The sequence below is a fragment of the Pelophylax lessonae genome (genome assembly GCF_965119305.1).
Source record: "Pelophylax lessonae genome assembly, chromosome: 5".
In the NCBI taxonomy this organism is placed as follows: Eukaryota; Metazoa; Chordata; class Amphibia; order Anura; family Ranidae; genus Pelophylax; species Pelophylax lessonae.
In genome coordinates, this window is record NC_138772.1 from 362,697,806 (window position 1) to 362,841,984 (window position 144,179).

Genomic DNA, 144,179 nt, shown 5'->3' on the forward strand with positions numbered 1-144,179 from the left:
GTGGCCGTGCAGTATGCCATTAAACAACACAATGGGGTTTATTTACTAAAGGCAAATCCACTGTGCACTTGGAAGTGCAGTCGCTGGAGATAACAAGGGGGACATGCAAGGAAAAGCAGCATTTTTGCTTGCACACGGATTGGATTGCAGTGCACAGTGGAATTGCCTTTTGTAAATCAACCCCAATGTGTATATGCATGCATATTCCTTAACCTAGAGCTGCTTGCAGAGGCATAAAGAAACAAAATACCAGATGCTTTTACTAGCAGCACTTTTTTCTTCCGGTGTGCATGGAGCTTTTTCAGGCATTTAGCATTATTAGGCCTCTTGCACACGCTACTGATGTGTTGAGCTTCTACTTTTTTGGACGTCATTTTAGGTGTTGGTTTTGCGTGAATTTGCTCGTATTTATGCACGTTCGCACATTTGCGTGCACAATACCTTCCTAGGGAAAATGAATTCATATTAATGCTCGTACGTATGTAATAATTAAATATAAATAAATAAATTAAAAAAAAATAAAAATAAATTATATATATATATATATATATATATATATATATATATATATATATATATATATATATATATATATATATATATATATATATATACATATATATATATATATATATATATATATATATATATATATATATATATATATATATATATATACATATATAATTTATTTGTAAACAAAAAGTGCCAGAAAAGGTCCCGTCTTCCAGGGGGGTAAACGTGTGTGCAATAGTGTCTCTGGCAAGGAAAAAAATAAATAAAAATGTGTATATATAATATAATTAAATTTTTTTTTTTTTTTATTCCAAATATATATATTTTTTTATGTCTCTGAAATGTTAGCGTGTGTGGCCATGCACATCAGGTGTTAAGATCCATATTTTAAGAGCAGCATTTAGAGGCTTAAACACACCAAAGATACCTTTTGGAGAGGAGCATAATTTAGATATGTACATGTGTAAACCTATTCCAGTGGCCAGAATAAATTAATATTCTGACCAGTTTAATGCATTTACACTCGGCACCTTACACGAATAATAAACGTGAATACAAATGCAACATTAGAGGTTTTATTTTTTGCCAAGTTCTGGAAGAAAAAATGCAGCATATTTGGCGCACAGTCTGCCTGTGTACATGAGGTCGGAGTTGTAAACCCAAGCAGTCAGCTTCCACCCTAACCATTGAAAAAGACAACAAATCAACTAGAATAGAACCCACTATTAATATTTTTCATTTGTTGCATACCTCTCAGACATATGCTTGCATTATCTTGAATAAGCTTCTTTATAAATGCATGTTGATGTATTTTGTAAAGTTTCATACTTTAGATTTAGGATTTAAAGCCATTTTTGTTAGTAAAATACATTGTGTGTTCGTTCAGTGACTCCTCGGCGTGTTAGTTTTCAAATGCTTAATGCTGTACATGCAGTTCCCTTGTGATGAGTTTTGGGTTGGAGATTCTGCTGGCGATTCTGTAATCCGTTTCAGTACGGATTAGTTATAATGTTATTCTATCCTGTCTTTGTTAATTTGCTAGTCTGTGCTCAATACCATATGGAGGAGCCAGAACAATGGAATTATGTTCCATACTTCTAGAAGACTGAACCTGTGTTTACATTGCACATCTTAAAATCTATTTATATTTAGCAAAGCAAGAGACCATAATGCTGTCCAAAGATTCTCCATAGCACAATGCGCCACTTTAAGTTTGTGGTTGTTTTTTGGGATTGCTGTCATATGCTTATTTTATCAAATATATTGCTTAACCTATATCTAAGGACACATCAAAACCTTTTTTTAATTTTTTTTTAATTTTGTCTGGAGTAGGGAATAGTAAAAGCAGTATTGAACCCAAAAGAAAACATTTATTATATTAGAGATTACCAATTCCTAGATGTGTTGGCTGCCTTAGTTTTCATTTCTCTATTTTTATCTGGTGATCCAGCCAGTAAGTCTGTTTTTCAAAAGTTCTCTTCCGGATGTATCGGTTTACAGAAATGACACAAACTGTTTACTATGGACAGTAGCGCTTACAATGCTTAGCTTTTATATGTAAAACCTTTATCCCAAAAGGAAATGTTTGCTGGAGTTTGTCTTCAATTTGTTGGTGCATTAAGGCTCCATTCACACCTGAGCGTATCGTTTGCAGGCATTTTTTTTGGGTGGGCGTTTTTCAGGTGTTTTTTGCAGGCGTTTGAAGGCAGGATTGACATCTAACAAAAACGCTTGTAATCTGCCAAAAAAAGAAGCTCGTGTACTTTTTTTTTATGCTTCAGGCGTTTTTGCTTCAGCCAAAAAAATGCTCATATGTGAACAGGGGCCATTGAAATAAATGGGATTTTGCTTGTTGGACGTTTTGAGACTTCAGAGATGAGTGTTTTACGAGCTGAAAAACGTTTAGGTGTGAACAAGGCCTAAGGCCCCATTCACATTTGTGCAACTTGTAATGCAATTTGGGACTGCAAAATCGCATGACAAGTGGTTCTCCATTTTTTTCCAATGAGTACTATTCATATCTGTGCAACCTGAAGTCGCACCGATTTCAAAGTAGTCCCTGCACTACTTTGGCACGATTTTGATATGTTTTGAGGTCCAAAGACATTCAAGCCCAGTCAAAATCGCGACCACAAAGTCGCGGAAAAATCGTGAGACTTTAAAGTCGCACAAGTGTGAAAGGGGCCTAAAAGTGATTTTCTAAAGGTTATTTAAAACAAAAAAAATAAAAACATGTTATACTTGCCTGCTCTGTGCAGTGGTTTTGCACAGAGCAAGCCCCAACCGTCTTTTTTTTTTTTTTTTTTGGTCTCCTGCCAGCAGTCCTGGTCCCCCCCCCACTGAGTGCAGGCTTCTTGCCATGGGGGCGCTTGAGCAGGCTCACTTCTGAGCCATGCTCCTGTGAATGGAGATTGTTCATTCACACACACAGTGCAGCTCTTTCCTCCATTGGCTTACTAGCTGTGATTTGCAATATATTTTTGGTCTTAATGCTACTTTAAACTGTGTCCTTGCTATTGACAGATTTCTCTTTGGGGGGGATTTTTCTTTTACTTTTTTGTCTTTTTCTATATACAGCATAAAATGAGAGCGAGGACCAGTTCATAGTTAGTCTGGTTGAAAAAAGACACAAGTTTATCTAGTTCAACCAATAAAAGGAAAAAAAAGACTCCCATATACACAATCCTATACCCGCAGTTGATTCAGAGGAAGGAAAAAAACCCCAGCAAATCATGATCCAATTTGCTCCAGCAGGGGAGAAAATTCCTTCCCGATTCCCCGGGAGAGGCAATTGGATATTCCCTTGATCACCATGTTTACTCATGAATTGCACAGGAAGGTTCTGTGCGATTCAGACCACATGCAAAATGCACTCCATTTGCGATCTGTAGCTGGTGTCAATAGGAAGTTAACACTCAAAACACAGGTCGCAAGCGCAGTGCGTTTGCCCACACTGGATCGCATGGTACTTTTGTACTATGTGATCAGGTTACAGTGCGTTTCAAAAATGAGTGCATGCACTACTTTTGGTGCGGTGCAATTTTAGGAAATCGCATAGAATCGCATGTGCAGGCATGGTGACGGAAATGGCATTTTAGTCCATTGGCACCGTTGCAGGTGTCCCTACTGGATGATTTCCTCTCAATTCTTGTTCTTGTGCATTTAGAATTTTCCCAATCTTTTATGCCATTGAACATGATAAAGATTCTGACCCCTCGCCACTCTTATCGAGCAAAAAAAAAAGGCTTTGGTTACACTAATGCCTGACAGATGGGGTAGAAAAATAGTCCATAAATGCATAAGCGGTTGCTTTTTCATGTGAGCTGAACTTTGGCCTCTCCTTCTGATCCTCCATATCAATAATTTTAATGTTTTGAGTGTACCAATATGGAGGCTCCAGTAAGAGTGTGTGTCATTATTAAAGCCCTGGTTCACACCAGTGCGGCTTTGAAATCACGCTACTTCAGCGCAATGTCAAAGCTGTCCGATCAATGAGATTTCGATGTGCCATTAAATTTTGGCTTGCGCCTTCTTTTAACAGAAGTCCATGCAAGTCGCAATGAAATCGTGAAAAAGTAGTGCAGGAACCTTCACTGTGACTTGAGCCACAACAATTTTTGAATGGTTCCATTGCCGGCAATGGGGTACGACTAGCCATGCGACTGGACTGTCAAACTGCATGACAAATTGCACTGGTGTGAACCAGGGCTAAAATCTGGAAAAATGCTAGTGCTACCTAAGCAAGGAAAAAAATGCACCCCTCCAGTAATTGTTCTTCAATAAGTAAATCAACCATAGCAGTCGCATGATCTTTTGTGGCTCTGTTTTTTTCTTATTTTTTAATCTAAATTTGAAAGCTTAATAGGCCAAATGCATTTGCAGAGGCCCAGGGCAGGGAAAACATGTTTCCCTTAATTTGTTACATTTTTTTTTTTTTTTTTTATGTCTTTTTCTTTTACCACTTTTTTTAACTATTGTGAGTGTTCCTTTTAAGTATCTATTCTGCCAAGCAATGTGGTTCAGATTGTTACAATACAATTAGCAGGAGCAGATGGCCTTCAATCCACTTGGAAAGCTTTCAGGCCGGTTCCCGAAGTTTGAAGGCCATAGGTTTGGCTTGTTTGTTTAATCATATATTCCATCTGTTGGCGAAAGCAGAAACTTCTCCACAAACACTTCTGTTAAGGCCGAACCTTACTGAATTTCCCTTTTTGGGTTTTAAATAGTTTATTGTAGTTTATTTACAAACCTTCTCACAGTGGAACAAAGTATATTCTATGCCGGTTATGAGATCCTGTACTATTCCATCTGATTAGCATGCACCTTTTCCTCCTTCTCTGCGAAGTGCAGCTGGACTTTAATCTGTAGGAAAACAAAACAAAGGTTACATCGGAATCTGTGCTGGACCAGTTGTAGTACAAATAAGGCTGCCGTACTTATCAGTTTTAAACTGTCTATCCAGAAAAACATTTTGTGTAAAGTTCAAGAAAAGTAGATTTTTGTATATGCAGTATATACTGTACATCCAATGTGTACATAAATGTACAGTATCTCGCAAAAGTGAGTACACCCCTCACATTTTTGTAAATATTTTATTATGTTTTTTCATGTGACAACACTGAAGAAATGACACTTTGCTACAATGTATAATGATTGTACAGCTTGTAGAACAGTGTAAATTTGCGGTTACTTTAAATTACTCAACACACCGCCATCAATATCTAAACCGCTGGCAACAGTGAGTACACCCCTAAGTGAAAATGTCCAAATTGGGCCCAAAGTGTCAATATTTTGTGTGGCCACCATTATTTTCCAGCACTGCCTTAACCCTCTTGGACATAGAGTTCACCAGAGCTTCACAGGTTGCCTCTGGCGTCCTCTTCCACTCCTCCATGATGACATCACGGAGCTGGTAGTTGTTAGAAACCTTGCGCTCTTCCATCTACCGTTTTGAGGATGCCCCACAGATGCTCAATAGGTTTTAGGTCTGGAGACATGCTTAGCCAGTTCATCGTCACCTTTACCCTCAGCTTCTTTAGCAAGGCAGTGGTTGTCTTGGAGGTGTGTTTGGGGTCGTTATGTTGGAATACTGCCCTGCGGCCCAGTCTCTGAAGGGAGGGGATCATGCTCTGCTTCAGTATGTCACATTACATGTTGGCATTCATGGTTCCCTCAATGAACTGTAGCTCCCCACTGTTGGCAGCATTTATGCAGTCCCAGACCATGACACTCCCACCACCATGCTTGACTGTAGGCCAAGACACTTTTGTCTTTCTACTCCTCACCGGGTTGCCGCCACACATGCTTGACACCATCTGAACCAAATAAGTTTATCTTGGTCTCATCAGACCACTGGAGATGGTTCCAGTAATCCATGTCCTTAGTCTGCTTGTCTTCAGCAAACGGTTTGCGGATTTTCTTGTGCATCATCTTTAGAAGAGGCTTCCTTCTGGGAGGACAGCTGTGCAAACCATTTTGATGCAGTGTGCGGCGTATGGTCTGAGCTCTGACAGGATGACCCCCCACCCATTTAACCTTTGCAGCAATGCTGGCAGCACTTATACGTGTATTTCGCAAAGACCACCTCTGGATATGACGCTGAGCACGTGCAATGAACTTTGGTCGACCATGGCAAGGCCTTTTCGGAGTGGAACCTGTCCTGGTTAACTGCTGTATGGTCTTGGCCACCATGCTGCAGCTCAGTTTCAGGGGATTGGCAATCTTCTTATAGCCTAGGCCATCTTTATGTAGAGCAACAATTTATTTTTTTCAAATCCTCAGAGAGCTCTTTGCCATGAGGTGCCATGTTGAACTTCCAGTAACCAGTATGAGAGGGTAAGAGCGAGAACACCAAACATAACACACCTGCTCCCTATTTACACCTGAGACCTTGTAACCCTGAGTCACATGACACCGGGGAGGGAAAATGGCTAATTGGGCCCAATTTGGACATTTCCAAAGCAGTACTCACTTTTGTTGCCAACGGTTTAGACATTAATGGCTTTGTGTTGAATTATTTTGAGGGGAAAGCAAATTTACACTGTTATACAAGCTGTACACGCACTACTTTACATTGTAGAAAAGTGTCATTTCTTCAGTGTTACAAGAAAATATATAACATATTTACAAAAATGGGAGGGGTGTACTCACTTTTGTAAGATACAGTATGTATTATAGAAATCTAGAAAGCAGGGGGCAGTTGACCTGGCTTTTTTAACAAATAAAAAACTGAAAAATTTGGCGTGCAAAATTATTCAGCCCCCTTAAGTTAATACTTTGTAGCACCACCTTTTGCTGCGATTACAGCTGTAAGTCGCTTGGGGTATGTCTCTATCAGTTTTGCACATCGAGAGACTGAAATTTTTGCCCATTCCTCCTTGCAAAACAGCTCAAGCTCAGTGAGGTTGGATGGAGAGCGTTTGTGAACAGCAGTTTTCAGTTCTTTCCACAGATTCTCAATTGGATTCAGGTCTGGACTTTGACTTGGCCATTCTAACACCTGGATATGTTTATTTGTGAACCGTTCCATTGTAGATTTTGCTTTATGTTTTGGATCATTGTCTGGTTGGAAGACAAATCTCCATCCCAGTCTCAGGTCTTTAGCAGACTCCATCAGGTTTTCTTCCAGAACGGTCCTATATTTGGCTCCATCCATCTTCCCATCAATTTTAACCATATTACCTGTCCCTGCTGAAGAAAAGCAGGCCCAAACCATGATGCTGCCACCACCATGTTTGACAGTGGGGATGGTGTGTTCAGGGTGATGAGCTGTGTTGCTTTTACGCCAAACATAACGTTTTGCATTGTTGCCAAAAAGTTCGATTTTGGTTTCATCTGACCAGAGCACCTTCTTCCACATGTTTGGTGTGTCTCCCAGGTGGCTCGTGGCAAACTTTAAACTACACTTTTTATGGATATCCTTAAGAAATGGCTTTCTTCTTGCCCCTCTTCCATAAAGGCCAGATTTGTGCAGTATATGACTGATTGTTGTCATATGGACAGAGTCTCCAACCTCAGCTGTAGATCTCTGCAGTTCATCCAGAGTGATCATGGGGCTCTTGGCTGCATCTCTGATCAGTCTTCTCCTTGTATGAGCTGAAAGTTTAGAGGGACTACCAGGTCTTCGTAGATTTGCAGTGGTCTGATACTCCTTCCATTTCAATATTATCGCTTGCACAGTGCTCCTTGGGATGTTTAAAGCTTAGGAAATCTTTTTGTATCCAAATCCAGCTTTAATCTTCTCCACAACAGTATCTCGGACCTGCCTGATGTGTTCCTTGTTCTTCATGATGTGCACTCTGCGCTTTTAACTGACCTCTGAGACTATCACAGTGCAGGTGCATTTATATGGAGACTTGATTACACACAGATGGATTCTATTTATCATCATTAGTCATTTAGGTCAACATTGGATCATTCAGAGATCCTCACTGAACTTCTGGAGAGAGTTTGCTGCAGTGAAAGTAAAGGGGCTGAATAATTTTGCACGCCCAATTATTCAGTTTTTTATTTGTTAAAGTTTGAAATATCTAATAAATTTCGTTCCACTTCATGATTGGGTCCCACTTGTTGATTCTTCACAAAAAATTAGTTTTATATCTTTGAAGCCTGAAATGTGGCAAAAGGTTGCAAAGTTCAAGGGGGCCGAATACTTTCGCAAGGCACTGTAGGTGCTTTTAGAACTCCTCTTCGACCTCATACTTATTTTATAGCAAGGGTTTTCTATAGCTCTTGACATAGTTATATTCCTAAAATGAAAATCTAAAAACTCAAAAACAAAAAATACTTAATGTCTTAAAGATTATTTATAACTTGTTTTTAAAAGTATCTATCTGTTAAATGACCTAAAAGTATGTATGGAGTTTTTTTTTTTCTCCCCGGTCATCTTCCATGACGGCTTTAATGAAAGATAGGCTCCTCCCACCTAGCACAGGAAACAGTCCACATCAGTGACTTCCTGATGACACTATACAGAGAAATGCATTGTAGCCTGTACACTATCTGAGCTTCCAGTATATCCAGTGACGTCACATCCTACATTCTCGTGGAACGCACGCCGGCCGCGACCTCGGAGTGTCTGGTGAAGGGTGAGCGAGTCATCTGGTCTCATGCAGGGGGATGCAGTTTCTTATCTGGCGGTTCTCACTAGTGCCGGTTTGGCCACTTTTCTTTGTAAGCACAATATTTTTAGGTTTTTAGGTGTGTATGTTGGCTCTTCAATAAAACTGAGTTACACTTTAACTTGTTTTTGTCCTTTACTTTCATATTTTTCTCGTTTGTGGACAGGAGTGAAGACGTGTTATATTGGACTGGAAACCCAGGTATTTAAAAAGCTTTTTTAGGTCCCAGCGGCCTGGGACTTTCTGGTGAGCATTTAGTGTGGATTGGCTCACGAGGTGGAATAGTTTCTACGAAGGCATGATGGTGTTGGGGCAGACCACACACACACACACACACACACACACACACACACACACACACACACACACACACACACACACACACACACACACACATATATATATAATTTTTTTTTTCATTTGTCTTCCATGTATTTATTTGTATTTTAGTCTATTTATGCACTTGAGCACCTTTTTTGCACCTTTAGTGTGCACAGTATTTTGTGAACCATGAGGTGTATGAATATTGTATATTTTTGGTTGAACTTATGAAGTTTATCCACTTTGACACTTTAAAGTTACACATGGATGCCAGCGTCTAATTTTTATATGCAATTTTTGATGCACTTAACGGATATATAGTTTATAGACGCAGAGATTTTAAATCTATGGACTTATGTAGATGAACATATGATTAAAGTGGTAGTGTACTCCCCTTTTTAACTTTTACCTACAGGTAAGCCTATAATAAGGCTTACCTCTAGGTAATATTAATATCTCCTAAACCTGCACGGTTTAGGAGATATTCGCCCTGCATGCAGCCGCTGACACCAGCAGCGTATGCGCTCTGAAGGTCCAGCATACCTTCAGAGTTCCTTGCTGGAAAGTGAACTCCCACGCGCATGCCCGAGAGTGGCATCATCGCGGCTCCGGCCACTCACAGCGCCGGAGACGCCGAGGGAAGATGTCCGCTGCCTCAGCGATGTCTGGGCTAATGTGTCGGAGCTTCATTCTAAGGTAAGTATTTCATAATGAGCTAGTATGCGATGCATACTAGCTCATTATGCCTTTGTCCTGCAGGGTTTGTTTCTTTTTGTTTTTTTTAAGGAGACAACCGCTTTAACAGCACCTTACTTTTTATTTATTTCGCGATTTTATGTGATAGCCACATTTAAAGGGGCAGCAGTTTTTAAAGGTTTTGTAGTCAAGTTGGGTTTCAAGGCACCTTCATACAATATACAGACAACAAAAGTGTTTCCAAAAAATGGACATGATTTTTCCAACAAGAGAGCTATTATTCAAATAAGCTTTCATGGTGACAATCAACCTAAAAGATGCATATTCTGATCAGAGGCTGGTCCAAACCCTTCTTCAGGTTTGCGGTTACAGGACCAGGCCAGACAATTTTTTCAATTCAACGCCCTCCCATTTGGGTTAGCTTCTTCTCCCAGGATCTTTACGTAGGTTCTGGCAAGAAGCCCTACAGGGGTAAGGACCTCAGGTATCCAGATAATACCTTACCTGGACAATCTGCTTGTATTTGCAGAGTCCTCCATAAAAGTGGAGAAAAACCTAATTTACACAATAAACCATCTGAAATCGCTGGGGTGGATTGTGAACTCGGGCAAGTCAAATTTGAGACCAAGGTACAAAGTTGTCTTCCTAGGTTACATATTTGATTCAGTGGAAGCAAAGATATATTTACCTGGAAGAAAAGAAAGCTCTATTGAACATAGAAACGTCCAATCACCTACTAAGACAGGCAGTATTCATCAGGGAGATAATAGAGCTTTTGGGTCTGATGACGGCATCAATCCCAGCATTCTCCTGGGCTCAGGCACACATGAGAATACTACAGATTTTTTCCATCAGTATGGAATGGACAACAGAGTACCCTGAACTGAACGATTGAGTAACCCTGCCAGATCAAGTAAAAGTCTTTGCATTGGTGGCTGCAGTAAGACGGCTGCAGTAAGACAACTTGCCAAAGGGATATCTGGACGCAGGAAAATCCAGTCCGGATAACAACTGATGCCAGTTCGTGGGGTTGGGGAGCCCAAATGGAACGTCAGGCTACACAGGGAAAATGGGGAAAGATCAGAGTCCGTCTGCTCTTCTAATGTAAGGGAACTAAAGGCAGTATGGTAAGCTCTTCTATCCTTCGGATCCAACATAAAAGGAAGACATGTATTGGTTCTATCAGACAATGTGGCAGCAGTATTCTACATAAACAAAGGGGTACGCGGGCTCCCTCCCTCATGGAATTGGCAAAGCTGATCCTTCTATGGGCAGAAGAAAACACTCTCTAGCAGCCATTCACCTCAAAGGGGAGCTGAATTCACTGGCGGACTTCTGGAACAGAGAGAAGATTTGTCACACAGAATGGAGCTTGAACCAGGAAGTGTTCCAAACAATTTCGTTTTGAATGCTTGGCGTTTTGAATGCTTTTCGGTGCCAAGGAGGGGTTTGGGGTCTTTTTAAACCCCCAGATCTCTCCACAAGAGTACCTTTTTAGAAAGAAAAAATAAATAATTTTTTTTTTTTTACATGCCCGCAGATATCAGCCGATACCGATATCCGATGACCAAAATATCGGTATCGGCATTAAAAAAACTATATCGGTCGATCACTAATTTAAACTAATATGGATTGTGTTTCCTGTGCTAGGTGGTGGGAGGAGCCTATCTCTCATTAAGCCGTCCTAGAGCAGTTCAAAGCTCATAACTTTTTTTTTCCCATCAATGGCTCCATTTAGGAGAGTTCCCCTTCATTCTGAAAATGTTGTCATGTGGGAGAAGTAAATAGGGGAAATCTCGCGAAGGACTGGTTCTATTTTAGATGCGTTACTATTACACACTATGTAACGTATGTTTTGATAAAAGCACATCCAGGATGCACCAGCAAGATTTGTTTAACGCACTACATTTCAAATACACAAGTATAAATGGGGCCCAACTGACTTTTGGCACGAAAACCCTTACCAGTATTAGTTAAGTGGGGGAAGGCTAGAACCATATATTGTCTGTGTTGTCATCGGGATAGGAAAGGAAGTTCGGTTAATGGATGCAGCAAGAAAGAAAAATTACCGGCATTCTTTTTCCTTCTCTGACTAAAACCGATCAGTTTTGGTAAGAGATGCACTTGAATGGAGCTTCCTGGTAAGGGATAATGTTGTTGATGTGTCTCATTCAGGTGCATGTGTAAATTTCAGCTTGAGCTTTTGAGTTCTGTAAACAGGTTTTTTAACAGTTGGCAAGGAATAAAATCTATTCATATGCAACATTTGTTGTTGTTATTATACAGGCTTTATATAGCGCCAACAGTTTGTGCAGTGCTTTACAACATGAGGGTAGAAATTACAATTCAATACATCACCTGATTAAAACAAAAGCTGTAAACTTTTTTGTTTTTGTTTTTTTTTTAGCCCTGTTTAAAGAAAATATGTAGAAAGCACTATTACATCCCCTGCAACAGGGACACACAGGAGACAATTGTTTTCTATGTGTTTTCTATTCACACTGCAATGCAGCCTAGGATGTCTGCATGTTATCGCAGTGCACCAGCCTGAATCGCATTGCAATGTCAGGCAGCACAGCTCATCATGCCGCCTGACACATCAGTGCAAGAAAAGTAAGTTTTGTACACTTCAAATAAAGATTGTACAAAACAAACAAAAAAAAAAGATGGGGACGGTGCAGTGTGCTAAATCTTGCACGCACTGCCCTCTAGCCAGCCAGCCAGCAATGCCGAGTGGCCAGAGCTGTGTGATTTGGCTGAGGGCCAGCATGAATTGGCCCTAAATGTAAAAAAGTAGCCTAGAGTGCCACCTACTGGCTTGTAATGTAAATCTAAAATAATATGCTATTTTTTTTATGTGCCCCTGGCAAGACACTCAACATTTTATTTATATTTTTATATAATATATATATATATATATATATATATATATAATTAGTCCTGTATGTGTGATATATCTATACTTTGTTCTATGTTCAGGACGAAGCACATTCCCTTGAAGACTGTATACTGTAAAATGTGTTCTTTAAGACTAAATCTAATTTGTGTAAGGCTGAAGAATAATGTAGAACCTAGACTCATTATCAGGAGCCCATACTTGTGCAGTGTGGGAAAGAAAATTGGCTTCCTACATGTATGATGAAATCTATGATTGCATCATCATAGCCATGACTAGAATAAAAGCAGAGTATACACTTTTTACCAGCTCAGTTTTTACTTTGTGAATGTTTCATGTCTTTAGATGTGGCTCTGATGCCATTATTTTAGTATCTGTGTTCCATATATGGATTGAGCAGCCTTTCTCACCAGCATTTCCCCAAATTGCAGGCTAAACCTGGAAAAGGAATGCTCATGTTAGCAGATATTTTACATTCATGTGCAGAAATACATTCCCTACAAACCTTCTTTTTTTTCCCTCCATAGCTCTTTAGTGCATCTTGATCCGTGGCAGCTGCTTTTTTCCTCCTCCATGGGATTTAATGCTGAAAAGCAATAATTACGTGGAGTCCAATCAATTGTAAAACTTATGGATGTCATTTAGTTATTTTTAACTATGTACATGGCAGTGTGATCCTGATCATCATCATGGTGGTTACACACATGCAGAATGAAACGTGTGTAGTTTCAGTCAGCCCTCCATTATTTCATAGAGGAAATGGAACAACTGCAGTGTCATAAAGATATGCTGAGCATTTTATGTCTCTGAATCTTTTCTGTTTATAACACTATGAGATGGCTTGATGCTTTAAATATATTTTGGCATGCATATACCCTAAAAGGCAATGTAACCTTATCTGTATGGTTGTTTTACACTCTTAAGCTGTGTTGCGGCATAATAAATCCACAGAATTAATTTTATTGTATTTTGCCTGGAATATTTTATTTTTATTTATATATATATATATATATATATATATATATATATATATATATATATATATATATATATATATATATATATATATATATATATATATATATAATGTGTGTGTCTATCCTTTGTGTTAATCACTGTGTGTATACTATTTTACTTATATTTATTTTTACTGGGCATTGTCAGTCTATTTTGAATATCTTAATGTTTGCAGTTCAAAACTTCATAACAATCTTATTTGCTTTCTCTTGCGTTCTATCTATCTATCTATCTATCTATCTATCTATCTATCTATCTATCTATCTATCTATCTATCTATCTATCTATCTATCTATCTATCTATCTATCTATCTATCTATCTATCTATCTATCTATCTATCTATCTATCTATCTATCTATCTACCAATTAGACTGGCCATTATAAGTGAACAACTAGGCACACTGATGTTTTTGTAGCGTAATAAGATTTTGGACTTTGTGGTTGTTTTTGCCTTTATTAGCTTCAAATTGTGATGCATGATTTTTTTTTTTTTCTTTTAGCCCTCAAACCCGCGGTGAATATTTTGCTCCCATTCACAAAAGTAGGTCTAACACATTGGTCGTATTGAAATGGACAAAGTGATCACGCAAACTTATCTTCAAGGTAAGGTTTTATGATTCTGTGAACATTATGCATACACATGTATGAAATATAGTAAATTGTTTGCCTACAGCAACCAGCTTAACTTTTAACTTTTTTTTTGTTTTTTTTAAACGGCTGATCAGGCCAGGTGACATTTCGGTTATTTGATCATAAATGCATATGTTATTAATACTTTTACTTAAATTTAAACCCTAGATAATGAACGTTCACTTTATCAGAATAATTGAATGTGAAATGCGAAAGTTTTTCTAAGATAGTATACATATACAATATATATTATTGTATGTTGCATTATTTTGTATAACAGTGATATGTTACATCATTGATGTAAGTTATATAATTTCCACAATGTACTTCTAATGTTCACTGTCAATACTTAACGTTGTATAATTTTCTATGTTTACTTTTAATAAACGTTTATAATCAAAATAAACTTTTTTTATAGTGTGGTCTAGAAAGTATATCAACTAGTACCTGATTGATACCGTGGGGCAAAAGTGTTTTGCTTCCTCCATATGAGAGTTTATACTGTATGTGCAATGCAATTTTTTTTTATTTATTAGTGAGACTTTTTTTTTTTTTTTTCATTTTGAATTGGGTGCAGGTGGTTATCAGCCTTTTCAATTCTCTTCTGTGGAATATCTCCCCCTATGCTATGGAGATGAGGGGGGGGGGGGGGGTAGCGTTTGTTGCTCAGGTCAGGAATGCAACTTAAAGTGACATTTCTTCTCCGATACAGTACAACAAATAAGAGTTGTTCTACAAGGACAGGAAGTGTGTTGCTGGCAGGATTTAGCAGGTGCAAATAAAGGGGAAAAAAATCCTGATAAAGGAATACTAATGCAGCCACCACATCTAATAAAAACTGCAGGGTAATTTATTTTTTTTTATTTTGGTTGAGATACACTTTAAAGGCCCCTTTCACAGGGGCAGACCGATCAGTTTTACTGGTCATTTTTTTTAGGCGGACCTGATCGAACCATCCATTCTTCTCTATGGAATGGCGGATGTAAATGTCTGTTTACATCCATCGATATCCAATCGAATTTGCCAATGGGATCCATTCCTTATCCGTCTAGTGGATCCAATTGGATGACAGTCACTGTAAATCAGTCTGTTTACATGGGACCACCCATAGAGGAGAGCGGGCTGTGTCTGTGAGTCTGTGAACACGGACCAAACATATGCCTGCTCAGCAGGGATCAGCATACAGATTCCCCGCTGAGCATTTTCTCTTTTAGTTCTGTTTTATAGATGTTGATGGTTAGTGAGTTACTCCCTCTATTATTAAAGAAAACCTAGAAGGAAAACGAAAGGAAAAACCGATTTCATTTCAAGTAGAGTAAGGAAGTGTTATAACCCCGGGTTCTTTCATTTTTTATCGCCATCTGTGTCCTGTTGGGATGAATTTCCTTTATTTGTCCCATAGACCCATTCGAAAGAGAAATCCATCCAAAGTGAGGGAACCCTTTATTGTCATCAGATCTAGTATCTCCATTGGAAGATTTCTCCTGTATTCCTGTTCTGGTGCAACTCAAAACATGGGATTTTCTTTTGATGGCTCTTTAGCTACAGCTAAATGTTTTTTTTTTTTTTTCTTTAGTTCTACTTTAAAAGTGTGGAGTTCTACCCTTTGAGGGTCAGTCTTTTTTTTTGAGACTTCAGTTGTTTGCACAAATAGTTTTCAAGTTTTACATTTGGGCATGTTATGTTAATGGACAATAAAAAAGGGCATTGCAGCCTGGCTGAAGCTTCCTTTGTGACATTGTCACCTACTACTCTAAGGCCCCTTACACATGGGTGGGCTCCATTGGAGTCCTCTTGCTCAGCAAGGAATCTGTCTGCTGATCCCCACTGTTGGATGTCAACAGACCACCTATTGGTTTGCACCTGACTGCCATCGATCTGATCCGCCAGATGGATGGTGAACATCTCCATCTGTCTTTTTTTAGCAGACATGATTGGATTGGATTTCGGTGGGTGTCAACGGATATATGTCCCTCGACACCCGCTGCTACTTAGAGGAGGCTGGAGAGTCTGATAGGGCCCGCCTGAAAAACCGACAGGCAGACCTGATTGGTCTGCCCTTGTGAAAGGGCCCGAAGTTTATATAGTCTAACATTTCTGCAAAATAATATTTATGTAGGCATTCTTTTTTGTAGTCTTCTTTTTTTTTTTAGACTTTTTCTTTGTGTTTACTACTAAAAATAGGTATGCTTTTTTAGATGTTTTATTTGGGTAAATACAAGATAGTCGCATACATTTTTTTATATATACCACTAGCAGCAAGTAGAGCTCTCCAAAGCTCAAGGCTGTAGGTTTTGGCATCCTGTACAATGCAGGGCTGTTAACCCTTCATTGTATGTGGAGGGGGGTGAGTGTGGGACTATGGCCGGCAGGCACCACAGCAAGGGAACTTTTCCGTTTTTGTTTTCAAGCCCAGACTTCAGCTCTAATGTAGAGGGGATGTATTCGCTTAACACCGCTTTAAAAAAAAAAAAAAAAAAAGGCCCAGGGAGAGGTTCCTAAGTTGTGTTGGGGGGGGGGGGGTGTTAACGGTTATATTTACCCTCTATTATCCAGTTAAGTCAGTAAACTGGTAAAACGGGGAAAAAACTACTGTAAAAGATATTTCACCTGTGCTTCTTTTTCCTAAAACATCCATTCAGTATTTGTGGGCATATTGAATGGTATCAGTATAGCAAGCAAGCTACACACTTGTGGTGTAGTCCTTTTATACTTAGCTGGGATCTATGTGCGAGTGTACCACTTTAATGTAAAAAAAAAAAAAGTTTTGCACTTTGAATACAAGAGTTTGGCAGAAGTATATTTTCAGTAGTTGGCTTATTTTATGACTCTTTCTGACACCGTTTATCTCTTACTGTGACACAGTTGAATTGCATATCAAGATTCTCCTTTTTAGTAGAAACCAGGGATCACAGTGCGTGAATGTAATAGATAAACATGGTTTGTTTTATGTGACTGGTTTATAAAATATTAACACATAACGACATTATTACTTACAGTAGGGTGAACACTTTAGTCACTTTAACATAAAAATGTAAAAAAAAATGTTATGCTTAAGTTGTTTTATAACTAACTTATGCACAGTACAATAGTTTTCATTGGTAATCATTGCTAACCAGTCAGGTTTTAACCACAGGTCCCTGCTCAGAACTGGCCTGTGATTGGATTAGAATGGAAATTGCACATTACTGCTACTCGTACTTGAAATAATTCCCTATAGTGATTCAGTCTGGGCTGCATCTTACTACACTGAGCTGTCATGACTGTGCATGTATGTACAGTGCTGTGGAATGCGGTCATTTCTGTATAAATGTAAGAATAAAATTTGTAGTGTTTAGGCAAAGTCCTATTAATGAGGTTACTTTTTTCTGTGGAATGTAAGCAGAAGGTAGTTGTAGGCCTGTTTTAATATAGTGCATGTGTAACAAAACAGTCTGTGTACTCTATAGTATGCCTTTTTTTTATTTTCATGAACTGTTAACTTTTTTAGGACACTTTCTCTTTTTATTTTCTTATTTAATATATATATATATATACTCTTGAAGGACTTGTAGTTCCTTCAAGAATGATGTGGCTCTGCTGGTGAGGCTGATTTCAAAAGTGAAAGCTTCCCCTGCACCCTGTACTGGGGTGTGCACGGTTAAGGGTTGCTTAGTAACAAGTTATTCCCCTAATACAATTGTAATATGTTAAAATGGTGGAGTTAGCCTTTAACAATGTGCAAGTGTATCACTACAATTCAAATGAATATATATATATATATATATATATATATATATATATATATATATATATATATATATATATATATCATACACACACACACACACACTATCTCACATTTTTGTAAATATTTTATTATATCTTTTCATGTGACAACACTGAAGAAATGACACTTTGCTACAATGTGAAGTAGTGAGTGTACAGCTTGTATAACATTGTAAATTTTCTGTCCCCTCAAAATAACTCAACACACAGCCATTAATGTCTATACCACTGGCAACCAAAGTGAGTACACCCCTTAGTGAAAATGTGCAAATTAGGCCCAAAGTCTCAATATTTTGTATGACCACCATTAACCCTCTTGGGCATGGAGTTCACCAGAGCTTCACAGGTTGCCACTGGAGTCCTCTTCCACTCCTCCATGACAACATCATGGAGCTGGTGGATGTTGCAGACCTTGCACTCCTCCACCTTCCATTTTAGGATACCCTACAGATGCTCAATAGGGTTTAGGTCTGGAGACATGCTTGACCAGTCCATCACCTTTACCCTCAGCTTCTTTAGCAAGGCAGTGGTTGTCTTGGAGGTGTGTTTGGGGTCATTATCATGTTGGAATACTTCCCTGCGGCCCAGTCTCTGAAGAGAGGGGATCATGCTCTGTTTCATGGTTTCCTCAATGAACTGTAGCTCCCCAGTGCTGGCAGCACTCATGCAGCCCCAGACCATGAACTCCCACCGCCATGCTTGACTGTAGGCAAGACAGGCTTGTCTTTGTACTCCTCACGTGGTTGCCGCCACACACACTTGACACCATCTGAACCAAATACGTTTAATTACGGAATTATTTAATCACTACAAATAACATGCATCGCTTAACATACTCAATCACATACTTTTGGTTCCCCAAGGGATCCCTACATTCACAACTATACAGATAGAATAGAATCAGCGTACTATATAACTTGACATATATCCATCTTAATATATTAACATACCCTTATACTTTGGTAATTAGACAATCGTTTCCTACCATATTTCACTCTTACCGAGAGTAACATTGGCATTTATCCATACATCCCAAATCCTGTGATATTTTTGAATTACCCCTCTATGTTCATACATTATCTTTTCATAGGGAATAATTTGATTAACAGTTTTAATCCATTGATTCACTGACAGTGATGTCGTCTGTAACCATTTTACCGCTATTTGTTTTCTGGCCAAAAATAATGTTTCCTGTATTAGTATCTTATTATATTTTGACCATATTTCCTCCTCCAACTACTCAAACAGACAAAGTTCAACAATACATGGAATTGGTCTTGTCAAGACCGTTGACAAGATCTCCGTCACTTGTCTCCAAAACTCAACTGTGAATTCACAATTCCACATCAGATGGAAGAAATCCGCCCCCTCTCGGTGGTATCTCTTGACACTCCGATGTGGCCCTCCGTCCCATTCAATGTTATCTACTTGGACTCAAATATATTTGATGTGTCATGTATAATTGTGTTAATCTATTATTTGCTGCAGGTGATACTGTTCAATGTATAGAACAAATCTCTTCCCATTTATCATCCGTCATATTCAAAATAATCTCTTGCCATTTATCTCTTACTCTCAATTTATTTCTATTTACCTTTGCCTGGATTAAACATGAGTAGAGTATGGAGATTAGACCCTTTGGGCCCTGTGACCGCAATACTCCAATAATAGGGTATTTTGATATCTTAAATTTTTGTGCCCTCATTTGTGTCTGTAAGGCATGCCGGAGTTGCAGATATTTATAGAACTTTTTTTGGGTTATGTTATACTGCTCACTTATATATTCAAAAGCGTATATTATCCCATCATTCTTTATTTGTGCCCACATTTAAATGCCTTTCTGTTTCCAAAACTCGCTGTCCATATCCGTACTTATTTGATCCAAGCCCGGGTTATTCCATAATGGGACTTCTTGTGGAATATCACTAAATCCCACCACTTTTTTTTGTTTCTCTCCAGACCAATCTTGCTAGGGTTACAATGGGAATTTTTATCCTAGGTAGTTTCTCTGCTTGTGCTTCTAAACTCACAATAAGTTAATTGATTCTCAGCATTCTTGAAAAGCATCCCTCTACATCTAACCCATAGCCCAGATTCAACCACTTCTGTAGATGCTTTAGCTGACCTGCCAGATAATACAAATATACATCCGGTAGAGCCATTCCTCCCTCCATTTTTGGCCGCTGTAACGTTGTTAATTTTAATTTACATCTTCTATTAATCCATATAAATCTTGTAAAGTAAGAATTACATTTTTTAAGGAAGCCACTTCTAAAGAGGATGCACAAGAAAGCCCGTAACAGTTTGCTGAAGACAAGCAGACTAAGGACATGGATTACTGGAACCATGTCCTGTGGTCTGATGAGACCAAGATAAACTTATTTGGTTTTCAAACTGATATTTAAAAACAAAATAAGTTTATCTTGGTCTCATCAGACCGCAGGACATGGTTCCTGTAATCCATGGCCTTAGTCTGCTTGTCTTCAGCAAACTGTTGCGGGCTTTCTTCTGCATCCTCTTTAGAAGAGGCTTCCTTCTGGGATTACAGCCATGCACACCAATTTGATGCAGTGTGCGGCATATAGTCTGAGCACTGACAGGCTGACCCTCTACAGCAATGCTGGCAGCACTCATACGTCTATTTACCAAAGACAACCTCTGGTTTTGATGCTGAGCACGTGCACTCGACTCGTTTGGTTGACCATGGCGAGGCCTGTTCTGAGTGGAACCTGTCTTGTTAAACTGCTGTATGGTCTTGGCCACCGTACTGCAGCGCAATTTCAAGGTCTTGGCAATCTTCTGATAGCCCTAGGCCATTGTTGCTCTACAGTAACAATTCTTCTCTTCAGATCCTCCGAGTTTTCTTTGCCATGAGGTGCCACGTTGAACATCCAGTGACCAGTATGAGATGGGGAGAGTGATAATGCCAAATTTAACAACCCTGCTTCCCATTCACACCTGAGACCTTGTAACACTAACGAGTCACATGACACCGTGGAGGCAAAATGGCTAATTGGGCCCAATTTGAACATTTTCACTTGGAGGTGTACTCACTTTTGTTGCCAGCCGTTTGGACAATCATGGCTGTGTGTTGAGTTATTTTGAGGGGACAGCAAATTTACCCGGTTATACAAGCTGTAAACTCACTACTTTTACGTTGTCGCAAAGTGTAATTTCACATGAAAAGATATAATAAAATATTTTAGAAAATGTGAGGGGTGTAATCACTTTTGTGACATACTGTGTGTGTGTGTGTGTGTAAAATATATATATATATATATATATATATATATATATATATATATATATATATATATATATATATATATATAATATAATATAATTTTAGCGAAAAGAGTAAAGTATGATTTATGAGTATAATTTCAAAGAGGCTCACGGCTCACTTCATCCCTATTTTATAAGTGGGTACTTGCCTTCCAATAAACAAAACCATATAATCAAATAGAAAAAAGGAAATAGTAGGCATCAAATTACTTCGCTCTCAATTGTATAATCAAAAATGTATGAATGTACTTTAGTTTATTCAAAAAGTAAATAAATACATCCCACAGAAAATGCTTTTAGCTCTAAGTGTGTGGCAATTACTACCACTGTGCCTAAAAACAGCTTTTTTTTTTTTTTTTCAAATACCACATAACTGGAACACTTCTTACACTTTGTCATTAAATTCAATAGAAACCACGCATTTTAATCTTATCTTATAGAATATTCAAAAACATCAACCTAAAAATCACTGTCAATGTACACAAGAAGGGTGTAAATTATTGACTGACTAACTCGAGGGCTCAGACCCTTGTGTATGGTAGTTACGGTCTGCCCTCCTTATAGGTCAATGAGATATTCCCAAATAATGATCCCATAATCTTTCTTCAATATATAAACCACCCGTTCAAATAATGTCAGTCCTAAACTGGCATTCTCTTCTGGTAAATGTAAAACCTTCCCTTTTTATTACATACTTATAAGCCTCTTTTTTTTCTTTTTTCTTTTATTATTTATTTATTTTTTTTTTCAACATATATGTTTCATGAAGCACAAACATTTTGCTCCATACAGTGCCTTCCAAAGAATCCCACAAACATGTATTTGGTAGAAGATGGTCATATTCAACTGGACTTTTTCCTTCCAGGGCTCATTATTTTGGGTGAAGAGCCATTTGTTCATCTTTTTGTACTAGAGTGTAACTACCTGCAGACTGCCTTTGTATGCAAGTATGCGGACTTCCCCACACAGCGGAGTTTGACAGCTATGCAGAGATGGGTGCAGAGAATCGCATGCACAGACTGTGCTTGGGGGACCATGTTGCATACCTGTCCAACTCGGTTGCTCAGGTAAGTTACGTGCAGCCAATACTTATCCATTAACCTATATAGGCTGCCTGCTTTCAGCTACACACTAGTTCAGAAAGATAAATAGCTCTTCACGCTGTACAAGGTTCTGCGCCCATGTGAATGAGCCCTAATATTTAAAACTTTTCAGCAGCTGCAAAATGTCTACAACAGTGTAGTTTTTATGTGTAATAAGTCACTTGAGTGTATAAGACCACCTCTCAAGTAGCTTAAGGGTCCATTCACACTAGCGCGACTTGTCAGGCGACTTGGTCGCCTGACAAATCGCGGTCGATCGCTCGCCATTGAATAGTACAGGACCCGTTCGAACAAGTCGCTCCGACTTCGAAAAAGGGTCCTGTACTACTTCGGGGCGACTTGCATTGACTTTTTTTTTTCTTTTGACAAGGGTTCCTCCATCATGCTTAGATAGAAAAATCCCAATGCTGGGCTACTGTATTCCGCGAGACCGTCAATTGAAGGATGTTGGGTAGGAGAAGGGTGGTGACAGGGCCACCAACACAAAGCAAATTTTAACTGGTTCATCAGGGACTGGCCGAAATGTAACCAGCCAGCCAGAGTTGGTAGCCTCACTTGTTGGTATGATCCAGGGTAGTTTAGCGATCAGGGCTAGGTAAGCTGTGTAGACCTGGGATAACTGGTGAAAATTGGATTAGGAGAATCTGCCACTAGCACTTCCTGCACTATTAAAGGCTAAGTTCATTCATAATAATGCACATATTTTTGCAGGTAAAGTGTGTTTATTTTTTTCTTTAATAAATGCATCAGCAGATCGCAGGTAAAATTGCCTACAGCTGATGGCAGTGCGAACGAACTATGAGCGTGCCAATTAGTGCGCTCGCAGTTCAATCAGGCTGCATTCACATATGTGCGGCCGCGGTTCCCAGCATGGGGTCTGGTGCCTCTCGGGTCCAAATTTTTGATGGAATTTGCACCTGAACCAGGCCCAAAGACGCACAGGACCCTTTGGCCCCACACAGCCACTCTGTTTTTAAAATATTATAGGTGTCACGCTGAGGGGGAGAGGGAGGAACTAGAACATGTTACACCCTTCTCACAGGTGTAACCTATTCTAAAAGTTCAACTTCTCCTTGTCTTGAAAGCACTGACTGCCCATTCATTGTTGCTTTGAAAATTGATGTACTTATTTGGATCTCTACATATAAATGTGCACATGTAGAAGTATATAGATAGTGCTTACTAGCATAGGTTTGGTTTCTCTGACGGTTTGCTTTTCTTTTATCTAATCTAATTAAACCTAATGCATTTCTGGAAACAGATGGCAAGGTTGCATTGGTATTAATTGGTGTCTGTGCTTCTTTGGATTTTTTTCTCTCCTGATTCCTCCTCTGATAATGGTTTTGGAAAAAAAGTTTCCAGGCATCTTGCATTCAATCACAGGGTCATTAAGTAATCCATGCTTATTTGTTGTGTAACAGGATTTACTTGTATGGTAGAAACAGGGCCTGCTGCATTAAAGAGCCATTGTTAAACCATAAATTAACAGAGCAGTTTTCTTCCTTTAGTTTCCAAAAGATATCTTAGTCACCCTGTGTAGGTGTGTCAGGGTTTGGTATTATAGCATGTTCTTCCACTCCGTTTACAATAAATTCTCTAAAAGTGATTTTTGTGTGTGTGTGTGTGTGTGTGTGTATATATATATATATATATATATATATATATATATATATATATATATATATATATATATATATATATATATATGTGTGTGATATATATATGTGTGTGATAGATAGATATATATATAATATATAATACACTTTTTTTTTGTGCGATTTCTGCGCAAACACTTTTCTTTAAAACTTGTACATCCAATTACCTCTTTGTAGAGCCTTAACTCACTTTTTGTTTGCACGGCTGAAGAGAACAGAATAGAACTGAATTTCAACCTGTTTAAACTTGGACCTCAACTCAGTGATTAATAACCATCATCAGATCTGCAACTGCAGAGGGTACATTTTCTGAAATGTAAGACCTGAAATGGCTGTGCAGTTCTGCTCCGGTAGCTTGAGCCTACTAAGAAATTCAGTTTGCAGTCAGATCTGGTGTCACTATACATTGTTTTAGGCCAGAGTACAGCTAACAAGTCTATCTTCATTTGATGTTCCATTCAGTCCGTAAATACTTTTGGGACTGAAAACAAAAAATAAATCACAAGTAAATGCTTGTTTATGTTCAAGTATTGTATAAGGTGATACATTTGTGTTGTATTTAATTTTCAGACTGAAATACATTACATTACATACATTCATGTGAAAAACTATACCCCATGGAAATTGTGAATTTTTCAACATATTTGAACAAGAGAATATTGGAGGTTTATTTAAAAAGTGCCTACAGATATAGATGACATACTTAAACAAATGACACATAAATTTGACATGGTGTTTTTCATTTAGATAATCTAAATGAATAAAAATGCAGATTTACCTCATGGAAATGGTTCACCCCTACTTTACCACCACTTTAAATCCATGAAATTAGACTTAGTTGCTCCAGATTTTGTGCCAATGATTAGAACCTCCTTAGGGAGTATGCAGATGGAATCTGTTTTATTTCAACCTTTAAATATCTTGATCTGGTGTTTTTCTTAGCGGTCGATTGTGTGGTGTCATTCCAAGATCAAAAGAGATTTTCAAAGGCCCTCCAAAAGAAGATTTTAGGTACCTATGATTTTGGGATTTAAAAAGATCAAGAATTTTCTATAAAGTCCTTCCACATTAAGGAATATATTCCATAAGTGGCTTAGACTTTTAAATTACTTTTTTGTGATTGGCAGGCCCAGCAAATTCACCCCAAGGCCTGACCATTTAATGCCTAAAGATCTCTCCAAGAACCAAACATTCATTGTGGGATCTGCAGGTAGCTTCCAACAGTTGTTGTCTAGGCTTGTGACTGTATCAGATTTTCATGCTGCGATTACGGTAATTGATTAAGGTTTTGCCACGGTATACGGTATTATCACGGTATTAAATTTAAATTATTAAATTTCCACCTCACTTGAATTTCATTGCTGAATTTAGGGGCTTTGGTTCACTTATGCACATTATTATATAGTCAGTCAGTACAGACTCTGTGAACCAGGCCTAAAATAGGTCATCAAGCAGTGTCTGGCCTAACTGGTGATAACTGGTCCTGGCGCTCAGCTCCGATCCGATGGCCTGGTCATTAAGAGGGCAAATCCTTGTGGTCAAGAAGTGGTTAAACCTGAAGGAGGTGTTGTTATTTATAAATTACTTTACTATTGCTTTAGGCCTGGTTCACATGTATGCGGGTTGGTGGTTCACATGTATGCGGGTTGGCGGTTCACATGTATGCGGGTTGGCGGCCCACATTTGCACAGGCATAGCAGCCCATTGATTTGAATGGGCTGCTATGCCCTAATTTTCTGCAGAAAAAAGGTGCATGCAGCATTTCTTTTTAAATTCAGTGGCCTTGAAATCCATCCTGCTTTTGCACCATGCGACTTACCTGCAGTTCCTGCTCTGGCAAGCTTTCTGCATTTTTTGTATATGTGGGCACGGCATTTAAAAACAGTTTGCGCGTGCAGCAACGGCAGGTAAGTCGCATGGTGCAAAAGAAGGATGGATTTCATGGCCACTGCATTTTTTAAAATTCTGCATGCACCTTTTTTCAGCCGAAAACGCAGGCATAGCAGCTCAAGCCCATTCAAATCAATGGGCTGCTATGCCTGTGCAAATGTGGGCCCCCAACCCGCATACATGTGAACCAGGCCTAAAGCAATAGTAAAGTCATAAATAGATAAAAACACCGGTCCTCCTGCAGGTTTTACCACTTCTGGACCGCAAGGATTTGCCCCTTTAAAGACCAGGCCATCGGATCAGAGTGCCAGGACCAGTCATCACCAGGTAGGCCAGACACTGCTTGATGGCTATATAATAATGTAATGTGGGCTGCTATGCGTGTGTGTGTGTGTGTGTGTGTGTGTGTGTGTGTGTGTGTGTGTGTGTGTGTATATATAATATAATATATATGCTGCTATGCCCATGTATGTATGTATGTATATATCTATCTCTATCTATCTATATATAAATATATATATATATATATATATATATATATATATAGTCTATCTAATTCTATCTATCTATCTAATATCTATCTGCAGAAACTTGCTTGTATTAGCAGTGTTTCTGTGTCTGAGCCCTGGAAAAAGCATGTGGGTGTGTGCTGAGTGGGAGCCGTCTGATTGGTTACAGGGAGGAGCTAAGTCTCACTCTAGGATCATATTACCAGAGCTGTTTTCTATTGAGTGAGTGAATGAGTCATCCAGCTCACTGAAATGTATCAATTCACAAGTCAGACCCAGGAGCAGAGGAACTCGGTATTTTAAAAATGCCACAATAACAATACCGTGGCTATGCAATACCGCGATATATCGAATTACCGAAAACCGGCATATGTCTATTGTTGTCATTAGACATATGCCGGTTTTCGGTAATTCGATATATCGCGGTATTGCATAGCCACGGTATTGTTATTGTGGCATTTTTAAAATACCGAGTTTCTCTGTCAAGTCTGCCTGACTTGTGAATTGATACATTTCAGTGAGCTGGATGACTCATTCACTCACACAGCTAACCCCTTTCAGCATTAAGTCTCCTAACTATAAACAAAAATGATTACATTTGTATCTTTTCCTTCCCTCTGCCAGGGAGAAAGGAAGTTTAACCTCTTAAAGACTGGATCTTTTTCTGACACTTGCTGCTTGCAAGTTAAAATCAGTTTTTTTTTTGCTAGAAAAGTACTTAGAACCCCCAAACATTTTATATATTTTTTTAGCAGAGACCCTACAGAATAAAATGGCGATTGTTGTAATATTTTATGTCACACTGTATTTGCGCAGCAGTCTTTCAAACGCAATGATTAGACTTTAATGAATAAAAAAAAAAAAAAACGTAACAGTAAAGTTATCCCAATTTTTTTTTTTTGTTACACAGAGAATCGTGAGAGAATCGTGATCTTTATTCCAAGCTAAAAAATCGTGATTCTCATTTTGGCCAGAATCGTGCAGCTCTAATAAATATATATATATACACACACACACACACGCATAGCAGCCCACATTACATTATTATATAGCCATCAAGCAGTGTCTGGCCTACCTGGTGATGACTGGTCCTGGCGCTCTGATCCGATGGCCTGGTCTTTAAAGGGGCAAATCCTTGCGATCCAGAAGTGGTTAAACCTGCAGGAGGACCGGTGTTTTTATCTATTAATGACTTTACTATTGCTTTAGGCCTGGTTCACATGTATGCGGGTTGGCGGTTCACATGTATGCGGGTTGGCGGCCCACATTTGCACAGGCATAGCAGCCCATTGATTTGAACGGGCTGCTAGGCCTTCATTTTCCGCAGAAAAAAGGTGCATGCAGCATTTTTTTAAAATTCAGTGGCCTTGAAATCCATCCTGCTTTTGCACCATGCGACTAACCTGCAGTTCCTGCTCTGGCAAGCTTTCTGCATTTTTTGTATACGTGGGGCACGGCATTTAAAAATAAACAGTTTGCGTGTGCAGCAACGGCAGGTAAGTCGCATGGTGCAAAAGAAGGATGGATTTCATGGCCACTGCATTTTTTTAAATTCTGCATGCACCTTTTTTCAGCTGAAAACGCAGGCATAGCAGCTCAAGCCCATTCCCATCAATGGGCTGCTATGCCTGTGCAAATGTGGGCCCCCAACCCGCATACATGTGAACCACCAACCCACATACATGTGAACCACCAACCCGCATACATGTGAACCACCAACCCGCATACATGTGAACCAGGCCTAAAGCAATAGTAAAGTCATTAATAGATAAAAACACCGGTCCTCCTGCAGGTTTAACCAATTAATGACTTTACTATTGCTTTAGGCCTGGTTCACATGTATGCGGGTTGGGGGCTCACATTTGCACAGGCATAGCAGCCCATTGATGTGAATGGGCTTGAGCTGCTATGCCTGCGTTTTCAGCTGAAAAAAGGTGCATGCAGAATTTAAAAAAATGCAGTGGCCATGAAATCCATCCTTCTTTTGCACCATGCGACTTACCTGCCGTTGCTGCACACGCAAACTGTTTTTAAATGCCGTGCCCACGTATACAAAAAATGCAGAAAGCTTGCCAGAGCAGGAACTGCAGGTTAGTCGCAAGGTGCAAAAGCAGGATGGATTTCAAGGCCACTGAATTTTAAAAAAATGCTGCATGCACCTTTTTTCTGCGGAAAATGAGGGCATAGCAGCCCATTCAAATCAATGGGCTGCTATGCCTGTGCAAATGTGGGCCGCCAACCCGCATACATGTGAACCGCCAACCCGTATACATGTGAACCGCCAACCCGTATACATGTGAACCGCCAACCCGCATACATGTGAACCGCCAACCCGCATACATGTGAACCGCCAACCCGCATACATGTAAACCACCAACCCGCATACATGTGAACCACCAACCCGCATACATGTGAACCACCAACCCGCATACATGTGAACCAGGCCTAAAGCAATAGTAAAGTAATTTATAAACAACACCTCCTTCAGGTTTAACCACTTCTTGACCACAAGGATTTGCCCTCTTAATGACCAGGCCATCGGATCGGAGCCGAGCGCCAGGACCAGTTATCACCAGTTAGGCCAGACACTGCTTGATGACCTATTTTAGGCCTGGTTCACAGAGTCTGTACTGACTGACTATATAATAATGTGCATAAGTGAACCAAAGCCCCTAAATTCAGCAATGAAATTGAAGTGAGGTGGAAATTTAATAATTTAAATTTAATAATAGAATACCGTGATAATACCGTATACCGTGGCAAAACCGTAATCAATTAATCGCAGCATGAAAATCTGATACCGTCACAAGCCTAGTTGTCATAGTGCAGTGTTTTTCAACCTTTTTTGGGCAAAGGCACACTTGTTTCATGAAAAAAATCCCGAGGCACACCACCATTAGAAAATGTGTGCGGAGAGGGAGGTGTCAGAGCCCCGCTGCTCTCTATGGGGAATCGGATGAGAGCGGACCGCCTGTCCTCTCTCATCCGATCCCCACCCAGGACGGATGAAAAATAGGGTTTCCATCCGTCTGGATTTCACGGACAGGATCGGATGCGGATGGCAGCGGGTGTCAGCAGACATGTCACCGCTGACGCTGACGTCCGCTGCTCCATAGGGCTGAATGGGGCATCCAATCAGATCTGACAGGCGGATCTGATCGGAACGCCCGTGTGCAAGAGGCGAGCTCTTACTTTTATTCGATGAATAATAAGTACTGAATAATAAACTTTCCAAACTACTGTATAGTAAAAATCATAGTAATAGTCAGAAAAGATCACCTCCTTCTGAATCATACCCAGGCCACATCCCTTTTAACACTGCGAGAGTACCTTTCAAAATGAAGCCCCCCCCCCTCTTTGGATGATGGTGATGGAATAGGCATGGCACAAGTGATGGTATAAGCATGGCACAGGTGATGGAATAGGCATGGCACAAGTGATGGAATAGGCATGGCACAGATGGTGGAATAGGCATGGCACAGATGGTGGAATAGGCATGGCACAGATGGTGGAATAGGCATGGCACAGATGGTGGAATAGGCATGGCACAGATGGTGGAATAGGCATGGCACAGATGGTACAGGCGATGGAATAGGCATGGCACAGGTGATGGAATAGGCATGAGGAGGACTGACAGGAGGACTCCCTTACCGGGCTGCTGACCGACTGGTTTCAGATGACCTCCTCACGCTGCGCCTGCGACTTGGTCTGGATCCGGATGCGGTCTCTCTGCAGTGCCGACTCCCGCGAGCCCGAGTCCATGTCTCCTTCCGCTCCGGTCCTCCTGGTGACTCGCGACGTCTTCTTCTCTCCGCTGCTGCGCACACTGTGCTCGGGCGGGAAGGAAGTCGGAAGGCGGAAGATGATGTCCTACTGTGATTGGTCCAGGCTGGAGTCTGGACCAATCACAGCCCGGACATCAGAAAAGTGTGAGTTTCCCCCTGAAGAGCGCCAATCGGCGCCCCTGCTGGTTTTTGACCCCACCCCCCATACCCAGGACACAGTCCGGCGCCCGCCAATGGGCGAAAGTTTTAAATTTTTTTTTAAATCTTATGAATTCTTCAATTGTTCCCACGGCACACCAAGCAACATCCCAGTGGTTGAAAAACACTGTCATAGTGTATGCATCTAGTGTCAGACATAACTTTAATTTAACTGACACGGGGCAAATGTCAGGGGAAAAAAACCTTTGCTGTCCAAAAACATTAGATCAAGATTACAATTTGTCATTGAACATTTATGTAAAAACTGGACCATTTGTAATAATGTTTAGCTAGCTGATTTGTTTTGCCACAGTAACAGTAAACCTGATTGGCACAAAGTGGAACAGCCTTTCAGTAGAAGACCCTCATTCTAACTTTAAAGCATGATGGTGAAAATGATATCGGTTGTGGTTGTCTTGCTGCTTCATGACCTGGGCAACTTGCAGTCATTGAGTGGACTATGATTTCTCAATCATATCAATAACTGTGGTTGATGAGAATGTGAGGCCATCTGTCTGAAAGTTGAAGTGGAAATGGATCTTTTAACACAGTAATGATCCAAAGCACACTAGAAAATGCATCAAGGAATGGTACAGTAGAAATTAAGGGCCTCAAACTTGCCTAGTAAAACCCCTGTTTGAAAACCATTGAAATGTTGAGTTATTCAAAACCGAAAGTTCCTGCAAGGAAGCCTACAAGCTTCTTGCAACTGAAGGATTTTGCATGGAGGAGTGGTCAAAAAATTCACTAAATTGATGTCCGAGAGATTTAATGTTGAAAAAAGTAATCAATTTCCATGATATGTATTGGCTTTTTTACATGACTGTATAATAACCATTACATTTATATTTAATTTCTTGAATGAATACCTTACTGTTCTGTTTCTGTATGGAGATTATCAAAAATCTGTCCTGAGGTTTTGTAGATTAGCACCATTACAAAAAATTTAATTATTACCAAAGTGTTACAGATTTGAACTGCTTGCAGTATAGTATTAATACCTTTAGTAGCATAAGTACTGCAAGAGTTTAGTTTACAAAGCCCTTCTTGGGAAAGGCCCAGCTCCTGTACCACCATTGCTTGCCCCACTGTGATGATATCTTAATGCAGTAAATGATGAACAGATGTGTTGGGTCTTGCATGGCAGAGCTGTGCAGGGAAACAACAAGATTAGAGACCTCAGATCAAGCACAGTGGATGCATAAAGAAGTGTCCCTGTGCCAGCCTGTATACCACTCAGCAAAATCTTTGTGGGGAAAGGAAGGGGGGGGGGGAGATGTAGAGTTGGTGTGGCTGTTTAGAAAATGATATGCGCTAGCTTCAGAATAAGAGCTCTCAATGGACAGTTAAGAAAAAAACTCAGGTAAATTACCAGCTTTATTTTTTGTCTAAATGATTAAAGCTCCTGGATTAAGTTTTTGGATGGACTCTGTATTGTCCAAGTAGGTAAAGTTGTCAAAAAATGGCCACTTTCATAAAAACGTGCCTTCCCTGTCAGTGAGATGGGGGACTGGGAAATGTCCATCAGTTAGATGTCTGTTACAAGACCTTATACAGTTTGGTATTTTAGAAAGGCAGTAGAAGTTGTATAAGAGCTTTCAGCAGGACCTAAATTGGATAGGGGTTTTTTTGTTTGGAACAGAAAAAAGGAATTTACTATTGGCTTTATGGAAAGTAACTGCAACCTTGCGAGACATGTAACTGCTGTAATATCAGATATCATCATGATGATAAAAAAAAAGCACATGCATGGTTATGATTTTAAAGTGTTAACCTAATGAAAAAATAAATCCTGTTCCTTTTGAAGCATGTTATACAGCACAGTGCTTGTGCTGTGTAATTTGACCCCTTCTCTTACCTGAAATACCTGGCTGATTCTACCTGGTCCTGCTCTCCCCTCTGTAAACTGACCACGGTTTATCATGGCTGCTGAGCCCCGACACCGTGGTCAGTTTACGTACCTCCATCATCTGGAGCTCTCCTGTCGTCCTCTGTCCTCCTCCCTCTCCCCTCCCTGCTTTCTGATCCTCTGCCAGGTGCCCGCCCCTCCCTGCTTTCTGATCCTCTGTCAGGTGCCCGCCCCCTCCCCTCCATGCACACATATCCAAGTATTTTTTTCAGTCTTTGTATGCATGAAGGTAAAAACAAAACCTTCTGCAAGCACCTTCCCCCCCCCCAGCCCACCCCTTATACTGCCTAAAAAAAAATCCAAAAAAGTAATTCTTGTACCTTTTTCTGCACAGTGGTTTTGCTCAGAGCAGCCCTGATTCTCCTCTTCTGGGATCCCTTGCCGGCAGTCTTTTCTCCGCCTCTTCTCAGAATTCCCTCATAGCAAACCCCTTGCTATGTGAGCACCCATGTGGACTCGATCTCAAGCTGCATTGTTTGCATCTATTGACACAAACAGTGCTGCTCAGCCCTGCTTCTCCCCCCCCCCTTCCTCTCTGCTCACAGTATTGGACTCACAGCAGCAGGAGCCATTGGGAGAAGAAGGGGGAGAGGAGCAGCACAGCGTTGGATCAACATCAGGCTCAGATAATAAGAAGGGAGCTGACATTGACTGTCTGGGGGAGCTGACATTGAAAGGTTTTTTTACCCTAATGCAGAGAATACATTAGGGTAAAAACCTTTTACCTTTACAACCACTTTACCCTTATTGGAATTGCTTCTAAATAAACCATCATACATTTTCTATGTAATTTCTGTTGTGAAAGGTGGAAGTGTCAACAGAAAAAAAATCTTGCCTTTGCGGACCCCTTCTGGAAATACTAGTTTCTTGGCTGTTAGGTTGAACCTGTTGACCTCTGAGTCTTGGATCCAGTACAACTATGCAGACCGTAAAATCTGAAATGTTATTTTGCATACTTGTTGATAACTACCTCAATGTTGTAACACCATTGAATCAATGCAGTTGATTTACTAAAACTGGAGAGTACAAAATGTGGTGCAGCTCTGCATAGAAACAAATTGGCTTCCATTTTTTTTTTTGTCTAAGCTTCAAGTGATTGTTAAGCCATCACTATAAAATCCTCTAATTCACTCTGTAATTTAACACTAAGTGCTCCTATGCCTGTCTTATAGAAAAAAATATGCAAATCTGTACCTATATCAGATCAGCTCCTGGCGCTCAGCTGACCCCCTCGACTCTCTTCTCTGTCTGGCTGACCTTTCCAGTGGGCGGGCCCCAGCACTGCCGCTGACGTCAGCCGGGGAAGAGGGCAAGAGAGGAGAGAGAGAGCCGAGCGATCACATGATCGTTGGGAGCCGCTCTGATATAGGTACTGATCGGCATATTTTTTCTATAAGAAATTACAGAGTGGATGGGATCATTTTATAATAAATATGAGAGCAGCAGGAGTGGAAGGGCAGGCACTGACACAGCAGACCGGCAAGGAGGGGAGGGGGGAGAGGAGAACATAGAGAACAGCGCAGGGCTGCAGATGACGGAGTCACGTAAACTGACCACGGTCAGCAGCCATGATACATCATGGTCAGTTTACAGAAGGGAGGGTAGAAACTGGCAGGATCAGCAGAGTTTTTTAGGTGTTACAGGGGGCCAAATGACACAGTACAAGCCCTGTGCTGTCTGTATAACATGCTTTAAGAGCACAGTTTCTTCTTTCTTTTTTTTTTTTTTTCCTTAGGGTAACAAACGCTTTAATTGAACAAGCTGAAGTTAGATGCTGATTGGCTGTCATCCACAGCTGCACCAGATTTTAAATGATCCAGTTTTAGTAAATCACCCCCCGAATGTCTCAGCCGTGCAGAAAACATTTTTAGAAAGCGCAATGACAGCCTCCATTTTCTTAACACAAGTTTTCTGTAAAGCCGGGGTCTCCAAACTTTGGCCCTCCAGTTGTTCAGAAACTACAATTCCCATTATGCCTAGTCATGACTGCGAATGTCAGTGTTTTACAATGCCTCATGGGACATGTAGTTCCGCAACAGCTGGAGGGGCCGTAGTTTGTAGATCCCTGCTGTAAAGTGTAATCTTAGGCTCGCTGTTCCACTCTCAAATCAAACTGACCTTCAGGCAAGTTCTGGATGCTGTGGGTTCCTCTTTTTCTTCTCCAGCCTGGGTAGACCTTGCTTGCATCGTTCCCCCGAGGGTAGCTTTTTAAACAAAAAATGTAAGTTACATAGATTCGGGCTTTCAGGCACCTTCTGACCTGAAACGGCATCAGATAGATTAGGTGGTTTCACAGTGGTTATTTTATTGTTGTTGATATGCTTTTGAGCGCTTTTGCATGCATTCAACTACTAGTGCTAAAACACGGTGGAGGCAAATCATATTCCTGTCACACCATTAAATTCTCTTGAGGGGAAGTTATATTAAGTCTTATATTCCTTGTCAGTGAGCACTCTTCAGTACGTACTGGCGAGTTACAGCACAATCAAAATTCCTTTTTTTTTTTTCTTAATCGTGTCTTGTTCCTTGTATCTTAAACAGTGCTGTTCAGTCTAGCCTATGCTTTATATTCGCATGGTTTACAGATGTGTTCACAAGAGTAACTGTCTTCTAAAATCCTTATCTGTCTCCTAGCAATACAAGGCAAATCTGCTCACAACATTAATACTGAGCAAATTTACCAGGAGACAAGGGATTCTGTTTGTGTTGGGGAGTGCATTAGCAACAAGCCATGATTAACGCTGTTTATATACTGCTCTGCTGTATACCATTACAAGCAGTAGTCTTCTCAGCAAGCCAAAACATCTGTTTTCCTAGGTAGCGAAGAAATCATTGGCACTAGGGATGTTCTTCCCTTTGTCTGAAACATCTATTGTTGGATGAGGTCTGATAATATTTAAAAGCAGCGTGAATCAATGTATTTTACCTATATAATATTATTTGTCTTTGGCTACTATCAGTTTTTGTACTACTTTTTTTTTCCCATTTTATTGATTTTCAAAATCAAGTCAAGGCACCTTTTTGGTAATATAGGGCATGACCCCAGAACACTAAAGAGGTGAATAAAAAATGCTGCAGCTTCTCACTTGACAACGCCTAGCTATTATTTCACCCCATCCAACCTGCATTCTGATCCCAGGCATGTTGGGGAAAAAAACAAGGTAGGATTAAAATGAAGTTACATAATATGCTTGTCATAGATTGTTCTGTGTGTAACTGTACTGATTTATGCCTTTGTCTCTAAGCTGCTGATGCACAATGCAGTCAGTGCAGGTAGACTCAGTCACAAGTAATATCTAGGTCACATTAACTGCTGTATTATGGAATACCTGGAAAGCGTGTGGCTTTTCTGCACAGTATAGCGTTTAAATACACTGCTGCTTAAGCAGAACTGCCTTCTTTTTACCGGGTGTGTTAATACTCCATTGTTTTTATGCACAGAACCCTTTTTCTATACAGTATAATTGCAGTGAGCAGTGGGTGTAATATTTTTGCATTGAACAGCTGGCAGAAATACGGCAGCTGCATCAGTCAGGTAATTGTGCTGTTATCCACAGTTCTGTTTTTTGTTTGGTAATGTTTAACAGCGTTTCATGGATCATTGCTTTGGATTTTACCTCCTTAATATGTTAAAACAGCATGATATTGTTTACCCCACTGGAGTCTCTCGGGGGGTGTGTATGTGTGTGTAAATTAGAGGAAACCTTGTTTCAATTAAAATTGGTTATTTGATTGGTTAAATTTGGTAATAGGATTACAAATACATACAGGCTGTCCAATAGGAAACATTGTTACATTTTACCAAGTGATCCTTCCAATTGCCTTTTGGATAGCACTCAACAGATTTTTGTAGGTGGTGTAGTTAATGCTAAATAGGAGGTTTACTTTTTTTATTAGACATGCAGATTTTCTTTTTTTTTTTTTTTACATTGCAAATTTATAGTTGTCAGTAACAAGCTGATATATGTTTACATTCTGAACAACCAGTTGTTGGCAAGATTTCCTATCTGACATTAAAATGTGAGCTTTGGAAACTTAAGGTAGTGCATTCAGCTTGTCGATAAGAGTCTTCATTCAGCTCAGCATGTGTATTCTGAAAAGTAATTTACCTAAACTAAACTTTCACATTCTGATGACTACCTATGACTTTCTCAGAGTTGTAAAGATTTTCTGTTGTACATTAGTTAAACCAGTGGTAGCCATATTGAAGATGCCTATTAAGATCCCTTTGTAAGTAAAATGACTCCAATGTTTAATCTCCCTTTCAGGCCCCTTTCACATGGGCTTTTCGCCCAGGGGGACTCTGTTTTGCTCAGCGGGGGATCGGTCCGCTAATCCCCGCCGAGCAGACAGATGACAGGTCTGTCTCTGCTCACTGTGCAGAGATGGACCTGTCAGAGTCCCATTGTCCTCTAAGGGGAGATCGGATGAAAATGGACTGCCTGTCTGTTTTCATCTGATCCCGTCCCACCGATTCTCCAGACGGATGGAAAATAGGGTTTCCATCTGTCTGGATTTTACGGACAGGATCGGATCAAATAGCAGCGGGTGTCAGCGGACATGTCACCGCTTACATCCGCTGCCCCATAGGGGTGCGTGGAGCATCCGATCAGGTATGCCTGAAAAACTGATAGGCTGACCAGATCAGAAAAGCCTGTGTAAAAAGGTGCCTCAGACCTAGGCATTGTGTTGTAAAACTCTAACACACCCATGGAAATAATGATGTGATTGTAATGTGTTGGCAGCTCATGCAAATAAATGGGATGCTCTAAATCAACATTTGTTAACGAGTGACATAAAGCATGTTGATGCAACAGAACCGATAGGCCTGACCACCGAACTCCTGCATGTTCCCGTTCACTGTAAATCCTAGTGATGGGTAAGCAAGAAAGAGCTGTTGAAATTTTACATATTAGAGTACTACATGATTCATGCACTCTGGATTATTTTTCTATTTTTATTATTCTAGGTCAGCTGCCTCTTTTTGCCTTGTGGTAGACGTGTTCATCACAAGGTGGGGTGACTTAAAAGGCACTGTCCCCTAATGCCTTTCCGTGAGGCTAGCACTGTTGGGAAACCATATCCTAAATATATTTGGTCCTTCATAGGCAGTCAGAAATGATTCAGTGCACTGTAGCATGCAACCCATTCCATAGATTTGGTGTATGCCACAAAGCACCCTTCCCCACAGCTCAATTCACCACAGACTACAGCATGCATTCTGATACTCATTGCTGCGCACCATGTATCCTGTTGTCATTGGCACATAGCAATACATTGAGCAAATACAGCCAGCCCATCTTATATTCATTCATACAGCAGCCCTGCCACATTTGGGACCGCCAGCCTTCCTTTTTCACTAATGTTATGCACCACCCATTTCTCCTGCATCACTTTCCTTCTATTCTACTCTAGCTGCCTACACTACAGCACTGAATGATGCTGGAATACAGTGTTCCTGTCCTTGCACTCACTGTTGGTCTGTAAATTTACAGGAGGAAACAATACTTCAAATCATGAGGTAGTTCTTGATGCCGCTCATAGAATGGGGGCCCTAAGCTGCAGCAGTTTGGCTTCCCTTACATCATCACCGCATGTTTAAAGGCCCGTACACACGATAAGAAAATCGTAAGTAAAATTTAGTACGAGGAACGATCTGCCAATTTTCTGATCGTTTGCATAGTGCTTTTGACAGCTGATTCTGACTATTCAGATGACAAAAACGGAAGGTGCAGGCTATAAAATGTTTTGTCGTACGTTAACATAAGGTCCGATTTAGAGTAAGACTGCGCATTAGGGATCAACTAATTATCGGTAAGGCCAATATTGACTTTTTTTTTTATGTACAGAGCCACAAACTTGCCAATATTGCTTCAAGTGGTTGTACCGGAGTGATGCCTGCAGCTCCAGACATCACCCCGGTACCATTTTTTAGAGCGGATGGTGGGCTTTCTTGTAATAACAACCGATGCAGCTAAGCAGCTGCTCAGCTGTTATTACAAGCAGTGGGATGGGAGGTTTAGCCCCCCCCCCCCCTCTCGCCGCTCTGCCCAGGTCTCCTGTCCCACCGGGAGGCCCAAGCGACGGAGACCCTAACAAAGCCAGAATCGGCTTTGATGGGTGGTCTCTTGATGCAGTAACCTGGAAGCGATGTCATGACATCGCTTCCAATTACTGGAGCCCTAAAGGCGCTAGATTTTAAAAAAATGACAGTGTTCAAAACAGCCAAACTTGGCGTTTTTTAAATGCTTTTAAGTGCAGAGGAGGGGTTTGGGATCTTACAGACCCCAGATCCCTCCATAAAGATTACCTGTCCCTGCCTTTAGCTGTCACAAAGGATGTTTACATTCCTTGTGACAGCAAAAAAAGTGATTAAAAAAAAAAAAAATTAAGGACAGTGTAAGAAAAAAAAAAAAAAAACTTTAAATGTGCAGAATATCAGCACCTAATATTGGCTATCGGCCTAAAGGGTGGCTGGAAAATTAGTATAGATATCGGCCCTGAAAAAACAATATTGGTAGATTCCTGCTACGCATGCACAGAAACAAAAGAATATATACAAAAAATTCTACACATGACATCACTTGTGTATTCTGTCGTACGAAAATTTTGTATGTTGAGTAACCTCTCCACTTTCGATGTGAGACTAGCATGCAACAAAAAAAAGGACGAATATTCGTCCGATAATCTGATTGTGTGTACGAGACTTAAGTTTTCATTCAAATTTGGTGAACTATCGTGCACCACTTTACACCTCCCCCCCCCATCCACCCACCAGATCAAATTAAACATTACTTCCAAATATGCAAACAAAAGTGTACAAGTAAAAACGGTCCTTTACAGAAGGAAGTAATGGAGTTTATACAGGTTATAGAATGTTGTTGTGAATTCTTTCCAAATGAATGTCTTTTAAATAAAAACATGAGGGCCCTATTAATCTATATATTTGGCTGTTTATCATTGCTCTACATCTAGAAGACATAGTAAGCACCCCTATTATGTTTCTTTTTAAGACGGAAGGCTTGCACCATTTTTATAAATTATTATGGTACATACCTTTTAAAAGTGCATTATTAGTTTTTGCCCATGGTAAGAGCTTTGTCAGGGGTGAATGTCATTGAGGTCAATGAAAAAAAAAAGACAAAGGATAGAAAGAGTGACCTAACCCAGCGCTTTGTATTTTGGGCTTCTTACGGAGTTGTAAAATATCTCTATTTGTGACTCTAGAGTTTTACTTTTGCGATTCCAGTCTTGTATTTTGGTATATTAGGACAGTGTATAGGGGTTATCCAGACATCAATGTAGTAGTTATTACTAAAACCATGGCTTTTAAAACCACGTTGGTTACAGCAGTGTCTATACTTCTATTTGTTTATCTTGCAATAGTGTACATAGAGATCCTTTCATATGGTTCTTGGTATAAGAGTAGAGCTGTATTTTGTTCATAATGGATTATTGATTGGCCTGACAGCAGCAGAAGCCCCGAGGTTGTCATCAATGGTACATACTCTTCCAATAGTGAATGCATCATTTCATGCGGCAAGTCGGGATTCTAAACTGATAATTGTTTATCTTGAATTCATTGGTTGTGATGACATGGTCTTTTCTTTATTAGCATCAACAGATGCCTTGACCAAGCTGTAGATGAACCACTTTGTGTTTTTAGATACATTTTTGTAGACCATTATTAGCTTTTTGGCTGTCATATCCCCTTTGCAAATGTTTCTTCTTGTACGGAATAATTGGTGCCTCTGAACTTAAAGTGTCTATATTGTACATAGAGGCAAGTTAGAGTCCGCTTTCGTTTTTTAGCACAGGTCAGAAAATTAAAATAATTGATATTATTAACATGTTCTTTGAAAATATCGAGTGTTTCCTCTTGTTTTGGCTATGGTGTTAGTTGACAAACTATTCTATGTTCATAAATGCTGAAACTCATTTCCATCACAATTAACTGGGGTAAAGCCACCAATACATTGATCAAGCGTTAGCTGGTTCAGCATGGACCGGCCGACTTGCGATCCATATACAGGGGGTACGGAAAGTATTCAGACCCCCTTAAATTTTTCACTCTTTGTTATATTGCAGCCATTTGCTAAAATCATTTAAGTTCATTCTTCTTCCTCATGAATGTACACATAGCACCCCATACTGACAGAAAAACACAGAATTGTTGACATTGTTGCAGATTTATTAAAAAAGAAAAACTGAAATATCACATGGTCCTAAGTATTCAGACCCTTTGCTGTGACACTCATATATTTAACTCAGGTGCTTTCCATTTCTTCTGATCATCCTTGAGATGGTTCTACACCTTCATTTGAGTCCAGCTGTGTTTGATTATACTGATTGGACTTGATTAGGAAAGCCACACACCTGTCTATATAAGACCTTCCAGATCACAATGCATGTCATAGCAAATGAGAATCATGAGGTCAAAGGAACTGCCTGAAGAGCTCAGAGACAGAATTGTGGCAAGGCACAGATCTGGCCAAGGTTGCAAAAAGATTTCTGCTGCACTTAAGGCTCCTAAGAGCACAGTGGCCTCCATAATCCTCAAATGGAAGACGTTTGGGACGACCAGAACCCTTCCTAGAGCTGGCCGTCCGGCCAAACTGAGCTATCGGGGGAGAAGAGCCTTGGTGAGAGAGGTAAAGAAGAACCCAAAGATCACTGTGGCTGAGCTCCAGAGATGCAGTCAGGAGATGGGAGAAAGTTGTAGAAAGTCAACCATCACTGCAGCCCTCCACCAGTCGGGGCTTTATGGCAGAGTGGCCAGACGGAAGCCTCTCCTCAGTGTAAGACACATGAAAGCCCGCATGGAGTTTGCTAAAAAACACCTGAAGGACTCCAAGATGGTGAGAAATAAGATTCTCTGGTCTGATGAGACCAAAATAGAACTTTTTGGCCTTAATTCTAAGCGGTATGTGTGGAGAAAACCAGGCAATGCTCATCACCTGTCCAATACAGTCCCAACAGTGAAACATGGTGGTGGCAGCATCATGCTGTGGGGGTGTTTTTCAGCTGCAGGGACAGGACGACTGGTTGCAATCGAGGGAAAGATGAATGCGGCCAAGTACAGGGATATCCTGGACAAAAACCTTCTCCAGAGTGCTCTGGACCTCAGACTGGGCCGAAGGTTTACCTTCCAACAAGACAATGACCCTAAGCACACAGCTAAAATAACGAAGGAGTGGCTTCACAACAACTCCGTGACTGTTCTTGAATGGCCCAGCCAGAGCCCTGACTTAAACCCAATTGAGCATCTCTGGAGAGACCTAAAAATGGCTGTCCACCAACGTTTACCATCCAACCTGACAGAACTGGAGAGGATCTGCAAGGAGGAATGGCAGAGGATCCCCAAATCCAGGTGTGAAAGACTTGTTGCATCTGGCTGTATTAGATCAAAAGGGGCTTCTACTAAATACTGAGCAAAGGGTCTGAATACTTAGGACCATGTGATATTTCAGTTTTTCTTTTTTAATAAATCTGCAACAATGTCAACAATTCTGTGTTTTTCTGTCAGTATGGGGTGCTATGTGTACATTCATGAGAAAGAAGAATGAACTTAAATGATTTTAGCAAATGGCTGCAATATAATAAAGAGTGAAAAATTTAAGGGGGTCTGAATACTTTCCGTACCCACTGTATGTGCAGGCTGGTTTTACATAAGTCCCATCTATTGATCGACTTGTGTACAACTAGCCAGTTGAAAATTTTTCTCTTGATCAGCGCTACCGGTTATACGTCCATTCAGTCCTGAGATTTGGACAGCCCCATCATACAAAATATACAGGTGGATCGCACAAGTTTAGATAAGTAATACATTAGTGCCTCCGCTCTCACCCTTCTGATTGGACAGTGAAAAAGCAACAGTAGGCTGATGAGGTCAGCCATTTACTCTCTGTTCTCTTCTTTTAAGAGCATGCTTATTTAATTGCAGCACACCCTATTGACTTAGTCCTGCCTCTTTCTGTACAGTACCTGTGCTACTATGTAGGTAATTGCAAGAGGCTTGATACTAAGCCAAATTCAGGTAATTGTTATTGAATATGGAACTGCAATAATTTTCTGACCTCTGGCGCTTTCCTCTTTTTCTTGATACTCGGAGTTTTGTGCACCTCTCATACAGTAAGGACTACTGGTTATGCATTGTACATGAAAACACCAGTGTGTGACCCCCCCCCCCCCCCAGCCAAAGAGAAAATGCTTCAGGTGACCGGTCACACAGCATTGTGAAAGCCTGTCCGAGTGAACAATAAGCAAGTTTTATAGAATAGTAGCGGTAGTAAACTGCAGACTAAAAAAAATAGAAAAAATAAACCCTGCAAGACAATGGCACATTGTGCTAGTATGCATCACATATTAGCACATTATGAAATACTTTAGAGCGAAGCCCTCCAGCGGTGCCTTTTCACCACTGACATAGCTTCCATCTACCCCCGGGTTTGCTAACTGGTCCTGTGAATAGCTGAGCCGCGATTATGCAACTTCCAAGCATGCACAGGGGAGCACAGAGCTCTGAAGGGACGGCACAAGTATGCCATTCTTTCAGAGCCCATGCATCAGTGACGTCACTGGCTACATCCAGTGTGAATATCTTCTAAACACAGCACGTCTAGGAGATATTCACTGTGCCTACAGATATATATAGGCTTAAGGTGGATACACACTATACAATTTTCTTTACATTTGTTTCCTTAGATTTACCAAAACCATATAATATGAGGTCAAACTTAAACACTTTCAATTTGTATGCAATCAGGCTTCACTATATAGTTGAAGGTAAATCTAAAGGAAATCTAACAAAAGTTGTATAGTGTGTATCCAGCTTTAGCCATAGGTACAAGTTTAAAGGCGGAGTTTATTATCTCTTTAACTAGCATGTAACCCTTGCATTGAAAAGGGGCAAGGCGTTTTTAAATCCTAGAGTTCTGCTTTAATTCTCGCAGTCTCTTCCTTAAGAATAAAGATGGTTTTCTAGTAAGACAGCATTTTAGAAATGTGGCTTTTATACTAGCAAGCATTACTTAAAGTATGCAGTATATTTAATGGAACTTTATTGAAATTTCATGAGGGACATTTCAGTACAGTTTTATTCACTGCAGCAGTGTTATGATGCTGTGGTTCACATCAGATCTTTCTGCTCTAAAAGAAGGGTAATGCATGAAGTACTTACTTTTTTTTTTTGGCTCGCACTACTTCAACACTGTGATGTGAACCAACACTATGGAAAACAAGGAATTTTAGCTGGCAGGATAGCCCCCAACGCATCTAGTGTGAACTGAAATTCACGTAGTGCGTGGCCAAGAGTACTTTTAACAAATTATAATGAAAATGCATTGTCATTGCTTGTGATTATGTACTATGTCATAGAATATTACTAGTCTTGGTTACATCTGATTAGCAATTTTTAAACACTACCTAATTGAGTAAGGAGGAGGCAGGGAGGGCCTACTCAATAAAACCAATTGAGCCTTGAGTAACAGCACAGCTCAACCTGTGTGGGTCCGGATTACCTAGTATTTAGATCAATCAATAAATACATGGTATTCTGGTAAAGTAAAACCAGATTCTGTGGTGGTGTTAAAACTGAAGTTTTCTGAAAAGTTCCGAAAACAAATTAACTGAGCTTAAAGTGATGCTAAACTCTTGTTTTTAACTAAAAAAACAAACAAACTATGTCACACTTGCCTGCTCTGTGCAGTGGTTTTGCACAGAGAAGCCCTGATCCTCCTCTTCTTGAGTCCCTTTCAGTGCTCCTGGCCCCTCCCTCCTGTTGAGTGCCCCCACAGCAAGCAGCTTGCTATGGGGGCACCCAAGCCAGGCCACAGCTCCCTATGTCCATTAAGACACTGAGCCACAGCCCTGCCCCTCCCCCTTTCTCTCTTGATTGGCTGACTGACTTTGAGAGCTGCAGGAGCCAATGGCTCCACGATGCTGTCTCAGCCAATGAGAAGAGTCCCAGGCAGCCAAGACACTCCTGCAACATTGCTGGATCTAGATAGACCTTAGGTAAGTATTAGAGGGTCTGAGAGGGGGGCTGCTGCACACAGAAGACTTTTTATATGAATGCATTAAGATATAAAATCCTTCAGCTTTTACAACCCTTTTAAGTGCAGACAAAAACCCGAAAAATTAGCATAAGGTACATAACTTAGTCAGTAGGTGTCCCTTGTTCTGATCCCTCTTCTGTTAGATGCATTCCTCCTTTGTCCATTCTGGTGCTTTCAGTACTTTTGAGTTATTTAACCTAGGACAAGTAGGCTAGCTGACTTCTCTTGGTATGTGCCTAATCCAAGTCAGTCTCACTGTCAGGTTAGCAATGACTGCTTATTCATTTCTGAGCTGGTTTGCATTAAAGTTGTTGTAAATGTCAGACATGAAATATGAACAAAAGCATATCCCATTATTGTGTGTACTTGTCTAGAGCACAAAGTGTCATTTCTGTCTGCAGTTTCATTCTTCTGCTATCAGCGTGAATCATTTCTGATAAACTTTCCTGACACCAAGAGAAAAATGGTGACGGGAGGAATCTCCAGCTGATTGACAGCCTCAGCTCTGTTCCTGTGTGAAGGAGGGGGGGGGGGGGGTGTCCCTTTCCTCTAATCAGCTATATCAGAGCTTTCCTCAATGAGCTCTGCAGAGTGTAACTTCAGCTCTCTGCCCCCTTTTTCTGACACCTTAGACACGTTTTAGAAATTCTAGACTTTGAACAGGTGTAGAGAAGACTGCAGGTAAAGGGGTACAACTTATGTCGGAAGATTTGTTTCATCTGTGTATTGCCTGAGGCCAGTCATTTCATTGGGTATGTGTAAGGATTTAAAACCACATTAAGGGCTCTTCTGCCATTGTTAGAGGTATCATCCTAGATGAATGGAGCTAGTGTTTGTTTTTTTGTTTTTTTTCTAATGCATTGCTTCTGGGATTACAGGCAGATCTTTTGCATTTGCAGAAATACACTCTGGATTAGTTTTCATTTCTATCTGAGTAAGTTGAATTAGTTTACTCTATATTGGAAGCAAACATGAGTTTGCTGTTTATGTACAAATATTTTTATGAAGGATGTGTTGTAGTGTGAAAAGTAATTCCAGAATCCCTGGAAGGCTGAGGTTGTAGTCAAAGTATTTAGGTACTGTATCTTTGAAGGGGGCAGGGCCTTATGTTTGTGCATTGAAACATTGCTGTAGCAAAATCTTTGTTCAATGAATAATGCATTTGTTTTTAGGCTGTCTTTATGATCAATTTAAACACTATATATTAATATTTTGGATTCTCTCTTTTTGTTTTCCTATAGTATCCTGATGGAAGTAATTGTTGGCATATGTTTCTGAAGATCAGTCTGGAAGCTATGCTGAACAAGTAGCATAAGGCTGAGTACACAACGCCACAGCCAAGGTTTCCTAGACTGATTTGGTCTCCCTGCCTCATGCCCCATTGGTAATGGAACGAAGGAAACCATTTGATATGGAACTACGTGAATCTGCTGCTAAGTCAAGTAAAAATGATGAAGATGACAGACCAACATGCTTTAGTTGTGTCATTTGTGGGAAAAGCTTCCCTTTCCAGAGCTCCCTTTCACAGCACATGCGAAAGCACACAGGTGAAAAGCCATATAAATGTCCATACTGTGACCATAGAGCTGCCCAGAAAGGAAATCTGAAGATACACCTGCGAACACATAGGACTGGTACTCTTGGCCAGGTCCAGGATGTGGAAATGGGAGAGTCGCATGGAGAACTTGGGGCTTCTGAAGGAATGGGTGTGTGTGCAAGCCCAACTAAAAGCACATCTGCTTGCAACAAAATTCTTAATGGATCCTTGCAGTTAGAAGACACAGAGGCAGCAGATGATAAGCCTGGTGACTACCATTGCATGTTCTGTAAAAACAAGTATGATAGAAAAAAAGAGCTTGACCAGCATCTTCTACAAGTTCACAAGCCATATAAATGCAGGTTCTGTAATTACATGACTCTGCGAGAGGAGACGTTGTTAAACCACATTGAGAAAGATCATATCACAACAGCAATTCCATTAAACAGGGATGGATTCGCAGAGAATGGGAAAAATGATAATTCAGGGGAATTTCCTTGTGAAATTTGTGGTCAAGCTTTTGGTCAGGCTTGGTTTCTTAAAGCTCACATGAAGAAACATAGAGGATCATTTGACCATGGTTGCCATATATGTGGCAGAAGATTTAAAGAGCCCTGGTTTTTGAAAAATCACATGAAATCACATGGCCCCAAAACTGGGAACAAAAACAAACCCAAATCTGATACTGATCCAGTAGCCACTATTAATGATGTTGTTCAAGAGGAGACTATAATGACTGGCTTATGCCTCTATGAAGTTTGCATGAAATGTGGAAATTTATTTACAAACTTAGAAAGTTTAAATGCACACAATTTAGTCCACTGCAAAATAGAAGAAGGTTCTAGTGAAGATAAAACCACACAAAAAACTGGTTTGCAAGATGTCAGTTCGGATGCGCTAGGATCAAAACAATGTTTCTTGGACTATCTGAAGCTACGGCCTTTAGATGATACACTGAAATGCACAGACATGCATCAAGGAAAGAGGGTTCCTGAACTTGACCCAATCAATAGCTATCAAGCTTGGCAGCTGGCCACAAAGGGGAAAGTTGCTGAGCCAACAGAATATGTGAAATATTTGGGATGGGATGAAACCTTGGCAGATGCAGATGTGTGTTATGACCGAGATAAAGGCGAATACATTCTCGTCAGTCAGGAGAAACGCAAACGGGAGCCGGAAGGTAATAACACCAGCAATCCAAAGAAACGGAGTTGCTCAAGTGGGAATCGCCCTGAGAAAAGCAGCAGTGCTCAACCTGTCGAAAATGCTGTTGAAACACCTAATGAATTGGAATTTAGGCCACCTTCACGCCAGAGCCGCAGGTCTTCTCAGAACAAATCCACTGAATGCTTTGAATGTGGAAAGATATTTCGAACATATCACCAAATGGTGCTTCATTCAAGAGTTCATCGAAAGGAACGTAGAAGTTTGAGTGAAAGTGGTTCGGTTACTCACACTGACCGTTATGGATCAAATAGTGAAGGCGACTCTGCTAGTAGACCCAGCAGTCCTGATTCTGCTTCCGCTCCAGAAGACTCTTTGGCTTCTGGCATTGGAGATGAAGGGGCTGATGATGACAGCTTTGAAGAATCGGCTACACCATCACCAGGTTAGTGCACATAACATGCATGTTTGCACTCATTACATTTTAGCAAATCAAACGTACTCAAAAAGCAGGTATCGGTAATTTGTGTACAGTATGTGTCTAAGAGAACCTGTCCCAAGAAAACTGGCTAAGTTTTATTCACCCTTTACTCAAGAAACTAGAGCTATTCTACAGTTGGCAATGCAGTCTTTAAATAACGGCAAAACTGCTGCATTTATTCTATTTTATGTCTTGCAATTGATCTCACTATGTTAGTTTCCTGTACAATAGCTAAGGGGCTCCCATAAAAATACCGCTTACAGAATACTCCTATCAAAATTAGAAAACCCCTATAACTGCATATAAATAAATCTATTGCGGTTCATGCCAAATGCGGATTTCATAAATTTAAATATTTATTTCTCTTAAAATCCTAAATAAAAAAAAAAAGTAAAGCTAAATTTGAGCAATAGAAATATGAGGAGATTTTTGCAAGGAAGTAGGATATGTTCAGTACATTGAAATGGGAAAGTACTTTTAGATTAAATGATGAAAAAATAGACCCAGAAGAAATTTAAAATATATATAGTTCAATTAAATGTTCCTTTTTATATTTTAGAATGTCAAATCTTAAACAGTTGAATTGAAGCATCTCATGGATGACCTCAAGTGTAGATGTATGTGTATATAGATCCACATCAAAAAACGTTTGAGAATTGATAACCGAAAAATCTTGAAAATCTTTTAGTACAAGTGCAAACTAGTATGAGTAACAGTATAGTATCATTTATTATATGGGCCTGTAATTTTGAGACGACGGCAAAAAAGTATTTCTTGATTTTGAGAGATTGAAGAAAAAAAAGTGTGTGCAGTGCATATGGAAAGTATTCATAGTGCTTTACTTTTTCCACATTTTATGTTACAGCCTTATTCCAAAATGGAGTAAATGTATTATTTTCCACAAAATCCTACAAACAATACCCCATAATGACAATGTGAAAGAAGTTTGTTTGAAATATTTGCAAATTTATGAAAAATAAAAGAATTAACAAGTACATAAGTATTCACAGCCTTTGCCACGATACTCAGAATTGAGCTCATGTGCATCCTGTTTCCAGTCCACCTGTGGTAAATTCTGTTGCTTGGACATGTTTTGGAAAGGCACACACCTGTCTATACAAGGTCCCACAGTTAAGTACATGTAAGAGCACAAACCAAGCCATGAAGTCCAAGGAATTGTCTGTAGACCTCCGAGACAGGATTGTATCGAGGCACAGATCTGGGGAAGGGTACAGAAGAAATTCTGCAGCATTGAAGGTCCCAATGAGCACAGTGGTCTCTATCATCTGTAAATGGAAGACGTTTGGAACCACCAGGGCTCTTCCTAGAGCAGGGATATGCTAACTGTGGCTCTCCAGATGTTGCAGAACTACAAGTCCCATGAGGCACGGCAAGACTGACAGCCACATGCAGGACACCCAGATGCATGATGGGCTTTTAGTTTTACAACAGCTGGAGGGCCACATATCCCTGTCTTAGAGCGAGCTGCCCAGCCAAACTTAGCGATTGGGGGAGAAGGGCCTTAGTTAGCGTTTCTCTGTGGAGAGATGAGAAAATTCCAGAAGAGCAACCATCTCTGCAGCACTCGACCAATCAGGCCTGTATGGTAGAATGGCCAGATGGAAGCCACTTCTCTGTAAAAGGCACACGACAGCCCGCCTGGAGTTTGCCAAAAGGCACTTGAAGGACTCTAAGACTATGAGAAACAAAATTCTCTGGTTTGATGAAACAAAGATTGAACTCTTTGGCCTGAATGGCAAGCATCATGTCTGGAAGAAACCAGGTCCTGGCCATATCCCTACAGTGAAGCATGGTGGTGGCTGCATCATGCTGTGGGGATATTTATCGGCGGCAGGTACTGGGAGACTAGTCAGGATCAAGGAAAAGATGAATGCAACAATGTACAGAGACATCCTTGATAAAAACCTGCTCCAGAGCGCTCTGGACCTCCGACTGAGGCGGAGGTTCCTCTTCCAACAGGACAGTGACCCTAAGCATACAGCCAAGATAACAAAATAGTTGCTACAGGACAACTCTGTGAATGTCCTTGAGTGGCCCAGCCAAAGCCCAGACTTGAACCCGATTGAACATCTCTGGTGAGATCTTAAAATGGCTGTGCACCAATGCTCCCCATCCAACCTGATAGAGCTTGAGAGGTCCTGCAAAAAAGAATGGGAAAAACTGCCCAAAATAGGTGTGCCAAGCTTGTAGCATCATACTCTAAAAGGGAGGAAGTTGTAATTAGTGCCAAGGATGCTTCAATAAAGTATTGAGCAAAGGCTGTGAATACTAATTTGTTTTTTAGTTTTAATAAATTTGCAAAAATATCAAACAAACTCTTTTTAGGTTGTCATAATCAAATTCCAGCAATACTGATTTATGACAAAAAAAAGTCCAAAGTCTTAATATAGTCCCGCTGGGTTTATATTATAAAGAAATGGAAGGTGGAGTAGTGTTATTCCCAAAGGAGATTTGAAACCTCAATTCATACAGGGAGTGAAGACCAGGGTCACCACATGTGCAAGGGAGCTGTAGATCAAACTCACCAAACGAAATGGATCCTCTCTTGCCTTATGGCAGGGGGATCATTCAGGCTTAGGTGGTCTCCGTGACCAGTGAATTTGTGGCGTCTGGATTCAACCTCCCTCTCCTCTTTCCTCTCGTGTCCCAGATGGCTCCGTGTATAAAAAGAAAGGAATGGATCCTCATAGTGATTACCGTAAAAAACGTTTTATTTTTTTAAAACCAACTGGATACAGACCAGTAAAAACGTCAATAAGAAAAGGGCTTCCAAACGGAGGGGGCCGCAACCTCAGTTGAAAATGCTAAGATAGATTTCCGAGGGTCTGAATGGAGGGGACGCTGCATGAGCCACCAGTGTGCGTTCCACCTACCACTTCCGCCCGAAGTCACGTAAACAACGTACGTTCCAAGTTGACACGTTTCGTCACAGGATGTGATGTCTTCAGAAAAGAAACGTGTGTGTGTGTGTGTATGTATGTGTATATATATATATATGTGTGTGTATGTATGTATGTATGTGTATATATATATATATATATATATATATATATATATATATATGTGTGTGTGTATATATATATATATATATATATATATGTATATATATATATATATATATATATATATATATATATATATATATATATATATATGTATATGTGTATATATATATATATATATATATATATATATATATATATATATACAATCTATATTTTGTGTGTGTGTGTGTATCTACATACATACCCTTTTTTTTTTTTTTGTAAATCAGGATCACACACGTATGGTATATACATAGTTGGGTCTAGTAGAGCTTGGGCCAATCTAATGTAACCATGTACAAAATATCCATACCTGGAATTCCTCTCTAAGTAGGAAGAGGAGGAACATTGGCTGAAAGTTGTTATAGGAAAACGTGTAGTCCTCATTGCCTATTAGAAAGGAGAGATCACCTCAGTGTAAATCAGTTTGTTTATGTGCATTATTGGACCTTATGCACACTGGGCATCAAAAATGCCACTTTTAAAGGTGTTTGGCATTTTTGTTTTTCCTTCTCTAAACGTCCCTCTGTTAGTTAGCCTATCAGGAGAGGACCGTTTGGACAGAGAAATGCTTGTAAACATGCCTCAATATGCTTAAATGCTAGGTGCCTTCATCACTTGAGGGTTCATTCATTTCAGTGGCCAGAATAAATGTAATCGTTTTTCCAATTAAATCAATGAACGCTAAAACATTGGACACACCTAAATGTGTTTAAAAAAAAACGCGGCTTTAGGCATGTTTTTAATGCTGCTTTTCTCCTACCATGAGATTCAGTGTACACGAGGCCCTAAACATCATGCATTCATGTGCTGTCACCAATGGGCTCTAGAACGCATGCTGATGCATTTGAAAAAAATAAACAAATAGGCGGCACATATCAGCACATGAAACAGATATGAATTAGCATCATTGGTAATCTGAGTTCATGCACTCTTTAAAGTGGAGTTCCACCCATTTTTGGAACTTTAGATCTATGTAATCCCCTTTAAAATGGCTTTTACCAATGGAAACTTTTTTTTTTTTTTGCTAGTAAATACCTTAATTTCTGCTTAATTTCCATTGGTAAAAGCCGTTTTAAAGGGGATTACATAGATCTATGTATTCCAAACTATTAAAAATGGGTGGAACTCCGCTTTAAGCTCCACCCAAAATGTTTGCTTGTTTGCTCAAATGCCCCCCCCCCCCCCGTTGTCGTATTTGGCACCTTTTGGGGGGGAATTGGGTGCCTGTTTTTGATGCAGCGAGGTTGCCCCAGAACTTTGACCCCACACCTACTTCCCCTGCCGCCAGGCCATTCAAAAAGCGCAGTGAGCTTCGTTGGCTGTGAATCCGCAAGGCTTTACTGCTGGTTTCCCTTACAAGGAATTGCGGTGGCAGCACCAAAGAGCCGATTAAAAAATCGGCTGTGGTTCCGACATTGCGGAATTCCTGGAGATCTGTAGGTGACCTAATATTAAAAGTCCGCAGCAAGTATTTCCCAGTAAAGTGGGTTTCTGACAACAAATTGTTCTGGTTGTAATGTGCCTATTAGCAGCCCACCAAGCTTCAAAAACCGAGACAAAAAAGTTTATTAATTATATTTAAAGTTTCTGCTCAGACTAGATTTAGCCTATTTTAAAGGGGAGGGTTAAACCCTTGTCATGTTTCTGTCACCTATGTCCCACTGCACTTGTCCTATAGACTAAAGCCTAAGGTTTATTCCCCGCTGGGCTAAATGAAATAAAGCGATCGCCATGTCAACACAAGCGATGTCGCTGCAGCGATTTTCTTCTCTGTGTTATTGCATTCTGGCAGGAGAACCAGCAACCGCCCAATGCAAACCCCCCCCCCCCCCCCCCGCCTCTAGAATTTACAGATCAGCATTGGCAGCTGTTGTCCGAATGCTGGATGCTGGCTTTCCAGCATGTCCGATGGACAGAATCCGACAGATGACTGTACATACTGTAACCCCCTTCTAGATAAGGGAGCACATCCACCAAGTCTCTCCACTTAAACACTTTCACTTTATTCCTGTTCTGGAATATAAAAACATTTGACCGATAAATCGGAAGAATGTTTTTGAACAGGGTAGTTAGCTGTTTCTACTTTTTAAAGAATAGTAGAATAGTCTTATGAAATCTTTAGTAAGAGAGCAATGTTGCATGAGAAGTATAGTGCCTCACATCACCTCCCTATCATTGTTCAACATAAATGCGTAGTTTGTATATTCGCAAAAGCTAGCAAGTGGCTGCTTGTAAATAGTTAGTTATTTTTTTGTGATGCTTGTCTGTAGACAAAAAAAAAATACTTGTCTGAAGAGCACTCATGTAAGGATTATAACATTCTACAACCCACCATAAAGAGAGAAATGGTGAAATCAATGTACAGTACAGTTTTGAATACAATTTCATAGTGCCTTGTTTAGTGTAAAACTAGCTTCAGAATAATACCAAACATTTACCTGCTGTGTCAGCCTTCAAGCCCCACCAGCAGTTAATTTTGTTGGCATGCGTATAGAACAGGTTTGATGAACAGTGTAACAGCGTATTTAGCGTGCCTACATAAAATGTAGACATACGCCATCTAGTGGTGAACATGCAGAAAAGCACAAGTGTCCCTAAATGATAGCAATTGTGAAGGTTGCAAAACAAAATTCCTTTTCATGTTTCTACATTTTTGCTTCTAAAGTTTTTTTTTTTTTTTTTTCCAGAATTAACTAAAAACTTCTTTTGCCCTTAACCACTTAAGCCCCGGAAGATTTTACCCCCATTCCGACCAGGGGGTATTTTGCGATTCGGCACTGCGTGAATTTAACGCACAATTGCGCGGTCGTGCGACGCTGTACCTAAACGAATTTGACGTCCTTTTTTTCCCACAAACAGAGCTTTCTTTTGGTGGTATTTGATCACCTGTGCGATTTTTTGATCACGCGCTATAAACAAAAAAAGAGCGTCAATTTTGCAAAAATAGCAATATTTTTCACATTTTTTTATATGAAATTCCCCCCAAAAAAAATGTAAAAATCAAAATTTTTAAAAATTTTCGGCCAATTTGTTTTATGCTACCTATGTTTGGTAAAAAAAAATCGCAAAAAGCGTATTTTGATTGGTTTGCGCAAAAGTTATCGCGTTTACTAACAAAGGGAAAGATTTTTGTAATTTTTGTTGTTTTTTTTTTAACGCGTAATGGCGGCGATCTGCGATTTTTTTTGCGGTACTGCGACATTGCGGCGGACAGATCGGAACCTTGACTGACATTTTTGACACTTTTGGGGTTACCAGTGACATTTCTACAGTAATCAGTGCTATACATATGCACTGTTACTGTAAAAATACACTGGTAGTGAAGGGGTTAACTTTATTTGGAAGGGAGGGGCTGTGTGTGTCCCTAGGGGCGTGGTTTCTACTGTGATTGGCTGTGGCTCTAGCTGTAAGGACACTGATCAACGGATCTACATACCAGATCCGTTTTATCAGTGTCTTTGCAGCGAGGAGAATGACAGGCAGTTTGTTTACACAAGCTGCCTGACATTCTCCCTCTCCCCCGCCGATCGCCGAGTGACCGGCGGACATCGGGTCCGCTGGTCACACGCGCGGGGGGGTCCGTGACCACACGGGAGCGGGAGCGCGCCCCCGGGGGAGCGCGCTCGCTCCCTAGACCCTCACAAGCAAGCAACGTAGCCCTACATTAGTTTGCCTGTGAGGGGCTGACCGCCGACGTAGATAGTCGTGCGGCGGTCGGCAAGTGGTTAAAGCTAAATCCATTTTTATTTTTCCCTTTTTGTTTACTGGAGAAGGTTTCTAAAATCAAAAACACTCCCCGCTTTAGTTAATGCATAACGCTATAGAGTAGTGAAATCTCATGTCTACCAACGTGGCTAAAAACTGTTTAAACTGTAAACACTTGTGTATTTACTAAGGGCTAGCGGGTGAGCTTGCAAATTTAATTTGTTTTGTATGATACAAAAAGTCATTGTTTTCATTCCTTACGATTTTTTTTTTAATGTGTGTTTTTATTTAATATACTTGGAGCTAAATGTTTGCTGAGGAATGAGAATAGACTTTAATATAAGATATACACCTAACATAATTTAGTGTATTTTCATCAAATTGTATTCATATTTTATCAGCTGCTACCATGCGTGTGTTTGTTTATATTATATAGTGCTTCAACCTTCATGGAGTTTGCTTGTTCGGGTTACCTTCGGATACCCCAATTTCCTTCCATACCCCAAAGAAATGTTAATGGGTTAACCACTTCCTGCCCGGCTAATTTTTAAATTTTCATAAACAGTTTTCATTTTTTGCTAGAAAATTACACGGGACCCCCAAACATAATATACTTTCTGTAAGTAAAAATGGAGAATAAAATTGTGGCTGTTGCAATGTTTTAAGCCACACAATACTTATGCAGCCATTTACCAAATGCAAATTTTCAGGTAAAAATAAACTGAAATGAAGTTTAGTGCACACAAACCCAATATGTGTTATACCCAGTTTTTTTTTTTTTTTTGTTAAATACTAAAGATGATTTTGTTTCAAGTAAACCGATACCAAACCTGTCGGGATTTAAAATTGCGCACACAGTGAGATGGCGAGAAAGTAGGGTGCCTAAAGTTGCCCATAGGTTAAACTCTAAAAGCTTTTATAGGTTATACGTTTAGAGTTAATTGTGAATTTTGTCCCTAGAATTATTGCCCCTACTGCGACATTTGTGGCAAAGCCTCAGGTGTGGTGCAATCACTGTTTACATATGCGTGCCAGACCTTTGCACGCTTGTGTGCGTTTGCGTGTATGCGTGAGGGGATTGGGGTTTTTTTTTGTTTCCAAACTTTAAAAAAAAAAAAAAATTATTTTAAAGAGGAAGGTACAAACAACAGTCTAAGGTGACGTTGGACAAAATTTATTTTCCATTTAACTTTATTGCTATCACAAGGGGCCTGACAAGCCCTCTTGGGTTAGCTTAGGGCATTAACGGGTCCTCTTTATGTAGACATCAGGGGTCTGTTAGACACCTGCCCTGCCCTCCAAAGAAACTAACCAAACACAGATTATCACTGTTTCGGAGTTCATTCATCACAAAATTACGAAGAAGATCAGGGAACCAATTTGCTACAGCTCCTCTGTGGGAAGCTATCCCAACTGCTTAACACGAATACAGGCTCCCCAGAGGAAAGGGAGAGCACAGGGAATCGCCACCATCTTCATCAGCCCTTCCCATCACTGTAAAAGTGATCACTTTTACACAATGGCCAGTTCTAAAAAAAATGGTAGCAAGATTATGGCTGCGGCTATGGTTTTGTAATAACCCCTAGCTTAGAGGATGTTTTATACATATGTCGGTCAGCAAGTGGTTAATTATCTTTTGTGGTTTTCCCCTGCTTTTTAGCCTATTTGTCCATGCACACACAAGCTTTTTAGAGGCATTTAGTGGCAGGAGAGTTTAGAGGCAGGGATAGAAAAAAACCCTACACCAGTCGACGCAGGAGCAGCAGTGTTTTGGCAGAAAAAAAAACTGATTGCCTGTAAACACGTCTAAATGCTCGATGAAGCTAGGCGCGTTTAGCTTTTGAGCGTTCATTTATTTCAGTGGCCAGAACAAACTAAAACGAATTAACTCCCGAACACTTGGCGTTGGTAAATGTGTCTAAACACGTTACACACACTTTTACAAGCGTTAGGCATTTTTTATGGCCAAAAAGCTGCTGACAGTAGGTGGCTTGTAGGCGAGTTAAAGTGATTGTAATGTCTTTCTTTTTTTTTTTTTTTCTATTAAATAACAATCATATTATACTTGCATGCTCTGTGCACAGGGCAGCCCGGTCCTCTTCTAGGGTCCCTGGCTGGAGCTCCTGGCCCCTCCCTCCTGGGGCACATGGAAGTATTAGGGGTGCTCTGGAGGCTGCTGCACACAGAATGCTTTTTATCTTAATGCATTCTGACTTTACAAGTCCTTTTTAAAGAAATGTCATGTGTTCATGAGGCATTAAACATCTGATCGGCACACATGTTCCTAGTCAGTGACTCATAAACCAGTGAAGTTGTTGGATGAGCATTACAGTTAGGTAATTGGCATTTTTCAATGGAGGGGACCGCATATATAAGAATGAATATTTTCTCAATACAGGTTTCCACTAGAACTCTGTCTTAAAGGAGTTGTAAAGTCAGGAAGGTTTTTTTTTTTTTTATCTTAATGCATTCTATGCATTAAGATAAAAAGCCTTCTGTGTGTAGCAGCCTCCCCAGTAGCCCTGATACTTACCTGTGCCCCCTCTCTGTCCAGCGATGTCCACAAGTCCCTCAGCCGTCATGGGACTCTCCCTCCTGATTGGCTGAGATTCAGATGTCAATCAAAATCAGTGACCCAATCAGGAGAGAGAGGGGACGGGGGCCGAACAGTAGCTTTGTGTCTGAATGTACACACGGAGCTGCATCTCGACTCGGGTGCCCCCATAGCAAGCTGCTTTCTGTGGGGGCACTTGATAGGAGGGAGGGGCCAGGAGCAGGAACGAGGGACCCAAAAAGAGAAGGATCCGGGCTGCCCTGTGCAAAACCATATGCACAGAGCAGGTAAGTATAACCTATTTATTGAAAAAAAGAGACTTTACAATCACTTTAAGCACTGAAGGTTTTTACCAGGATGCCTTTTTTATGCAAGGTTCTAAAAATTGGATTCTTTGTCATAATGATGTTCTAATGCAAGATTATGCTAGTCTACTCCTTTTTGCTGCATGTCTATAATCGAAGACACCTCAGAGGCCACTTCAATTAACCCCCCCCCCCCACCTCACTGAAACCTACCTTGCTAGTGATTCCCCCCCTGCTCCTTTTGTCACAGCTAGCACAAAAATGCCCTTTGCAGGGTGACATCACTCTGCCATGTGACAGTGCTTGGGCCTAGTGATTGGCTGCTAGACCTGAGCACTTCATAGGAGGTCTTTTGATTTGCCCATGCCCAAAAGCATTTAGGCACGGTCACTTGCTAAGTCAAAGGAAGGAGCAGGAGAGAACTGCTAACAAGGTTAATATAGTGGGTTGGAGCACTGTCCCTTTGTCCTGAATGGCTGAAGTGACTGTGTCTCAGGGTTTTCTCCCAAAAGCAAAAGGTCCCTAGTGTAAAACACCACTTTTCATTGGTTTTCTGCTCATAACTTTTTTTTTATTTAGGTTTACAGATATGTTGTGAGAAAAGGACTTTTGAATTTCTGCGTGAATAATATTTCTTAATGTAATTAGATTTGCATTCAATTAGTAATAGACCGTTTTATTGAACAAACATGTGCACCATTTTACTTACCACATATTCGTGTAAAAAAAAAAAAAAGTAACTCCGGTATAATGACCTCTTAAGAATAGTTTGAGTTGGCTATTTTAGTCCGTAAGCCAGGTGTGGGTTATTATTACCTGACTATATTGGAGAGAAGAACACAAGAGGAAGTACAAGTTGATTTTAAAATAAATTTCACTGGGTCTACCATTACTGGCGAGGGATTTCAAGTGATGTGGGAAACTCCTACTGCTAGATTTCAAAGAGTTTGAGCATTGTCACCAGCTCTTCTGGTACTGGACATCTTCAAAGAACCAGGACATGCTGTACAATTAGGTGGCAAAGAATCCTATGATGACAGCTAAATAATTGCAGGCATTTTTTCACTCCATAACATGTGTGTTGATGAATCCACACCAAGATTAGATAAACAATGAAGGAAATGGGTTGTATGGGTCAAAAAAATAACTAAGTTTGCTTAATGAAGAACATTCAGCAGAAGTTAGTCTTGTTTAATCCTCCAGGGCACCCAGTGCACTTGTCCCCTAATAAAATGAATGATGCGGTTTGTAAATAATGCACAGCCTCCCACAGCCCCCTGTCCATCCAGCCAGAAGTCCATCTTCTTTGTCCAGCATTGTTGAATAGCAGTGGGAAGGAATAGCATTCTAATAAAACTTCTAAACCACAGCACCATCTGTAAGGGTTATTCTTTAAAACCACATAGATGTTTAAAATTACTGCTAAAACAATTGTCGGTGGACAAAAGTAGTCTTCTTTGGTAAAGTTGTTATTCTAAACCTGAATATATTGCATGTCTGTATTGGTATGCCTACAATTTTTGCAAATCATTATATTCATAAATACACATTGACTTAAGATGAATATACTGCATATACAACAGCAAATAGGTGCCTTATCCCTGTGCTGCCATTTTGCAGCGTTTTGTAAAAATTCAAGGAAAAAAAAAAAAAGCCTGTTTCTTTTTTGTTCATTGACAGACACAGATCCTGTCATTGTTGACCATTGGGATATACTTCCCCCTACAGGAGTAGGGCACTAGGCAGAAAAACTTCTGGCTACACCCATGGGCATTCCCAAGGGGTATACTCCCCTCTCCCTGCTATAGTCACCCGTTTTTCTTCTGCCTGGTCCTGGCAAAATTCTTTAGATAGAAAATTTTTTCCTCCTGGATTTTTCCTGTGAGATCTACTATCAACTGCCGGACTGGATAATCTAGATCCAGTGGTCACCCCAGTCTGGCCAGCGAACGTGCGCAGACCTCAGCTCCACGCTAGGCCGCATACGACCTGCCCTCGGCCTGAGTCGCAGCCTTTCTCCTGGCCGACAGTCCCCCTTTTGATGGAGAGGAGGATCTGTCTGGAGTGTTGCCCACCTGGTTCCTGGTATGGTTAGTAGTTGTCCCCCTCCCCTCTACCCCAGGAGGGTTTTGGGGTGAACGTGTGCCCCTCGGGACGGTTGGACCCCCGGGTTCCCCTCCTTTCCACAGGCACCCCCCCCTTGTCAAGTCCCTCTTCCTGGTCTGGCCACCTTCCTGGGGTGGGGGCAGGGTGCGAATGGCGATGGGGGCCAGGGGGTTGCCCTGCCTGCAGTGAGGCCTGGTCCCCCCATTCTGGGTCCCTGTATGCCTCGTGGTGCCTCAATTTTTGTTATAGCCTGTGTATTTTTATACACGGCGGACATGGTTGTGTGGTCCGGCGGCCATTTTCTTGTGGTTTACCATTGAAAATAGGGGCAGCCATGACTGTGAAGCCTTGTGGGTGGCAATTTCGGAGGTGGGAGCCCCTCCTTATCCCCTGGTACTGACTCCTGGATCATTTAGCTTCTTGATAGCCGCACGTGTAGTGTAGAATTTCTGGGTGCTTGCAGGTGCTTGTGTTGGCAGGTGGTGAGTCTGGTAGGGTCCTCTATCTCTCTGCTGAATATCGCTCTGTGCCTTGTGCTTGGTTTTCGGTTGGTTCTGCCAGCATGGTAGGGGTTGTCCCTTAGCAGTGTGTTACACTTTTTGTGGGGTCCCCCTGGTGATTCATGGAGTCCTTGGAGCACGTCTCCCCACCTGACCCCATCTCTGAGGCTGCGGGTGACGGGCTAGCATAAACCCCTCTCCCCCCGCCTTCCTTCGCCTTCCCCTGCCTCATCTGTCTCATCAGGTCCTGAATCTGATTTGGCGGACGTGGATCACCCTGCTGGGTCTGCGACCACACTCCTGGAGTTCCCTGATAGTGAGGATGATTCCTCCATGTCTGCGACCATGCGAGAAAAGGCGTTTGTAGATGCACTGATTGTATCTGTGCACGAGACCCTGAAGAGGGAAGTAGCTGAAGCTGCGACGGAGGCGCAGGTACCCTTTGGCACTCACAAGCCATCCAGAGTGGCAGAGGTGTTTCCTTTCCACGCCTCTTTTGACGAAGTGTCGCTAAAGAGTGGGGGCGACCAAAGCATCTCTGTGGGGTTCCTAAGCTCTTTACTAGGCGTTACCCCCTATGAGGAGTCCCTTCTTAAGAAGTAGACTATGGTGGACCCTCCGATTTCCAGATTAAACAAGGCAACCATGACTCTGGTTGAAGAGTCCCCGGCCTTTAAGGATCCGGCTGACCGGAAGGTGGAGGCTGTGGCCCGCGTTATGTACACATTAGCGGGTTCGGCAATGAGGCCGGTATTTATCATTGCCCTAGTTTTGCAATCTGTGACCAAGTGGGCTAAACTCCTACGCCCTGACCTGGAGGGTGAACAATTTCCTCCTCCCTTTGCTGAGCTGGTGAACCAGCTGGTCCAGGGGTTGCAGTTTATCTGTGATGCCTCCTTGGATGCCGCTCCCCTGATGGCTTGCCTCTTGGTTTTGTCGGTGGCCCTTAGGCATGTCTTTTTTGCTTAAATGCTGGTCTGCGGACCAGACTTCTCTAATAAAAATAAAAGCCTAGACTGATCTTCCCTTTCAAGGAGATCGTCTGTTTGGATCTACCCTGGATGACATCATTAAAGGTCCCACAGGAGGGGGGGAAAGTACCTTTCTTCCACAGGCTACTAAGGGTAAGGAACCACGTCGTAGATGTGGACCTTCCTTCTTGGCTCATAAGAAGTTTTTTTCGTCCCACAGGGTTGACTGTCAAGGGCTCAAAGCTTTTCAGGGCCTCCTCTGGCAGCTCCAAACGAACCTGGTCGGGCAAACTGAGAGCGGGATTCTCCAGACCCGCGAACTAAGCTCCTTCAGCTTGAAGGTGCGCCCTCATCTGTATCAGAGTGGGGGGGGGGGGGGTTGTCTATTCTGTTTTCCTGACCCGTGGACTTCCCTGGTGCAAGACAAGTGGGTCCACAAAGTGTCTGTTTGGGGCAGTACAAGACCTGTTCCTTCAAGGGGTGATTGTCCCGGTTCCGACTTCAGAACGTTTTCAGGGGTTTTTTTTTCAAACCTGTTCAGTCCCCAGGAAGGAAGGCAAAGTGCGTCCAATCCTGGACCTCAAGGTGCTAAACTGCTTTGTGCGGGTACAGAAGTTTAGAATGGAGTCCATTTAAATGGTGGTGGCATCCCTGCATCTGGGATTTTTTTGCCTCTATCGACATCCAAGGACGCTTACCTTCACATTCCAATATGTGCCAGTCACCAGCGTTTTCTCCGCTTTGCTGGGGGAGGAGCATTATCAGTTTGTGGAGTTACCCTTTGATCTCGCCTCCGCTCCTCTGAGAATGGTTTGTTTTGGCCCTCTCGGAAGTGCACATTCCCGGGCTGGAAATTTGGCAGGCAGATTACCTCAGTCCAATTGCCTCGACAGGCGTTGGACCAAGGGGAGTGGTCCCTTCATCTGGAGGGGTTTCATCAGCTGTGTCTGCAGTGGGGCACCCCGAGGTGAATCTGTTGGAATCTCGGCTCAACAGAAAGGTGCAGAGATTTGTGGCTCGATCAAGGGATCCTCTGGCAGATGCCACAGACGCACTGGTGGTCCTGTGGGATCAGTATCGTCTGATTTATGCCTTCCCTCAAGCTTCTGTCACGACTTCTACACAGGTTTGAGGCAGAAAGAATTCTGGTCATCTTAGTGGCTCCAGGCTGGCCTCGCCGGGCTTGGTATGCCGATCTGGTTTGGCTGGTCTCCGACGTTCCTTGGAAGTTTCCTCTCAGGGAGGATCTGTTGTCAAAAGGACCTTCCATCCTGCTTTACAGTCGCTGGCTTTGACGGCTTGGCTGTTGAACGCCAGGTGCTAAAGGATAGAGGTAAATCTGAGTCGGTGATTCCTACACTGTTAAAAGCTAGGAAATCATCTTGTAGGAAGATCTTCCATCGAACTTGGAAGACGTACATTGTGTAGTGTGAGTCTCTTGGAGGTCATCCTCGCTGCTTCGCGGTGGCTCGGATCTTAACCTTCCTTCAACGGGTGGTTGAACAGATATTGGCCTTGATTACCAACAAGGGCCAGGTATCAGCCTTTGCAGATTTTTTCCAATGACCTTTGGCCACACACTCGCTGGTGCGTACTTTTCTTCAGGATGTCCGACATTTGGTTCCTCCAGTGCGGGTTCCGTTGCTGCCTTGGGATCTTAACTTGATGCTTTCAGCTCTACAGAAGCCTCCCTTTGAAAATGTTCAGGAGATTCCCCTGCTTACGCTGTCCCTGAAGGTGGCCTTGTTGGCTATCACCTCTGCGTGCAGGGTGTCGGAACTGGCGGTGTTATCCTGTCGTTCACCTAATCTGGGATCACAAGGATAAGGTGGTACTTGGCCCCTGTCTGTCATTCCTTTCTAAGGTGGTTTCTTTCATTTGAATTAAGACATTGTGTTGCCTTCCCTGTGTCCCAGGCCTAAACATCCAAAGGAAATTGCCTTGGATGTGTTCCGGGCAGTTAGGGTGTACCTGGCAGCTACAGAGTCTTTCAGGAAGTCCGACTCTTTGTACTCATGGATGGACCTCGCAAAGGTCAGACCTTTGGTTCAGGCCTATTCCATCAGGGGTCAGGTTACTCCTTTCCCTGTCAAGGCACACAGTACTAGGGCGCTTAGTGTCTCCTGGGCCTTCTGTCATCAACTGTCAGTGATGCAGGTTTGCAAGGCAGCCACCTGGTCATTGTTGCACACTTTTACAAAGTTTTATAAAGCGGATGTGTTGGCATCTGCGGATGCTTCCTTTGGCCGCAATGTTTTTCAGGCTGCTGAGGACCCGATGCTCTTTGAGGGTGTATTGTTTCCTTCAGGTGGGCTCCAGTTTTGGTTGAGCCCCTGTTGTCTGGTTGGCTAATGTTTAGCCTTGGGAATTTTTTGCTGTTTCCCACCCCTCATGTTGCTTTGGGACGTCCCAATGGTCAGGAATGACAGAAGCTGTGTCTGTCAAAGAGCGAAAGAGAAAATGGGATTTTTGACTTACCTTACAAATCCATTTCTCTGATGTCCATTGACGAACACAGCACCCACCCCTCTTTTGGAGTTGATTCTTCTGACACTGCTTGTAACAAAACTGAGTAACTATAGCAGAGAGAGAGTGTATACCCCCTGGGTGTAGCCAGAAGTTTTTTTTTCCTGCCTAGTTTCCTACTCCTGTAGGGGGCAGTGTAACCCAATGGTCAAGAATGACAGGAGCTGTCAGTCAACGAACATCAGAGAAATGGATTTTACCGTAAGTCAAAAATCCCATTTTTCATTTGGCCACCGTTTGTATGCTTGGTTGCTTGATTTCATAGCCATATTGTGTTGTCTTCTGTCTAATTTTTAAAACCCCAGTTAAGCAGCTATCCTACTTTACGTTAAATAGGCTTATTCACAGTATGGACAAAGTCACATTAAATAAATATTAAAGGGTTTTCCTATTTTTAGATGGCTAAAGCCAGATTTTTTTTTTTTTTGTATGTGTTGTATTGAGTGTATGTAGGAATTATTTCTAAATTGTTGTTCATTGAGTCAGCCAGCAAGTGGCAGTAGAATTCCATGGTTTTCTTATTTTCTTTATTTATGGTTTACATGGGAAGCTGCTTAAATCTGTTTTTCTAATTGAACTAAAAGGAGGCAACTTCACACCCAAATTCGTTTTTCTGTCTGTGTAATTCGAGAATGATAATTGCTGCCATTATACAAATTTTAGATTCAATATATGATTTTTAATAATAATAAAAAAAAAAAATCCAGTTTAACATAAACCACATATATCAAACATACCTTTCATATATGTACAGTAGGCTGTCATATTGCTGCTGTTAAATTATTATTTTTTGTCACAAAGGTTTTCATAGGTATTTTGTTGTTAATTTAAAAATGATCTTTAAAATATTTACATTTAAAATAATTTTTAAAAAGAGCTATTCCAAGCAAAACCACAACTGCAAAGATGCATCAAAAATGGCCTGGACACCATTGCCAATCTCTCTGACTCACTGGTGAATCCTTAATTGAAACCTCAAACTTCTAGGTTTTGAGTGGCTCTTCTATCCCCCCCACAATGCAGCACTCAGTACATTAATGGAAAAAGCTTATGACTCTTTGGAATTTTCAGGATTTCTCCATAGCTTCTAAAATAACATCTGATCTTCATCTAAAATATACTTTTAGATCAGAAATGGTCTTTAAAGTGTCACTGCAAAAAAAAAAAAAAAAAAGCTTTCCAGAAAACGGCCTTCTCCTTGAACACTCTTTTGCAGCTAATGTCTGCTTCCCCTGCTGCAAGCTGTAGTTCTATCTCCTGGCCCACACACAAGCACTGTCCTACAGTGATGTAGCTGATTAAACCACAGCACACAGCCATCCAGCACTCCCTAAAAGTGTTTTGGAGGCAAAGAATTTACCAGAGGCCATTACTATGCAAGAGAGAGCTGAGGATTAAGTGAGTTTTAATGAAAAGAAAAAAAACACCTAGCCAAAAAAAAAAAAAAAAAAAATCCACCTCTAGTGTTTAGTAAAGACATTGAAGGTGTTCTAGGACACTAAGATTCACTTCACACAAAAAAAGGGCAACATTTTAAATTCTGTTTTTTAATTACAGTAGGAAAAACAAAAAATACAGTTGAGTTTAAAGTGGCAGTACACTCTACGTAAAATGCAGTGCAGTTTTATGCCATAATGTGCTACTATTCACAGCATACTAGCACATTATGATAGACTTGGCTTTCAAGCCGAGCCCTCCAGGTTTGTGCGCTCTTGCCATTTGAATGGCCAGGAGTATGTGACTCTTTTCTACGCATGGACACGAGTGTCACTATCATGGCATGGCACTCTTCCTAATCACCGCACATTCAGTGTTCATGAATGCAGAGAACCCTGAGCATGTGCCAATTACACCATTGGGATGGAGCCAACGTTGATATTAACTAAATGGCAAAAGTTTAGGCTGCTTCCAAGGCACCTAAAAGTAAGACTGTTTATAAACTTACCTCTAGGGGAAAGTTTTTAAAATTGAATTTCAGTTGACTGTAACATCTAAATCATTTATAGGTATCTAAATCATTGTTCAAAATGTTACCCAAGCAGATAATTTTTTTTTTAAAAGACCGCTGTGCAAATACAGTGTGACATAAAATTTTGAAACTACCGCTATTTGATTCTCTAGGGTCTCTGCTAATATATAAAAAGGATATTTTTTGTCTTGGGCTGGCCATACATGGATCGAAAGTCAGCCAGTTTAGCAGGGACCTATAGATGGCATCACTAATCAATATATTCTGATGGAGGGGAAGTTTCCCTGCTTTCACAATACAATACCTCAGTGGGAGTGATTCCCCATCCACAATTAATTTTCTTTGTTCAACCCACTAGTTGAATGGAAAAAAAAAAAAAAGACTAGTGTATGGCATGCCTTACTGAGCCTACCTTTTAAAGAAGAGCTTCTTTAGAACTAGCAACTTAGGAGTAATTTGCAAACAAAACAACATATCGAGTGCAGCAGTCAGGATGAGCACCACAATAACACCCAGAGTCCTTCCTTACATCAAAGTCCCCAACATTCCCACTATACATCAGTCTGCAGAGTCCCCCCTTACATTCGTGTCTCCAAACTTTAGAGCCACCAGAGAGTGTCACTGCCTTACATCAGAGTCAGCAGAATCACCCCTTACAGCAGAGGAGTCCTTTACATGAGTCTAGCAGAGTTCCCCCCATACACATACCTTCACCACTGGTGGGTGTATGGAGGGAAAAGGCTTTAAATAAATCCTCTTGTCATTGGCTTTTAACTGCGCATGTGCCACCGGGCTCAGTCTCCACTCATGCGGCGGGGTGTGATAAAATAAACCAAACCCGATTAAGCATTGTGATGTCCTTGCGCTGGTGCACACCTGGACCAACTCCGCTGCCTGATCCGAGGCCAGGTCCAGCAATTCTCTAATCAGCTGGCTCCAGAAGGGTGCATACCATAAAAGGGGATTTTTACGGACATTTATGGACAGGAGAGAAATGGCTTTTTTTTTTTTTTTTTTTTTTTTACAGATCATCCATATATTTATGGGTGGTTGGCAACACAGGGCTGGGAAAGTTCACATGCTGCTACTGTGATGTTTTGTTTCGTGGCCATAGCAGGTTTTCTACCCTCTGTTGCTTTCTTTCGAATTTCAATCCATGTGTAGGCAGGCTGGTGCACCAATGTCAATCTACTAATTGATTTCTGTATGACCAGATCATCGGGTTTTTCTGGACCAATCAGTGCTGCTAGCAACACTGATCATTGTATTCTGATGATGGGGGAAGTCTCCCAGCTTCCATAATACAAAACCACAGCAGGAAGGGTTCCCTCATCCACATCGAGTGTGTGGATGGGGAATCCTATCCTTTTTTTTTTTTTTTTTTTGTTAAACCCACTGGTTGAATGAAAAACAATGATCACTGTATGGTCTGCCTAAGTGCTAAATATATATTATTTCAACTGAGCAAGCTTTTCAAGCTCCTGGAAGAACAGAGAGGGAGAGAGATGGTGAGAGTTGTCATAGGCACTGCTCAGTGTTTACTCACCTTAGGCTTTTATCTGGTGGCTTAGGCAGCAGCATCAATCATGCAGCCACAGTGTAGCTTCGGCTGCTGTTTTTCAAATTCCCCCCTCACATTCCCTTTCCCTAGAGCACAGCATGGCCTGTATATGGGGATAGAAGTGTGGGTTGGCAGGGGGGAAGGCAGCCATCCCTAAATTTACGGACTACTTCTCCTGTCCAATGGATGTTTATGGACAGAAGAAATTAGGCTGTTCATTACAAACTGTCCATAGGTTTATGGATAGTTGGCAACCATGATTTTGTTAATGAGGTTTGTTTCCAATATTCGCAGAATTAGTAGAATCAATAGTAGAGGTACTCCGCTTGTTTTTTTATGATAACGTGAATACTGAAAGTTTTAAGCTCCTTGTAAATGTAAAGTAGCCATGCATTAGTAGCTGTAGTTTAGAAAAAAGCATGGATATTCTGGTCTGCTAGCATTTAAAAGAGAAGTCTGCTCTCCCTTCCAGCGCTCATTGGTGCACTGGACTGTGGAGGGGGTGGGAGGGGCTGGCTTAGGCTCTCAGTGGATTGCTGAGCAAGGTGGTGGCCCAAGCTTCTGGGTAGATACCGACCATATGGTTGGGATCTTTCCCGAGCCTAGACTGGCTAAGTGACTAAAGCCCGCTGTTGGTTGAAAATGGACCACAAGCTGGTTTGTGTTTTTTTTTACTAGAGCTGAATTGCCAGCCAGGCAACATAGACAGTTGCCTGAGACTTGACAGAGGATTAATTTTTCTGTGCTAGCTGGTTTGAGTCCTCTGGTGTTGTCGCGCAACCTAAAAAGTCCCTAAACCAGTGTTCTCCTGAAAAGTCAGCAGAAAGAGGGACACCTAGACAACTCTAGAATATACATTGGATATGAGGTTTTTAGACCGTTACCTGTTCTCTCTCGCTCTTCAATTTTTCTCAGAGGCAAACGCACTTATATTTGTTGCATTCACAGGACATATTCTTGCAGAGCAGGTTCTCTTACAGTATTTTTCACAAGACAAAGGCACTCTTTGGATTGTAGAAGGACTGTGAAGTGGGGGCATGGCAAGACTCTACAGCTCTACACACTTTTATGAGGGCTCTCTGTGCAAACACAGCCAGCAGTGAATACGATTTTGGCCAGAGGATGTACACATCAGGGTATTTTGTATCTTTCCTCCTGAGATGAGCAGTTGGCTGGAGTGGGGGCTTATAAGATGCTTATAAGTAAAATGAACGTGAAAAGCTCCTGTACGGTTGATGAGATTATTTGATTTCAGCCCAGGTTTTCTTATTTGGAGGGAAAAAAATTGAGAGCATTCTTGCCTATAGCGGGGTTAGGCAACCCTGGAGAGCATAGAAGAGGCCAAGGGTCTACTAGTAGGTGGCAGAGATCAGGGGTTCCCCTTGTAGGTGACGCACAGTTTATATTTTATATAAGTATATATTTCGCTTAAGGTTTACAGGTAGTGTCAGGGTTGGGTTAAGGTTAATTTAAATGCAACACCTACATGTTGAAGAATATATTTGGAGGCTAGATTGCAATTAACGGTCAGAAAATGACTGTTTTTTTTTTTTTTTTTTTGGAAGTGATAAATTAAGTGGATGTACTACTACAGGCAGTTACCCTTATTGATGTGGAAAATGTGTATTGAAATTGTAGAGAAACTCCAGTTAAACCAAGCCAATTGGGAGCAAAAAGATAACTCACTGGTGTTGTTCTAAACCGTAAGCAAAATTATTGATGGATAGTTACTGATACTCATCATACCTTCCACTTTTCTGAAATTGTGAAGAGGGCCCCATCCCTTCCACACAGAGTGGATTTGATTTAAATTACTGGTAAAAAGGCTTGATTTAAATCATAATTTTTATAAAGCAACTGTCATCTCTGTCCCGCAGCGGCTCCTCCTCTGACCCGCTGTTGACTCACCGACAGTCCCATTCACTTTAATTGGACGGCTGGTGATGTGGCAGTGACACAACAAAATGAGGAATGTGGCGGCAGGTGAGTGGATGCCCGCTAACGGGGGCTGCCATGATGGATCTGAAATGACAGGTGCTCTTTAAATGTAAGGGCTTATTCTTGCTGGTGGTTAGAATAGTTAATATTTGCTAAAAAAAATGGTTTCCTATTTAGAATAATAAGCTGTCAGGTTAGGAAAACTGCGATATCAGAACCCATTCAATCATACAATTTGTAGTGTACATAGATTTGCAAAACAATTTGATAAAGGAATATTACTGAACTTTTTTTTCTTTCATGGTTACTGTGAAATTTTGTGAATGCATCAATGCATTGCATGTGATCTTGGCTTGCAGAGCTTGGATTCATTGAATGAGTTTACCAAAAATTTAAATATTGTAGAATATGCAGCCATGCTACATAAAGAAGCTCCATTTCATGCTGAATAAACTAAATGAATAAAGTATCTTAAATGGTTCTATCTTTAGATACATTTTTACTCCAAAAGCATTTTATTAAAATACATTTTTAATAAAAATGTAAAAAAAATCAGTTTTTTTTTTTTAAATCATTTGAATTTTTTTTCCACCCGGCTTCCACAGTCCCAATTATATAGACCACAAAGATCTAATATGCAGAAATAGAGTGGCTAATCCGCACAAGTGTTTTTTGACATAGTTTTTTCCTTTTTATATTGGCTTATATCGAATGCAGTAATATAGAGGTTGTATAATGTTTAGTACAGCATACCCATTTTGGTAGTAAAATGGTGCCTTTTGTATAAAGATGTACACATTAGACCAAAATTATTGACAACTGAAGCTACATGGGGGACAGAAAGATTTGGCCTCAAGGGAGGGACAGTCCTTCCAAATGAGGGATAGTTTGGAGCTATGCTGATACTAACCAGAAACTTTGTTTCAAGTTCTTGTAGCAGGAGCTGTGCAGACATCAAGACCTAAAACTACATTTATGCCTGGACTATGAACTGTAGTATCCAGTCCATGCATTTACATTGGTAGTATTATGTGCAGTGCAAAGCCTGCGGAGAGCAGAGAAAAACAGTCACTAATGCATTGAGGACCTAGGAATTGGGAATATTGTCTGTTACACTACATGAAGTTTCTTTGGTCCCACGTATAAGCAACAAAAGCTTTTTTCTGTAAAAAGTAACTTGCCTAATGAAAAACGTTCATATACCAGGAATGCAGTTTAATAATACATGTTTTCTTGTTATCAATCAGTGAAGATTACAAAAGGGTTTATTGGAGGGCCACTTTTGTCATTCTGGGTCATCATGAACAGTTTTATATTTCGCATAAATAACACCTAAATGACTGAGACAAGTAGGCTTGAGCTCTAGCTGTTCTTTGCACAGCTTATGGGGTCATTGCTATTGCTGTTCTTTTGATACCATCTAACACATTTCAGGCACAGTGCCTAAGTAAAAGCAATTCCAGTCATAAAATTGATATAGAGAAGCTTGACAACAGTGTGGTATAGGTCTTGTGCAGAGTCATTCTATATAGCTGCCTTTTACAGATAAAGCTGATCTTGTGAAAAGGGCATACCTCCCACAGATAATCCATTGTAAGCTCATTGGAGGCCTTGAGCCTTCAGAGATTGTACTCATTACAAGTGTGGTTACCTCAGAATTACCAATATTAATTAGTGCTGAGGATAGCAAAAAAGTGTGAACTTTCAAAACTAAACATGGATATGGTAGATTTCATACTCTGGTTTTATAACGAATTGTCCCTTCCCGTTCTTAACACCTTGACTTTGCTGAGCTCTTTGGTGCACTCCTAACATCGGAACCTTCCCTGCACTCCTAACATCGGAACCTTCCCTGCACTCCTAACATCGGAACCTTCCCTTTTCTGTCACTCCATGTCTGAAATTTGTACTAGAGTTGCATTAGCTGCTCAACAGTGTTACCAGGGTCTGCCATAAGAAGCTGCAGTTGGGGGTTTTAGACCAATTTAGACAATAGCCAGTTAACCTACCAGCATGTCTTGGAGTGTGGTAGGAAACCAAAGTACCTGGAGGAAACCCCCAGAAGCTCAGAAAGAACATTCAAACTACTTGCATATAGTGTTCGCATTGGGATTAAGAACCCCATTGCTGCATGGCATAAGTGCTAATCATGAAGCCGTATTCTCTTCATCAAGAAGCTGCCTGCTAACATAACCATTCAGGGAAAGTTCTTAGGCAATGTATAGTTTGAAAAAAAAATTATAAAAGAAAAAAACTAACCTAAAATTTGACTTCAGCAATCACTTTATGTTGACATTTGTCAAAATCACATTTAAGTATTGGACAGACCTGTTGTTCTGAGGCATATGATGTTTTATCCCTTTTAAACATGATATCTAGTAGTAGTTAGTCCCATTTAATAGAACTTTAAACATAATTCAAATGAAAATAACTTTTAATGTGTCAGAAATACAGTGTGCTTCTACACCCTTTGACATGACAATGTATTTTTGGCTCTGAAATCCTGAGCTTGCAGTGGTAGCCCTGACAACTTCCTTTCTGACTGATTACAAAAATCACAGATCTCTCATTTTCTCTCCCTTACACTTTCCTCAGCTCTCTAAACCCTTCTTGTGCACAGCCAGGGAACAAAGAAATAATTCATTTTAGGGAGTTGCAGGCATAATCCTGGTAGAACCACTGAAGCCCAAGAATATACAGGTATGCCCATTTGCGGGAATTAGTTAAGCAGAACCACTGACTGCTTGGCTTTACTTCAGCATCAGTCTCTTAAGCCCTTTCTCCCCTTCAGTGCAAGCAGAAACTAAAACCATTTGACTGTATAGGCAAAAGCACATTCAGCTGATTGCACGTTTATGGGTCTTAAAATGAACCACTTAAAGTAGAACTATAGGCAATAATTTTTTTTTTCATTTTTTTTTTCATTTTGGAGAAAGGAAGGGTTATAACCCTTGTCAGATTTTTTTTTTTTTTTTTCGCCTTCTGTATCCCTTTGCAGACATTTCCCTTTACTTCCTAGCCCACAACCAATCAGGAATTGAGAGGAAATCCCTGCAAATTAAGGGAATTCCTTGGGGACCCTCAGGTCCCCAGAACTAGTGTCCCTTTTGGAAGATTTCTCCTTTTCTGGGGACAACCCAAAGTTTGGGATTTTTTTTTTACTTTCAATGATAATGGTAAACAGGACAAATCAAGAGGGTGAATTTCACTAACAGAGGCCCAGACAGCAATAAAAACTTACAGATGTTCTAATCCCTCTGTGCTCTATCCAAAACTAAAAAAAAAAAAAAAAAATTGCCTTTAGTTATACTTTAACACTATGATTAAGCTCAACATAGGACTTACTATTTGCATCGCATCAAAGTGCAGCATTCGATTTGACATTCTGTGCACGGGACTAAAGCTGGCCATGCATCAGCCAATGGGCTGAATGAAAATAACTGAACAGATCCCCCCCATCCACACAATCTTCCCTGCTGTGTCATTGTATTCTGACAGCGGGACTCCCTGCCTTCAGAATACGTGAACCGTTGTTCCAGCTGATTGTCTGCATGTGCTGATCGAAGCAAAATTTTACAGCAAGCCCATTAATAAGATGTTGATCTTTGAGTCAACTTCGCATTGATAGGAACCGCTGTAAATGGATCAAGTTTGATCCATTTTTTGGCAGCCTAAAGTGGATTTTTGATTGCGTGCTGTTTATAGTAACTTGTCTCTTAAGGAATTTATGGTTCGGTAATCGTAACTCCTGTAAAAAGAGGACAACGTTTTTCAGGCTACATTCCAAGCTAGGTTTGGTCCCATTGTTGACATTTTTTTTTTTTAAATAAATTGTATGTTTTCGATTTAATGATCCTTTGTATTGATTTGACTTTTATAATTTTAGGTATGAAATCCTACCACCATGACTTTTCTGGTGAAGATACCCCAATGGAGATTTTGAAAGCAAGCCATCATCAATCTGTTTCTGAAGACGCCAGCAAATGTGACGATAACCAGATTAAATTGGATGTGCAAAATCCTCCATTTGTGAAAAGTGAATTTTTGCAAGATTTGAAAGTACCAGCTCTAAAATGCAACATAGACCCTCACAAAGCTATCCAGAACAGTAGTACATTGATTTCTGTGGTGCAAAATAATGCTGAGACTGTCGACAAGAAAAAACATTTGGCATCTGAGAAAATGCATCCAAATGGAATGGCACTTGATTTACTTAAGGAGTGTTCAGCACAAGACGCTACCACTGTGGTTAAAGAAGGTCTTATTCCACTGGATCTAAGTGAGAAATCAAGTAGAGAGGAGTTTTGTAGTAAGAGTGCTACTGAATCTTTGAAGGCCGCATTAGTTATTCATCAATGTCCCTACTGTAGTCATAAAACTTTTTATCCTGAGGTTTTGTGGATGCACAAAAGAATTTGGCATAAAGTCAGTTGCAATTCCATGGCTCCACAGTGGGTTCAACAAAATGGGTTTAAACATTTAAAAAATAATGTGCTTTTTCTTGTAAGAAATGGACGCACCGGTCCTCCTCCAGCACTTGGTGGCAAAGATTGCCAACCATTGCCTATTGCCAGGTTCACGCGTACACAGATGCCTAATGTGCCTTCAGCACCTAAAGGCAGCCCTGCAACAATGGGAAACACTTCAAAGGCTACTTGTGGATCTCAGGTGCGTGAAAACTCTCGTGGGTTTAATGGATCTAAATCGGCAAGCTTGAATGCACAAAGACAGCCCAAAGTGGCACATGCTCAGGAGCAATACAGTTCAGTGGTACAACAGCCTGTGTCAAAGGCTAAATATGATTCAAGCCCTAAACTGAACCAAGCTGGAAGCTACAGCAGAAGTCACACACCTGCTCTAACATCTGTATCAAGACAAATTTTGCAGCCTTCTAGTAGTAAACAATCCGAAAAATACCTAATTTCCCAGGGAGTGCCTAGTTATGCATCTCCAAATAAACTTTCTTTGCCTGATGCAATTAAAACCAAATTCACATTGTCACAACCACAATTTCCATTTCATAAAGTAGATCCACATGTTAAACAGGAGAGCCCTCTAGTGCCTCAAAGGGAATCTCAGGCCAAGAATATAAATGAAGTTGGAACAGCGCCCAACTGTAGTGCTGGATCCAGGTCAAGCTCTGTTTTGCAAACTCAGTCAAGTGCAACGGGTGCCTCTTCGCCTTTTCAACCAGTAAAACAAGAACATGCACCTGAGGGCCATGAAAAGAAATTAGACATTTTAAATATCTTTAAGACCTACATTCCAAAGGACCTAGCTACACTGTACCAAAGTTGGGGAGCCAATAACAATAATTTGGATAATGCAGGTAAATTGCTTCAATTTGTTCTGCCATTAAAATTCAAATGTAGTAAATTGTAAAATTGAAACATTGAACATGGATTTATAGTGAATTATATAATTTTATTCTATGTATGTAACTTTGCCATTTTTGCTTTGTAATATCACTTCTTAAGCCCCCTACACACAGATTATCGAACGATCTGTCGTCCGTTTTTTGTGGCATGCTAGTCTGATGTGATGTGTTGGATTGTTTTGTATGTATTCTTTCGTCTCTGAGCATGCCTAGTCTTGCTCTTGAGATTTCTTTCCGTCGAAAACTGTACTAATGAGACGAAAATCGGACGTTGTGTTAACGGACAATAAAAATTTTATAGCCTGCACATCAGGATTTTTTCAGACGAAAAGTCTGAGTCGGCTGTCGAAAGCTCCATACTAACAATCCGAAAATCAGCAGATCGGTCGTCGGACGAATTGTCCCTTCAGATTTTCTTATCGTGTGTACGGGCCTTAATACTTAGAACATCCCATGGACATGGATATGTATGGCATATTTACCAGTTAGAGTTTAAGATAAACCTGATACAGGGGTAGTTAGCCTGGCCAAAAAGCGAATACCGGACATTAAAGCTGACTCCACATGCCCCTTTCTATCCTCCCACTACCTTGTAGCCCCAAACCAAATTTGCTTGGTTAAACCCAATATATATAAATGTAGAAATTTAAAGTCTTTCATCTTAAGCACATAACACACTAAGCAAACAAGTGTTTTTGAAAGTGTTCTATATGCATCCTTGTAGGCCTTAGCAAAGGTGTTTAGACCATGGTGGTGGTTGGAGATGCAGGCCCATAGATTGCAGATACCTCTGTTCAGTGCAAAGTGATACAACTGCAGTGTAGTATAGTACTGTACTGTGCTGCCCTAATTGAATTCTAAAAGCAAAGCTCTGGCTTCAGCTTAAACTCAACTTCTGGCATGCTTTGTCTAGCTAGGTAATGTCATTTGGCCTTTGATCGAGATCACCAGACATCCTTCTTTTCTAGTCTTGCTGGCTGTAGGCTGCAAGTTTTAGAATACAGTTACTGCAAAATAGGATTTCTCTTACGTCCTCCGACAGTCGCCACCCACTCATACAGTCTTCACCAATGGGTATTGACCTCTTATCCATAGGAGCAAGCTAGGCATAAGACTTGTTAAAAACAAAGCATTTACATAGACACACCTATGGGGGCTGTCCCACTGGTCCAATACCCCCCTGCAATCAGCCATCCCAACTCAGTTTGTCTTCTGCCAAGTTAGGAGTGAGATAGGCTCTCCCTGTGCTGGGGCTACAGTCTCATCCTTCTTCTTTTTTCTTTATGATTTTATTTCAGGGAATGTGTTTTTTTTCTTCACATTTACTAGTTGTTTATTTCTCAGCTTTTTAGTTAGTCACTTCTTCTAGATGATGAAGGCGTTGCGGAGCTGGGAGTCGGACTGGTCATCCTGGGTTTCCAGGACAGAGGGCCTGATGGAATCCCAGCCCGCCATCGAGCGTTTAGCAGGCTATGTGTTCGCCCTGGCCTCGCAAACGACCCATCTATCCTCAGGGATGCAAGCCTGCGAGGTGGCTACCTCACCTGGACGTCTCCCCACGGTTCTCCGTGCACTGTTAGCGTCCTGCGTTTTTGGCTGATGGCACCCCTGCCATCTTAGGGTGGGCGGTTTCCCGTCGATGAGAGGCACCCCACGCCATCGGGTGCAGGTAAGTACATTCTGTGTGGGGCCTCTGTCTGGGGCTGGCAGTCCTGTGTGTCTGTGTTATCCCATGTCTGTGCGTTTTTGGGCTCCCTGATCCCAGTCCCTGCGGGGTTTTATTCTCAGAGCTGTGTGTGTTTGTGGGGGTCCCTCTCCTGTGTCACTTTAGGGTGCTTTTTGGAGGCACAGACACGTGTGGCGACCGTTGCGGGGTTAAACATCGCCGGTCCGCCATTTTAGATGTGGGCAGCATGTCTGGCATCACTGTGGGCGCTTATACAGCATTGAATGTGGTGTGTTTTGGCGCCTTGCGGCGCCATCTTGTGTGTGGCAAAACGTTCGTTCAGAGCACATGTCAGCGGCCATTTTCCCGAAGCCTCCCATTACTTTCTATAGGCAACCATTTTTCCCTGGCCTGCAGTCTCAGTTCAGTCTCTTGCGGTGACATCACTTCCTCCTTCGGTTCAGAAGAGATCGGCTGCGGTGGTAACACTTGTGGGGGGCCTGTCTGCTGTCCTTTTTTTGTGTGCAAATACTTCTGGCTATCAGTTTATCCTGCTCAGGGGTCTGTTTGTCACAGTCTTGTAGCGGTGTGCTGCGGGGGTCCGCGGCGCGTTTAAAGGGCCAGTACCTAAAAAAAAAAAAAATATATTACTATGGAATCTCAGGACAGCAAATTTTCCACAGCCTTAGTGGGGGGATTCAAGTTCCTCTGAATCTTCTGCTCTGTCTACTTTGTCTGCTGCAGTGGCGACGTTGGTGTCCAAAGTGGATATTCTGATGACTGAACGTGCTGACAGGAAAAGGCCTCGTTTTTCCTTGTCTTCTGATTCTGAATCTGATATGGTTGCCGTAGGTGGCGTGCCCTTTGAAGGGTCTCGCTCTTCTCTGTCTGAGGGGGAGCCGGAGGTTGCAGGGGTGGATGATTCCCCCCCCCCCCTGGGACGGCCGAGGACCGCGCAGCTATGGATGCGCTAATTCTTGCCATTAAGGAAACACTACATTTAGAGGATGAGCCCAATCCTCCGGGCATTGTGTCCTCTTTTGGTACACACAGGACCCGCAAGGCAGCGCAGGTGTTCCCTTGCCCCGCTGAGTTTCACGCTACTGTGAATGATCAATGGCGTAATTTAAAACGCACCTTTGTGGTGCCTAAGTGGTTTCAACTCCTTTATCCGTTTGCGTCTCCTACGGATTCGCGCTGGTGTGTGGCCCCTCAGGTGGATCACACTGTGGCCAGATTAAACAAGGCCACTCTGGTACCCACCGAAGATTCTCCGGTGTTTAGGGATCCTACGGCTAGGAGGATGGAATCCCTTGCCCGCCCTGCCTACATGGTGGTGGGTTCCCTGCTAAAGCCTATTTTCGCCTCTGTCATGGCGGCTCAGGCTGTGGCGGATTGGACCAAGGTGCTAAGACGCACCCTCGTGGCTGATTCTGCTCCCCCTACTACTGTGGCGATGGTGGACCAGATCTATCAAGGAGACATGTATTTGTGCGATGCGGCCTTGAATGAGGCCCCATTAGCTGCGCGCCTGTCCAGTGCCGCGGTGATTAATCCGTCGCCTGATATGGTTGAAAAGCTGGTCGGCAAGGAAAACGGTGGCTGACATCCCCTATGCGGGGTCTCGCCTGTTTGGGGAATCCCTGGATGAATTGGTAAAAGGGGTCACTGGGGGTAGGAGCACTCTGCTGCCCCAGAATCCTAAGGGCAAGTTTTTCCGCGGTAAGCGGGGCCCCTCCTTCCCTTCAAGGGCCAGGGTGGCCAGAGAAAGCCCTGGGCGGGCAAACCTGGGCGGGCGCCCTCACCCGTTTCAGGGGTGGGGGGATGTGTGCGCGGTTTCCTCCAACCTTGGCTGCTCCGAATTCTGGACAGGTGGGTTCAGGAAATCATTCAATCAGGTTACAAGATCGAATTCCTTTCGCGGCCGGTGGACAGATTCTTTCCCTCAAATCTTCATTTGACCCCAGGGCGGTTACAGGACCTGCATCAGGCGGTGCAAGATCTCCTCACCCAGGGGGTGATCGTCCGGGTGCCTCATCGGGACAGGTTTCGGGGGTTTTACTCAAATCTGTTCACTGTGCCCAGAAAGGAGGGCAAGGTGCGTCCTATTCTGGACTTAAAAGCTCTGAACCGCTTTGTACGCGTTCGGAAGTTCCGCAGGGAATCGCTTCGCTCGGTGGTAGCCTCCCTGAGTCCAGGTGAGTATCGACCTGAAGGATGCATATCTACACATCCCCATTTTCGAGAGGCATCAGAGGTACCTCCGATTCGCTATCGCGGAGGAACATTATCAGTTTGTAGCGTTATCTTTCGGTCTCGCTTCGGCTCCAAGGGTGTTTACCAAAGTGCTGGCTCCCATTCTGGGCCTGTTACGGGCACAGGGCATTGCGGTCTTGGGATATCTGGACGATCTCCTGTTAAAATCGAGTGCACATCTGTCCACTACAGTTCAGACGCTTCAGGAATTCGGATGGACCATCAACGTGCAGAAGTCGACCTTGTCTCCTTTTGGTTCTTTTCCCATATTTGGGAATGGTTCGCGACTCTGCTCAAGCGAAGGTGTTACTGCCGGAGGACAAGCTCCGGACCCTACAGAACGAGGTCAGGGCCCTCAGGGAAAACGAATCCTCATCACTCAGGACCTGTATGCGGTCCCTGGGGTTGATGGTGTCAGCCTTCAAGGCGATACGTGCAGTTTCACACAAGGTCTCTCCAAGTGGAGATCCTGGCTAGATGGGACAGGCTCCCTCAGTCCTTGAACCTGAGAGTGTCTCTGAGTCACCAAACCAGAATGGATCTTCTGTGGTGGCTTCAGTCACCGGCTGTGATGGACGGAAAATCCTTCCGGCCGTTACTGTGGACAGTACTTACCACGGATGCCAGCCTGTCGGGCTGGGGTGGAGTCCTGGGCAACCTGTCTGCCCAGGGCCCTTGGTCGGTGGAGGAATCCTCACTCCCCATAAACATATTGGAATTGAGAGCGATCAGGCTGTGCCTGCTCCATTGGTCAGATCGTCTTCAGGGCCGCCCTGTACGGGTGCAGATGGACAATGCCACTGCGGTGGCTTACATCAATCACCAAGTGGGCACCAGGAGTGCCCGGGCGACTCAGGAAGTGACCAGTATTCTGTCTTGGGCTGAGATGTCCCGGCAATATCGGCAGTTCACATTCTGGGTGTATAGTATCGGCAGGCCGATTATCTAAGCCGCCAGACCCTGGACCAGGGGGAATGGTCCCTGCATCCGGAGGTATTTTGAATGCTGTGTGCGAAATGGGGATCCCCGGATGTGGATCTGTTTGCGTCTCGGCTAAACCACAAGGTGAAAAGGTTTGTGGCAAGAACGTACAATCCTTTGGCAGACACCTCTGATGCGCTGGTGGTGCCTTGGCATCAGTATCATCTGATATATGCCTTTCCTCCGATTCAGTTGTTGTCCAGGTTCCTTCACGGGTTGGCCTTGGAACCAACATTGGTGATTCTGGTGGCGCCGGACTGGCCACGCCGGTCCTGGTACGCGGACATCGTTCACCTGGCCGTCGAGCCTCCATGGCGGCTACCAATGCGAGAAGATCTACTGTCTCAGGGACCGATCTTTCATCCTGCTTTACAGTCGCTGGCTTTAACGGCATGGCTGTTGAAAGCCAGGTCCTGAGAGACAGGGGTCTCTCCTCAGAGGTCATTCCTACCTTACTCAAGGCTAGGAAAGCCTCGTCTGGTAAGATTTATTACCGTACATGGAAAGCTTATTTTGCCTGGTATGAGTCCAGGGGCTTCTCTCCTCGTTCATACTCTGTGGCGAGAGTGTTGGCTTTCCTTCAGTCTGGTGTGGACCAGTGCCTTGCGTTGGCCACGATTTAAGGGCCAGGTATCTGCACTGGCTGTTCTTTTCCAGCGCCCCGTGGCGTCTGATTCTTTAATTCGCACCTTCATTCAAGGTGTGCGTCACTTGGCCCCTCCTCAAAGGGAGCCCTTACCTTCATAGGACTTGAACTTGGTTCTGTCCGTGTTACAACGTTCCCCGTTTGAAAACATCAGGGAAATCTCGTTAACTCTGCTGTCAAAAAAGGTTGCCTTTCTGGTGGCGATCACTTATGCTCGCAGAGTGTCGGGAGTGATCGGCCTTGTCTTGCCGCTCCCCTTACCTGCGGTTCATAGGGATAAGGTGGTCTTGCGACCTAATTCGTCCTTTCTTCCAAAGGTGGTTTCTGATGTTCACCTTAATGAGGACATTGTTTTGCCTTCGCTCTGTGCGAATCCTAAGGTTGCTTTGCATTCCTTGGATGTTGTCAGGGCGATCAGGGTTTCCCTGTCGTCGACTGAATCCTTTTGGAAATCTGATTCTCTTTGTCCTTCCTGAGGGACCTTGGAAGGGTATGGCTGCGTCTGCGGCGACCATTTCAAAATGGCTCAGACAGACAATTGTACAGGCCTATTAGTTGAGGGAACGGGTACCGCCCTTCCCTGTCAAGGCGCACTCTACCAGAGCGGTGAGTGCGTCCTGGGCCTCCCGGCATCAGGCTTCGGTGGCCCAGGTGTGTAAGGCTGCGATTTGGTCGTCAGTGCACACCTTTTCTAAATTCTACAAAATTGATGTTCTGGCATCAGCTGATGCCTCCTTTGGCCGCAAAGTTCTCTGTGCGGCATCACCGTAAGGGGACCCTGGTTTTATTGCGGGTCCCTGGCCGTTGGGGTTGTTTATCCTCTTGGTTATTTGCTTTCCTGGGTTCTTTGCTACTGTTGAGCTTTTTTGTTACTCAGAGGATCACCTTTCTGTTCATGTAAGGTTCCTTTCTCTGTTGTGGGTACTGCGTTGCCTTTCTGACGGTTGCGTTTCCCACCCCTCATGTCTACACTGCTTTGGGACATCCCATTGGTGAAGACTGTATGAGTGGTCGGCGACTGTCGGAGGACGTAAGAGAAAATGGAATTTTTGTAAAATCTTACTGTAAAATTCCTTTCTCCAAGTCCTCCGACAGTCGCCGCCCCCGCCCCTCCTTTTGGGGGTCTTGGACTCTAACTGCTTGCTACCAAACTGAGTTGGGATGGCTGATTGCAGGGAGGTATTGGACCAGCGGGACAGTCCCCATAGGTGTGTTTATGTAAATGCTTTGTTTTTAACAAGTCTTATGCCTAGCTTGCTCCTATGGATAAGAGGTCAATACCTATTGGTGAAGACTGTATGAGTGGGTGGCGACTGTCGGAGGACTCAGAGAAAGGAATTTTACGGTAAGATTTTAAAAAAAATCAGTTTTCTCTATCGTTTATCGACGGACGCAGTTCCTGATGCATATCAGTAGGGTTATACTGCCCCCTACAGGAGTAGGACACTAGGCAGAAAAAAAGTTCTGGCTACGTACACCCTCTCTCTTCCTGCATAGGATGTCTGTTTTAATCTGCCTAGTCAGGAGTAAGGACCTAGTTCCTTGCTGGGATCTTTGGTCCTGGCATAAAAGTGTTTTATTTTATGTAGATAGTTTTTATTAGCAAGCTTTTTTCTCTGGAGTTTTTTCCTGTGAGCTCTTCAAGCAACTATGCCAGATCAGGGCGACGGGCTGGCTGTTTAAATCCAGTGGTCACCCCTGCTCCGCGCTGGGTCGGCAGCAACATAGTCCAACTGGACGGGGACTGGCCCCGTGAGTCAAACATCTTGCAAGGTCGTACACAACAGGGTCTAGGCCTGTGTCGCAGCGTTCCTATTTGGCCGACGGCCCCCCCACTTCAACAGAGAGAGGTCAGGAGAGGGCCACCTGTGTTCCCGGTACGGTGAGTAAATGTTCCCCCCTCTTCCCTGGCGGATTTTGGGGTGGACACAGGCCCCTTCCTGGGATGGTCGGACCCTCCCATTACTGGGTTCCCCTCTGTCCTGTTGTGCAACCCCCCCCCCCCCACGAGGGGGTCTGATTGGGCCTACCTGAGGCTGGGACCACATTCTCAGGCTGCAAGGGGGGTCTGGGGGTGTGCGCAAGCGACCCTGGTCTGGCAAACAAAAGATAATTTTTTATCCAGGCCCTACTTGGCCTGAAGCTGCATCCTCACCCGTATATGGAGTGGGGGGATTTCTTTGCCGGCTCTCGGACCTGCGGCTGGCCCGGATCCCAGACAGCTGGGTTCAGGTCGTCATGCGGTCCAGTTGCAAGATCGAGTTTCAATCCATTTCCCTGGTAAGGTTTTCCCTTCCAATGTACAGCTGTCCACCAATTGCTTGCTGGCCCTCTATGGGGCAGTACAGGATCTGGTTCAACAAGGCTGGACCTAATGGCCTTGGATGGTTCCTGTGCGAATCAAAAATTTCCAGATTTTCAAGGTTTTGATTCGCACGATGGTGGCTTCACTACATCAGGGGGGCTCCTGACCTTCATAGACATCAAAGATGCCTACCTTCCCATCCCGTTATGTGCAGGACACCAATGGGTTCTCTATTTTTGTCATGGGAGAGGATCACTATCAGTTTGTGGCGTTAACCTTTTGGTCTCGCCTCGCCTCTGCTCCTCGGGTCTTCACAAAGGCGTTGGCTCCGGTCCTGGCGCTGTTGCGACAGCAAGCTGTAGTGGTCCTGGGTTCCGTGCGGAGTCCTCTACGGCGCTGATGACTAATTTGGGTTCTGAACCTTCAGAAGTCATCCCTGATCCTCCCTTCCATTAGACTGGACTTTCTGGGACTGACTTTGGATTCGTCTTCAGCCAGGGTATTTCTCCCTCCGAAAAAGTGCGCATTCAATCAGACTATGCCACAGCCGTGGCTTATGTCATTCACCAAGAGGGCACCAAGGGTGTCCTTGCGACCTTGGAAGTGACAGGCATTCTTCGTTTGACAGAGCGCCTTGTTCCAGTTCTCTCCGCTTTTCACATTCTAGGTGTGGAAAATTGGCAGGCGGATTATCTGTCGACAGGCCTTTGATGCAGGGGAATGGTCCCTACATTCGGGGGTGTTCCAGCAGTTGTGCCTTCGTTGGGGCACTCCAGATGTGAATCTGTTGGCGTCACATTAACAGGATAGTGCAGAGGTTTGTGGCCCGCTCCCGGGACCCTCTGGTAGATGCACTGGTGGCACCATGGGGTCAGTATCAGCTGCTGTCTGCCTTTCCTCCTCTTAAGTTGCTGCCAAGACTTCTTTGCAGGATCAAGGCGGAAGGGATTCTGGTCATTCTCGTGGCTCTGGACTGGCCTCGCTGAGCTTGGTACGCCAACCTAGTCAGGCTAGTCGCAGACTCTCCTTGGAGAATTCCTCTCAGGGAGGACCTATTATCTCCAGGGCCAATCTTCCATGCTGCTTTACGGTCGCTGGCTTTGTCGGCTTGGCTGTTGAAAGTCGGGTGCTGAAGGGCATGGGATTGTCTGCTACAGTGATTCCCACTCTGTATAAAGCGAGGAAAGCGACTTCTAGGATGATTTCTCATTGTACGAGAAAGTCGTATATTGCGTGGTGTGAGTCTCTTTGGTCTCCCCCTCGTTCTTACTCGGTGGCCTGGATCATGGCTTTCCTTCAGTGGGCAGTTGATCAAAAGTTGGCCTTGAGTACTGTCAAGGGTCAGGTTTTGGCTTTGGCAATTTTCTTCCAAAGGCCGTTCCCTGGGGCGTAACTTCTTTGGGGGGGTGCGACCTCTGTCACCAACTGGGGACCTTGATTTCATGCAGTCGGTTCTTCCAAAAACCTCCTTTTGCAAGTATTCGGGGGTTTCTAATGCCTACCTCATCATAGAAGGTTGCCTTCTTGGTGGCCATCTCTTCTGCGCACAGAGTGTTGGCACTGGCGACATTGTCCTGTCGTTCTCCCTATATGTTGGTTCATGGAGACGAGTGGTATTTCTTCCGGATCCCTACTTCCTTACGAAGGTGGTTTCTAGTGTTCACTTGAACGAGGACATTGTATTACCATCTTTGTGTCCTAAGCCCAAACATCCTATGGAACGTGCAATGCATACTCTGGATGTAGTTCGGGCAATCAAGATGTACTTGGCGACTACTGAGTCTTTTCGGAAGTCGGATTCGCTCTCTGTACTCACGGATGGCCCAAAAAATGGGCTGCCTTTGTCTGCTGCGACTATTTCCAAATGGATCAAACAGGCGGTGGTGCAGGCTTATTCAATTAAGGGCCAGGTTCTACCTTTCCCTGTTTCGGCGCATTCTACTCGGGTGCTTGGTGCTTCCTGGGCTTTTTGCCATACAGGCATCTGTGCTTCAGGTTGCAAGGTTGCTACCTGGTCGTCTGTTCACACCTTTACCAAACTATATATGGTGGATGTGCTGGCATCTGCAGATGCTTATTTTTATTTAATTTTATCAAATTTGGAGGGTTTTTTGACCTTCCTTGAGGGTGTTTCCGGTTTGTTTCAGGTGGGCCTCATCTTGCTCTTCTGATTAGTCCTTTGTTGCCTGGTTCGCTGTGTTTAGCCTTGGGGACTTGTTTTTTTTCTGCTGTTCCCACCCCTCATTTTACAGCACTGCTTTGGGACGTCCCTACTCATATGCATCAGGAACTGCGTCCGTCAACGAACGATAGAGAAAACTGGATTTTTTTGACTTACCGTAAAATCCTTTTCTCTAAGTTCATTAACGGACGCAGTACTCGCCTCTCTATTTTGAGTTGGGTTGGTGTTACTTCTTTGGCACTGCTTTGATACAAAACTGACATCCTATGCAGGAAGAGAGGAGGTGTACCCTCCGGGACTGCCCATAGGCGTAGCCAGAGCTTTTTTTCTGCCTAGTGTCCTATTCCTGTAGGGGGCAGTATAACCCTACTGATATGCTTCAGGAACTGCATCCGTCAATGAACTTGGGAGAAAAGGATTTTACGGTAAGTCAAAAATCCAGGTTTTTTTTTTTCTTGAGTAAATTATGGGGCACAAGATGAAGTATTCAAATACACACCGGGTTTTGGTGCTGCCTTAAGGAGCATAGCTGCTAGCAAAACAAAGCTGTAAGTAAAGCCCAATATACCCTCCACCACCCCCACTCCCTGGCTGCCTCGGTTTTGTAGCAAGCAATAGTAGGAATAGATCATAAGAACAGAGGGGAGAGACCTGTGTCCCATATATACTACAATAATAAGTAAAAAATAAAAATAACGTATTTACTTAACACGTTAAAAGGACACGGGATTAAATATTAAGGTACATTTGGATGTCCAACAGCACTCCAGCAAAGGAGTGGGCAACACAGTAACAAAGGGGCTAAAAGGCCCACACAAAAAAAAAGCAGTTGAGGGGAGGAGGACTCAACAATGGGCTGATACAGCCTGAGATCACCCAGATATCCTATTATAGGAATGCCCTGAGAGTAAAGCAGAGTAAGAATGTGGTTAACACCTTGGTGAAGACCTGAGGTGTAATGAACAGAGGGTAGGACAACTAACTGGTAATGTTGCATGCCCACAGAAAAATACAAGAAGCACATATGTTCCAGGAAGATGGTGACATGCAAGAAAGCAACTTTGATGTCTTCAGAGGCCAGGTCTCCAAGATGGAAAGAAGCAATGACTGACCTAGCAGCTTTTTTAAATACTTTTTTGTAACCAAAGGAAGGTTTGAAAACCATCAGATCCAGTATGAACCTTCTCTGGTGTTTGAACAGGGAACAAGTTTGACTTGAAAAACTAGTGCCTTTCGTTTCCAAGATAAAAGCTAAAACCCCTTGTGAGACAAACCCCTTGTGAGACAAGCTGTGCCAGAGCAGCATGGAGGTCCGGCAATCTTTGTGAGGATGCTGGCAAGTTTGACAGCATAAAAGCAGCATATCGGACAGCTTGGTTTTGCCAGTGTTCAATCTCCTGAGGGTAGCAGCATAATCCAAATATACTTGAATACTTACTCCTTTGTCCCTTAATTGCACAATTAGGAAACCAGTTTCTTTTTAAAATAAATCATTTTCTGAAAAGTAAGGTTTTCAAACTACTACGGCTTTACTTTGACAAGCAGTTACTAGACTTATATTTTGTTCCAGAGACCCAACACAAAGTAAGAGGAAACCTCCCCAAAGTGAAGAAAATGTTTGCCCTTGACTAATTTCACCAAGCCATTGTTAATTTCTCAAAAACCGTAAAACATGCTAATAAAATAACAAGTTATGACCCTATATAATACTAGAATGGTTTTGGTTGAAGTTCCACTTTCAACAACCTCAGTAGTTTTTTGTTTTGTTTTTTTAACAGATTTCCATGGCCCACTTTGGGATATTGGACACAGTTCACTGAAGCACTTGTATGAGAGCTTCATATGGTACTGTAGGAATGATGCCCACAGTCAGCCCAACAAGTGCTGCCCAAGGATAGGCACTACAGGGTGACATTGATGTCCAAATATTACATGTATGGGGTGGGTGAAAGGCAGTAGTCACTTAGTCCCATGATGCAACCACAGAATGATTGCATTGTCCACCCTTCCCAGGCAATATCCAGTCATCAATGAGGTAACTTTAAAATTATTTGTTGCTAATCATCTGCACTGTTTGTAAACCACGGCTGTTGTTTAAAAAAAAAAAAAGAAAAAAAAAAAAAACCCTGGAAGGCAATGGCACAAAATGAAATATTCACCCTGGAAGAAAACCCTCCAGTGCTGTACTGTCACCGCTGAGAGGACTGACATTTTCCCCCGGTCTTTCTTCCGGGTTTGCGCGGTTTGGCTATGTGATTTGCTGGAGCCGCTCTGACTTTCTGGCACAAAGCTCTGAAGGTCTGGTAAGGTATGCTGGACCTTCAGAGTGAATGTGGCGGTGACATAACTGGCTGCATCCAGGGTGAATATCTCCTATACCATGCACGTTTAGGAGATATTCATTTTACCTACAGGTAAGCCTTATTATAGGTTATATAATTAGAAAATTACTTCTTATAAAATATACAATAAACCCAATTTTGTCATGCATTTAGGCCAAAATTTGTCTTTGATAAAAACAATCTCAATAAGTGTATATTTATTGGTTTGCACAAATTATATTTTTGGGGTGTGCTCAGTATATAGCGACACTACTGGGTCTGCATCCATGCACCCTGAGTGCTCCGATAGTGAGGATGATTACTCTGTTCCTCTAGCCGCACTTAAATAGGTGTTGGTGGATGCACGGTTTGTTTCAGTGCATGAAACATTAAAAGCCACTGGTTCCCTTTGGAACCCTCCAAAGCGGCGAGAGTGCTCCTCTTTCCGCTTACCTTGACAACATTGTTCCAAAAACGGTGGGGTTGTCCAAAACGCAGTGGTTGCTAGGCGTTTTTTTTTTTTTTTCTCTGCTTGCAGTATCCTTATGAGGATTTACTGCGTAAAAGTTGGACAGTCGCACCTGTAGTGAACTCGCCGGTTTCCAGGTCAAATTGAGTTACCTTCATCCCGGTTGAGGAGTCCTCGTCCATTAAAAGGTCCAGCTAAAAAGAGGGCGGATGTTCTGGGCCCCCATATATGCGCTGTGGCTGGTTTAGCAGTTAGGTCATTAATTACTATTGCCCTGGTGTCGCAAACTCTGACCGAATGGGCTAAGCTTTTACGCTGGGACCTGGAGGGTGAATGGCTTCCCCCTCTCTTTGCAGAGCTGGAGGACTGGTTGGCCCAGGGGCTACAGTTTTGTCTGTGATGCCTCTTTGAATGCGACTCCATTGATTTCTAGGTTGTCTGTATCAGCAGTGGTCCTTTGGCATATTGTCTGGCTGAAATGCTGGTCTGCGGACTAGACTTCTAAGATGGCCTTATCTTATCTCCCTCTTGTAGGGGATCGCCTGTTTGGAGCTTCCTTGGATGACATCGTTAAGGGTCTTACTGGGGAAAGAGTTCTAGCCTTCCGCTTCTTCCGCAGGCTACCAAGGGCAAGAAGCCCTGTCGTAGACGTGGGCCATTCTCCTCGGCTCCTCAGCGGCCTCTTTGTCTCTCAGGAACTCAAGACAAGGGATCAAAAGTCAGGGCCTCCACCAGAGGTTCCCAGAGGACCTGGTCTGGCAAGCCACCAACGGGTTCTTCCAGACCTGCAGACAAGGCTGCCTCTGCATGAATCTGGGGTGGGGGGACAGCTTTCCAGATCCATGGACCTCCCTGGTACAGGACAAATGGGTCCACGAAGGTATTCAGTCAGGCTTCGAGACCTTGTCCTCCCGGAAAGTTTTTTTCCCTTCCAACCTGCTCTATTTCCCAGATCACTTACGGGGTCTCTTTGGGGCAGTGCAAGACTTATTTCAAGGGGTTATTGTTCCGGTTCCGACTTTGGAACATTTTTAAGGGTTTTTTACTCAAACCTCTTTACAGTCCCTAGGAAGGAAGGCAAGGTACATCCAATTCTGGACCTCAAGGCGCTATGCTGCTTTGTGCGAGTACAGAAGTTCCGCATGGAGTCAATTCACATGGTAGGTGGCGTCCCTACATCAGGTGGATTTCTTCTCGCATCTATCGACATTAAGGTCGCCTACCAGCACATTCTAATATGTGCTGGTCGCCAGCGCTTCCTCCCTACATCAGGGGGATTTCTTCTCGCATCTATCGACATTAAGGTCGCCTACCAGCACATTCTAATATGTGCTGGTCGCCAGCGCTTCCTCCATTTTGCCTTGGACGAGGATAATAATCGGTTTGTGGCACCTTCGCACCTCGGGTCTTAAGTGTAGGCCCCGGTGCTGGCATTGAGTCAGAGGGGGATCACGGTACTGGGGTACCTGAACGATCCTCTTGTGTGAGCAGAGTCTTGGACTGCTTGGATGGACTACTGGAGATTGCTCAGCGAACTCTGAGGGAGTTCGGTGGGATCCTGAACTTTCAGGAGTCTGCTTTGGTTCTTTTCACAAAAAATGGCCTCTCTGGGTCAGACTCTGGACTTGGCCTCAGCCAGAGTGGTTCTTCCTTGGGAAAAACTCCAGACATTGCAGGAGACAATTCAGCTTCTGTTGTTTAGCAGACAGTTATCCCTCTGGGTTCGCATGCATGTGCTGGGCCTGATGGTGTCCACCCTTGAGGCGGCCTGTTTGCACAGTTCCACACAAGATCTCTGCTAAAGAGATTCTGGTGAAATGGGTCAAGGATCCACGGTCTCTAGAGGTTGCTTCGCTCTCTGGTACTTCGACAGGGAAAACCCTTCTCCTCCTGTACTGGACGGTTGTCTCCGCGGAAACAAGCCTGTCTGGATGAGGAGACATCCTCAGCACAGACGTTGAACAAAATATGGCCTGAGTACCATCAAGGGACAGGTATCAGGTTCTGGCAGTCTTTTTAAACGACATTTGGCAACAAACTCCCTGGTGCGTACCTTTTTTTTTTTTTTCAGGATGTCCGACATTTTGTTCCTTCAGTGCGGGCTCTGTTGCTGCCCTGGAATCCTAATGTGGTGCTTTCAGCTCTACTGAGGCTTCTATCTGAAAATATTTGGGAAGTTTCCCTGTTTACGCTGCCCCAGAAGGTGGCCTTCTTTGGTGGCTATCACCTCTGCATGCACTTTATGGTGCTTTGCCTCTGTCCGTCATTCCTTCCTGAGGTGGTTTCTTGACTGTCATTTGAATGAAGACATTGTGTTGCGTTCCCTGTGTCCCAGGCCTAGACATCCCTGAAAATAAATTATGATGCATGTCTTGGATGTGGTCTGGCCAATTAGGGTGTACCTGGCAGCTACAGAGTCTTTTAGGAAGTTAGACTCTATATTTGAGCTCACGGACGGACCTCGCAAAGGGTTGTTTGCTTCTTCTACGACCATTTCCATCAGATGGTGGTTCAGGCCTATTGCATCATGGGTCAGGTTCCTTCTTTTTCCAGTTTAGGCGCACTCTACTAGGGCGCTTAGTGTCTTTCCCTCTTCTTCATGTGTCAGTGACGCAGGTTTGCAAGGCGGCCACCTGGTCGTCGGTGCACACTTTTACAAAGTTTTTTTGTAAAGTGATTGTGTTGGCATCTGCGGCTGCTTCTTTTGGCTGCAAGGTTTTGCTGGCTGCTATTTAGGGAACCTGGTTCTCTTTGAGGGTGTATGGTTTTTCAGGTGAGCTCCAGTTGTTTATGGTTGAGCGCTGTTACCTGGTTGACTATGGTTAGCCTTGGAAATTTTTTCTGATGTTTTTCCACCCCTCATGTTTACCACTGCTTTGGGATGTCCCAATGGTTAAGAAGAATCAAGAGCTCTGTCCGTCAATGAACATCAGAGAAATGGATTTTACAGTAAGTCAAAAATCATATTTTCTCTGATGATCATTGACGGACACAGTACCCACCCCTCTGTGGAGTTGTAATTCTTCTGATACTGCTTGTAACAAAATTGAGTACCTATAGCAGGGAGAGGGAGTATACCCCCTGTGACTGCCTATAGGCGTAGCCAGATTATTTTTCTGCCTAGTGTCCTACTCCTGTTAGGGGGCAGTATAATCTAATGGTTATGAAAATCAGGAACTGTGTCCGTTAATGAATATCCGAGAAATGGATTTTACAGTCAAAAATCCAATTTTTTTTTTTTTTTTTTTTTTTAACAGTTGTCATTTAAATGCTATATTGCTCACACATGCCATGGGAATGTGTGGAATTACACCCCAAAATACATTCTGCTGCTTCCACGGAGTATGGGGATACCCCATTTGTGAGACAGTCTAGCTGCGTACAGGACCCTGAAAACCAATCACAGCCTTCACCCTTTCTAAGGGTGTAAATTGTTGATTTCACTACCTATGACAGTTTTGGAAACCATTACATTTTTATACACATTAAGGCTGCATTCACACTTGAGCGTAGCGTTTTACCGCGATTTTTAAACCGCGATTTTACCGCGTTTTTTTTCAGGCGTTTTTGGAGGCAGGCATTGACATCTATCAAAAACGCTGGTAATCGGCCTAAAAAGAAGCTCATGTACTTTTTTCAGCTACAGGCGTTTTGCAAAACGCTCAGATGTGAACAGGGGCCATTTAAATGAATGGGGTTTTACTTGTTGGGCATTTTGGAACGTTTTTTTTTTTTTAGCGTTTTTGGAGCTGAAAAACACTCAAAAACGCCCAGGTGGGAATGGAGCCTTAGGCTGCTAGATAACTATAAACCTAATGTTTTACAATGTATCATTTCGTTGTTTTAGATCAAAGGAATGGACTTCCATCTGTTTGTGAGGACTTTTTCTGACACTTGTTGCTTACAAGTTAAAATCAGTATTTTTTGCTAGAAAATTACTTAGAACCCCCAATATATATATATATATATATATATATATATATATATATATATATATATATATATATATATATATATATATATATATATATATATATATATATATATATATATATATATATAGCGATTGTTGCAATCTTTTGACACACTGTATTTGCGCAGAAGTCTTTCAAACAGTTTTTTTGGGGAAAAAATACACTTTTTAATGAATTTTAAAAAAACTAAACAGTAAAGTTAGCCCAATTTTTTTGTACAATCTAAAAGATGATGTTACGCCGAGAATTGTGATCCTTCTTCTAAGCAAAAAAATGGATTCTCATTTTATCCAGAATCGTGCAGCTCTAGTATACAGTGCAGTAAAACAGTAGAATAGTGGTATCTTCAAAGAAAACTATGATTAACAATGAAAAACACAGCAACAATAAAACATTACAATATAGCAGTATATTATAAAGTAAAAGTGTAAGAACAGAAAACTCCATTAAATGACAACTATTTTTGACTTTTTTATATTTTAAATTTTTTTTTTTACACTTTTTTTGTAACTGTAAATAAAACTTTAAACCTTCCAGGCTAGGGCCTCTTAAAATGCAATACATAAATATTTGGTTCCTCAGGCCAGTGGGGGGTGGGACTTTGAGGCAGTTTGTAAGAAATGCAATGCGAGCGATTTATGCGATTTTTTCTTTTTTTTCAAAGTTTTCCGTAAAAAACATATTTATTTACAACTTCATACAGATGAATTTATTTGGTGCTGGGTGGGTGAGGTACCCATCCGTGATGGAGTGCAAGAAAGTAAAGGTGTGACACTGGTGATTATGGTGACTTTTTTTAGAAACACATTCCCTGACATCCATGCGTTTTTGGATGTTTCAGGGGGCGTCTAATTTCCAACGCGTTTCGGCTTCTGCCTATTTGGCCATGCCTTTTTCAAGGTTTCACCATATATATTTTTTGTGCAGTCTTAAGATCAGTGTATATGGAGGTACCTCTCTTTTTCTCCAGGGTAGCAACAGGATCCCCAAGAAAAATGGAGTACGGTGGAAGTTTTTTTTGATAGTCCAGAGGTGACAGCAAGCTTCCCTCAAAGTGTTTATGCTTTCTGTGGCAGGTTGTTCTCCCTTATTCTCTCTGTGGCTTGTGGTATTGGACAATCTTGTCCAGTAGGGGGAGTTTGTGTGAGTCCGTCCAGCCAGAGTCGGCTAGTCCACTTGTCCAGTAGGGGGAGTTGGTATGAGTCCGTTCAGCCAGAAATAAGGGCTTGTACCACCGTCTTCCGGGAGGTGCTTCCTCTCCAGTGCCCACTGGCCTGAGGAACCAAATATTTATGTACTTCATATCAGGGATGTTGGCACACTACTAATAGGAATTATCAACCTATACCACAATACTTAGTTCACTAGAGGTCAAAAACCCTAACTCTTAAAATGCAATAGCCATCTAACATCGTTCGAGACTCTATGTGAAAGTGTGCCCTGTACCGTGCCGTGCTGTACCCTATACTAATACTCTACTAGCGTGTGGTAGCGACGGAAACAGTCTCTGATGCAGAGACCAGGTTGGTCTAGGACAGGAGGTACAAAAATAGTAGGTTTGTCAAGCCTATATCCGCGTTTTCTACAGACATGACATCTTCTTTGGGGTGTTCTTTGGGTAGGGGTACCAGGGAGGACATCCAAAAAATGCCTCTTATGCAGCCGGCTCACTGCATCTGGATTGTGAATTTGGGCCACAGCACCTTCTGGATACAAAGGGGCTGTGATGACCTCTTCCTGGAATTTTAGGAAGGATCCACGTTCTTCCTAATGCTTTTGTAAAGCATATAAACGTTCAGCAGAGCCAATTGCATTAAGTATACAGACACTTTCTTTTACCAGCATCTGGCCTTACGGCAATTGTACGGCGCCGTCATCTGGTCATTGAAGTCCACCCCTCCCATGTTAAGGTTGCATTTGTGGACACAGAGGGGCTTCTCAACCACACCAGTCGTCGTTGCAATTTGGACTGTCATATCTGCGTGAATGGAGGACAGAACGAAAACATTCCGGTGTCACCTCCACTTCACTGCAAGCAATTTATTACACTTCAAGCAGGCTCCCCCCCCCCCCCCCCCGCCCCGTCTAAGTCGGGAATCTACAAGGCGTTGGAAGCCCTGCCGATTAGGTCGCACGGTGCCACATGCACCAATTTCAGAATCAAAAAGGTGACCAGAAATTGGCACGCTTGTGTAATAAGTGTCCGCGTATAAATGGTACCCCTTTCCGAATAAGGGTGACACCAAGTCCCAAACAATCTTGACGCTGCTCCCCATGTAGTCTGAGCAGTTGGGGGGCTCCGCATTGCTATCTTTACTCATGTAAATCCAGAAACTACATGTACAGCCTGTTGCCATGTCACAGAGCTTATACATCTTAGCCCCAAATCTGGCATGCTTGCTGGGGAGAAACTGGTTTGAAAGCAAGGTGGACAGAAAATTTAATCAGGAACTCATCAACGCAGACAGCTTGTTGGGGCATATACAAGGCTGCAAACTTTTGGTTGACGTGATTTACAAGGGGCCTAATTTTGTGCAGCCGGTCATATCCAGGGTCAACCAAAGCGCAATATAGTTCATTGTCACTAAAGTGCATGATCTGCAAGATTTGCTCTCATCTAGTCCTGGCAATGGAAGCAGAGAACACGACATATGATGATTTTGGTCAGTGGACCAATATGAGCAACTCACCCTTTTTAGTAATGCCCGTGAGGAGGGACAGGCCCAGAAAGGTTTTAAATTTGGAAACGGTGATACGTTTCCATGCAAATTCTCTGGGAAGGGTCAAATTTGGATTTGTGGCGATGAATTGATCGGCATATAAATTGCTTTGGTCCACAATAGATCTGTAAAGATCTTCTGTGAAAAACAGCTCATAAAAACCAAGGGGAATAAAATCGGCTGGTTCCATTTTAATTATGGATTGGCCAGTGAATGGGGGAAGGTACGGGGCTGCAGAAGTGGTGGGTTCCCAATCGGGATTTGCAAGCGCATCGGGAAAGACACTATGGGCTCTACAGGTCTGTCTTTGAATTATTGGTGGCTGTGGGACACTACTTGTGCTAGCCACCGCACCAGCTTGAACTGCACTTATGGGACTCGCCACATCACCAAGTGTTACTGTAGTGCTGGTTTGACTATAACCAGGGTGTACTAGGCCACTGGTGCTTGCCAGTTTACCAGAAGGTTGAGCAGCACTAATACCGACACTCTGCTGCATACGAGAACCCTGCGGTTGTTGCACCACAGCAACAGAACAGGTTCGGGTACATCTGACCTTAACAGGGACTACTCCATTGTCAGAGCGATCTGTTAGAGGGCCGCTCCTCTCTACAGGTTCGATTACTGAGCCTGATTCTAAAAGTGAGGCTTCCCCATTGCTCTCATCTGTCATGCTCAGCACCGTGTAGGCCTCTTCGCTAGTGTACATCTGTTTGGACATTTTGGCCAATAATTTTTATAAGTACCTAGTGTGACTCACAGGTAAAAAAAGCACCTGGATGTCAAGGATTGTTTGAACCACTACTAAAAAACTGAACTGCTAGTGGTAGCAGAGATCAGGCCTGACTCTGCCAATGCTGCGGTTTAGTGTGCTGTGAATGGGAAGTGACAGTAATCTGCTGATACTGCACTTCTTGGGGAGTGGGTGGAGGGGCTAAACACAGGTGCTGGCAGGTGTCAGGGCTGATCCTGCTAATGCTGCCTTTTGGGAACATTGATCCGTTCAGACACTATACTAGTAATGGAGGTGCTTGTGTGTGTGTGTCACTGGCAATCAAAGGGTTAAAATGTATTACTAAATATGCAGCAGGCAATCTGACACTGTCCTGGATTGATGCTAACATTAATGCTAACTGATGTCAGCTGTGACACTAATACAGTGATCAGAAAATAGATCTGTACACTAGAATAGTGATACTGTGACAGGGCAATGAAGAGGTTAATGTTAACTGTTGTCAGGGTGTTAAATCTTTTTTTAAGGGATATATATATATATGACGGGTACCCTAAAGCAATCTGGGACTGCTGTTAACTACCACTAACTGCCTCTCACACTAAACTGAAGTCACAAGTGACACTAATACATTGATAAGTAAATTATCTGTATACTGTTTATAGAGACACTGAGAAAGGGAGAGAGAGGGTTAACTGGGGGATGATCAGGGGGTTAAATATGTGCCTATGTGTACTGGTGTCAGTGTGTAGTGCTTGTGTACTCACGGTGGAACCAAAAAGGGCTCCAGGAGAGAGACTGCGACGGGTGGTCAGCAACTGGTCAATTATAACATGTTTTCTGTCTGTGTTTCAGGGCCCATGCTCACAGCATGTAAAAAAATAAAAAATGCTGCTTTTACAGGCATTATTTCTCTGCCAAAAAAAGCTTGAAGAAGCGTGTGCTTTTTTGTGCTCCTTTTTGTACTTTTTTTTTTTTTTTTTATTGCTCCTTTTTGAGGTTTAAGTTTTTTTTCTTTTTTTTTTCCTAAAACAAAGCTGGAGTCTGGCTTTAAATTGTTAGTCATTTATGTAAAGTTCATGTAACATTACCCTCTCTACTGATTGACAATGCCGCTGTCCAAGGGTGGCTATGTTGCCCCTCCATATATACAGTGAAGGAGTGAATGTAGCTATCCTAAGATAGAATGTTTTACTGGCTGATCACCAGATGAAAAAAGTCATAAAAGCTTAAAAAAGAACTAATGCAGCCATTACATACAATAATTGGTAAGCTAGAATAAATTACCTTTTTGTTTTGTTGTTTGACGCCTAAATCATAATATATATTCATATGTCTTTACGTCTTTCATGATAAATTGTTTTATCATACTGCGCTTATGAGTTATTAGTAACCACCTGCAAGTTATAATATCCCTAAAAAGAAGGTATACATCACAGATGTGTTTTACATAAATTACCCTATTTTTATTTTACCTTTCCAACTAGTAAAAAAGTAATTTGATCAAGTTTGATTCCTATCAAATGCAGTCTGAAACACTGAATAGATCTTGCAATGTGTTGAAACAAGCTGGAAGGACATCATTTTGTTTCTGGGAGATTCTAGTTAACAGAAGCAAATGATATTCAAAAGAAAACTAAAAGTCAGACATGTCTTTCTCAATCAGCAGCAAAGACAACAGCTAGCCCTTTAAGTCAGATGTTGTAAACTGACCTTTAAAAAAAAGGAAGGTCTGAGTAGTTTTCCACAAATGCTAATGGCCCAGAAAACATGTTTACTAAAGGCAGGAAATAGGACTTTAATGCTGCTACTGTCTCAAAGCATCCAGAAAGACACTCTCATTCTCAGATGTCTTTAGTCTCTGCCTCCCAGGTCTAGGGTCAAAGCAGCACCAGCAGGCAGATAGGTAAGGGCTAAAGGTTTGATCAGTCTGTGATGGCTCCACTCACTCTGCATTTGTCTCCAAGGTACATCAGCCCAGGGGGGACAGGCGGGCTCTGGTTCTACTCATTTTCTATTATCCATGTGACTAGTCTCTGGCATGCTGGAGTCACTTTGATTTGCTTGATACACTGCTTGACAAAGCTGGGTGATGGCTGAAAAGTGGATCCAGCTGCTCTGAAAAGCGCACACCTGACATGCCAGTCCTGGTGCGGGCACATCACGGGGAGCGTTTTTTAATTCAATGTAATTTATGCATTCTCGCAGTCCTGTGTGTGCCTGGTTTGTCATCCCCAGCCCAGATGAAGGCTGACAGTTGTCATCCAGGGCCTGAAGGTAGCCTCACATAATGACACATTAGACATACTAATGATGTTTTCTTCCAGCATAATGTTTTCTTCTCAACTTTGTTTTTTTTTTTTTTTTCTTCCTCCCTCCTCCTTCCTATCAACAAAAGGAATGCTTAGGACACAAGCACGCCAAGGAGATTATGTTTGCATCGAGTGTGGAAAGTGTTTCACCCAGCCAAGCCATTTAAGGACCCACATGAGGTCCCATACAGGTAGATCCTACTCTTAATTGTCTCAGTGGCAACATTTGTACGATTTGTAAGACTAACCTGTTTGAAAATACTGTTTGTTGCTTTGGCTTTATGTATATACTTGCATTTTCTGTCTTTTCTGAATTTAAGGGAAATTTGTGGTGGTTTTGAACGGAAATAATTTGCAGGGCTGTGATGGGATTTATTTGAGTTTGTCCTGAGAAGGGACTTTGTATTAATAGCAGAAGAGGTTTCAGTCTTGGCTGTATTTTAACTTCCTGCGGCCTCCTAAGAGTTAAAGCCATCTGTTGAGATGTGTCAGCTGTACGTTCCTGTTGGTGATTCAGGAGAAGAATCTCTTTTTGATGGGAAAGGTTAACAAAAGAAGGCAATGATTATGAATAAATATGCAAGTGATTCATTTTGCCACAAGCACACCGATATACAGCTACTCATTTCTGCATATCATTAACCCCTGTTTTACATGATCATCTCCATTCTCACCTTATGACATTTTTCTTTATGGGAAAATGCCCTCTCTAGTCTGGACAGTGATAATTGAAACATAATTAACACAGCCATTTTATTAATATGTGTTTAAACCTAGACCAATTTATTTGTTGCTCTTATTACACTGTAAGCTAGGTAGAGATGAAATGTGCTATGAGCAGTCTGACAGCTTTAGACTAGTGGGCTTTGGTGCAGAAGTGTGAATGATGCATACATAAGCCACTCTGATGTGAAATGACAGAGGCCAAATGGTAAGTAATGCAAGTAGAGGGTCCCTTTATACACACACTGATAATTAATGTTGTCAGTGATTGCTTTCTTCAGCACCAAAATCTGAATTAAAAAGGGCAGTGGCCTTAGGCTGCCATTAGCACACACTCTCACTGAAAGTGTTACAGTAAATTGGTATGTACTGGCCACAGGCAAGTAGCTGGTGTCTTTTTTTTTTTTTTTTTTTTCTTTCTTTTTTTTTTTTTTTTCCTCCTCCCTTCCCTGTTTAATGTGGTTAAACTGTAATGGTCTCTATGATGTACACACACTAACTCAAGCTTCAATGCTCCTCTGTTTAACAAGACCCCTTGTTCCCACAGTGGTTTTTGAGTCTAATGGACTCCGAGGTACTGAAGTTCACACCACCTCCGCAGATGCCCCAAAACAAGTATGTTGTCAATGAATTGAGTGTTTGGTTTTTTGATGATTGCTGGGGAGAAAAGTCGCATAGCAGTACTCCTCAGTAAAGCACTGACCTTTTTTTTTATCATCAATGCCAAGATTGTCACTTGTATACTGACCCACTATGAGAATATTTAGCCTTCCCAAAAACTGGAACAAATAACCAATCATGCGCTATACGCTTCTTGATAACTTGATAGAAATCCTCTTTATATATACAGATTCTATATTTATAAAAAGGAGGAACCTGTCTGTGTTTTTCTGAAGAGTATACTTCCAGTGTCTGCTCATGAACTCTCTCTAGAGCAATGCCTTACCCTGACCTTCCAGCTTCTGTGGACTCTGTATGGTGGTGTGCTTTCCTCTTTCTGATGTCCAATGTCTTCTGTCTTAACAGACTCCCTTTCTACTTACTTCTGATTTCTACATCCTTTACCTGTAGAAGAATGTGAACACACTTTCTTGTTGAATGAAATGTACCTGAAGCCACTTATGACCATAGTCACATGACTAGTGTTTTTTAGCAAAAAAATCAATTGTAAAAGACTTAAACATTTAAAACCTGCCATGCAAAATTCACAAGCAGATAACATTTACGTTTCCACGCTCTTTTTACAGAGAAGAAGCATCTGTGAAGAATTCTTTTAGGGAGTTAATCACAAATAAAAATGTTTTCATTTTCCACATCCTGTGATGCACCATAAACATTTGCTATTCCTTGATGCAATTTTAATTTGGCTCAATAAAAATGTAGTGATCTTCAAGAAAAGTTGAGAACTAACCATGTTTGTTGCCTTTTATTAGCAGTAAGATTAACTAAGCCATGGAACAGATGCTTCTAAGAAATTCTAGCTTTAATGGAACCGCAAAGGATGATATGTTCGTCTTATATTTCTGCCTTGTATGTCATGAATTACATAGGAGGCCACTCTTACAAATGTCATACCACGTCCCTTAAAACCAGAAAAATAAATATCATAGTATTGTAGCATGTCAGTTAATAATTACTAACTTGAGGGTTAGCCTAAGGTACAGTATACAGTATATGTATCTTTTACAGTAGTTTGTATATGGTATATTCTTACACTTTTCTTTTCTTGAATCTAAGTGGAACAAGACATTATTTTATTAATTTGGAGAGTCTACATATTTTGTAGCCAATTAACTGAATTGGCCCAGTTTAATTGTGCTTCTACAACCTTCTCACGCTCTAAATTTGTGTTAAATATATATTGAGACGCTTCAAAATACTAACATTTACAAGGACATTGTTTTTTCTTTTTTTTTTTTCTTTTTTTTTTCTTTTTATCAGTAGGAAGTGCTCTTAGACACACTCATTTGATTGATTAAAGGCTTCAACAATAATTCAGTACTGTGCTTAAGACTTCTGCTGGCTTCCAGGCATTACACAAGCCCATGCCTTTTGTTAGACTTCTCTTCCTCAGGCATACCAAGGTGTCCTATCATATCGTGCACATTGGAAATAGATTTTTTTGTTTAACCAGTGCAGGACAACCCTTCCATAGAAAAAAACGCATTCTCTAGTGGTCAGGAACAGCGTTCTTACCGAAAGGATGAATTTCATGACACATTGTTAGACCATATTGTCGGAAATAGGATCTTTCTTAAGTAAAAATAAACCCATTATATTGGCATTTTCTTTGGCTGCAGGATAAGTACAAACACAATGCTTAAGTGGCCACAGCAGCACAGGGACATTTTGTATGGTAAATCCTACCTGTAATAGAAAAGGCGTTCTACATGATGGCCTACATGTTGTGATGCAACCTCTTTGTTCCGGTGTAATTATTTGACCAGCCCAATGATTATTCCCACTCACTCATACATTACAGGATAGCCGAAAGTAGGAAACCCTGCACACAACAGGGAAAACATATTCAACCCGCCAAATACTTGCAGTTTGGGTAAAATCAAGAGGTTGCATATTAACAATTTCGCTGCCAGAAAAGTGTAGAGCCTCTTTTATTACAGGTATGATTTAACATAAAAGTGCTGACGGTCACATTATGTGAAAGCACAACGTCATGTTAATGGTCACAGATTTATAGAGATTTTTTTTGTTTGGTGTAAGAATGTCTATTCTGCAAAGTTTACAGTTTCCTTTGCTCTCCTCCCTGTCTTCCAATCTGAAGAGGCCATACCCATAGATGAGGAATGCCTTTACCCTTGTAGTGTACACACTCATCCTTTGCTATAAGACTGCATTTACAGATTGTTCTGTTGTGACAAAAACTCACAGCAGAAGTCTGGGTAGGAAATAGAACCCCTATAAAACATAACGTAAAGCAGAACACTTTTATATGCACTATAGTTATTTTACAGAAACGCGTGTTAAGGGGAAATCAAGGTATTCGCATTAATTTAAGAGCAACTGGAATGTGAGTAGGGGATTCTTCAGCATGCAGCAGTTTGATTTTATAAATGTATGCATTGTTCGTTGAATATAGACCTGCATATACAACCCCAATTCCAAAAAAGTTGAGACGCTGTGAAAAATCTAAACGTACCATTTTAGGAAAAAGGTCATTTTGAAATTGATGGCAGCAACACGTCTCAGTTGGGACAAGGTAACAAAGAGCTGGAAGATTATGGGATACTTACAAGGGAGAGCTGGAAGAATACTTTGCAACTAATTAGGTTAATTGGCAACAGGTCAGTAACATGATTTGGTATAAAAAGAGCATCTAAGAGAGTCACACTGTCTCAGAAGGAAAGCTGAGCAGAGGTTCATCAATCTGCGAAGAGCTGTTTATAAACAATTGTCCAACAATTTCAGATTAATGTTACTCAACGTAAAATTGCAAAAACTTTAAATATATAATCATCTACAGTACATAATAATAAAAGATTCTGAGAATCTGGAGAAATCTCTGCGCAAGAGGCAAAGTCCAAACTCAATTTTGGTTGTCTGTGATTTTCGGGACCTAAGACACCACTGCAGTAAAACAGGAATCCTTGCATGTGAACATCACTGCATGTGCTCAGGAATACTTCCAAAAATCCCTGTCGGTCAACACAGTTCGCTGTGCCATCCAAAAATGCCAGGTAAAGCTATATTATGCAAAGAAGAAGCCATATCCGAATATGATCCAGAAATACCGCTGTATTTTCTGGGCCAACGCTCATTTAAAATGGTCTTTTGCAAATTGGAAAATTGTTTTGTGGTCAGACTATTCAAAATTTGACATTCTTTTTCACAAACATGGGCACTGTGTCCTCCAGACTAAAAGAGTTGAGTGACCTTCTGGCTTGTTAGCAGCGCTCCATTCAAAAGCCTGCATCTCTGATGGTATGGAGGTGCATTAGTGCGTATGTAATGGGCAGCTTGCACATCTGGAAAGGCAGCCTCAATGCTGAAAGATCTATATCCAGGTTTTAAAATGGCATATGCTTCCATCCAGGTGGCACCTTTTTTAGGGAAGGCCTTGCAGATTTCTGCAGGACAATGCTAAACCACATACATCATCCATGAAAAAAAATCCAGGTGCTTAATTGGCCTGCCTGCAGTCCATGCCTTTTACCAATTGAAAATTTGTGGCGCATCTTTAAATGACAATGAAGGCCCAGGACTGTTGAGCAGTTAGAACCCTAAATCGAGCAAGAATGGGGCAACACTCCTCTCCCAAAACTCCAGCAACTGGCCGCCTCAGTTTTCAGGTGTTTACGAAGTGTTGTTAAAAGAATAGGAGATGCTACACCTATTACTCCAGCAATGTAAACATGGCCCTGTCCCAACTTTTTTGAGACATGATGCTGACATCAATTTCAAAATTACATTTGTTTTCTTAAAATGGTACATTTTCTCAGTTTTTAAACTTTTGATGTTTTGTATTTTCTATTGTGAATGAAATAATGACCTTTTGCCACTTATGAGATTTACAAATCATTGCATTCTGTTTTTATATAGATTTTACACAGCGTTCCAACTTTTTTCGAATTGGGGTTGTAGAAAGTGAGTCTAGGAACAGTATGAGAAGGTGATGACGTCTGAGGAAACTATATTTTTTTCCTATAAAACTACTTCTGTACATGGTGATTAAATACTAACCTCTAAGATTGCGTTAATCTTCCTACAATTCCTTACAAACATAAATATTATTTTTGAATTGCTCTATGCGATGGCAGATTAGTTAGAAAGCCCCTTTACAAAATGGCCAACTTTGAAATATATTTGCATGTTGATCATGTACAATGTGTACAGTAGTTTATTTTATTATCTTTATGGTTCCATTTGTGGGGATGGGTAAATATCTATTATCAAATGATGTATTTTTAAATCCTAAATTTATGAGACTTTTAATTCCTAAACAAAAAGGCCAGTCATCACGGATATTATTATAATTGGTATTCACTATTTCTAAACTTTTTTTGTGGCGAACAATCAGAACCCTGTAATAGGCCTTTGTAAAAATTTTAAATCTGTAATCATTTTCAACACACTTTTCCACAATTCTTTTATTCATATTTGTTATGCATAATTACAAAAGTTGAAAAAGACACAAGTCCATCTAGTTCAACAAAAAATAAATAACCCTACAATCTTATACACAATCCTATACCATAGTTGGTCCAGAGGAAGGCAACAAACCCCAGCAAAGCATGATCCAATTTGCTACAGCAGACGAAAATATTCCCTCTTGATCCCCCGAGAGGCAATTGGATTCTCCCTGGACCAACTTTACCTATAAATGTTAGATACCCAGTTATATTTGGAGATGAAATCTCTTTTCCTCTAGACGTAAAGCATGCCCCCTTGTCTTCTGTGATGACCTTAAAGTAAATAACTTAACGCCAAGTTCACTATATGGCCCCCATTACTATTTGTCCATATTGATCATATCCCCCTTAATCCCCTCTTCACAAAAGAGAGAATAATTTTAGTTCCTCTAATCTTTTCTCATAACTAAGCTCCTGCATGCCTCCTATCAGTTTGGTTGGCCTTCTCTGCACTTTCTCCAGTTCTCGGATATACTTTTTGAGAACTGCTGCCCAAAACTGAACTGCATATTCCAGATTGAAATCTTACCAATGATTTGTTCAGGGGCAAAATGATAACTCTCTCTCTCTCTCTCTCTCTCTCTGAAGTCCATACTGCTCTTAATACAAGAAAGGACTTTGCTCGCTTTGGAAACCTCAGCTTGGCATTGCTAATATTAAGCTTATGGTCTACCAAAACTTCTAGATCCTTCTCCACTATTGATACCCCCAGTTGTACTCCCCCCCCCCCCCCCTTAATATGGATGATGAATACATATTCTTAGGCCCCCATGTGCATTACTTTACATTTATCAACATTAAACTTCATTTGCCACAGTTTCCCAATTAAACAGTGCATTGAGGTCGAGTTGTAAGTTGGGGACATCCTGTAAGGACGTTATTCCACTGCATAGCTTGGTGTCATCTGCATACACTGAAATGGTACTTTTAATCCCAGACTCTATAGCATTTAAAAAGATATTACAAAATAAGGGTCCCAACACTGAACCTTGGGGTACACCACTAATAACCTTAGACCATTTAGAATAAAATTTATTAACCACTACTCTCTGAATTCTATCTTTAAGCCTGTTTTCTATGCATTGACAAGCTGATCTTTACAAGCCTGTAGTCTTTACCTTACACATTAGCCGTGTGTGGGGAACTGTGTCAAACACTTATGCAAAATCCAAGTATACAACGTCCACATCCACCCCTCTGTCCAAAGTCTCATTTTCTAATATCTAAAAAAAAAAAAAAAAAACTTGTTAAAATGAACTATTCTGTTGCAGTAGATTTGCACAGAGCAGCTCGGATCCTCCTCTTATCTAGTCCCTTTTAAGCTCTCCTGGCCCCTCCCTCCTGCTGAGTGCCCCCACAGCAAGCAGCTTGCTTTGGGGGCACCCGAGCCTAGTCACAGCTCCCTGGGTCCATTCAGACATGGAGCTGCAGCCGGGCCCGGCCCTTTCTATTTTCATTAGCTGACTGACTTTGACAACAGCAGGAACCAATGGTGCTGTGCTGCTGTCTCAGCCAATGAGGGGAGTCCCGGACGCCTGAGACATTAGTAAGCGGGGTCCCCCAAGGCTCAGTCCTGGGACCAACCTTGTTCAATTTATTCATAAACAGCATTGAGGTCGGGATCAGGAGTTTGATATCAGTTTTTGCAGATGCAACAAAATTGGCCAGGGCAATAACTGCACAGCATGAAGCAGATATCCTACAGAAGGACCTGGACAAAATAACGGAGTGGGAAACGACTTGGCAAATGAGGTTTAATGTGGAGAAGTGTAAGGTTTTGCACTTGGGGACTAGAAACATAAAAGCACAATAAACGTTAGGAGGGGGAACCCTTGGGGGAATCAAAAATGGAGAAAGATCTGGGAGTCTTGGTTGATGATAGATTAGGCAATAGCATGCAATGTCAAGCGGCAGCTGCCAAAGCCAGCAGAATATTAGCATGCATAAAGAAAGGGATGTATTCCAGAGATAAGACTATAATCCTTCCACTTTATAAAACTCTGGTCCGACCACATCTGGAGTATTCTGTCCAGTTCTGGTCACCAGTCCTCAGGAGGGATGTGTTGGAGCGGGAGAGAGTCCAGAGAAGGGCAACTAAACTGATTAGGGGATTGGAGGACATTAATTATGAAGAGCGTCTGCAATCGCTTGATTTATTCTCCCTGGAGAAGAGACGCCTGAGGGGGGACATGATAGCAATTTATAAATATCTCAATGGGGATCTCAGCTTAGAAAAAAAGCTGTTCAGTCAAAGGGATTGCATGAGGACTCGAGGGCATACAATGCGATTAGAGGAGAAGCGTTTTAACCTCAGGCAACGTGGGGGGGGGGGGGTTCTTTAATGTTAGGGTTACAAGATTGTGGAATTCTCTACCACAAGAGGTGGTTTCTGCGGGTAGTATGGTGGCTTTCAAAAGACTCTTAGATGTACATCTCAAGGATCAGAACATTCAGGGCTATGTGAGATGATTACAGCCACACACACCTACACAGGTTGAACTGGATCGACTATTGTCTTCATTCAACCTCACCTATTATGTAACTATGTAACATTCCTACCACGTTGCTGGAGCTTGAAGGACCTCAGTAAGTATTTGGGGGGGGGGGGGGGGGGGGCTGAGAGCAGCTGCTGCACACAGAAGGCTTTTTATCTTAATGCACAGAATGCATTAAGATAAAATACCCGTCTGCTTTTACAACCCCTTTAACTCCTCATAAAAAGAAATCTGGTTGTTTGACAACTTCTGTCTTTCATGAATCCATGTTGTCTGTTGCTTAAAATGTTTTTTTTCCAGCAAGAACTCCTCTATGTGGCCTTTAATTAAACTCTCCAGTATCTTCCCGACTATAGATGTTAAACTGCCAGGTCTATAGTTACTTGGTGCCCTTTTTAAATAAGGGCACCCCATTGGCCCTACGCCAATCCACCAGTACTATTCCAGTCATTAATGAGTCCTTAAAAATTAGAAACTTGCATTTCTCTGAAATTGTAAATGTTGTAATTAGTTTTGCTGCTGGTAATGTTCTATTCCATTATTCGCAAAAATGGGGCAATGGACAAATACCTAGCAGCATACCTTGTAAAACTCACATTGAAAAAGTAATGAAAGCATTTCAAAGTAGATCACGTTTCTATATACAAAGGTATACATTTACTATCCTACATGGCTGTATTGGTGTCATTACCTGTGAAAACGGGTACAATTGGTAATGTTATACATATGACTCTTACAGAATGTTTGCTTCATATCTGTTTTACCATTGTTCTGTATTAATCTAAAATTTTTATTTAGTTTGCATTTTTTTTAACATTCTACAGAATTTGCCTGGTTGGTTTGTCCTGATTAAAAGTGATATACAGTTCCTAATTTCACCTATAAGGTTAATGTATTAATGAAACGTTAAGCTTGCCACGTGCAAAATGCCATTGTTAAACATTCCTGTGAAAGCTTCAGGCTTACATTAGTTCACATTTTATTGTTTAGCTTTTTTCCTCCCTCTACTTAAGGTCCTCCTCTTTGTAATTCTTTATGGAAATTTGCTGCAAATCCTGTTTAGGTTTTGACAGATGTGTATGAGAGCATTACTGTGATTTTCTTCGCTGTGTGGACATACAAAGGACATTTTACTTTGTTTCATGTCTGCTTTTTCATTGTTTTTTTTTTTTTTTTTTTTTTTAGAACTGTTACCGGTTTTCTTTCACTGCCCCCTTTCCTTTTCTTCATTGTGGCCTCAGGTCATGTTTTGACATTTGCCAGATCATTTTAAGGAACTTGATATGCTTTGTTTTCCTGAAATAGCAGATAGGTTAATTCAACAGGAGTTTAACAGACATTGGCTAGATTAAGCTAGGCTTAAGTTACCCAAAGACATTTAGCATATTTTTCATTGAACTGCTAATGATTTTAGTGGAAGTTATTTATTTTTTTCTCCTAACCATCCGTAAGCCATTCTGTTGCATAGTGCAAATTAGGCCTCATGTACACTGGGCATAAAAAATGCTGCTTATACAGACGTTACACTAGCACACAACATGATAATATTTGCGCCCTTGCAAAAAAACTGTTAACATTAGTGACAAAAAACAAAGTGAAACAAATGCAATAAAAACTCAATTAGATTTAACGGACACCGGCATCTAAAACACCTAAAACACCAATCTGAGTCGAATGTGTAAAAAGCTCCAACCAAACAGAAAAAAGAAAAGTGTGCTGTCTTTGTGCTATGTATAAGTTGATAACTCACATAGAAGACACAAAAAAAGTGCATTAAACATGTAAAGAACTCATCCTAAATTGAGGTATATTTCGGTTCTCAAAAGTTTAAATGTGATTTTATTAACCTTTTCTTGAAATACTACACTGTAGTAGTATAAAATGTGCAAAAAATCCTTTTTATAAAATATATATAGTGCAAAAAGGTCCTCAGATTTTCGAAACTTCAGTAGTTCCTCTGTCTTTGCCGTAAAGGAATGATAACGTGCACCACCGAAGAAAGAGTGCTCCCAAAAAGAATCACCACAAGCGATTAAATTGGCTCCTTACCAGCTGCTCTGATCCCAAAAGGTGACCATCAGGCGCCTTGCTGCATAGTAGCCATATACACCACGATCTTGCATGCAAAAGTTCCACGATCTCCTAAGCCAAGATGGACTCCATGGAGGAAGTTATAGTACAGAGGAAAATCAACATAGTGTAGTTGTTCACCAAAATATTCATGAAAAGATAAAATCAAACTTAGTTTTGAAGGAATTACACAGCATGTAAAACAACCAGCAGGTACAAGAAGTCAGGCCGACTTGTGATGTTGTTCCACAAGTTGGCCTAACCGCTTGGACCTGCTGGTTGTTTGTAACACATGCTGTGTGATTCCTTCAAAATTGGAAATGTGATTTATGTTTGAAATACTACACTGTGGATTTTCCTCTGTACTTTAACTTCCTCCATGGAGTCTGTCCTGGCTTAGGAGATCGTGGAATCTTTGCTTGCAAGATCGTGGTGTATATGACTGCGATGCAGCAAGGCGACTGATGGTCTCCTTGTGGGATCAGAGCAGCTGGTAAGTACTCATTATATATATATATATATATATATATATATATCTATCTATATATATATATATATATATATAAAATATAATTTTTGCACATTTTATATGGACTTTATTTGCACAGGTATGTCAAGTTAGGATGAGTTCATTATGTTTGATGCCCTTTTATTGTGTCTTATGAGAGTTGTCAACTTATACCTAGTACAAGGACAGTGCACTTTTTATTGTTTGGTTGGAGCTTTACATACATAGTTTACCTGCCTTTTCTGTAGCAGGTAGATCATTGACATTTGTGGTTACTGCTTATGCAGGTACCAGGAACAGTCGGCAAAGAGGGCTACCTAGTAGAAACTGTAGCTGACTTGCCATCATTCTCTGTATGCAGACCCAACACCCAATTTGGAGTGAGCTGCCCTTATAATGTCCTGTAAATGCAGCAGCCTTTAAAATAAATGCTACACAAGCCACAGACAGATAAGAGAGGTTTAGGTGAGTGATCACTGGTACTGTTGACTTTTTGTGATTAGATTGACCCTGCCCACAAATTATCTTGATTCCCTGGTCCTTTCATTTGGTGGACAGCCGGTTAACAAATAGGGAGACAAGAGATGTGGGGCAAAGCTATGGATTTTAACTTTTTTTTTTTTTTTTTTTTTTTCTGAGGGAAACCCCTCCTAATGAATTTCATTATAAAGTTTGTGACAGGTTAAAAGTACACTCGGGCATATCCTTTTAAAATTACACTGGGGCATATTTCCAAAGCAACGAATCTGACGTTCATCAAGCATTCCTTGGTGGTGAATTAGTCACACTCATTTAAAATGCATGTACCTGCTAGCTTCACCTACAAAGAATGTTTGCGATTGTTGGGCTCATTGCGTTTTAAATATGCCCTTTATCTTTCCAAAAGAAGAAAATAAATATTTGCATGCTCTTCAAATTTGATATATTGCAGAATTCTTTACACATACATTTTACCAGTTCTTTTCAGAATGTCCCAGTCATACAGGACGCTTATTCTATGGGTAGATTTAATTATATGTGGAATAACCCAGTATATTTTTGGATTGAGAGACAAAATTGGAGATGATGTAAAAAAAAAGAGAAATATCCAGATTTCAAGCCATTGGCTATCATAGGAACTGCACATGGGACCATAGCTAAGCTACAATATTTGTCTGTAAAGAAAATAAGATGTCTGCAAAAGTAACACACCAGAGCCCCATGTTGATCCCTGGCCTGTAGTCTGAGTAGGCATAAAAAAATGTTGTGATAAACATGACTGAATGTCTATGGGTAACTTTAGTTTAATCCGTTAATGACTGTAGATTGTAGCCAGATAACCAGTAATACCTTGAAAAAAGTGATTTTTCTTGTGTTTTTTTTCTTAGGGGAGAGACCATTCCAGTGCAGATATTGCCCATACAGTGCCTCTCAAAAAGGGAATTTAAAGACTCATGTGCAGTGTGTGCATCGGGTACCTTTTGATAACAGCGAATACCCCGACAAGCAGCTCCTCCGACCCCAAAGTGACAATCCCACCAGTTACATGGAGGATCAGCTGGAAAACTTGCCTTCTAATCATCAAGTCACTGGAGCTGTTGCATCAAAGTGAACATAATATGTGACACCTTCCCTCTTAGTGCAGCGATACACCTGTACTATAATAGTGTTTTATAATAAAGATGTAGGTGAATATACATCCATATCATTTAAAATGCTATTCAGACTTTGTTAAAAAATAGCAGATGCTGAGATGGCACATGACTCAGTCATGAAGCAGAATTTCATCACACACTGGATGGAAGGGTACATCATAACACAGCTGGGACAGTTTAAGCACTGATCTGTAATCTACTCCAGAGGACTACTTTTGAGTGTCAGAGGAGTAGCTGAGACAAGGCACAATAAGTAACGTGTTGGATTTATTTACCACTGATTTGCTTAAAGCCGGACTGTTCAGTGATGCTGCATAATAATATGCATTTATTGAATCTGAAGGCCAGCCCACAAGTTTGATGGTCTTAATTCTGACGGCAAATCACAATGTGCCGCCACGTTCTGCTGTTGACAGAAATGAACAATAAAACACTCAACGTGATGCTACATGAACACTAATACAGTAGGAAAAATGCTTCTTGATTTTACTCTCAGGACCCCTTTTTTTTTTTTTAATAATAGGGCTACTTTCTTACACCTGCTCACAAATGATTATGCAATGTTTCCCTTTATAAATGCCACACAGCAGCTGCAGAATTTAGTACTGTATTAGGTAGGGATATAAAAAAAGAAAAGCATTTAAAAATAGTTGCGCATGGGACAGCATGCATGCATCTCCCCACTGCAAAAACCACCCTTCTCCAAGCCGGTACCTTGAGAGAGGTCTTAAGATTTTTTTTTTCCTGTTATGGCATGTTTGATGATGTTGCTTATTAAGTTGTCTCTGTTATTTGGTGGCATTCAGGTTGTGGGGGGAATGAACATATTAAAAAGAAAAAAGAAAAAAAAAAAAAGCTTTATATACCTCTTCTGCAGCATTTTTATGGTGAGGTGATGGTAAACAAAAATAAAGCAGTGAACTCGATTTACTCCTTCAGTCTAGCAGACAGCACTACTGTGCTGTTCACTGAGAGGGATCACATATGTGTTCATAGATCTTATTTTGCCCATTGTTGCTGTGACACCATGTGTTACAACTACAACAACAACAACACATCTAAGAGTTCCAAATTTTTGCACATATGAGTTTATGCATTATCAACAAAAAGTTACTGCTGCCTTGAAAAGAATATGTTCTGTGAAAAAAATGCAAAAGCTTTACTAGTGTGTGTGTTTTTTTTAATTGTAACCTTTTATAAAGGCAGGAAATGGGTATAAAATAAAATCCTAGCATGCTAAATATATTTTTCAAAAAAGCAATAATTTTACATGTACAGATAAAAAAAAAAAAATCTAACCTTTTAATACTGGTAAGAGCGACAGTTTACTTTGTACTATAAAGAATAGCTTGTTTTTTTTTTTGTAGTATGTGGGCTTATGGTAAAGATTTTGTTTCAAAAGAATTAAAAAAAAAAAAATAGGCATTTTTTCAACAGATATTTTAATGTAGTTTATTATTTTATTCTGGGTTCTTTAAATATATTTTCAAGTTCTTGTATGGCTATACCAGAAACTAAATGTTTTAATTCTATGTGCTGATAAGCTGGGCACCATTTTATTCCCTAAATTTGGTATCTAGAGTATTGCCTGGGTAGGAGGTGGATGCAGAAATGCTTAAATCTGAAGTGTTTTGTTTTTAAATATATTATTTTGGATTCATTCCATATCTTTGCTAATAATTAATCTGGTTGAGAACGGTTTCCTCCATTAATATGACTGGACACAACACTTCATGTTTTTTTTTTTTTTTTGTGAAATGTCATCACTTTGAAAAAAAGCAGTGATTAAATACTATAATATACAGTCTACTATTAGAACCTTCAAAACATGACACCTATGGTATTAAACCCTCCAGCTTGGAGTGATCTTACAATTGTATAGAGTTTTGATTCAGTTTGGCACAGGTTTTGAAGAACATCTGACGGTTGGCAGGAAGCATGGCTGTCACTGATGCTACAACAAAGTTTACGATGTCAATGTTTCTTTATGGAGAACAACAGTAGGGGGAAACCATTGTAGATAATTACATGCTGTGTACAGTGCAGAAATAAGATTCACTTAATTGAACAAGCATTAAAAAAAAATATAAAAAATAATAATCTCCACAGATCCTAACAATTTTTTTTTTTTTGTAATATCACCCTATTTAGTGGTGTAGCTTTTGTGCTATTTTATTTTATCATCAGTATTGTGTTGATTTGTTCTTGTAGAAATTCTCTAGACTATAGTATTTAAATGATTTTTGTTTTGTTATTTATTTAGTTAACCTGTTTGATCAGCTTTTCAAAATAAAATACATTAGCCTGATACACTCCTGTTAACTATCTGTGGACTGTTACATAAATTTTCCTACTACCTCTACCAATCTACTGTTTCTCACTCTTTAACAGGTTATTTTTTACAGCGCTCTAATGTAATTTACACAATAAAGGGTTTGATTGTTTACACTGGATGTATGCAGACTCTTATTTTGCTATGTTTCTATTATAGTACTGGTTTTGTTACTAGAAGTGCCTATGGCCAAGTATGTGCTAAGGCAGAACTTTAAAGTCAAACATAGGAACATTAATAATGGTTGTCATTTTACCAAATACACAAGCAGATAGTCATAATGACCCTGTCTATCTTTCATGGTTTTGTATCCAGTTTGCTGTGAGACGGAGGTCAAATGGTGCCAGAGTCATCTAGACTGCAAGGTTTATGGATAACTGTAAAGGGGGTAAGATTGTTTTACAGTAATTAGTCCATGTAAGATATATTGGATATACTTCTAGTGGTTGTAAAGGCTGAAGGTTTTTTATCTTCATGCATTGCAGCATGCATGCGTGCAGCAGCCCCCCTAATACTTACCTGAGCCCCCTCTCCATCCAGCAATGTTGCAGGAGAGACTTGGCTGTACGGGACTCTCCCTCATCGGCTGAGACCACAGCGGAGCGCCATTGGCTTCCGCTGCTTCTCAGTAAGCCAATGATAGAAAGGGGGCGGGGCCTAGTCACAGCTGCGTGTCTGAATGGACACAAGGAGCTGCGGCTCAGCTCGAGTGCTTCCATAGCAAGCTGCTTGCTGTGGGGGGCACTTGTCAGGAAGGAGGGGTCAGGAGCGCCGAAGAGGGACCGGAGAAGAGGAAGATCTGGGCTGCTCTGTGCAAAACGACTGCACAGGGCAGGTAAGTATAACATAATAAACAAGCAAAAAATTGGGGGAGCAAACCCTGAACATGTATATCTAAAGCCGGTGCAGCTATGAACCAAGCGACATGTATATTAAAGAATAGCGCACACATGCAAAAGAAATGACTATCAAATATGGAGACAATAAATAAAAATGGGGATTTGGTCCCACGATATGGCCATATCGTGCTCAAGCCCACCACTACGTCAAAGTACGTCATTGTCAGTGGGTCCTACACTATCCATAAAAAAGGGGTGAATCCAGCCTCTCTAACCCTTGGAGACAACACTCCTTGCTGGGAGAGATGTGCTAATGCACTACAAGGGACTCCTCCTATATCTACTTGATAGTGGACACTGATAGAGTACAGGTGTGTGTGGGGTGTGGGGTGCTCAACCTCAGAAGTCTGGTCAGACTGAATACATAATAAACAAGCAAAAAATTGGGGGAGCAAACCCTGAACATGTATATCTAAAGCCGGTGCAGCTATGAACCAAGCGACATGTATAATTAAAAAGAATAGCGCACACATGCAAAAGAAATGACTATCAAATATGGAGACAATCCATAAATATCAAGTATAACATGTTTGTTATTTTTAAGCAAAAAAAATGGAGACTTTAGTATCACTTTAGGAAAGGTGCAGGAATGTGCAACTTTGGGGGCGGGTAAACCTTACAATTTCCCCTCTCCATTCACTAAGAAGATTAAAGAGGTTGTAAACCTGGGTGGAAATAAAAACCCTGTAAGACCAGGCAAAATGAGCTTGTATGCCAGTATTATTTGCTAGAAAATTACTTGCAACCCTCCAAACATTTAAATACATTTTTTTGGTAGAGACCCTAGGGAATAATATGACGAATTGTTGCAATATTTTTTGACGCGGTATTCGCGCAGTGGTCTTTTCAAATGCAATTTTCTTTTTCGTTCATCGACAGACACAGCGCTCCATGAATCCCAACTAGTGGGTTATATTGCCTCCTCCAGGAATAAGACTAGGCAGAACAAAAAACTGGCTACGCCCATGGGCCGTCCCCAGCTGGTATATAACCCCCCCTCTCTGCTCTAGGTAATCAGTTTTAATCTGTCTAGTCAGGAGTAAGGACCTAGGCTCTCAGCTGGGATCTCTGATCCTAGCAACTTTGTCCTTCCTTAAATCTTTTTTGTTTTTTCTCTCGGGAGATCGACTGCCGGGCTGGGCAACAGGCTGAATAATCTAGATTCAGTGGTCCAGCCCAGCCAGCAAACATGTGCAGAATAGAGCTATGCGCTAGGTCGGCCGCGACTTAGCCTCACGGACAGAGGCTGGCCTGCAAGTTAAATGTCTCGCAGGATCGCATAGGACCAGGCTTGGGTCTGAGTCGCAGCGATCACTTGGCCGACAGCTACCCTACTTTGATAGTGAGGAGTTCTGTCTATAGCCTTACCTGCACCATGGAAGGTAAGTGCAGTCCCCCCTCTCCCCTTTTTCTTTGGGGGGACGTGGGTAGCATCTAGGGACGGTCGGATCTGCCTGCAGGTTCCCTCCTCCCATCCTTAAATCCCTCACTGACCAGGGGCTTTCCCCCTGTCTGGACCAGAAGTCTGGTGGGGGTTCCAGGGCAGAGAATGCAGCAGAGATCCCTGGGGTCTCCCCCCGCTATCCCCACTTTATAAGGGTCCTGGGATAGTGAGTGTCCTGCCGTGGTAGTCTGTAGGGGAGGGGTCCCAGTGTAGGAGACCCCTAGGTGCATGCCCTGCAGTTTGCAGTGTAGGATTAGTGCAGGGGGGTCCTGAGAGTGCACAGCAGAGTCTCCTCTAAACATGTGTCCTACCTTCGGGGGTGTCCCCTCACAGAGGGCGCAGCATTGCAGAGGGTGCAGGAAAGATCCTGGCAGCATGCTTCATTCAGTGTAGCTGATGGGGGGCCATTTCCCCTTAGTCTAGCTGGTCTCTGGTTGGTGGCCATGTTTGTGTAGCCGAATGATGTCACAAGGGCCATTTTCCTTTTAGTCTAGCTGGTCTCCGATTGGCAGCCATGTTTGTGTAGCAGAGAATATCACAGGGATGCTGGAGGACCTCGTGGAGATGCCGAAGCTCCTTCTCTTCCTCTTCCTCCTTAGTTTCCTCTTCCTGTGACTGGGACATGTGAACAAGAATAGCGTCCATGATGATACTGGGTCCAAATTCTCTGCGCTCTTCTGGTCGGTAGGGTAAGTCTTTGGGGTCCCTGTTATCTCTCTCTCTCTCTACTGATAGGTACCCTGAGCCTTGGGGGGGATCCTTTAGTGGTGCCAAAATGATTGTTTTTGTACTGCAAGGTCTTCCTTTCCTTATGGAACCTCAGGGTCACATCTCCCCCACTGACCTCCTCATGGAGGTGTCGGGTCCCTTGGAATCCCAGCTTCCAATGGTTGCACTGATGGTGGTCCTGCAGTCCTTTAGTGTCCCGAGTGGAAGTGGTGTGTGGGTAAAGGCCCAGGAGAAGTGTTCCCCTGCTCAGTCTGTCTCATCTGATTCTGAGCCTGATGCCCCCGTGGATGCGGCCCTTCCAGGGGGGGTTAATATCAAACTCCCAGATTCATTTGATAGTGAGGATGATTCTTCCAGGGTCGAAGCAGCGAATGAAAAGCTGCTGGTAGACGCACTCATTACTGCAGTGCGTGAGACTTTAAAATTGGAGGATGCGGCTGATGTAGCCACAGACGTGACTGTGTCGTTCGGTACGCATAAGTCACCTCGCACTCCAAAGCTATTTCCTTATGTGCCTTATTTTGACAGGTTTTCCTGTAAGGAATGGGAACAACCAAAATTACCCTTTGTGGTCCCCAAACGTTTTGCTGTACGTTACCCTTTTGAGGAGTCACTCAAAAGGTGGGCTAGTTCACCAGTGGTGGACCCTGGATGACATCATTAAGGGTATCACGGGTAGGTGGGGAAGAGTGCTTTCCTCCTTTCCACAATCCAGGAAAAGGAAGGAACCTTGTCGCAGATGGGGGCCCTCCTTCTCAGTCCATTCAAAATTATTTTGTGGTTCTGGGACAGAGAATAAGGGAAATAGATCTTGTAACCTCCCGAGAAAGATTTAAAAGCATCCTTGGTCTGGTAAGCCTAGAGCTAGCTTACCAGACCGCAGACAAGACTCCTTCAGCATGAAGGTCTGCCTAACCCATTATTGGGGTGGGGGGAATATCTTCGCTGGTTTCCGGCCCCGTGGACTTCTTTGGTGAGCGCCAAGGAGATCCGCAAAAGGTTTCTTTTAGGGGTACCCAGAAAGGGGGACAAAGCTTGTCCTTTACATGTTTTTCAGGTCCGGAGTCTCCTTGTGTGGATTTAATTCCTGCAAAGATTCAGGTGATGTGTGAACTGCCTAAGGTCCCCCCTATCCCTGTTCAGGGAATTGATTTACCTAGGTCTGATTTTAATTCTCACCAGGGTGGTCCTTCCTCTGGACAGATTTCAGGAACCACAGGCCATGATTGAACGTCTGCTGTCACACAGACAGTTCTCTCTCCCGATTTGCATACAGGTTCTGAGTCTGGTGGTATCCACCTTCAAAAGAGTTGTGTTTGCACAGTCCTACATGTAGCTCCTTTAGCAGGTTTGGCCCCACAGGAGGATACTAAAGTTAGTGGCAAGATCATGGGGTCCTCTGACGGATGCTGCAGGCGTCCAAGGACCACGATAAGGCCAGTATTATCCTAGGCTCAGGAGGAAACAAGAGCGAGGATCTTCGAGCCATCCTGCTTTTCAGTCGCTGGTTTTAATGGCGTAGCTATTGAAAGCTAGGTACTGAGACATAGAGATTTGTCTGGATCAGTGATCCCTACTATGGTGAAGGCGATGAAGTCGTCTTCCAGCAAGCTATACCATCGTACGTGGAAAGCGTACATTTCTTGGTGTGAGTCGATTGGCGCTTATCCTCAATCCTTTCTGTGGCTCGGTTCATAACCTTTCTTCAACGGGGCATTGATCAGAAGTTGGCCTTGAGTACCATCAAGGGCCAGGTGTTTGCCTTGGCAATCTTCTTTCAGCCACCCCCTATCCATGCACTCTAGTTCGTACCGTCATTCCGGGGATTCAACATGTGGCTCCACCTGTACCTCTTGCCACCATGTTATTTAAATTTAGTGCCTTTTGGTTCTCCAGGAACCTTCTATCCCAGGAGTTAACCTACTTGGTGGCTATTACCTCGGCCCGTAGGATTTCAGAATTGGCGGCATCATCCTGTCGTGGTCCATAGGGATAAAGTGGTTCTTCGTCCCTGTCTAGCATTCCTGCCCAAAGTTGTCTCTGACTTCCATTTGAATGAAGACGTTGTGTTGCCTGCCTTGTGTCCCAAGCCGGCTCATTCCAAGGAATTTGCTTTTCATACTTTGGATGTTATTCGTGCGATTCGGGTGTATCTGGCAGCTACTGAGTCTTTTTTGGAGGTCAGACTCGCTTTTTGTGGTTATGGACGGACCAAGAAAAAGGACTGGCCGCTTCGGCTACAATCTCCAGATGGATCAGACAGACAGTGACTCAGGCCTATTCCATTAAAGGTCAGGTTCCACCTTTCCCTGGTGCTGAGTGCTTCTTGGGCCTTCTGTCATCAGGCTTCAATATTGCAAGTTTGCAAGGCGGCCGCTTGGTCGTCCGTGCATACCTTCACAAAATTCTACAAGGTAGATACTTAAGCATCAGCGGATGCTTCTTTTGGCCGCAAAGTTTTGCAGGCTGCTGTTTTAAGAACACATTCCTGTCACAAGGAATGTAAACATTGCTTTATTCGGGTCTTCGGCCAGCCAGAGCGGAAGTGCCGGCTGGTCACTAGGTTTCCCTGATGGGGCAGGAGACTTGGGTGAGCCGCAAGGGGGGGGGGACACACACACACGTCTACTCCTTGTAATAATAAACAAGCGGCTGCTTGTTTTTACAAGAAAAGCAACTGTCTGCTCTAAACAACTTTTTCTCTGTCGCTCATTGACAGACGTAGTCCTCTTTGATTCATATCAATTGGGTTATGCTGCCCTCTACAGGAGTAGGACTAGGCAGAAGGAAAACGTTCTGGCTCCACCTTAGGGGCAGTCCCAGAGGGTATATCCTCTTCCTGTCTGCTGCAGGAAATCTGTTTTTTTCTGTCTAGTCAGGAGTAAGGACCTAAGCTCCTTGCTGGGATCTTTTGGTCCTGGCAAGATTTTTTAGAAAAAATTTTTTTCTTTTTTTTAGGTAGTTGTTTTCTCCAGTTTTCCTGTGAGATCTTCAAGCAAATCACGCCGGATCTGGGCAATGGGCTGGATGTTGAGATCCAGTGGTCACCCCAGCCGGCCTACGAGCGCGCGCAGGCCATAGCTCCGCGCTGGGTCGGCCGCGACACAAGTAAGTATGCGGGACCGGGTGACGGGCTGGATGTTGAGATCCAGTGGTCACCCCGGCTCAGCCTACGAGCGCGTGCAGACCATAGCTCCGCGCTGGGTCAGCCGCGACATAGTCCCATTGGACGGGGACTGACCCTGCGAGTTGAACGTCTCGCTTGAACGCCAGGAACCAGCAGAGTCACGGCGTCCGTATTGGTCGACAGCCCCCCATCTCGGTGGAGAGGGTACTGTGAAGAGAGGGTGCCCGTCAGTTCCGGTATGGTGAGTAAATATTCCCCCTTCCCCCCTGTGGGGTTTTTGGGATACGGGCCCCTCTGTGTATGGTCGGATCCTTTCTGACATTAAGGTTCCCCCTTTAGCCTATGACAAATTCACCTATCCCCTGGATAGTGTGATCTGGTTTGGGAGCTGATACTCCAGCAGGCTTGGTTTGGGAACTAAACACTCTAAGCAAACCTTGGTTTAGGAGCTGACACTCTAGCAACCTTGGTTTAGGAGCGGACACTTCAGCTGGCTTGGTTTGGGAGCTAACACTCTAAGCAAACCTTGGTTTAGGAGCTGACACTCTAGCAACCTTGATTTAGGAGCTGACACTCCAGCAGGCTTGGTTTGGGAGCTAACACTTCAGCAGCCTTGGTTTCTCTAGCAGATTGATCCAAGGAAGCCTGGTTCGATTTACCAGAGTATACATATAAGTATCCAGAGCAAAGGAGGTATAGCCTACCTTAGTGTGTAAATATCGCCATGCTCCCGCAGGCCGACAGGCCGCCATCAGCCGTTCCAGAGCCGGTCACAGGCCGCTGCACTGGAGGAGCCACGCTAGATCGGCAGTCTGCCGCCATTTTGCTGTAGACCGCATGTCTGCATTGCCTACACAGGCCGCCCGCAGGTCACGCAGGCCGCCATTTTTTCGAAGTCTATTGTCTTCTACATGGGGGCGGCCATGTTTGATGTGCCCAGCCGACCTCGAGGAGTAGCTGGGAACGCCGGAAGGCGTGCACAGGAGGCGGAGCCACTTCCTTTCACCCGGGAAACCTAGTACAGGACTTCCCAGTCTTCATAGGACAACGCTGACAGCAGTTTGATGAGGAAACTTCTCTGCATCAGGTGGTGAGCCCTTGGGGTCTCTCTCTCTCTTCTGTGGGGGTCCAAAGCAGGTACACTGAGGGACGCTATTGCGCTGGTGGATTACAGATAAAAAAAAAAAAGGTATTTTTTATTTAAAAAAAAAAAAAAAAAAAAAATTTTTTTCACTGGAAAAGTGTCCTGGATTAACATGGACCCTGCCACACATGTATCTCCACCTGATCCCCTCGAAGTGGCTGCAGGACCCTCCAGTTCCCCACTGACTATTGAGTCATTGTCAGCAGTTTTGGAAACTTTTGTATCCCGGGTGGAAGTGGCTTGTCAGGGACAGGGCGCAAGGAGCCCCGTCTACCCCCATTTCATCTGAAAACTTCAGATTCAGAGTCTGAGCCTATCCCTGCAGTTGCAGGTACCTCATCTGGGGTTTGTGTCTCGGGTACTGTCTCTTCTGACAGTGAGGAGGATGTTTCAACATCTACCATAGCCCGAGAGGAAGCGTTGGTAAACGCATTAATTGTAGCCGTTCGGGAAACCTTAGGACTACAGGTTACACCATCAGAAGTAGTTGATACTGAGATTCCATTTGGTACTAATAAACGCGCCAAAATGGCAAAAGTATTTCCCTTACCCAAGTGTTTCGGTAATGTAATTAAGGTAGAATGGGGTCATCCAAAACGAGCCCCTACTATTTCCAAACGCATTAATAGGCGTTATCCGTTCGAGGAATCCCTCCTCAAGAAGTGGACAGTACCATCTATGGTGGATTCTCCAATCTCCAGATTGAACAAATCTACGGTTATCCCATTGGTGGATGCTCCGTCCTTTAAGGATCCAGAGGATCTTAAGGTGGAAGCCGTGTCTTGCGCCATCCTTTCCCTGATTGGGTCAGCTTCAGACCAGTAATTGCTATTGGTCTGGTTTCTCAAACTGTAACAGAATGGACCAAGTGGTTACGCCGGGATTTAGAAGGGAGTGATATCCCTCAGGCGGTATCAGATCTGTTAGAACAGATGATACAAGGGTTACAGTTTATCTGCGACGCTGCGCTAGACGCCACTCCATTATTGGGGCGAGCATCAGTCTCAGCAGTGGTTCTCAGGCGTAGACTGTGGCTAAAATGTTGGTCGGCAGACCAAGGTTCCAAGAAGGCTTTGGCTAATCTCCCTTTTCAGGGTGAGCGCCTATTTTGGGCCAACTTAGATGAGATTATCTAGGATCTCACTGGAGGCAAGAGCACTTTCTTGCCACAAAGTACTAAGGGTAAAGGACCTCGTCAGAGACGGGGGCCTTCCTTTTCCGCCCATAAGAAGTTTTTTCGCCCCAAGGGCGAAAAAACAAAGCCCTCCAAAACTCCTTCGGGAGGTTTTAAGGGGCGCTGGTCGGGCAAGCAAAAGCCCGGCCCTTCCAGACCTGAAGATAAGACTACTAAAGCCTGAAGGTGCGCCCCCACCAATAGCTGGGGTGAGGGGACGTCTTCGCCGGTTTCCGGATCCATGGCTTTCCAGATTCCCGGACAAGTGGGTTTGCGAAGTCATAAGGTCAGGTTACAAGATCGAGTTTCGATCTCTCCCACCGGTGCGATTCTTCCCTTCCAATATCCGACTGTCCCCGGATCGCTTAGAAGCTCTGCGGGGAGCGGTCACGGATTTACTGCAACAAGGAGTGGTAATCCACGTTCCTTGGACAGAGCGTTTTCAAGGGTTTTATTCAAAACTGTTTACAATACCCAGGAAAGAAGGTAAGGTGCGTCCAATTCTGGACTTAAGAGCACTCAATCTTTTTTGTCAAGATACAAAAATTCAAAATGGAATCCATTTGCACAGTAGCAGCCTCCCTGCATCAAGGGGATTTTCTAGCGTCCATAGACATCAAGGATGCCTATCTTCACATTCCCATTTACGCAGGACATCAGCGTTTCCTGCGTTTTTCCGTAGAAGAGAACCATTATCAGTTTGCGGTGTTACCCTTTGGTCTCGCCTCAGCTCCTCGGGTCTTCACTAAGGTGTTGGCTCCAGTGTTGGCGCTGTTGCGTCAACGAGGCATATCGATTCTAGGTTACCTAGACGATCTGCGCCGTGCGGAGTCTCCGCAGATCTTGTTACAAGATCACCATGATCTCTTTGCAAGAGTTCGGGTGGCTGGTGAACCAGCAGAAGTCTTCTCTGGTTCCCACCAGGAGGCTCGAATATCTGGTCTAATTCTAGACACATCCAGGGCAAAGTATTCCTTCCGGCAGGGAAACTCCGGAAGATTCAATCAGCAATTCAGTTGTTACTATCCGACAACTGGCCTTCTCTTCGGACTTGCATGAGGGTCCTGGGTTTGAGGGTGGCTTCCTTCGAAGCAGTACCATTTGCCCAGTCCCATACCCGAATCCTTCAAGGAAGAGATTCTTCTCAAATGGAATCGGAATACAGAATCTCTGGACAATCGGATCCGATTGAGCGAGCGGACCAGGGAGTCTCTGGTCTGGTGGCTTCGGTCTCCGATGTTCAGCCAGGGGAAGTCATTCTTCCAATATACTGGACGATTGTCACCACGGATGCCAGTCTATCCGGGTGGGGAGGAATTCGCTGTCAATTATCTGCTCAGGGGCTTTGGGCCCATGGAAGAGTCCAGGTTACCGATAAATGTATTGGAACTAAGAGCGATCAGACTTTGTCTGATGCAATGGATCGAGCAGCCCCGGGGCAGCCCGGTTCGGATCCAGTCGGACAATGCCACAGCAGTGGCTTATGTCAATCATTTAGGGGGCACCAGGAGTGTCCTGGCGGCCATAGATGTGGCCAGCATTCTTCATTGGGCGGAACGATTGTTCCAGCTCTCTCTGCGGTATTCATTCCGGGGGTGAATTGGCAGGCAGATTATCTCAGCCGTCAGATTCTGGATCAAGGGGAATGATCTCTTCATCCAGAGGTATTCCACCAACTGTGCCTCCGTTGGGGCACCCCGAATGGGAGCTGTTGGCATCTCGGCTCAACAGGAAAGTGCGGAGGTTTGTGGCTCGCTCCCACGATCCTCTAGCAAACACCGCAGACATGCTGATCGCCCCGTGGGGGCAGTATCAGCTACTGTATGCCTTCCCTCCTCTCAAGTTACTGCCGAAGCTTCTTCGCAGGATAGAGGTGGAGGGAATCCCAGTTATCCTGGTACATCAGGACTGGCCTAGTCAGGCTTGGTACGCCGACCTGGTCAGGCTCGTCGCAGACGTTCCTTGGCGATTTCCTCTTAGGGAGGATCTGCTATCGCAGGGACCGATCTTCCATCCTGCTTTACGATCGCTGGCTTTAACGGCCTGGCTATTGAGACCCAGGTGCTGAAGGACAAGGGATTGTCAGCTTCAGTTATTCCTACTCTAGTTAAAGCAAGAAGAGCGACTTCCAGAAAGATTTATCATCGCACATGGAAGTCTTAGGCTGGCCATACACTATACAATTTTCTTGTTCAACTTTCCTTTAGATTTACCAAAACCATGTAATATAGGGTCAAACCTAAACACTTTCAATTTGTATGCAGTCAGGGAGGCCCTTGCACTACATAGTTTAAGGTAAATCTAAAGGAAATTGAATAAGAAAATTATATAGTGTATGGCCAGCCTTAGATTGCGTGGTGTGAATCCCTTGGGTTCCCTCCACGTTGCTATTCGGTGGGCCGAATATTGGCCTTTCTGTAACAGGGGGTTGAGTAGAAGCTGGCCTTGAGTGCTATCAAGGGTCAGGTTTCAGCATTAGCAATCTTCTTTCAGAAGCTTTTGGCTATTCATTCCTTGGTGCGGAATTTCATCCAGGGGGTGCGACACCTGGCTCCGCCAGTGCGCGCACCTTTACCACCCTGGGGTCTTAATTTGGTGCTGTCGGTTCTTCAGAAACCTCCCTTTGAAGATATTAGGGAGATTCCCTTGCTTACTTTATCCCAGAAGGTGGCCTTCTTGGTGGCCATTACTTCTGCACGCAGGGTGTCAGAACTGGCCGCATTATCCTGTCGTTCCCCATATCTGGTGGTTCATAGGGATAAGGTTGTTCTTCGTCCGAATCCATCCTTCCTTCCTAAGGTGGTTTCAAAGTTTCATTTGATTGAGGACATGGTATTGTCTTCCCTGTGTCCTAAGTCCAGTCATCCTTGAGAATTCGCGTTGCATTCCGTGGATGTAGTTCGGGCGATCAGGGTATACTTGAATACTACGGATTCATTTCGTAATACGGAATCGCTGTTTGTGATCACGGATGGCCCTAAGAAGGGGTTGCCTGTTTTCTGCCGCGACCATCTCTAGATGGATCAGACAGATGGTGGTATAGGCTTATTCTATTTAAGGGTCGGGATCCCCCGTTCCCTGTTAAAGCGCACTCTACGCGGGCGCTTAGTGTTTCCTGGACCTTCCGCCATCAGGCGTCAGTGGTTCAGGTTTTCAAGGCGACTACTTAGTCGTCGGTTCATACCTTTACAATATTGTATAAGGTTTATGTGATGGCATAGTCAGATGCCTCTTTTGGCCGCAAGGTTTTGCAGGCCGCAATTTGAGGAGACCGGCGGTCTACCTCGAGGGTTTTTTTCAGTTGGATTTTTATTTGAGTCTCATCCCTTTAGTCTGATGAGCCTTTGAACTTCTAGTTGGCACCGGTTGGGCCTTCTAGATTGGATTTGATTTTCGTCAATCCCACCCCTCATTTGTGGCACTGCTTTGGGACGTCCCAATTGATATGAATCAAAGAGGACTACGTCTGTCAATGAGCGACAGAGAAAAATGGATTTTTGTAACCATTTACCGTAAAATCCTTTTCTCTTAGCTCATTGACAGACGTAGTACCCGCCCCTCTATCATTGAGTTGGGTTGGGTTAAATTCTCTGACACTGCTTTGTGACAGAACTGATTTCCTGCAGCAGACAGGAAGAGGATATACCCTCTGGGACTGCCCCTAAGGTGGAGCCAGAACGTTTTCCTTCTGCCTAGTCCTACTCCTGTAGAGGGCAGCATAACCCAATTGATATGAATCAAAGAGGACTACGTCTGTCAATGAGCTAAGAGAAAAGGATTTTACGGTAAGATCTTACAAAAATCCATTTATTGGGGGGGGGGGGGGTGCCTCTCTAGCTGCAGGCATCACCCCTGTACAACCCCTGAAGCCGAGGCCACATATTTGCATTCCGTCTGCGTGGAGGGGTTAATCTTCGTTTTTATTGTAAAAAATAATTGTAGTAGCAAAACTAGAACACATTACCTCTGTAGCTTATAGCGTCAGAATATGTGAATCTTAGACTGCACTCACATTGATCTGACTTGTGACTCTCTGTGATGCCTCTTTGGATGCGACTCTCCTCTCTGGTTTGGCAGTGGTCCTTTAGCATATTTTTGGTTCAAGTGCTGGTCTGCGAATCAGACTTCAAAAAAGGCTTTGGCTGATCTTCCTTTTCAAAGAGATCGCCTGTTTGGAGATACCCTGAATGACATCATTAAAGGTCTCACAGGGGGGGGAAGAGTACTTTTTCTTCCGCAGGCTACTAAGGGCAAGGAACCTCATTGTAGACGTGGGCCTTCCTTCTCAGCTCATAAGAAGTTTTTTCTTTGTCCTTAAGGGTTGACTGACAAGGGCTCGGAGCCTTTCAGGACCTCTGTTGAAGGATCCAAACAAACTTAGTCTGGCAAGCCAAGATTGGGCTTCTCCAGACCAGGGAACAAGGCTCCTTACCCATATCGGGGGTGGGTGGACATCTTCGCTGGTTTCGGGACCCGTGGACTTCCCAGGTGCAAGACAAGTGGGTCTACAAAGACATTTAGTCCGGCTACAAGATCGAGTTTTGCTCTAGTTCCCCGGGCAAGGTTTTTTCCTTCCAACTTGTGCCTGTCCCCAGACCACCTACAAGGCCTGTTTGAGGCGATACAAGACCTGTTCCTTCAAGGGGTGATTGTCCTGGGTTCCGACCTCAGAACGTTTTCAGGGTTATTACTCAAACCTGTTCACAGTTCCCAGAAAGGAAGGCAAAGTGCGTCCAATCCTGAACCTCAAGGTGCTAAACTGCTTTGTGCGGGTACAGAAAGTTCAGAATGGAATCTATTCGAATGGTGGCGGCATCCCTGTGTCAGGGGGATTTCCTCGCCTCTATCGATATCAAGGATGCCTATCTTCACATTCTAATATGTGCCAGTCACCAGCATTTTCTCTGCTTTGCTGTGGGAGAGGAGCAATATCAGTTTGTGGCGGTACTTTTTGGTCTCGTATCTGCTCCTCGGGTCTTCACAAATGTGTTAGCTCCAGTGCTAGCTTTGCTATGCCAACAGGGGGTTGCGGTACTGGGCTACTTGGACAATCTCCTTCTGTGAGCGGAGTCTCCCTCTTCTCTGGTGGAGAATGTGGAGATCACAATACAAACTGCGGGAGTTTGGCTGGATTCTGAATTTTCAGAAGTCTGCTCTGGTTTGGTCCACAAAGCTGGACTATCTGGGCCTGACTGGGCTCGGCCTTCCTCTGTACAAACTCCAGAAATTGCAGGCTGTAATTTTGCCTCCTGCTGTCCAACAAATGGTCATCCCTCTGGGTGCTGGGCCTGATGGACTGTCTACCTTCGAGGTGGTTCCATTTACACAGCTCCATACGAGGTCCCTTCAAAGGGAAATTCTGACCAAATGGGAGAATCTCTACAGTCTCTGGACAATCGCATTCCGCTGAGTTTGGGCACAAAGGAGTCCCTGATATGGTAGCTATGTTCTCTAGCGCTTTGGCTGGGAAATTCCTTCCTCCCCTTGTATTGGACAGTGGCCCCCACGGATGCCAGCCTGTCTGGCTCGGAAGGCTTCCTCAGCAAGCATTCTGCTCAGTGGATCTGGATGCTGGAAGAGTCAAGAATCCTGATCAATGTCTTGGAACTCTGAGCGATCAGACTGTGTCTGGATCATTGGACTGATTGTCTTCAGGGTTGTCCAGTGTGCATTTAATCAGACAATGCCATGTGCCGTAGCTTATGTCAATCACCAAGAGGCACAAGAAGTGTCCTGGCGGCTCTGGAGGTAGCCGGCATTCTAATGTCGGCAGAGCGGTTTGTTCTAGCCCTCTCTGCTGTACACATTTGGGAGTGCAAAATTGGCAGGCGGATTACCTCAGTAGGCAGGCGTTGGACCACACGGAGTGGTCCCTTCATCCAGAGGTGTTTCATCAGCTGTGTCTTTGGTGGGGCAACCCTGAAGTAGATCTGTTGGCGTCTTGGCTCAACAGAAAGGTGCAGAGGTTTGTGGCTTGGTCAAGGGATCCTCTGGCGGACGCCTTCCCTCCTCTCAAGCTTCTGCTGAGATTTCTATTTCTATGCAGGATTGAGGCAGAAGGGATTACGGTCATCTTAGTGGCTCTGGACTGGCCTTGGGAGGCTTGGTACGCCGTTCTGGTGCAGCTGGTCGCCGATATTCCTTGGCAGCTTCCTCCTAAGAGAGGGTCTGCTGTCCCAAGGACCGATCTTGCATCCTGCTTTACAGTCGTTGGGCTTATTCCTAGTTCTTACTAGGTACGTGATCTGGCACATAGCGGCCGTCCTGCCGCAGTATATGTATTGTGGGCAGTCCGCAAGTGGTTAATAAAGAGACACCTGTTAAGGGATCCAGCACAGTCTTCTCCCAAGCTGATTCTTTGCTGGTCTCGAAATAGGTACCCCCCCCCCAAAAAAAAGGTTTGGCGGGGAGGGAGGAGGAGCATCATTGGAATTATCGGTTTTGGGTGAAGTTTAAGCTTTAACTTTTTTTTTGTACATTTTTTTTTCAACATTTTGCATTTTACTGAACACCTGGGGGGGGTCTATTACCTTATCAGTGCATGAGAGCAGGTAACGTGCAAATAAATTTTTCTCTAGGCCTGTAAGGTGCAGAAGTGAGGAATTTCTTTTTTTTTTTTTTTTTTTTTGCAATGTTTGGTGCATCCAAACCTAACATACAGAATGAGAAAAATAGATAAGGTTAACTGCAGGCACAACAGTTCTTTGGCTGCAACAGCATAAATAAATGAAATTAAAGTACAAAATACAGATTCACCAAGCATGATCTGAATTTGAACATTCATAATTGTTCATTTACTGTGTATGACTAGTGTTGTAATACTGTTGACGTGTCTGATCATAGGTCATATGTTGATGTGGGAAGGAACTGGTACATGGAGCGCTGTTATAGATGGTGGTAATAAAAACAAGGAATCAGGAGAAAGGAGTTTGGCTTGCCTTCATGATCCAGGGTTCATTTTACTAAAAGTGGAGAGTACAAAATCTGGTGCAGCTCTGCAAAGAAACCAATCCGCTACCAGGCTTTTTTTTTTTTTCAAAACTTTTTGACTAACTTGGAAGTTAGTAGCTGGCTACCATCCCCAGCTTCACCAGACTTTTCACACTCCAGTTTTAGTAAATCAACCCCATAGTATACAGACAAAAGTATGTGGATAAGCCTCTAAATTTATTTAGTTCTGATGCAAAAGCCCAATCCATAAAAAAAAAAAAAAAAAAAAAAACATAATTTCCCATGTTTGGTGTGGGGTAGCACAAGTGGCCTGGCCAGAGCCCTCATTATAACTCTACTGAACACCTTTAGGATGAACTGGAACCCAGACTGTGAGCGCTAGGTCTTGTGCAACATCGGTACCTAATCTCACAAATGCTCTTTTGCCTAAATGGAACAGAACTTCTCACAGACAAACTGTTGGTCTCCCTTTATTAATGACGTTTTCTGATATAAGAGTATAGTCAACCCGCTCCACATCACTGTTGACTGACTGACCTCTTTACCTCAGCAATTTCTGCTCATTGCTGTGTAATGTAGAAATTGTTCAAATATACACTGCTCAAAAAAAATCAAATGAACACTTTGAAAACACATCAGATCTTAATGGGAAAAAATATCAGGCTGGATATCTATACTGATATAATGCAATGGGTAATGTGTTAGGAACGAAAGGATGCCACAAAGTTTGATGGAAATTAAAATTAGCAACCTACAGAGGGCTGAATTTAAAGATGAAAATCAAAGTGAAAAAATGATACAGCAGGCTAGTCCATTTTGCTGAAATGTCATTGCAGCAACTCAAAATGATACTCAGTAGTTTGTATGGCCATCACGTGCTTGTATGCATTCCTGACAATGTCGGGGGATGCTCCTAATGGGACAATGGATAGTGTCCTGGGGTATTTCCTCCCAGATCTGGATCAGGACATCACTGAGCTCCTGAGCCGACTGAGGTGCAACCTGGCGGTGTTTGATGGACCGAAACAATGTCCCAGAGGTGTTCTATTGGATTTAGGCAAGCATGGGGGCCATTCAATGGCATCAATTTCTTCACCCTCCAGGAACTGGCTGCATGCTCTCGCCACATGAGGCTGGGCATTGTCGTGCACCAGGAGGAGCCCAGAACCCACTGCACCAGTGTAGGGTCTGACAATGGGTCCAATAAATTAATTCCAATATCTAATGGCAGTCAGGGTGCTATTGTCTAGCCTACAGAGGTCTGTGCGTCCCTCCATGGATATGCCTCCCAAGACAATCACTGACCCACCACCAAAATGGTCATGTTAAACGATGTTACAGGCAGAATAATGTTCTTGATGGCTTCTCCAGACTCTTTCATGTCTGTCACATGTGCTCAGGGTAAACCTGCTCTCATCCGTGAAAAGCATAGGGCGCCAGTGGTGGACCTGACAATTCTGGTGTTCAATGGCAATTGCCAATTGAGCTCCATGGTGCTGGGCAGTGAGCTTAGGGCCCACTAGAGGACATTGGGCCCTCAGGCCACCCTCATGAAGTCTGTTTGTTCAGAGATATTCACACCGGTGTTTTGTTAAGGGACATTTTGTAGGGCTCTGGCAGTGCTCATCCTGTTCCTCCTTGGACAAAAGAGCAGTTACCGGTCCTGCTGATGGGACCTTCTACGGCCCTGTCCAGCTCTCCTAGAGTAACTACCTGTCTCCTGGAATCTCCTCCATGCTCTTGAGCCTGTGCTGGGAGACCTAGCAAACCTGCTGGCAAGAACACATATTGATGTGCCATCCTGGAAGAGTTGGACTGCCTGTGCAACCTCTATAGGGTCCAGGTCTCGCCTCATGCTACCACTAGTGACACTGACCTTAGCCAAATGAAAACTAGTGAAAAACATGATGAGTAGGGAAAAAATGCCATTGGCCTCCACCTGTAAAACTATTCCTTTTTTGGAGGTTGACTCATTGTTGCTCATCTAGGGCCTCTGTTGTTAACTTCATTAACACCAAAGCAGCTGAAACTGATTAACAAACCCCCTCTGCTACTTACCTGACTAGATCAATATACCAAAAGTTTACTTGACTTGATGCTATAATCTGAATAAAAAGTGTTCCTTTAATTTTTTGAGCAGTATATTTTTACCTTCATTATAACCATCCGCATATTCTCTGTACTGGAAATCCCAAACCTACCAAAGAAACTGTTATCACCTTCCTGCCTGATGTAAGATGCAGATGGCGGTGTTGCTGTGCTTTAATGTCTGCCAAAGCACCTATTTTTGTTGTCTTGTATTGTTTTTAATTCTAGATTGTGATGCTTTGCTGTGGTGATGCAGAGCTTGATGAATTGTTGGCCTTTCTGTTGGGATAGTCCTACATATAATAATTACACGGTGTCTGTAATGCATGCCCTTGGTCAAATATATTTAACCTATTTTAGCATTTGGGGGGTTTAGCTTAAGGGTAGAGCCTACCAGTGAGCTGAGTCCACGCCAGTTGTGCTGTTCAAGGACTTGTTGGCCCACTTTTATTAAAGGAAAAAAAACATAGTCCATCCAGGATTCCCACGCACAGGTTTCAACTTTACACAGCAAAAAAGAAATATCAAACAAATACGATCAAGCCTCCTGGCTCTCTGGTCAGCACTGCGGCTCAGGCTTTGACCTATGGCCTCTTGACTCTAACAGTGCCCCTGTTTGGTACACACCCTGTACCCCTGCTGGCACTCTTTTACAGCTTCCTTGCGGCTCCAGCCCTCAGGTTTGGGCCCTTTGTCTGCTTTATCAGACTGTTCCGTGCAGACATGCACGCTTCTCTCTTGCATATCAGGACTTCTCAGGAGGGTGGAGCCCAGAACTCTGGTCCTGTCTCTACCAAAAGGCCCAGACCCACCTGCACAATCAGTGTGCTGGCTGTTCCCCAGACCTGGTCCCAGGATTGGAGATTTCATCCCACCCAGATCGCTATGAAATCTTCAGGCTCCAGGTCCCCAACTGGATTTTTATCAACCTCAGAAGAAACTGAAAACAGTCTCCTCCAAGTTAAACAATCATCCTGGAGCCTCTCAACCTGCCTTTTTAAAGATCCTGCGTGACATACCCACTCCCAGCTAACTGCCCTGTCACACTATATAAAATAATTGTGTAAACCCAAGGTTGGCCGTGACATAGCCCCACTGGACTGGGCTTGCCTCTGAGTTAAATGCCTCATGAGGTCGCATACAACCAGGTCTCGGCCTGCACCGCAGTGTTCCTCCAGGCCGACAGCCCCCCAATTCGAGGAGGTTCTGTCTGGAGCAGTGCTCATCTGGTTCCTGCTATGGTGAGTAGCTGCCCCCCCCCTCTCCTAAACTCCTGCAGAGTTTTGGGATGGACGCAGGCCCCTCCCTGGAACGGTCGGACCCCTGAGTTCCCATTAGGCCCCCCCGGTATTCTGGTGATCCCAGTGGTTCATCTAGCTCCCATCCACCCCCCCCCCCCCCCCACCTGGGTTAGTGTGGTGGTCTGGGCTGTTTCGGGGGGGGGGACTGTACCTGTATGGGGGCTCTGTGCACGGTTTACCCCTTCCCTCAGGTATCATTCCTGAGCCCCAGGGATTTCTCGTGGGAGCCTTGTGGAGCCGCACGTGGGGGCCATTATGTTGTAGCCTGTGTCAGTCAATGGCCGGCGGTCATGTTTGCGTAGTCCAGTGGCTATTTTTCATTGGTCCAGCATACTACAGAGCGTGGTTATTACAGAGGAGCGTCTGGGTGGTGATTTCAGCTGTGGGAGCCCCCCCTTTTCCCATGGTGCTGACTCCTGGGTCTTTCCTTTCCCTGTAGCAAGCGTTATCCTGGTGCAGCCGAAGCCTTTCTGGTGGGGTCCTCCCTCTCTCTGCTGCAGGATTGTGGGGTGCTCTGTTGCTGGCGACCTGGTGGTGCTACCAGCTTGGTGGGGGTGTCTCACTCTTTACCGATGGAGTCCTTGGAGCACGTTTCCCCACCTGACCCCCTCTCAGAGGCTGTGGGGCCCTCAGGGTCCCAACCATCCATTGATGCACTGACGGCGGTCCTGGATTGCCTTGTGTCCTGGGTGGAGGTGGCTTTCAAAAAGCGCCCCCTACCTCATCTGTCTCCTCATATCCTGAATCTGATTTAGCCATGGTGGACGTGGCCCACACTACAGGGTCTGTGGCCGGAAGTCCTGACTTTTCTGATAATGAGAAGGATTCCTTCACACCTGTAGCTGCGCACAAAAAGGCACTGGTGGATGCACTGATTGTGCCTGTGTGTGAAACTTTAAAAATGGGGGATGCAGCTGAAGCTGCGGTGGAGAGGCGTCAGTTCCCTTTGGCACAAGCTGTCTAGAGTGGCGAAGGTGTTTCCTTTTATTCCAATTTTGACAGATTTGTCGCGAAAGAGTAGGAGCATCCAAAATGTCCCTTAATGGTTCCTAAACCCTTTGCGACGAGGTACTTCTTTGTGGAGTCCCTCCTTAAAAAGTTGACAGTTCCACTGTTGTTGGACCTCCTGGTTTCCAAGGAGACCATGAGTCCAGTTGAGGAACAGCCTGCCTGTAAGATTCTGGTACCTTCGGTACCCTTCCAGCCCATTTCTTCCGCATTGCGTTCCACCATTCAGGTAGGAGGAACGCATATAGCTACCTGTCCCTTTAACTCTCATGACGTCATCACTAGGCGCCGCTCTGAGCGGCTATTTCAATTGCCGGCTTTCACTCACAAGGTGTTCGTGCAAGCCACCTGTATGCAGCTATACCTGACGCTACTTGATCTTGTATCTCGCAACCTGATCCTGTATCTCACTTTCTGATCTTGTATCTCGCTACCTGATCCTACCGCTTGTTATACAGCCTTGTCTGACGCTGCCGAAGCCTCCAGCTATTTCCCCAGTATCTGGATAGACCGGAGTCTCTCTACTTGATCCTGTATCTCGCTACCTGATCCTTATCTCATTACCGGACCCCTCATCTCTCTAAACCAACTAGTGATAAGTACCCCACAGGGGATTTCTTCCTATCAACTTACACTATCTACTCTTGCATACTACTTACACTATCTACTCTTGCATACTAAAGACTGTTGCTATCTATGCATTACTATTTCTATCATCTGCCCTGTTACATAGATTGCTAGCTCTTGAGTCTACTACCATCTATATCCTTGCACTGAGTTAGCAATTCCTGTACACTTCATCTGCTGTCCCCTACCACCTGTTATTTGTACATGATTGCTAACCTATCTGCATACTATCTATCACCATCTGCTAACACTCCTGAACATTACTATTGAGTGCCTATCATTGCTATCACTACTCACGCCTGTCCTTTCAGCACATCACCTCTATACTATCGTATAAACCTATCACTCCAGGAACATCTTATCTGAGTGTCTGTATATTTGCATGCTGAGGCAGGCTGGCCCACAATGATGAGTCTGGAGAGTTGGATATGGTAATTCAACACATCTCTACACGACTACTGAGTGGAAATTCTGCAGCTGCAAATCCAGTTCACTAAACAAACGCCGGAGCGTTACACTGCCTTTATGGATCCGGTTGAAAGAAAAGCAGAGGCTGTGGCCCGCATTATGCTCACTGTTGTGGGTTCAGCACTTAGGCCTGTCTTTACCATTGATTAATAAATAACAAAAAAACAACAAATCAGCACAAATAATGTACAATAATAAAATATAAAAGTGAGATACACCTATACAATATGTGCTCTAAAAGTGCTACAATAGGTGCACAAATCCGGCTGCACACACTGAATTGTGCAAACACCTCACAAATAAAAGCAATAAATCATATGTAATAGTGACGCACCAGATATAATGTGAAAAAATATATACAGGAAATGCCAGTGCAATAGATGTGTGTAAAATCAATGAGTGTCCATAAAGTGAATCAATAGTGCTCAAAAATGCTCCAAATCATCAGTGCCAGAAAAAAAGTCCATAAGATAAATCCAGCTCCCAAATGGAAAACACCTCCGTGAGTGGAAAGGATCACTTCACCATATAGATTGGCCTCTCACCTTAATGACAGACCCAGACACACGGGTCAATACTAGCTAGTTGTCCTTACACAGGAGACAAATGGAGGAGGTTGTGATCAATCTCTCACCGCCAGGTATCGTAATCATATAAGGGAATAAAGAAGGAGATCTAGTGCTCTCTGTTTTAGAAGCTAGTAGCCGTTTATTAAATGAAAGCGGTACTCACAAGACCCGGACGCGTGCTTTCAGACCCGGAAGAGATGCAGCGTCGGGTATGCAGGCTCCGCCCCCATACGCGTTACGTCAGAATGCCCTCAAAGCATCCACTTCCTCGGTAGGGGTGGAGTCTACATATGCAGCTCCTCATTATAAAGCCCAACGGCCTCTGGCAACCCTGCGTTGATTGGACAATAGTAGCTAATCCCGCCCCACACGTCTGTCAACCCCAGAGACACCGGAACCAACATACATACTCTATCTCGGTGACACTGCGGGATCCACTCTTCAGAGGAGCATAAGCATGACCTGAAGAAGAAAATTGAACCATTTAAAGACTCACCCGAGTTCAATCCATTATCTAATGAGCTCAAAAAGAAGTTAGAGAAAACTGATAAGGAAACTCAGGAGAAAAAAAGGAAAAAATTCATCAGGGATATGAATGACTACAAAAGTAATGAAGTGTTTAAGTGGCAGAAACTCCTTAAGGAGGATACATCACCTCCATCGTGTGAGCGTACCACCACGAGGGAGGATATACTAAAAACAATAGTAATAGTACAATATGATAATAGTAATATAACCATATAGTGATTTTAAGAGTGGTAATTCAATAAGAAATAGAAAAGGATACAGAGGGTACTGTTAATTTCTTTCAGAGATGTGGATGGATACAGTCATAGATTATGTATACCCAAAAAGGTTTATGGACTTAGATTTTAGATGCAGACAGTTGCAGTCGTGGGAGAAAGTGTGTGGTCATGGGGGTTCAATATTACTATTGTTTTTAGTATATATATTATATATATTTTTTACTATTCTGACCTAAAATGTCTCTAGGGGTAGGCACCCCCCACAATGTACATGACTTCTACATTGCCCATTGATGAGGTGGGCGGGCGCCTTTTGCACACGCCCCACAGGAGGAGCGTCTGACCCCAATCTGTGTCTTTGTTTCAAATGTCATTGTATAGTATTTAAGCAAGGGCTTAGACATGCTTTTTTAGGCTCTGAGGAAGAGGCTAAGCCTTGAAACGCGTTAGCCACTACAAACTCAAGGGAAAACTTACCCTCGGATCATACTACTGAGGACTGCGTTCCTTACACGATATGCTTTTAACCAAGAAACTCGTTTGTGAGTATTTTTAATCTTCTTACTTTTAAATAAACCAACCAAAGGATAATGCACTAGGCCTGCGCCCCCCTGTGTTTGTTTGTTGTTTACAGTATTTCCAGACTTCCCTGGTCGTGTAAAGGGCAGCAAGGCCGCAGCATTTTTTCCCGGGTTGTCGCATCCACAGCTCCAGAAGCAGTGGAAAGACCTTAATGAGGTGGACTAGAAACTACACCTCTCTGAACGCAGGGAACTGGCGCTTTGCACCTTAAAACTTTTTTCCCACCTATTATCCCCCTCATGGGGGTTGGGGAAAGAAACCAGGAAGAGGTGGCCCCTTCAGAGGAAGGGGTAGAGGACAATGGAAAAATAGTCGGGGTTCACATCAACAATTTCAGGATAATTGGTACCACCAGGAACCAAGCGGTACCCCTTATCAATATAAGGAAAGGAGGAATGAATCAGTTTGATTCCCCACAACCTTCCACTTTGTATAATATCCCTATGGGGAATAAATTTGCCCCATTATACCAACCAACCGAGGAGGGTCCCCCAGACATTTTTTTTAGGGAAACCCAGTACCCCGTGGGGGTACAGGGCATCCACTGGAAATCTATCTGGGGGAAAAAGATAAGGCAAAGAGGAAGGAGAGCGGGCCGACGCCTCCAAAAAAAGTAAGCACCAATAGGCACGGGTGTCTTTAATATTAGCGGTATTCCTCTGAATTAGGAAGAGATTAAAGTTCTCGATAGGGGACTTAAATTCGCTCCTATCAACAACCTGAATAAATTTAACACCTATGTTAATTTACAAAAATATATAAGGACTCTCAATCAAAAGAAATATTTTTTGGCTAAACCTGATAACCGCCCGAGTGTTTTGGAGAGATCTCAGCACTCTACTCTCAAAAACAAGTCAGTCTTTAACCCGCTAAACAAAGACAACAAATATTTAGAGGTGTTTAAGAATCTGGTATCACATGATCTGGAACAATTGAAAGTAAAAAAAGGTTAATGACCCACAATGGATTAGAAATGGGATATCCAGTCTAGAAAAGAATAAACAACTGGTAATACGACCAGCAGATAAAGGCGGGGGTATTGTGGTCATGAGTGCTGAATATTACAAAGAGGAAATGAACAGACAGCTGTCTGATAGAAACACTTATTTCTCTTACGTCCTCCGACAGTCGCCGCCACTTCATATTCGTCACTATGGGTTAATGACCTTTGCTCCGTAGGAGTAGCTAGGCAACAGAATATGTCAATATTAAAGCTTTTAACATATCCCACCCCCAGGGGGTTGTCCCCTCAGTCAATAACCTCCTACTTCCTGTATCCATACCTCAGTTTCAATGTCTAGCTTGTCAGGAGTAGCTGGATGTCTCTATGCTGGGGCATTTTGTCTCAGCCTTTCTCTTCTTTTTTGATTTTATTTGAGTTTTTTTTTCTCTCTCTTTACTTAGCTGTTACTTTTGTCAGCGTTAGTTAGGTCTTCTGATGAAGAGGATCGTGCGGGCTGGGTCTCGGGCTGATTCCCCTGCTCGCAGGTTGTGGGTCAGTGGCTTCCCAGCCTGCCATCGAGCGTTCAGTCAGGTACTTTTCCTGGCACTCTGAACGACCCATCCCTGTTCGATGCAGGGATGCTATGGTGAGGTGGCTACCTCACTGGACGCCATGCGGTTTCGCACCGCAATTCTCCTGCGTCCTGACTGCGACTCTCCCTGTCCCATGTACAGTGGCTTGTTCGCTTGTGCGGGTTCCCCACGCCTTTAGAAGGTAAGTGTATCTGTGTGGGGAACTGTCTGTTTGGGGGGTGTCAGTCTGGGACTGTGAAACCCTGCCTCTGTTCACACTGTTTGGTCTCCCTGTCTGCTTGGCTGCATTCTGTGGGCTGCAAGGAGGGGGGCTATGCTGCACTGTTCTGTGTCAGATTATGTGCTGTGTTTTACTGTGTGACAGGCTGTGTGCTGCGGTGCATGATTGTATCGTGTTATGCACATTTGCGTGACTGCTGCGGCGGTCCGCCATTATTTTACTTTACTGCATGTGTTTTTGGCGGTTTCACTGTGTGTGGAGGAGCGGCGTTTCAGCGCCAAACGCCGCCATTTTGGCGGCGCTCGCTCCGGCCGCATGTTAGCACTGCAGGCGACCATCTTTTTGTAGCCTTCCATAGGCTTTAATAGAGCGCCCTGCGTGACATCACTTCCTCTTCCCTGGGCGCACCGATCGAGGCAGCAGCAGCAGCGGTCTCTCCAGGTTTTTACCTCTCTATCCCTGTATCCTTGCCTGAGTTGTACTTTTTCCCTGTGGGGGTCGGCTTGTGCTGGTGTGTGTGTGCGGTGGGCTGCGCTCGCCGCGCTTTTTAAAGGGGCAGTTAACCCTTTATTCTTCCACATACTTGGGGGCATGGATTCTCAGGAAAGCAAATTCCCTGCCACCTTGGTGGGAGGCCAAGGGACTGCTGTGTCCCCCCCAGGGGGTGATTTGGCTACGGTTGTGGCTAACCTTGCTGCTCAGGTGCAAATGCTTGTGACTGCTCAATCCACTAAAAGGCCCAGAGTTTCAATTTCCTCTGATTCAGAGGGTGAGGGTGATGGGGCTGCCATGGCTGGGGTCTCCTTATCGGGGTCCCGTTCCTCCCTGGATCTTGTGGGGTCTGAAGGGGAGGCAGAGTTTGAAGGGGTTGATAATTCTCCCCCTGGCTCATCTGAAGAGCTTGCACTCATGGATGAATTGGTTGCTTCTATCAAACAGACACTGCGCTTACAGGATGAACCATGTCCTCCTGCTGCCCTGGCCGCTTATGGGACGCAGAAAAGGCGCAAGACATCGCAGGTTTTTCCCTGCACTGATGATTTTCAGCACGCTGTTAAGGAACAATGGCGCAATATAGGCAAGCCTTTTGCGGTGCCGAGTAGGTTCAAGCTGCGTTATCCTTTCATGCCCGCTACTGACGAGCGTTGGTGTGTGCCACCTCCGGTGGATCACACGATAGCGGTTTTGAATAAGTCCACTGCGGTTCCTGCAGAGGATACCCCGGTGTTCCGGGATGCCACGGACAGGAGACTGGAGTCTCTTGCTCGTCATACTTATTCTATTACTGGCTCTATGCTAAAAGCTCTTTTTGCTTCACTTATGGCAGCCCAGGCTGTCGCGAATTGGACGCAGGTGCTTAGACGCGTCCTGGTGGCTGATTCTGCCCCACCGGCGACGTTGGCCATGGTGGATCAAATCCATCAGGGTGTCATGTATTTGTGTGATGGGGACTTGGATATAGTACCGGTGGCTGCACGTGTGCACAGTGTGGCGGTGTTGTCTCGCCGCCTGGTTTGGTTGAAGTGTTGGTCTGTGGACCAATCTTCGCGCAAGACCTTATCCAATCTGCCCTATGATGGATCTCGCCTTTTTGGCGAGTCCTTGGATACACTGATAAAGGGGATCACGGGTGGTAAGAGCACACTCTTGCCCCAATCCCACAAGGCTAAGGGCGCTCAAGGTAAGAAGCATGCCTCTTTTCGGCCCTCTCAGGGGTCCTTTCGTGCCTTTCGGTCGCACTATAAGGGCAAGCCATTCAAAGGTCAAGGTTCCCAAAAGAAGCCGTGGACAGGTAAGCAGAAGTCCGGCCAGTCCGGATCCGCTGCCCATAACAATGCGCCCTGAAGGGGCGCCCTCACCCAGTTCTGGGGTGGGGGGATGCTTGCTCGGTTTTCTTCAAACCTTGGCTGGCCCGTGTTCGGGACAGGTGGGTTCAGGAAATCGTTCGGTCTGGCTACAAGATCGAGTTTCTCTCTCGGCCGGAGAGCAGATTTTTTCCCTCAAATCTTCAACTGTCTCCGGAGCGTTTGCAGGATCTGCACCTGGCGGTGCGGGACCTGCGGGCTCAGGGAGTGGTGGTTCCGGTGCCTTATCGGGACAGATTTCGGGGGTTCTATTCCAATCTGTTCACCGTGCCCAGGAAGGAGGGCAAGGTACGTCCAATTCTGGACTTGAAAGCTCTGAACCGCTTTGTGCGGGTTCGCAAGTTCCGCATGGAATCCCTGCGGTCGGTGGTGGCTGCCCTGGTTCCGGGGGAGTTCATGGCCTCCATCGACCTTCACATCCCGATTTTCGAGGGTCACCAGAGGTACCTTCGATTCGCCATTGCGGAGGATCACTACCAATTCGTGGCGTTACCTTTTGGTCTCGCTTCGTCTCCACGGGTATTCACCAAGGTGCTTGCACCGGTTCTGGCTTTGTTGAGAGCCCAGGGCATCTCTGTCCTGGGGTATCTGGACGACATTCTGGTTCGGTCTGCGACCAGCCAGGGTCTGGTGAAGGACCTGTCCGTCACGACGCAGACTCTTCAGGAGTTTGGTTGGACGATAAATTTTCCAAAATCAACGCTGTGTCCGTCGGTTCGTCTTCCCTACCTGGGAATGATCCTGGACTCGGTCCAGGCGAAGGTCTTCCTACCGGACGACAAACTCAGGACTCTTCAGGGGGAAGTCAGGTCCCTCCGGGACGTTCCGTGCTCGTCCCTCCGGAGCCTGGGATTGATGGTCTCGGCCTTCGAGGCGATTCCCTTCGCCCAGTTTCACACGTGGGGTCTCCAAGCGGAGATCCTGTCCAGGTGGGACGGGCGACCGCAATCTCTGGAACTCCAGATTTCATTGAGTCATCGCACCAGAAGGGATCTTCTGTGGTGGCTCCAGTCCCCGACGGTGTCAGGGGGCAAGTCTTTTCGTCCTCTCTCATGGACGGCCATCACCACGGATGCCAGCCTGTCGGGCTGGGGTGGTGTTCTGGGCGTTCTGTCCGCCCAGGGAACTTGGTCGGAGGAGGAATCCTCCCTCCCGATCAACATTCTGGAATTGCGAGCGATAAATCTCTGCCTTCGACGTTGGACGGACAGGCTGCGGGGCCATCCGGTTCGGGTGCAGACGGACAATGCCACAGCGGTGGCCTACATCAACCACCAAGGGGGCACCAGGAGTGCCCGAGCGGCTCGGGAGGTGGCCGACATTCTGTCTTGGGCCGAGACGCACGTCCCGGCAATAACAGCGGTTCACATTCCGGGGGTGGAGAACTGGCAGGCGGATTTTCTGAGTCGCCAGACCCTGGACCAGGGGGAATGGTCCCTTCACCCGGATGTCTTCCAGATGTTGTGCGCGAAGTGGGGTCTTCCGGAGGTGGACCTGTTCGCGTCTCGTCTGAACAACAAGGTGGGAAGGTTCGTGGCAAGGACGCGCGATCCTCGGGCAGACGCGTCAGACGCGTTGGTAGCTTCGTGGCATCAGTACCGACTGATGTACGCATTTCCACCGATTCAACTGCTGTCCAGGTTCCTTCGCAGGTTAAACTCGGAACCGCACGCGGTGATTCTTGTGGCACCGGACTGGCCTCGCCGGTCCTGGTACGCGGACCTCGTAAATCTGGCGATCGACGCGCCGTGGCGTCTGCCTCTTCAAGAGGATCTCCTGTCTCAAGGACCGATATTCCATCCTGCTTTACAGTCGCTGGCTTTGACGGCCTGGCTGTTGAAACCAAGGTCCTGAAGGTCATTCACACCTTGATCAACACGAGGAAGTCTTCCTCGGGAAGGTCTATTACCGTACTTGGAAGGCCTATTTTGCCTGGTGTGAGTCCAGGGGGTATTCACCTCGCACGTACTCGGTGTCTAGGGTGTTGTCCTTCCTTCAAACGGGTGTTGACCAGCGTTTGGCGCTGGCTACGATCAAGGGTCAGGTATCTGCATTGGCCGTTCTTTTTCAACGTCCTGTGGCGTCTAACTCCTTGGTTAGCACTTTTGTTCAAGGGGTGCGACATCTGGTCCCTCCTAGGAGGGAACCTCTGCCTCCTTGGGACTTGAATCTTGTTCTGTCCGTGTTACAACATGCTCCTTTTGAACAGATCAGGAGGATCTCGTTGGCTATGTTGTCCAAAAAGGTCGCCTTTTTGGTGGCGATCACTTCGGCTCGCAGGGTGTCGGAGCTGGCAGCTTTGTCCTGCAGGTCTCCGTATCTGGTCGTTCACTTGGATAAGGTGGTCTTGCGACCTAACCCTTCTTTTCTTCCGAAGAGGATTTCGGAATTTCACCTCAATGAGGACATTGTCTTGCCTTCGCTCTGCGCGAAGCCCAAACATTCGAAGGAGGTGGATTTACACTCCCTGGATGTTGTTCGGGCGATCAGGGTTTACCTGAAATCGACTGAATATTTTCACAAGCAGATTCCTTATTTGTTCTTCCAGAGGGTCCTCGGAAGGGCATGGCGGCGTCGGCTTCTACCATCGCCAAATGGATCAGACAGACCATTGAACAGGCATATGCTTTGAAGGGAAAAGTTCCTCCTATGCCTGTGAAGGCGCACTCTACCAGATCTCTGAGTACGTCTTGGGCCTGTCACCATCGGGCTTCTATGGCCCAGGTGTGTAAGGCGGCGACTTGGTCGTCCGTTCACACCTTCTCAAAGTTCTACAAGGTGGATGTTCAGGCATCGGCAGATGCTTCCTTTGGCCGCAAGGTTCTTAGTGCGGCAGTTCTTTAGGGTCCCTTGTTTTGGGCCCTTGGCTGTTTGGGATATATTTTTATCCCTAGGTTATTTGCTTTTTTCCTGGGTTGTTGCTCCTGTTGAGCAAGTTTTTTTCATGCTACCCAGCTGGTTTCCTTCCTTTGGTAAGGTTCCTTTCTCTGATGTGGAGACGGCGTTGCCTTAGGCGCGGCTGCGTTTCCCACCCCTCATGTTTGCACTGCTTTGGGACGTCCCCATAGTGACGAATATATGAAGTGCCGGCGACTGTCGGAGGACGTAAGAGAAAACTGAATTTTTGTAAAATCTTACCTGTAAAATTCCTTTCTCTGAGTCCTCCGACAGTCGCCGCCCCCGCCCCTCTTTTGGGGTTTGGTTGTATACTCTACTGCTATTCCACTGAAACTGAGGTATGGATACAGGAAGTAGGAGGTTATTGACTGAGGGGACCACCCCCCGGGGGTGGGATATGTAAAAAGCTTTAATATTGACATATTCTGTTGCCTAGCTACTCCTACGGAGCATAGGTCATTAACCCATAGTGACGAATATGAAGTGGCGGCGACTGTCGGAGGACTCAGAGAAAGGAATTTTACAGGTAAGATTTTACAAAAATTCCGTTTTTCCCCTCAATCTGAATCCCATGGGTCAATATAAGATTGAGCTTGATAGACTCATCATAAAAGGTCTGGATAGAGATATTTTAAATAAAAAAGAAGCCTTATATCTGAACCCTATATCATGTAGAACTCCGGTCATATACTTCCTTCCGAAGATACATAAGGATGTTGAAAGACCGCCAGGTAGGCCAATCATTAATGGCATAGATTCATTAAGCTCTAGATTGGGCCAATACATAGATTTTTACCTCCAACCTCTAGTCACACGTACGGAAGCTTTTTTAAAAGATACAAAACACGTTATTCAAATCCTACAAGACCTATCTAATTTGGAAGATTGTATATTAGCAACAGCGGATGTAAGTTTGCTATATACGATTATAGGACATGAAGCTGCATTAGAAGCAGCAGCATGGGCCTTACAGGATACGGAACTTGAAGGACAGCATATCGGATTTATTTTAGAGAGCCTGAAATTTTGTTTGGGTCATAATTATTTTTGGTATGCTGGTGAGTGTTTTCTGCAAATAAAGGGCGTGGCTATAGGGGCAAGGTTTGCCCACAGCATAGCCAATCTTTTTATGGCCCAATTGGAAAATGAGGTTGTGTTGAGGAATACACCCTCTGAGCTTCTATGTTTATAAAAGGTTTATTGATGACCTTCTAATTATTTGGAGGGGTGACATGGAGTCATTCAATGCTTTTAAGGATAAGATGAACTCTAATGATAGAGGCATCATATTATCTTGGACTGAGAGTAAGGAGACCATCCACTTTTTGGATTTAGAAATCTTTCTAAGAGATGGTTATATCCACACAAAAAACTTTTTCAAACCTACGGACCGGAACTCCTACCTACCGATGGATAGCTGCCATCATAAAAATTGGCTTCTGAATATTCTTAGGGGGCAGCTGGTCTGGATTAAAAGGAACTGTTCCATTGAGGAAGATTACATTTCTCAGTCGAAGATTTTGATTGACAGGTTTCGTGTGAAAGGATATCAGATGGACAGAATAGCTTCGGACCAAGAAAAAGTCTTGAAGCTTGATAGAAATGCAATGTTGACTAACAACAAATCACCAAGAATAGAACAGAGAGATATTAGACTAATTTTTGATTTTAATATCCAGCACAAACAGGTTGAACAGTTTGTTAAAAAACACTGGAACGTTTTAAAACATAAGATTTTGGGACCCCATCTCCCAAATAAACCCGGGTTTGTATACAAAAGAGCACCGATTTTAAAAGATAAGTTAGCACCCGATGTTATTGACCCCCCTCTGCCCAGGAATAACACACTGTTTAAATTTTTATCAGGCTTCCATGTGTGTGGGTGATGTGGTGTATGTCGCCAAACCAGAAAGAATATCAAAAAGAGGAAGACATTCAGATCAAATAGTACTGGGAAGGAATACAAAATTAAAGATTAATTACCTGCTCCACAATAGGGGTGGTGTACATGTTGGAGTGTGGATGCGGGCTCCAGTATGTGGCCGCACCTCCAGACCCCTTAACGTGAGGATAGCTGAACATGTTAAGAACATCAAGAAAGGCGAGATTTTGCATAATGTTTCCAGGCACTTTAGGGAAGTCCATGGTCGCGAGCCTGATTCTTTCCAGTTTTGGGGTATTGAGTTAGTTCACAAACACTGGAGGGGGGGGGGGTTAACTTCATACACCAATTGAGCAAAAGAGAGTCCTTTTGGGTGTACAAAATGAAGGTTTTGTCCCCCAGAGGGTTAAACATAGATTTTGACTTGAATTGTTTTATTAGCAACAGATAATTCATGTTTTAACCCTCATTTGTATTTTTATCCGATTTTACATAGTTGTTTGATTGTGATAGGAATTTTATGTATTTTAATATCTTAGCATTTTAATATGGGTGTTATTAAATGGTATTGATAGCTATTATGTATTTAATATATTTTTAATCATGCTGATATTTATGGTTTTAAGGTATTCTTTGTGATCAGACTCCGTTATGAACTGTGGCGGGTACGCAGTCTCCTATAGATTATAGTGAATGTGGATGTAGCAACAATTCGTAATGGACATCCCGATCCCGCAGTGTCACCGAGATACAGAGTATGTATGTGGGTTCTGGTGCCTCTGGGGTTGACAGACATGCGGGCGGGATTAGCTACTATTGTCCAATCAGTGCAGGGTTGCCAGAGGCCGTTGGGCTTTATAATGAGGCGCGGCATATGTAGACTCCACCCCTACTGAGGAAGTCGACGCTTTGAAGGCATTCTGACGTAACGCGTATGGGGGCGGAGCCTGCGTACCCGACGCTGCATCTCTTCTGGGTCTGAAAGCATGCACTGCTGAGTGCCTTGATTGTGAGTACCGCTTTCATTTAATAAACGGCTACTAGCTTCTAAAACAGAGAGCACTAGATCTCCTTTATTCCCTTATATGATTACGATACCTGGTGGTGAGAGATTGATCACAACCTCCTCCATTTGTCTCCTGTAAGGACAACTAGCTGGTATTGACCCGTGTGTCCGGGTCTGTCATTAAGGTGAGAGGCCAATCTATATGGTGAAGGGATCCTTTCCACTCACGGAGGTGTTTTCCATTTGGGAGCTGGATTTATCTTATGGACTTTTTTCTGGCACTGATGATTTAGAGCATTTTTGAGCACTATTGATTCACTTTAT

General features: G+C 43.0%; 1 protein-coding gene across 2 annotated transcripts; it reads left to right on the forward strand.

Moving 5' to 3' along the window:
* Nucleotides 1–14,079: 14,079 nt before the first annotated feature.
* ZNF516 (zinc finger protein 516) lies at nt 14,080–111,707 on the forward strand. Of its 2 annotated transcripts, XM_082258083.1 has the most exons (6): nt 14,080–14,170; nt 45,597–47,501; nt 72,627–74,069; nt 96,769–96,873; nt 97,953–98,020; nt 108,993–109,196. In XM_082258083.1, the coding sequence occupies exons 2-6, from the start codon at nt 45,743–45,745 to the stop codon at nt 109,050–109,052; spliced, it is 3,435 nt and encodes a 1,144-aa protein (XP_082114209.1). In that variant the 5' UTR covers nt 14,080–14,170; nt 45,597–45,742; the 3' UTR covers nt 109,053–109,196. The 2 variants fall into 2 exon arrangements, with proteins under 2 accessions (XP_082114209.1, XP_082114208.1); XM_082258082.1 differs by lacking the exon at nt 97,953–98,020 and having other exon boundaries at nt 108,993–111,707.
* Nucleotides 111,708–144,179: the final 32,472 nt, after the last annotated feature.

Excerpts from the sequence above, each read along its gene's own strand:
- ZNF516 (XM_082258082.1), top strand. The coding sequence starts at position 45,743 with ATGGAACGAAGGAAACCATTTGATATGGAACTACGTGAATCTGCTGCT. Across the intron at positions 74,070-96,768 it reads CAATAATTTGGATAATGCAG|GAATGCTTAGGACACAAGCA; the intron begins GTAAATTGCTTC and ends TATCAACAAAAG. Across the intron at positions 96,874-108,992 it reads CCACATGAGGTCCCATACAG|GGGAGAGACCATTCCAGTGC; the intron begins GTAGATCCTACT and ends TTTTTTTCTTAG.